This window comes from Nothobranchius furzeri, chromosome 15 (genome assembly GCF_043380555.1).
Source record: "Nothobranchius furzeri strain GRZ-AD chromosome 15, NfurGRZ-RIMD1, whole genome shotgun sequence".
In the NCBI taxonomy this organism is placed as follows: Eukaryota; Metazoa; Chordata; class Actinopteri; order Cyprinodontiformes; family Nothobranchiidae; genus Nothobranchius; species Nothobranchius furzeri.
Window position 1 is genome coordinate 27,917,799 of NC_091755.1, and position 124,906 is coordinate 28,042,704.

General features: G+C 41.4%; 9 protein-coding genes and 1 long non-coding RNA gene across 14 annotated transcripts; 6 read left to right on the forward strand and 4 right to left on the reverse strand.

The window, feature by feature from the left end:
- Positions 1-5,246: 5,246 nt before the first annotated feature.
- Positions 5,247-5,847, reverse strand: LOC129164754 (uncharacterized). Its single transcript, XR_008564253.2, has 2 exons — positions 5,640-5,847; positions 5,247-5,563 (listed from the first exon to the last, which is right to left on the reverse strand). It is a non-coding gene; the product is annotated as an uncharacterized lncRNA (long non-coding RNA).
- Positions 5,848-5,864: 17 nt separating this feature from the next.
- adora1b (adenosine A1 receptor b) lies at positions 5,865-10,796 on the forward strand. Its single transcript, XM_054745867.2, has 2 exons — positions 5,865-6,835; positions 8,637-10,796. Exons 1-2 carry the CDS (start codon positions 6,510-6,512, stop codon positions 9,433-9,435), a joined length of 1,125 nt encoding a protein of 374 aa, XP_054601842.2. The 5' UTR covers positions 5,865-6,509; the 3' UTR covers positions 9,436-10,796.
- A 19,018-nt stretch (positions 10,797-29,814) lies between these two features.
- Positions 29,815-33,809, forward strand: mmp9 (matrix metallopeptidase 9). The gene is made up of 13 exons (XM_015967751.3): positions 29,815-30,098; positions 30,339-30,577; positions 30,660-30,808; positions 30,884-31,012; positions 31,105-31,278; positions 31,378-31,551; positions 31,657-31,830; positions 31,913-32,068; positions 32,155-32,344; positions 32,433-32,572; positions 32,654-32,804; positions 32,932-33,035; positions 33,122-33,809. Exons 1-13 carry the CDS (start codon positions 29,961-29,963, stop codon positions 33,244-33,246), a joined length of 2,043 nt encoding a protein of 680 aa, XP_015823237.3. The 5' UTR covers positions 29,815-29,960; the 3' UTR covers positions 33,247-33,809.
- A 4,524-nt stretch (positions 33,810-38,333) lies between these two features.
- znf335 (zinc finger protein 335) lies at positions 38,334-47,685 on the forward strand. 3 transcript variants are annotated; one of them, XM_015967749.3, is made up of 28 exons: positions 38,334-38,466; positions 39,946-40,143; positions 40,228-40,504; positions 40,613-40,690; positions 40,791-41,867; positions 41,942-42,124; positions 42,208-42,375; positions 42,457-42,712; positions 42,784-42,961; positions 43,056-43,168; positions 43,256-43,274; positions 43,361-43,477; positions 43,564-43,640; positions 43,746-43,906; positions 43,975-44,195; positions 44,284-44,383; positions 44,461-44,549; positions 44,639-44,883; positions 44,969-45,083; positions 45,168-45,362; positions 45,472-45,614; positions 45,704-45,843; positions 45,925-46,022; positions 46,113-46,187; positions 46,463-46,546; positions 46,638-46,679; positions 46,786-46,888; positions 47,065-47,685. In XM_015967749.3, the coding sequence occupies exons 2-28, from the start codon at positions 39,952-39,954 to the stop codon at positions 47,184-47,186; spliced, it is 4,668 nt and encodes a 1,555-aa protein (XP_015823235.3). In that variant the 5' UTR covers positions 38,334-38,466; positions 39,946-39,951; the 3' UTR covers positions 47,187-47,685. The 3 variants fall into 3 exon arrangements, with proteins under 3 accessions (XP_015823235.3, XP_015823236.3, XP_070401242.1); XM_015967750.3 differs by having other exon boundaries at positions 46,113-46,178; XM_070545141.1 differs by lacking the exon at positions 38,334-38,466 and adding an exon at positions 39,442-39,563.
- Positions 47,686-48,669: 984 nt separating this feature from the next.
- Positions 48,670-50,174, forward strand: LOC107390810 (uncharacterized). The gene is made up of 6 exons (XM_015967748.3): positions 48,670-48,828; positions 48,910-49,212; positions 49,315-49,411; positions 49,519-49,637; positions 49,724-49,794; positions 49,899-50,174. Exons 1-6 carry the CDS (start codon positions 48,792-48,794, stop codon positions 50,043-50,045), a joined length of 774 nt encoding a protein of 257 aa, XP_015823234.3. The 5' UTR covers positions 48,670-48,791; the 3' UTR covers positions 50,046-50,174.
- A 10,536-nt stretch (positions 50,175-60,710) lies between these two features.
- On the reverse strand, positions 60,711-62,550 carry prok1 (prokineticin 1). The gene is made up of 3 exons (XM_015967460.3): positions 62,350-62,550; positions 61,499-61,624; positions 60,711-61,149 (listed from the first exon to the last, which is right to left on the reverse strand). The coding sequence occupies exons 1-3, from the start codon at positions 62,422-62,424 to the stop codon at positions 61,030-61,032; spliced, it is 321 nt and encodes a 106-aa protein (XP_015822946.1). The 5' UTR covers positions 62,425-62,550; the 3' UTR covers positions 60,711-61,029.
- Positions 62,551-65,799: 3,249 nt separating this feature from the next.
- lamtor5 (late endosomal/lysosomal adaptor, MAPK and MTOR activator 5) lies at positions 65,800-69,292 on the forward strand. The gene is made up of 4 exons (XM_015967746.3): positions 65,800-65,941; positions 66,022-66,083; positions 67,624-67,741; positions 68,988-69,292. Exons 1-4 carry the CDS (start codon positions 65,907-65,909, stop codon positions 69,046-69,048), a joined length of 276 nt encoding a protein of 91 aa, XP_015823232.1. The 5' UTR covers positions 65,800-65,906; the 3' UTR covers positions 69,049-69,292.
- A 348-nt stretch (positions 69,293-69,640) lies between these two features.
- On the forward strand, positions 69,641-101,436 carry slc16a4 (solute carrier family 16 member 4). Of its 3 annotated transcripts, XM_015967742.3 has the most exons (11): positions 69,641-69,871; positions 70,105-70,161; positions 71,442-71,568; positions 87,888-88,020; positions 88,314-88,446; positions 88,639-88,782; positions 88,918-89,079; positions 89,158-89,799; positions 94,413-94,624; positions 99,252-99,345; positions 101,005-101,436. In XM_015967742.3, exons 3-11 carry the CDS (start codon positions 71,477-71,479, stop codon positions 101,211-101,213), a joined length of 1,821 nt encoding a protein of 606 aa, XP_015823228.3. In that variant the 5' UTR covers positions 69,641-69,871; positions 70,105-70,161; positions 71,442-71,476; the 3' UTR covers positions 101,214-101,436. The 3 variants fall into 3 exon arrangements, with proteins under 3 accessions (XP_015823228.3, XP_015823230.3, XP_070400741.1); XM_015967744.3 differs by lacking the exons at positions 69,641-69,871; positions 70,105-70,161 and adding an exon at positions 71,076-71,182; XM_070544640.1 differs by lacking the exons at positions 69,641-69,871; positions 70,105-70,161; positions 71,442-71,568 and adding an exon at positions 74,251-74,302.
- Positions 101,437-108,861: 7,425 nt separating this feature from the next.
- rbm15 (RNA binding motif protein 15) lies at positions 108,862-111,761 on the reverse strand. The gene has a single exon (XM_015967741.3). The coding sequence runs from the start codon at positions 111,613-111,615 to the stop codon at positions 109,066-109,068; it is 2,550 nt and encodes an 849-aa protein (XP_015823227.3). The 5' UTR covers positions 111,616-111,761; the 3' UTR covers positions 108,862-109,065.
- A 4,390-nt stretch (positions 111,762-116,151) lies between these two features.
- alx3 (ALX homeobox 3) lies at positions 116,152-121,672 on the reverse strand. The gene is made up of 4 exons (XM_015967740.3): positions 121,280-121,672; positions 117,125-117,399; positions 116,885-117,010; positions 116,152-116,802 (listed from the first exon to the last, which is right to left on the reverse strand). Exons 1-4 carry the CDS (start codon positions 121,623-121,625, stop codon positions 116,455-116,457), a joined length of 1,095 nt encoding a protein of 364 aa, XP_015823226.3. The 5' UTR covers positions 121,626-121,672; the 3' UTR covers positions 116,152-116,454.
- Positions 121,673-124,906: the final 3,234 nt, after the last annotated feature.

The following is a 124,906-nucleotide window of genomic DNA, read 5'->3' on the forward strand; positions in this document are numbered from 1 at the left end:
GTGTGGTTTAATAACGGTAAATGCATTTTGTTTTCCTTTTAAATCAGACAGGATCTGCTGTTTTGTTGCCATCAGATTCAGTTTTTATTACTCCAGTGGATTATGTCCTGAATTGTGTTTATCATGACTTCCTATAATAAAATTAGGTTTACTTTTACTATATATGTATTTATTCTGTAGAGGAAGTCATCATCATCATAACAACAACTCATATGGAAATGATGCCTTTCTGTGGAGCAAACAGATTCTTTCAATGACTTTCCAGAGAATTTCTTGGAAATCACACGGCTCATCTTTTGCCAACTGTTCCCTTCATGTATTTAATAAAAGTTTCAGTTTTCTCACCTTTGCTCCACAAGCACGTCCCATTATGTTTGAACGTCCTGGAGACAGTTCTGGCTAATGGGATCAAATCTACAGTCCTATATTGTTCATGCAGTCTGGCTCAATGGGCTGCTGCACTTCATCACAAAGGCTTTTTAATGACTGAGTAATATTTGAGCTTAGTTCAGCAGACAGGGGGCAATGAAGGAAGACTCTATCTTTTCTCATTAGAATGTGATCATGGTTCATTGCTCGGTTCTTCATCCAAGCAGCTGAAGCCTGGACAGTCATTTGCTGAAAGGTTGAGGTGCTCAGTGATCTCTTTATGGCGCTACGATGCCTGACTCCATCGGTTTCTGTCCTCTAATGTCTTTAAATGTATGTTTTTGTCGTTTGGACAGCCCACTCATACCACCATTTCCACAAACAGTTATGGAAATTGGACATTTTCGTTCATAGATTTTAAAATTGTATTAAACAATTATTTAGGCAAGATCCCCAAAATTCCATTCTTGTAGTTTCACCAGTGGCTTCTTTTTGAGATTTCATCCCTGACTCCAGCCAGTTTCTGCTCCAAGATTGAGATTAAAATATAATTTTTTTTAATTGTATATAAATGTTTAATTCATAAATCTTCTGAATTGGGGCTTCTGAGAAGGGTCACGGGGAGCTGGTACCTATTTCCATCAGCCTAACACAAAGCCACATATAGGAGCAAACTCACACTTAGAGATCATTCTGAAACAAACATGCAGGTTTCTGTGAGAGGGGAACCAGAGTACCTGGAAAAAAAGCAATGCATGCATGAGGAACTCCATGGAGAAAGGCAGCAGCTGGGTACTGATCCTGCACCCTTCTTTCTGCAAGGCAACAGCGCTGCCAACTGTGCCATAAATCTATGGAATAAATCACCTCTCAGCGACTCAGAGACATTGTTTAAGATATTTTTACTTAAAGGCGTAGAACACTAAAAACATTTTTTATTGATTATATCTGATTATAATCAGTCACTCCGAGTTTTTCATGCAGGCTGAACATGAAAATAGTCTCCTACACCTATCTCCTGCATTAGCTTTTGATATAAAATAGACATTGAAACTCCTAGGATTTGAAAATCCTGACAGATCTGATCTACGTCAAACAGTGGCTTGGTCTCACCATGCTGGCTCACAACGGGGAAGGCTGTTGTTGTTTTAGCATCCAGGAAACCGCAGAAAATGTCTCAGCTAGCAGAAGCTAACATTTAGCATTAGCAACTCCACCACATGGCAGAAGCTCCTCCAGGCTTATGTTGTTTGTGGAGGTAAAACATCCATGTCACAGCACAGAGTCAGTGGTAGAGTCGTGTTGCTGTCATCCAATCCGAGGCAGGATGTCTTATTATGAGGAACAGACAGATGTCTGCTGCCACTCTCTATAGCAACAGACTTGTCCCTGCTGATCCAGGTGCTTCTGGGCTCTTTTTTAGTGATGTGTCGGTCGCGAACGAATCGGCTCTTTGAAGTGAACAACGGGAGCCGGCTCGTCATTGGGAGCCGGCCCCTCCCAATGTATTTTTTAATTGTATATAAATGTTTAATTCATAAATCCTCTGAATTGGGGCTTCTGAGAAGGGTCACATGTGTAACTGTGTGTCCAGACTGTCCACACACAGAGCAGTAGGGGCGGGGAAGAGGGAGGATCAGACTCAGACACACAGCAGAGCACATGCGGGTGGAGGGAGACGAGAGGGAATGAGGAGGAGGAAAAAGGCGAACGAGAGAGAGGAGAGTGCGACGAAGACGGTGAGAAAATGAGCGCCAGCAGTCGGAAAGTGGAGATTTCTTAAAGTGTTCAGTTATTAAATCCACAGAAATTATAAATATTTGATATATTGCATATCATTTAGCATATAGTTTTGCATAATTTTGGTTACAAATGTACTCTACCAACAGAAAATCCGAGGAGCCACTTGGGAGCCGAAAGAGCCGGCTCGTTTTGGTGAGCTGAGCCAAAAGAACCGGCTCTCTAAAAAGAGCCGGAATTCCCATCACTGCTATTTTTGCCCCAAGTTCGGCTTGCAAGGCATTCATTCCTGTCGACTGTAAATGTTTTAATAAACAAGTTTTCTACACTTTAAAGTTTATTGATCCAGATTACATGTTTAATTAAAATACATTTTGATGTGGATTTATTGTTTTGACTGATATATTTATCTCTTATATTTGTATTTCTCTTTGTTATGACTGCAAAGAACTTTAAGTTCAGCCACACAATAAACTGACATTGAGATGATAATGAATATAATTTAGTCTGGTTTAAAAACTTGATAAAAGCTGCATTTCCTCAGACCGTTTGTTAGCAAGCAGCTCTGCCTCAGGCCTTCTAAATATTTGGAGAAGAAGAAAACAGACTAAAATCTTTCACCTTGTTTAAAATGTTGTCCTTCACGGTCCCTCTGATAAATAGCAGCTAGCACAAGGTTAGGGTCGACGGGATCAGGTAAACTTTTTTAGTAAGTGGATTTTTATTCTGAAAGAGACAAATAATAACAGAAGACCTTCAGAAAGGTTTATTTTGGTTTTCTGTTGCACTGTCCACCTTCAGGGGTTCTCAGAATAAACATTTTAAATAAGTTTTTGGGGAGGATATGCAGAATTTGCAGACTTTAATTAAAAAGTAAACATCTGAGCTGTTTAGCATGTGGTAAATCCATCCAGCTGTGAAACTGTAAAAATCCAAGTATTTAACAGTTTAATTTCCTGAACAACTAGTTTTAGCAGATGAACGCCCTTTTTTAGTGCCATCTGCCATCTCTGCATGGATTTCTTGTTAAAATTGGCGTGTCTTTTTCTGGTGACAATAAGTTTTCTGCTTCTAACATTAAAACTCAAACCAGGAAGTTCCTGTTTGAGAGAAATACAGAAAAACTAGAAATACAGAAAAACTGGAGACTCTGCTCTGGTAGCCTCAGGTGACCCCTCCAGTCACCATTTATTTATGTTCCAGATGAAATGAGGAACTCCTGGAGTTTATTTAACACATCCCTCATTTTCTACATTTACCTTCTTAAGAGCAGAGCCAAGTGTATCTTGGATTTCCTTCTTATGGGAAAGTACTTTTTGAGTTTGCGTTGGAAATTAAACATTTGTAGAAATAAAAATAAGCCAGAAGCAACATTCTTGTATTCTGCAAGGAAAAAGAAAAACATAAAGATGAACATGATGGTTTCTGCAAAGATCCTAAACGCTGCTCTATATTTAGAAACCAAAGTTTTAGCATCGTCCACCTTTAGGGTTCTAAAGTTTTTCTTCTAATCAGTTCTTAGAAATTTTAATATATATATATATATATATATATATATATATATATATATATATATTAAAATTATATATATATATATATATATATATATATATATATATATATATATTAATAATAAAATTTGTACACACTTGGCACTACAGAAATGTTTACCCAACGTGTTCACATCTGTGTTTCCATATTAGTTTAAATTTGATTACAGACAATATCCAGATTTTGAACATGGTAGAAAACACCACGTGCACGCTGCACTTCACTGATCGTCCAACCCCGGATAGCAACAACCTGACAACTGTTTACTGAAGCGTTTCCTTGTTTCCAGGTTCTCTGGGTGTTGCAGTAAAAGGGATTCTGCAGAAATGCATCAATAAAACTTACAAAAATGTTGACAAGTCTAGATCCAGAGACGTTTCCAGCTCACATGTGCTGACAAAACCAATGAGGTCTGGAGGCTAGCGCGTGTTTCCAGCTCTGGCTCCGCGTCTCACCCCAACATTTGGTTAGACTAATTTATAATTTAAAAGAAAACGAGCTTTAAAATGTGTAACCTAACAGATAATTGTCAGCTATATACGTAGATGTGTTAGTTCACCTCGTTTGCTCAGTGATGATTGATTTTCCCTCCGTGACCTGGCTTCTGCTCACTAGAATCTCCCAGATGGGGATAGATGCCAATTGCTGCAAAAGGACCATATGGCTGCCGCCTTCCTCCGTCTTTATTGGCTGACCTCTGTTGCTAACTCATGCTGACACCTTTCTGCTGTTTTCAGTGAGCTTCCTGCTTACTGTTGACTCTCCTGTCAGCCTGTCTCTTCAGATTATCACAGTAGTAGCTTTGTTTTCACGCTTACTAATAAAATCTCCTGCCATCTATGCACTAGATTACCCAATTTTCACTTTACATGAGGAGGATCACTATGTGCACCCTTTGTGGTGCCTGCTTGTACAAAACCATGGTTTCTGTCAGCATTGAAGCTGAACTCAGTGTCTTTCACCTGGGGGAGAGGATGCAGCTGTTAGCAGTTCATCACATCTGTGCTCATTGTGTCTAAAACAGCTGGATAGGCTGCTGTGTCTCAGGCCAGGCTAGATTAGAATCAGATGTAGGAATAATCTGTTTATCATAAAGAAGGTTCAGCCAGTACCTGCAGCATGACCAAGGGGTCCAAGAGCTGTCAGTCAGGAGCCAATCAGCTGTCAGTCAAACTCACACCTGGATACAGTTGTAGGTCAAAACCAGAAAACATTATGAATAATTAAACAAAAGAAATCCTTGTCTCTCTTTTGCATGCCTTCATTCCTGCTGGTTTTGTGATTTACACATTGGTGTGTACCCACATTACTGCATTGTTTTTATTAAAATGTGTAAATGTTTCTGTATTTTGGAACATATTGAATATTTCTGTATTATTGTTTATTCTATTTTCTTCTACTTTTTCCTATGCAATTGCTGCTGTGAAATAATTTCCCCACTGAAGACGAAAGGATATTATATTTGCTAATGATGGCAACAACAAAAAAATAAAACAAATAAAAACATGAATGAAATCTTGATGGAACAAAAATGCACAACTAAAACTTTTTCTTTTGAATAAGAAAAGAAACAAACCACAAAAATGGCCTCCTTAGCTCCTTTATTGTTTAGTTTTATGAATCCTTTGTTAAGAATTTTGGGATTAAATTATTCAAACATACAATTCAGACAGATTTATGGACCAGAGAGTTAAAATCTTGATAGGTGAACCCTGCACTATATTTTATTATTCTTATATCACTGTCATGCTGGGTACTACTAGGTGTTTGACAGAACCAACATGACACCCCGGGGGTGAGACTGCGGGTGACCGACGGATCGAAGCAGGTGGGGGACTGAGAGCGGGCGGCCAGGGTAGTGCAGCGAGACGTGACTTGAAGACCCAGGGTTAGAGATGAGAACCTGAGTAGAGCGGAACAAAACGGGTTAAATATCAACAAACAGATTACTCGTCAAATTAATACTGATGCTGATCTACCCAAACTGAGTAATCAACCGGTGTGGAGTGGTGTCTCGCTGCTCCTTAAGTACCCTGGTACCTTGATGCCCAACAGCTGGGGAATCTCAGCCGCACCCACCTGCAGACTCGCTCAGGAATAAACACAGGAGATTTACCCAAACCGACAATCACCTTCAAAGATAATTCTCTCCGTTGGACTTTTATCCTCCTGCATGAGCCGCCTCACCCTCTGACCAAAGTCCGCAAGCGCTCACGTGTGTGCTTGGATAACACCCCCACTCTTCCATGGGATGGTCCCGCAGGCGAAATTTGCGTATTTCTTTGGAAAATGACGCAATCGCAGTCATCATCGGAAACCAGTTAGTCGAGTAGATTTTATTCTCCTGGGAAAAAGGCAGCTCGTCTCGATGAAACCAAAAGTTGATATGTGAGTGTGCGATAAAACCACACTGAACGGGGGCGTGGGAGACGCACGGAAAGCGCGCGGCCGCCTGCACAGGAGCCGCTACCGTGCGCGCTTTACTAGCAACAAGCATGCAGCGTTAAAACTGCTTCATCACACAGAGAGCACGCTGGCAGACTGCCTCTTGGAGCCTCTTGAAGAAAAGATGCTGCGCTCCGGAGAAGCAGGTGAGGCGGAGAGGATGAGAGCATCGGAGCCGGAGCGACGCACGGACGCTGGACGTAAACACCTGCTCCAAACCAAAACTCCTCGGTCTTAGCTGCTCGTTTTTGATAAATCTGGATTTATTTCCCAACTCAAATATCTGGGGCACAGGACAATGGGGGCGCAATGAAAGCGATGAACGTTTGGAAAATACATTTGGAGCAAACCCACTAAGGACAACTCTGAAAGCCTTTTTTATTCTAGGGGTTGGAGCTGGGAGGATGACAGGGGCGCATTTCTACATAGGGATGGAGGTGCTGATTGCCGTCACCTCCGTGGTGGGGAACGTGATGGTGGTCTGGGCAGTGAAAATTAATAAAGCCCTGCGAGACACCACGTTTTGTTTCATCGTTTCCCTGGCTCTGGCGGATATTGCAGTGGGAGCGCTCGTCATCCCCTTGGCCATCACAATCAGCGTCGGACTTCAGACTCACTTTTACAGCTGCCTGCTGGTGGCGTGCACGGTGCTGGTGCTGACGCAAAGTTCAATCCTGGCCCTGCTGGCCATCGCCATCGACCGATATCTCAGGGTCAAGATCCCGACCAGGTAATGTGTTTCCCAGAAATGGGATGAAACAGGAATAACCATTGGGACAAATAGGAACTGGTTTTGATTTTAGATGTGTTTCAGGATATTCTGGCTGTCTGGCTGCCTTTTTAAATTTAATGAACATGAAAGTGGTTTTCTTGCTGGAACAAAAGTCAGAACAATCAGAGGTGGTGACAGGGAGATGATGAGATCAGCCACAATCATGGAGGGATTTATGAGGCAGCACACAACAGCTTTGTGTCCAAGTTTCAATATTCCAGCTCATTTGGTTTCTGTTAGATTTACAGACATCCAAACTAGCCAGTTGGGATTGCAGGATTTGGGAGAAAATCTAAAAGTAAACAAAGCTGAATCAGCATTTCCCCCAAGTTTCTTAAGGGCAGCTTAACACACATGTCCTAAAAATCCAACATATGGCACCAGTGACAGCAGGTCCAGTTTGGCTTCAGGCTACTTTTTCCAAAGTCAGGTTGTTGCAATGCAAACATTTTCTCTCCGACTACAACATCACACACTGTAAATAGCAAGCATGGTGATCTTCTCTCCATGCTTTCTAACATGAGCTGGATCTGATAACTGTTTTCATCCATGCCTTTAGGCGAGTGTCAGGCCGTCTCTGTTTCATCTCTGGGTCTGAAGACAAGAGAGCTGAAGCTGTGGAGCTTTAACCTCTTTAACCTTTACTTATTAGATGAAGTAAATGACAAAACCTGTTTCTGAGCAAGGAAAAACATCTAATCTTGACAAATATTGCTGCATGTTCCTTCTAAAATGATGAGTGAAATTGTAAATCAAACATGAAAGGAGGCGAAGATGCAAAGTTTGATGCTTTGTGCTTCATGAGATGCTATATTTGTGTTCAAGTTCTTCTGGATGACATGTTAAAACCTCAGAACCAGAACTCTTGAAAGAACAAAAATCACCTAAATTCCCCAAAATTCTATTTTGTTTACTACAAAATAACAAGCGACTAAGAGGCACATCAACTAACGTGCACATACAGATACAAATAGGAGCAAAACTGCTGCAAAAACATTTAGGGGCAGCCTGATCTTAAAACATCTACACATGAACAAGATGTGATCTGAGGGTCAGGAGTGGCTCTGCACCCAAGATCAACAAATGAAAACAAAACTATTTAAAAGAAGCTTTTGAAAAGCAGGAATTTTCTGAATGAATGAGTGAAACATCCTCGTGAATTAATGCTGTCAATCCAGAAAGATAAATAAAGTAGCAAAGAAAACATTAACGCTCCATTTAGGGGCCATATTATGCAAAAATCACCTTTTGTGCTGCTACGCATGTCTCTACTGCCTCTACAAATGCCCCAAACATGAAAAAAACATGAAAAACATCCATTCATTTTCTCTCATTATGTTATGTTTCCACAACAAGCTGATTCAAAAAGTCCCTATTTGTGACATCACAAATGGGGAAAATGGAAAAGAACCACTTCTCATGTGAAAGAGTGGGCAGCTAATGGAGGAGCAACTGTTCAATGCTAAGCCCCTCCCAGATATTGGAGCTTTTCAGCTTATTGCAGCCTGAGACGGGGAGGGGTGGGCATGGCCAGCTCCAGCTTGTTTTAGTAAAGTGACAGAGCCCTGAAACGGCTCATTCTGGAAGGCACTGAAACTGTCAAGAATAAAACTGCTGAGACTGCTTCTTGAGCGGGATTTGTTGCAAAGAACTTCATGAACACGTTTAGTATTGACCATAAAACTATTATATCTTGAGACAAACGGTCATGACGTGTCCCATTTGAGTAAAAATGCTGACATGTTGATTGTTCCTGCAGGTACAAGCGAGTGGTGACTCCTCGGCGAGCTGGGGCGGCAGTGGTGATGTGCTGGATGGTGGCTTTCATCGTGGGACTCACGCCCATGCTAGGCTGGAACAACCTGAAACGCCTTCAGGAGAACGGCTCCATCAGCTCCAACCTCAGCGTCACCTGCCAGTTTGAGACGGTCATCACCATGGACTACATGGTCTACTTTAACTTCTTTGGCTGGGTGCTCCCCCCTCTGCTGCTCATGCTGGCCATTTATGCCGAGATCTTCTACATGATCCACAAGCAGCTTAACAACAAGAAAATCACCTCCAGCTACTCAGACCCCAACAAGTACTATGATAAAGAGTTAAATCTTGCCAAATCGCTGGTTCTGGTGCTTTTCCTCTTTGCCATCAGCTGGCTCCCTCTTCATATCATCAACTGCATCACACTCTTCTGCCCGCAGTGCAAGAAACCCATTGTTCTCCTCTACATCGCCATCCTGCTCTCGCATGGCAACTCTGCCGTCAACCCCATTGTCTACGCTTTCCGCATTAAGAAGTTTCACACGGCCTTTCAGAAGATCTGGCAGCAGTATTTCTGCTGTAAGCACACGCTGACGCTGGACTTCCAGCAAAGCGAGAGGAAAGAGGCACCCAATCTGGAGACGCAGCAGGCCGCCCCGTTGCAGCCCACTCAGCTGGATGACTTTAAATCCTATCCACCACTTCAGCCAGAACAGCCTTCGCCAGAGGGCAACCAGAAGATCAAAACACATCAAAAACCTCACAACCATCATCCAGCGGTGGAGCAGAACGCTGTCTGAGTTAAAGGATTGAATCGGGTTGAAGGTGTAATGATGGGTGCACGAGCAGCAACTGTCTGCTCACGTGAATGTAGTCGTGATTTGCTGCACGGGGCTGCAGAGCCTTTGTGATTCAGGCAACATGGATCAATGGAAGATAATCCCTCTTCCCTCGGAAGGAGAGCATAAAAGATGCAGAGAGGTTTCAGCTGGAGGTCCATTGGACGGTGTGTTTATCTTAGTAACACACTGACCTTTAATTATTCATTCATCAAGGTGAAACAGTTGGTGTGAACTTAAGAAAATGTGCAATATTTAATTTATTTTGTGTTTTTATTTCCTCCCAGTATCAAATTCTCATATGTTGCAGCTTGCTTGAGCATTTAAACCACCAACGGAGCAGGGTACTCATACTTCTGTAATGTTGTGTATGTTTTATCTGACACTGGCTAAAAAAGTATAATAATATGAATGTAACCATGTAAATATGAGACTGCAGCACTGCTGTGAACGCTCATTTAATCTTCAGGGCCTTAATTGCACAACATTGTGCAGAAGAAGCAGCCCTGAGAGACAATAAGGGAGTCAAGGGCGTGCAGCAAATGTTTTGTAGCCTCATACGTCTCTGCACTGAAGCTCAGGCCCTTTTGTGATCCTGCACCAGATTTTTCCATTGCAGAAAAGAGGGGTAGGGTTACGGAGAAGCACACGGAGGCAACGGGGGGATTTTGAAATATTAAAGGCTACATGCAGGACACACAAGATGCACTTAAAGCTCATCTTTGTCCAGCTTCCACTCTAGTTAGTGTGGAGAGTTTCATTTCCTCAAAACGTTATTTAATTTTGATTTTCCACCACAGACTGTTATTTAACCATTTACTTACTGAACTCCCCTGATGACTGGGAAATAACCTGAGGAGTGTGAGTATTTACAGAAGGCTCATTATGTTGCCAGAGTGTGGTGTCTGTGTGTGGATCATTAAACCAAGTTCAATGCCCCTCGCTCAGACAGATTGTATGAGAATGTAAGGATTTTTATTTATTTGTTTTGTAAAGACTCTGAACTCTTGCCAAGTCACTTTGCTGGCAATCTCTGTCTTCAGGTGGAAACATTTATTTTACAACCGGCAGGTGAGGATGCTTGACAAACTGCAAACTAAGATTTATTTTTGAAGCAAATGTTAGAATCCAAAACACAATCCAAGTGTGTAAAGCTCATTCAGAACAGAAAACATGGTTTGGAAAAAGATATCTAAGCTGCTTCTCTTCATTGAGAGAGGAAATCATAATAATGTTTTTTCGCATTGGTGGAAGAATGTTTGACCCTGCAGTGCATTAGGCCCTCAGATGGTTTGCATCATTATTAAACACTTTACAGAAACGTTTACCGACAAGAGCTTTCTGCTTGAGGTGAAAGGCAGACTTTTGGTACAGAAATCTTGTTGCAACATTAAACAAAAGCACAATTTTCACAATAATTAAGCAAATCCTGTTTATTAAAATGCCTGAAACCCCAATTTCTTTACCCGCTTATCCATGCTGGGTCACAGATGCCTATCTCCAGCAGTCTCCAGACAAACCGGTGAGGTGCACCCTGGACAGGCTGCCAGTCCATCGCAGGGCAACACAGGATAAAAAACCACACACACACACACACACACACACACACACACACACACACACACACACACACACACACACCTAGGGACAATTTAGGGAGACCAATCAACCTGACGGAACCACGTATGCACAGGGATAACATACAAGTTCCATGCAGAAAGACCCCAGACTGGGATTTAAACCAAAGACCTTCTTGCTGCAAGGCAACAGTGCTAGGCACCGTTTCACTGTGCAGCCCCCCTGCTGTTATTACAATGTTTTTTATGTGAGAACCCTAATCAACAACTTAGAGCATTAGAATAAATGACAACGATCAGAAAATGCACTTACAAATTGCCTCTCATTGATCCTTGCAGCGGTCTTGGTTTCGTTTTAATCTATAATATCTACTGATGACAGAAAATTTGCATCTGACAATTTAGTGCAGCTTTATTCTCTCTGAAAAGAAACAGTTTATGATCCAGTTTCTACCTAATCAGTCCTCCTGGTGAGTCATTGCTTCTCGACTTGCAATTATTCTACAGTTTTTAAGCCCAAGATAATGCAACTCTGTAAAGGTGCAACTCTGCAGGGCTGTCAGAGTTCTCATAATAATAATAATATAAGAAGAAGAAGAAGAATGCAGCTCGAGGTTGTTAGATAACACAAGGGGTTGTCACCATTTCTTCTCTTTCTTTGATACTTTGAGATGCATGAAGCTCTTAAAAAGATCCCACAGCCTGAGCAGAGGCTGCTCGCTCGGAGCTGCCAGTCTATGTCTCCTCCCACCAACAGTCACTCACACACACACACACACACACACACAGTTATAACTTCAGTTATAAATCCACGCAAACAACAAACACGTTCTCTGCTTCCTTTCATGTGACATCATGTTGACCAAAAAGCATTTACAAATCAATAACTAGGTTCAATAACACCTTTTCACAGAACGGAGCGCCACTATTTCAGTCTCTGATGCTATTCTCATGCTGAGGCTACAAAGGGAGATAGAATATCAAGTGGAAGGTTGGAGATAAGAGGAAGAACCACGAGGAGAATACTGCAGCTGTGTGTTTCCAGATGAACAGCTGAGGTGACCTTTCCATAAACTGATCAGCTGTCTGTGAGGCTTTATATGGAGCCTAAGGGTGTTTTTTTTAATGTGACTGTAACTCTGGTTTTGGGAAAGCTTGTCATCTGATGATTTTCCTCAACGAATTACAGCCACCCCTAGTTTAAAATGCAGATTATTTGATGTTGAGAAATGACGTTTAGTCATTTTTCAGTTTTTCTAAGAACGATTAGCGATGGCCACCAACATAAATCAAGTTTTTCAGATATAGACGTGACTCCAATACAGAATTTCTGAGCTTTTCATTGAAATTTGTGCGGTGGATCGTGAGATATTTCTCTAAAAGGAAGATAAACAAACAGGCAAAAGCATTTGTGCATTTGGAAATTTACTACAACAAACGGTAAAATGTGAAAAACTTCTTTGGACCTTTAAAGAACTATAAAAATAAAAATAATCCTTTGATCTCCATGTTTTAAATTATCATCAGATACTAAAACTAGCTGGAATTATGAGTAAACTACCTCAGAGTTCAAGAAACCTCAAATCCATCCATCCATTTTTTGAACCCGCTTGTCCACGTAGGGTCGCGGGGGCTGGTGCCTATCTCCAGCGGTCAATGGGCAATCAGGCGGGGTACACCCTGGACAGAGAGCCAGTCCATCGCAGGGCAAAACAGAGACACACAGGACAACCAATCACACACACAAACACACACACCTAAGGACAATTTAGACTGACCAATCAACCTAACAGTCATGTTTTTGGAATGTGGGAGGAAGCCGGAGTACCCGGAGAGAACCCACGCATGCACAGGGAGAACATGCAAACCGGGAAGCGAACCCAGGACCTTCTCGCTGCAAGGCAACAGCTCTAACCACTGCGCCACTGCACAGCCCAGAAACTTCATATGTTATCAATTCTCAAAACCACGTGTTGGACAAGCAATGGCGCCCCCAAAGGGTGGCCAGTGTGGCCATAGCCACCCTTATAAAGTTGTTGGTCTCCCCAGCAAAAACCAGCGTTAATAAATGATATTAATGTTCACTCAAACCAAAATTTGATCTTATTTATTCAAGACATAATTGGAAAACAAAATTAAAATAATACAATTATAATAAATAATAATAATAATTTAAAAAATACTTGTTTCTACTGCTCACCCTTTTAAAAATGTTTTTATCTCCATAGTGTTGGTGAACACAGCAACACAGGTGAATTAAACTAAATAAATACATTTTTAAATTAAATTTGAGGTAACATTTTAAATGATGTATGAAATGTATTTTTCTGAAATGTTTGTGTTTGTAAAATTTAAGTAAAATGTTTTGGATACAAACTGTTTTTTTTTAATGAAAACTAATAAAGGAGCGATGCAATACATCGCCACAAGCTAAACTTTCCCGGAGTTACCACAAGGACCAATTTGGTGTGCCACCCCAAAACATTTTTTGGCCCGTCTGGCCACCCCTATCAAAATTTTCTGGAAGCACCCCTGTGGACAAGTGGATATTTATTAGGAAGCGTCTGTAGAAAATATGATTGTTTGTAATTGTGCAGGATCAGTAGAGGAGAGCTGCAACAATAAGTGTGTGTGTGTGTGTGTGTGTGTGTGTGTGTGTGTGTGTGTGTGTGTGTGTGTGTGTGTGTGTGTGTGTGTGTGTGTGTGTGTGTGTGTGTGTGTGTGTGTGTGTGTGTGTGTGTGTGTGTGTGTGTGTGTGTGTGTGTGTGTGTGTGTGTTGGTGAACTGCATGTGAATCAATATTTCCTCCGGTTTGTTTGTTTCAATCATGTTTCATGTCAATTATGGTCAACGCCATCCTGCAGACCCTCTGCAGCACCACTGGGGTCCAGCCTGAGAGGGAAAGGGCTCTTTGTGATATTTACGTCTCTACAGGCAGCTTTCCTATCATTAAAAATTAAATATGCTGTATACCTGCACTCTTACCAAACAGGCCTAATGAATAAGAAAAAGTGTTGTGCGGCCCTCTGCACAACAGAAATCATGGCTGCTTGTTGCCCCCCCCCCCCCCCCCCCCAACATCTGTCTGCAGCTGGGACCTGGGAGCTTTTCACAGTGTGGTGGTGCTATACTATAAAGATCAGAACAGGATCTGCCAACATACACAGTTAATTGTCAGCTTTGTTCTACATGTACGGCTTCAAAGAGAGAAAATCGGTCATATAAACATAAAAACAAAGCTACCACTGCCGCATCAGCATCTGGATCATCTGTGTCATGACAATCGGAGCGGGGACGTCAGTTCCAGGCTGGTATTCTAGCTAATGAGGAGCTGCAACCGAAGTGGGCAGAAGCTTAAAAGAACATGAGGGATCTATGTGTGAGGCAGATGGAGCATTTGCATTCTGTATCAAGTCATCGCTGTCAGTTACCTGGTAATGATAGACAACGTGTTTCAGCTAAGCAGTGGGATACACAGATCATCAGCTGCTCACTGAGGAGAAATCCTTCAATTTAACCAGAAATGGAGATTAGAAAATAAACAGAATTGTGTCCTTTTGCAATCAATTATTCAGCCAACAGGCTCACAAAATAAGGCCCGCATTAATGTTTCAGCATCTTTAAAAATAAACTCAGAATTTATCATGAAAACAAAGCTTTAAATCTTTAAAGTAAATTGGAGGGTTGAATTCTGGGATTCTGCAATGACGAACAGCCAACAGAAAAATAATGAAGCTCACATAATAATTAGATTAAAATCTGAAGATCAGATTGAGCTGGTTACTTGTTTGGGTCGTGTAATTATCTGTCGTGAATAGAAGAGCTTTTCTGTTCAAGCTCACTGCTGCTTTTTGACTCTTATTCCCTGAACCAGAGCTCTGTTTCTACACTGGCCTCATTTAGGTGTCCTTATGGTAGAGCGCCACCTGCTGGTCGGATCGTATTAATATGATTTGCCTGTTCCCGCTGGCCCTGGCTCATTTCCTGTTCAGTTTCCAGAACCTTTTATTTTTTTAGATTTTGGTAGCTCCAAAGATAAGATAAGCTGAAAATAAGAAGTTAATGAGCACCATGATGCAAAACAACAGCACTCAATTAAAACTCTACAAGTTACTCCTGGAGCACCAGAACCAACATCTGGCTCTGGATGGGCTCACCCTAATTTTAACCAAGAAAAACACAAATTTGATTGATCTTTTTTTTTTTTAGTTAATAATACAAGGAGGTTGGGCTGCTCACATTAGATGTATTTTATTATTATTGGTACAGTTGTGCACTGGTTTTCCATCATTTCATAACTAAAATTTGAAAAATAAATGCTTGAGAATTTAATGAAACATGTTGCTGGTGATGGAGCGCAAGATCGACAGGTGGATTGGTGCTGCTTCTACAGCGATGTGGGCGTTGTACCAATCTGTCTTTGTGAAGAAAGAGCTGAGCCAGAGGGCAAAGCTCTCGATTTACCGGTCATTCTATGTTCCTACCCTCACCTATGGTCACGAGCTTTGGGTAGTGACCAAAAGAATGAGATCGTGGATACAAGCGGCCAAAATGAGTTTTCTCTGCAGGGTGTCTGCGTTCTCCCTTAGAGATAGGGTAAGAAGCTCAGTCATCCGGGATGGGCTCGGAGTAGACCCGTTGCTCCTCTACATCGAGAGGAGCCAGTTGATGTGGCTTGGGCATCTGAGGATGGACTCTTCCTTGGTGAGGTTTTCCAGGCACGTTCACGTAGGAGAAGATCTAAAGTAAGACTCAGGACACACTGGAGGGACTATGTCTCTCAGCTGGTCAGGGAACGCCTTAGGATTCAGCCCAAGTGGGTGGGGAGAGGGAATTCTGGGCCTCCCTGCTTAGGCTACTGACCCCGACATCCGAACCCGGATAAGCAGAGGAAAGTAGATGAATGTTGTTGCTGTTTCCTTTTGCCCAACACTTAAACGTAAAAGTTTAAATAATTTAGCAAACCAAAATCAATTGTAGTGCATTCATATAAAGGTGGTAATGAAGTGTTATAAATTTTTTTATTTTAATTTTATGGATCCAGTTAATTTTAAAAGTTTCCATTTTAAAAGTGACAGACTGCTGAAGTGAGAACATGGTGCAGATCTGGGGCCTCATTTATCAAGCTTGCTTACGCACAAAACGGGGTCGGAAAACTGCGTAAGCAACTTTCCATGCAAACTTTGGGATTCATGAAAGAAAACTTGGCGGAAAAATGTGCGCAACTTTAAGTTGATTAAGGACCTGGCTGACGCACATTTTGGACATGGAGAGCACCTGCAGTGCTGCTGCTGAGAAGGATAAAATTATGAAATCCTGCAGCATTATCACTTGTACTGCTTCGTTTTCACACAGAACAAGACCCCACATGCACACACATGCGCGCACACTCACACACACACAAACACACGCGCACGCACGCACACACACACACACACACACACACACACACACAGCCTGAAGCGCAGAGTACAGAATGCAGAATATCAGCAGGGGGACAGATTGAGACAGAACGTCATGCGTCTGTGACAGTGTGTGTGTCCTGTCACTGTGACCCGATTGATCATGCGCCCTGGCTACTTGTACAGTGGAGATCTCCATTTGGCTGACTGGATAGCATGCATGACTTTCACCCGGGAGTCAGGGGATTGAATACCAGTTGGACTATTATTTTTATATCCGCCACAGATCTCTCTGAAGAATTCACAACATTGACGGCCTCAGCAACGTTGTGCTACTCCGTGGATTTTCTCTTATTTGTTTTGCAAAAGCACTTCCTTTCATTTCTCCACCTCACCCACAGGTACCTCAATTTCTGCTTCTGAGAAATTGCGCTTCCTTGATCTGCCTTGATCTACGGTCGTCATCGTCATTGGCGGAGCGCTGCAACAGCCGGCTTATGTGTATGCATGAGATCCACAAGGTACTTTGCATTGACTCTTTATGGCAGAAAGTTGGCGTGATGAGGGCGGGATGTGACAAAAATGCAGCTGAGAAACATTCTCGTTAGTCTCCGATTTATGAAGCGGAGATTGCGTGCAGCTGTGCGTACTCCTTGTTTGATAGATCACAAACCTAAGTACATTTTTGTTGCTGAGCTTAAATACGGTTTTAGTAAGGATTCTACTCAATGTTTGATCAATGAGACCCCTGATGTTTTTAGCCTTTGGTGCTTTGCAAGAGAATTCACAAAGTACAAAATATCCTTTTGTTGATTTTTATCCTGAGCAGCTGTTGTGAGCAGGTGTTTGATTCTGCTGACTATCTCACAAAGATCCTGCAGGAATGAATCAGCAAACGTTCCCCTCAGGCCATACAAACTCCGTCATTGCAGGTAAAATGTTATTTATGTCATCTGCAACACAACAATTAATTATCTTTGTTATTTTATCGCATCAGTTCTCCATTTGAGAAGTTGTGTCAGAGGTTTGGCCGTCCACGCCAGTGACACCAAAGAATCATTAGCAGATGTGTGTAAACACACCAGTAAACCAGAGTTCATGTTGTTTTGCATCATTACAGGAAAATGTCGAGCGTGTGCATAGCAAGCGACTGTTTGTCCTGGCTGCGTTTATCGTAGGTCGCGTGAGTTCAAACCGCAGAGCAGCCCCACATCTGTAACAACAGCAAACACACATCAGCAGGAGGAACGACTGCATGCCTCAACAAGTCTGAGCCAGAAGTGTGCAGAAGCCGCTGAAGGGATGATCCTGACTCACGTCCAACCTGCTATCAGCTGCCTGCTCTCTGTCAACCAGGGGAAAATCCCTCCTCTCTTCCCGGTGTCTGAATCAGTGTTTTTAAAACTTGCTGAGGAGGGATTCCTCACAGCTGCTTTTCTTTCTTTTCCTGGGGGAGGTAAAGGAGGGGAGTGGGTTACAAGCCATTTTAAAAAACAACTCCTAGAACATGTTGTAAAGGCGTTTACAAGCAATAATAATATTTTGTGCAATCAGAGTTCCCATCGTGGGCTTGGTGTTGCTCTTTGTGGCTTTGGAAGGCGTCCACCCCTAAAAGCCACAGCTTAACACTGGCAGCAAATTATTTTTAATGATGGCGGAAAAAGAAGTCCATAACTCCCGTCTGTCTCAGCTGGTATCAGACACAGGCTACCCTCAGATATGGATCTCAGTCAAATCTGTCTCTCCCTTGTTAGGGGTGTGAAATATTTCCATGAGCTCACACCAATTGCCAATAGTGTTGCACTGATTTATTTCTCCCCCCGGCCAGAAGTGGCCTCGGTATCGAGGCGTGGATCAAAAACCACGACAACCTCACTCCACTTCCTACTGGGGACTTTAGATTCTTCTCTGGCTCCCTTCAGGCTTTAAACTCATGTTTATCCTTGTGAACACACTCCCCCGTAGCATGTCAATCAGGTAACTCATCTACACAATCAAGATGACAAGTTGGTCATTTCAGGAACTAAATTACCCAACAGTGCTCTACGAACCTTGTAATTAGGACCACATCCACATGAAGCCGTTACGGAACAGATGTGCACGTGCGGATATTTAGTTTGAAAACTCACATCCCTTTTCCAACTCAGCAGCTGCTGTTGCAGCTGCCATCCCAGCAATGACACACTGATGACGGGCGATAAAAGTTTGCAACACACGTGTGTTTAAACTGGTTCAGTCTGCTTTGGATGGCAGCATTTTTTCTCCTTTCAAAGACGTAAGAGCAGGTGATGACACACTATCACACCTTCATTGTGAAGAAACTCTTCACTGCATCTAAAGGCTTGAAATGCAAAACTTAAAAAGATTTTATTTGAGGAGAAAATTGCATCGATATTTTGAGTCTTCCATTAATAATCCTCAAAGCTTTAATAAGTATTAACTGAAATGTAAAAAGAACCAAATTAAAACAAAAACATGTTAAAACTGATGTCAGTGGCTCATTAGGGTCACCATGGAAACAGTCAGCCAGATGTTTAAAAAATCAAAACAACCATTGTGCAAAACTGATCCGCTGTATTTAAAATATTCCTAAGAAGTAAAGGTCATAAGGGTCTAGGTGTCACACATATTGATTATTAAGTGTTTACACTTTTATTCAGTCGAAGGTAGGACAAAAAGACCGTTCATTTAATGCTTTGAAGCTCTGGACTCTGAAGAGAAGACCATCAGAGACTCACTGGCTGCAAGAAAACAGCAATTACTATATTTTTGTGTGGAAACAGCGCAATGAGTTTTAAGTTAAGGGTTAATAAGAATTCAGTTGCAAACACTTTTAACTCAAAAGTTAATGTGACAACATAAACATGCTGTAGAATCTACAAAATCATTGCTGTTGTGTAAAATCAACACAACAGGTCAAAACACCAGTTAAGTCATGTAAATCCTCTCTGAGAACAGTTTAAGATCTGAACAATATTTTTGTCTGACTGAGTTTAAAACAACCCAAAAGGGATCATTTTGTTTTCATGTGCACCCTTTTTTTTTTAAAATCTACATCATTTGATGTAGCGCTGCAGAGATCCTGTCTCATATTTAGTTTAATCTGGCACGGACCATTCCAAAGCTGTGGGGGGAGAAGCAAACAAAAGATTATGACTGAAATAAAAGTTTAGATCGAGGTTAACGTCACTTTCTATTCATGTTACAAAGTTTTCAGCTTTTTACCTGGAAAACAAAAATCTTGACCTCAGAAATCGCTGATTGCACAATCCTAAAGACGTTTGTTCTTTCAGTTGGGACTAAATATGTCAATCATTGATCTGTAAATGATGACAATGTTGTATTCACACACACACACACACACATGTGCACACATACACACGTGCGCACACACGCGCACACACACACACACACACACACACACACACACACACACACACATTACCATTTATTGTAACAGTTTGAACACGCACTGGCCTTGTGGGCTCAGTGAGCCATAAATAATACCAGAAGTGACTAATGGTCTCAATTTGATCAAGTTGATGGTAAAGCAGAAGGAAAATTCCCCTTCTGTAGCTCCAGGGACAGATGAGTCAAAAACAGGGACCATGGTGCTCCTATAGAGTCCACATCAGACAACTGTGCACATCTGTATGTTTAAAAGCTTTAAAGTTACATTTATTTTGTACTTTTACAAGATTACACAGGCTTGGAGGTTAGAGCATCCTTTATTTTTATCAGTTTGTTTTGTTGATTGAGCTGTGAGGATCTTGGCTTCACCCACAAGCATGCATAGTATTCTGGTAAATGCAAAAGGCTATTCTGAGACTGCATTAGACATGTTGTTTGTTAAGAGCTGTTTTAGCTTCATTGTTATTGTTGTGATGATGTAGGGTTAAAAAAAGATGATTACAAATGACCCAGAAAGGTTTTTTTTTTCTTTAGGCCTTAATAGAATAAACAGTTTAGTGGGGCATGTAAACAAAACCGTTCCCAGAATAACTGCAGGGCCTCGCAGAGTCAGCAGGGTAAAGCGGGTAAAGTACCTGGATTGTGGTGACGGGGTAACATTTCCTCCACATCAAATGCAGTGACGGTCAAGTGTGTTGACAGACTTGGAGTCTTACCGCAAAGTCAACAAACGCAGCCATCGTAAAACACAACGTAGCTGAAAAAGGAAGCCAGCCAAAGACCACATCAACAGCAGCAGACACGGAGTGATTTTTGCATTTATGACATCCTGTTAGAAGCATACAGCAAGACGTTAAAACTGGTTTTAATGGGCAGAATTTAAACAGGGCATGTCACTCAAGGCCAAACTTATTATATAATGCTGAACTCTAAACATTCAATCTAGGCTGCCTTAAAGGAAAACTGGAGCTTTATCCCAGCAGCGTTTTTCTGGAGCGCAAGCATAAACCCAAGCTTTCTTCATAAGCAGCCACTTAACTAAAACGTAAACACAGAACCAGGCTGCATGAAGAACAATCAAAGCATTAGAAGATTCCTGTGAAATCCACTATTTTGTTTTGAGGCTCCACACATAAACCCAGCTTTCACTCTGACCCGAAAACGTCAACATTCCAACTTTCCTCAAATAACTATAGTGTTTTTTTCTGCAACTGTCACAAAAGATGCTATTTTGATATTCTGTGTATTTCTTCAATAAACACAGTTAACCTAATTTAACGTCCAACCCACTCACAAGAACGGTGAGGGTCTTGCTGCTGGGCTCTGAGGCTATCCAGTCCACAGATGACGCAGTTTAACTTCTACATAGTGATTGAGGGAATTTTGGGGAAGAATGCCATGCAAAGAAAGAAAAAGTGTATTTTTAAGGGTCTGTGCCAGAGTTGAATTTGGGAGCAAAGTGGCAAACCCAAATGAAATGTGGCATTCATAAAACGTCCACGGAGCCGTGTTCATTAAACCTTTGACGCCATGACAAATCAGTGACAGATGTTTTCAAAGGAGAGCTGGGGATCATCTGTAGAGTCACACATAAACAGAAATGACCATAAGATTTGATCTAAATGACTAAAAAAGGCAGAAGAAAGAAAAAAAAAGCTGCGTCAGATTTTCTTATTTTTGGATGGAGCAGCTAAAACATAATGACAGTGAACAAAAATGTGAGTGTGGCTGATATCTCTCTAAGTGCAAACCGCGTTTCAGACTCGAAAACTTGTTTTTACATTTAGCAACAAGTAAAAATGGTTATAAAACAAGGCAATAAGTGCTGCTGGATTAGATGAAAGTAAACTCTACATGTATTTTTCTCACATTAACGTTATTATGAATGAGAGCAGAAAGTTTGTAGGCAGGAGCACACGTACAGATGTTTGTATTAATAAAATATGTAGCAGTTACCTGATGATTTAATGAGACTTTTATATATAAGGGGAACTCAGGAGAAACATACAGGAAGTTGACAACATTTCTGAGTCATGGCTATGATTGGACAAACAAGGATGTGGGTTAAAATGTGAGACATCATCCACACCTTGCACAATTTACTGCAGTTACGTAACTTCACACCTCCTCTTCACTTCCAAAGAAGGCTAAAATATGAATAGAGACCAAAATTAGATTTGTCTATATTGTATTTAGCTGCATTATTTGGTAAATTATTATTATTACTGTGTTGGTTGATGAAGCTCTGCAATATTGTGTGGACATCAGGGGAAGTTCCGCTGAATGGCAGTCTGGGATGTTGGTCCCCCTGTTTAAAAAGTGTCATGACTCGAGGAAGATGTTTAGCCCAGGACATGCAGAATCAACACGACTTCTCTGGGTAAGTTAAAGAAAAGTTCTTTTATTTTAAAACCAGGAACAAAAGGTGCACTGGGAAGACCAGTGAAGGGTGTGCCGGACGGCGTTCGTCCATATGGTAATCCAAGATGTGCGGGGAAGGTGGGAAGCCAAGGTGAGTACTGGTGGAGGCTCAGCGGGCTGAGGTGGGTGAGGCAGCAGAGGTAATCAGGGCAGGCGTAGTGGAGAAGGATGGGACGTGGTTCTGGTGATCCGGGGTTCGAGCGGCGAGGGTAGTGAGTAGAGTGGAGTTTTCCTGAACGGAGTACACAAACAAGGTTCAGAGGAGAATCCAAAATCATAATCCAGAAACAGTCCGTAGTTCAAAGCCAAAAAATCCACAATCTAATTCAAGCGAGCAAAACGAGCAAACGAATACAAGAGGCTGGGGATCCCTAAACTGGTGCAATCATCCGGTGTAGTGTGGTGTTTCCATCCTCCCTTTCTACCAGACATCCTGATTAAAGATTCGGCGCACCTGCTGCCCCCTCCGCTCCTCACCTGTGGGAAATTGCCTCAAAGATGGTTAGAGAGACAGGAGCCACCAGCCGCGGGCTCAGAACAGCCGCCACCCTGAACGGACCAAGGTACCTAGGGGCGAATTTCTTAGACGTCGCCTTGAGGGGTATGTCCTTTGATGATAGCCAGACCATCTGCCCCGGGGAGTAGGTCGGCGCTGGGCGACGATGCCGATCCGCCAGCCGCTGGTTCTTCTCTGTGGTACGTAGGAGAACGGATTTCATGGCCACCCACGTATGGTGGGCCCGGTGAAGAAACTGAGGCGTGGTAGTGGTGGGACCTGTTTGGAGCAGGAACAAGGAAGGCTGATACCCAAGAGAAGTTTCAAACGGAGACTGACCTGTGGCAGAGGAGATGTGGCTATTGTGGGTGTACTCCACCCAGGTGAGATGGTCACTCCAGGCAGAGGGGTTTGTGGCACACATACAGCATAGCATGGCGCCAAGCTCCTGATTCATGCGCTCGCACTGGCCATTGGTTTGGGGGTGGAATCCCGAGGTTAAGGCGACCCGGGCCCCCAGGGCGGTGGCAAACTCCTTCCAAACCTTGGACACGAACTGGGGGCCACGATCCGAGAGGATCTCTATTGGAATACCATGGAGCCAGAACACATGCTTGACCAGGAGCTGGGCGGTCACGACGGATGAAGGAAGGGCCTTTGAAGGAACAAGGTGACAGGCCTTGGAGAACCTGTCTACAATAGTCAATACAGTGGTAAAACCATGGGAGGGAGGTAGTCCACAAACAAAGTCTATAGCAATGTGTGACCAAGGGCGAGACAGAACAGGCAGGGATCACAGTAATCCAGCTGGTGGTTGGTTGGTACCTTTCTGTTGGGCACACACGTGACATGCCGACACCTACTCCTTGATGTCCTTGTAGATGGAGGGCCACCAGAAAGAGCGCTTGATTAACGCCAAGGTTCGTCCCACCCCAAGGTGTATGGAGAATTTCCCAGAGTGAGCCCAGTGGATAACCTTTCCTTGCAGACTCTGAGGAACAAACAGTTTATTGGGTGGACCATTACCTGGGCCGGGGTCGACCTTGAGAGCCTCCAGAACCTGGTCCCTAATTGCCCAAGTGACTCCTGCCACAATGCAGGAAGGAGGTAGAATGGTACCAGGCGTGGATTTGTCCTCTGAGGCATACTGACGGGAGAGAGCGTCGGGCTTAGTGTTCTTTGATCCTGGGCGATAAGACAATACAAAGTTAAACCGCGAGAAGAACAGAGACCAACGGTATTGCCGAGGGTTAAGTCTCTTAGCCTCCTTGAGGTAAATCAGATTCTTGTGGTCTGTCCAAATAATTAACGGATGTTCAGCCCCCTCCAACCAGTGCCTCCACTCCTCAAGAACCAGTTTAATGGCCAGTAACTCCCAGTCCCCCACATCATACCTGATCTCGGTGGTGTTAATCGCCGTGAGAAAAAGGCACAAGGATGGAGCTTGTGGTCTGCATGGGAAACATAAGAGAGGACCGCTCCCACCCCAATGCCCGAGGCGTCCACCTCCAAGATGAACTGCTGCTTGGGGTCAGGCCTGCAGAGTACCGGGGCCTCAGAGAACCTTTTCTTGAGTGCCTGGAAGGCTGCCTCAGCTTCTGGAGACCAAAAGAAGGGTTTAGTAGTTGAAGTGAGAGTCGCTAGTGGAGCTGCGGTTTGGCTATAGTTGCGGATGAACCGTCTATAAAAGTTGGCGAAGCCCAGAAATCGCTGCAGCTGTTTTCTGGTAGTAGGAGTGGGCCACTCTGTCACAGCTTACACCTTGTCTGGGTCTGCCTTCAGTCATCCGCTTTCTAACACAAAACCCAAAAATTTCACAACCGACACATGAAATTCACATTTTTCTGCTTTAACAAACAGTCTGGTCTCCAAAAGCCGTTGGAGCACGGCTTGGACATGTTTTTGGTGCTGGGTGATAGACCTGGAAAAGATTAAAATGTCATCCAAATAGACAGTCACAAAGTTATTCAAATTGTCACCCAGGACAGAGTTCACCAGTCTCTGGAACACCGCGGGGGCATTGGTGAGACCAAAAGGCATCACGAGGTATTCGAAGTGCCCCAGGGGTGTTTTGAAAGCCGTCTTCTACTCGTCCCCTTGGCGAATCCTGACCAAGTGATAAGCGTTTAAAAGATCCAGCCGGGTGAAGATGGGGGTGTCTTGGACGGGCTTGAAAGTGGAAGAAAGTAGGGGTAGGGGGTATTTGTCCTTGACAGTTATCTGGTTGAGACCCCGATAGTCAATGCAAGGGCGGAGAGACCCATCTTTTTTGGCGACGAAGAATATCCCAGCCCCCAGGGGTGAGGTAGATGGTCTGATGGTGCCGTTCGCCAAAGCCTCTATAATGTAGGTCTGCATTATGTCTCGTTCAGGCTTTGAGAGGCTGTAAAGATGGCTGGATGGCAACGGAGCTCCCGGTAGCAGGTCGATGCCACAATCGAAAGGGCGATGAGGAAGAAGCGTGGCAGCTCGGTCCCTGCTGAACACCTGTTGAAGGTCGTGATAAACAGGGGGTACCTGGGAGAGATCGGGAGGCTCAATTGGCGTCAAGCCAGAGTCCTTAGACACGGTAGGTGCCGAGTTGAGGCATGTGAGGTGACACTCTGGACTCCAGGTCTCGAATCTGCTGGCTCGCCAGTCCAAAAGCGGGTTGTGTAATTTGAGCCAAGAATGTCCAAGCACCACTGGATTCTGTGGGGATGGGAACACAAATAGTGAGAGGGTCTCTGTGTGGTTACCTGAGACCCGGAGCTGGAGTGGCAGGGTCCTGTGAGTGATGGTGGACAGTACACTACCATCCAGCGAGGTAACTGACACTGGCTCGGGAAGACGCTCAGTCGAAATTCCCCATTCACAGACCAGTTGGGGATCCACCATCGACTGCCCGCACCCCAAGTCCACTAGGGCAGTAGTCTGGTGGCGTTGACTGTTCCAAGTCACAGCACATGTGATGAGAAACCAGGAGGTTTTATTTCCTGTGTTACTACCCACCAGGACTCCCGGTCCTACTGGTGGTCTCGACCCTTTTAGCAACTCCGGGCATGTCTGAACAAAATGTCCAGGTAGTCCACAGTACAGACAGAGGCCTTTACTGATGTGATGTCGCCATTCTTCCGGGGTTAGGTGGGCTCTTCTCAACTGCATAAGCTCCTCCGACACCTCAGAGGGAGGAGGTCTAGGGGTAGAATGGCGATGTATAGGAGGCGGCGAAAACTCCACCGCTGACGTCCTCTGAAGCTCCCGATATATTTTGTCGATGGAAATGGAGAGAGAGATTAATCTATCCAGGGTGGGTGGCTCGGGGCACAGAGCCAGCTGATTTTTAACTCTGTCACTCAGGGCTTCAATTAAAGCTGCTTTTAATGTGTCGTCATTCCATGACGTCATGGCCGCCAAAGTCCTGAACTCCAATGACAAATCTGCCACCGTTCTCCTTCCCTGGGATAGGTGCAAGAGCCTCTTCCGGATGTCGGTGGTGGTTTCGGAACTGCAGAAAGTCAGTTTAAAATCCTCCAGAAAGTCAGTATAAAGGCCTGACAAAAATTCTGCGTTCCGGCTTTTAGCCTCTGCCCTTCTAAGAGCCTTTCCCCTCAAAAGTCAAATGATAAAGGAGATCTTCGAAGAGTCCGTAATAAAAGTATTTGGAGAGTGCTCGAACGCTAGGCGGCACTGAGGTAAAAATCCAAAATAGTCCTCGAACTCACCCAATAACGTAGGACATGGCAGGGGTGGAGCTGGACGGAAGTGGGTGACTTCCGTAGGACTGAGCGTTTCCGGTCCAGGAGAACTCACTGTTCCCGGGACTCGCTGCGTTGGTTCCGGGCTTGAAGCGGAAGTAACGGCTGGAGCTGGAGCTGAAGTTGGAGCTGGAGTTGGAAATAACTCGTGAAGCTGTTGGACCATAGCCTCCAAATGCTGGTAGCGCTGGTTAGCGATGGTAAGCTGCTCCATGAGCACGGGAAGAGTCTGCTCCTGCTGGGACATCCTGTTAGCCAGATCGGCGCGTGCTGATTCCGCTGGGTTAAGGTTATGGCCGGATGGAGCAATTAAGTTTTCGTCCTGGTCGTGGAACACTGGACCAGCTCTATACCCTTAGGGAGATCCTGGAGGGTGCGTGGGAGTTCACCCAACAAATCTACATGGGTTTTGTGGATTTGTAGAAGATGTTTGACTGAGTACCTCTGAGGCCCTGTGTAGGGTACTCTGTGAGTTTGGGGTACCAGGCCCTCCGATACAGGCTGTTAGGTCCCTGTATGACCAGTGTCAGAGCATAGTCCACGTAGCTGGCAGTAAGATGGGCTCATTTCCGGTAAGAGTTGTGTTGGCAGTTGTATCAGAATGTATCACAAGCCTAACCCTACATATATCAGAATCAGGTATCCATCTTAATTCCTTTATTCCTTTTTCTTTTTTCCTACCTACGTTCTCCTCTCCTATACTGCCCCAAAAGCCTAATTTATACTTCTCCGTCCACGTTGGGATGGACGCACACAACTCCATTATCCGTCCTTGCGAGCCTGCTGGAGAGCCCTCGCCATGATGGACGGAGTCGAGCTCTCTTTTCTAAGCATCCGTCTGTCAAGATGGGGAACACAAGCTTGTGATTAGTCAGTCGTCTACAGTGCCGCCATTGCGCCCTCAAAAACATAAAGAGAGCAAAGGATATCTAGCGGCAGACGTGGAGCAGCTTAAAGAATGCCTCGTGGAAAAACAAAAAATATTAACATTGTAACAGAATGAAATGACTGTTTTCCCCCCTCCTCTGACACAGGACTAGTCTGCATGAGATATGGTCTCAAGGTCTCATGCATTTGCTTCTAACCTGCTTATTTTCAGCTCAACAGAAGAATGAAGAATGGACTCTTTTCTTTTAATTAATCAAAGAACTCCATTTTAATAAGCTAATCAAGCAAAGTGTTAGTCAATAAATAAGATGTGACCAATCTGTGAAATCAAAATATTAATTACTTTATTATAATCCTATAGAATATAAAAGTACTATGACTTTAAATGTTCCATCAGGACTGATTTAACGTAGCGTTAAAAGACATGACACATTACTTTCACCGATCCAGTCAGAATCTGACAGATCTGACGGAGGCGTGAGTTTGATGGTGTTTGGTAACTCTGTCAAATTTTCATTCGGCCATAAATCATAACATCCAACGTATAAAACTATGCCACGTCATCTCTAACGCCAGTTCAAAGCGTTCCAGAGAAAGTGTCAGAGTGGCCAATCCGAAATTCTCCTCTTCAACCAAAAGAACCAACGACAAGCTGGAAAATTTGTTGCTGTTCAAACTGCTGCAACGGTTCCTTTCAGAATAAAAGCTGAACCATCAAGACCCAGGTTCGGGTCTCACCTGATGCCAATAAAATTGTTGTGACCCGGGAGTATCTCACAGACTGGTCTGGTCGGCAACCGCTGCTTTTCCTACCAGCTCGGTTCCACAAAAGGTCAAGCTGGACCTCGACATTCCCCACAACCTGACCATGGAAAAACAAATTAAAAAAATGGATGGATGGATAGAATGGATGGATGGATGGATATTTTTACTGCATCAGATGTTTTTTTCTCTCTACATGGAATTTGCTGATTCATTAATTCAAGAGATTTTTTACCTGCATGTAGAAAATACAAAAGGGAACTACACAAACGTGTTTAAACAAAACAAAACAAAACAAAAAAACACCAGCAATGTTGAGTTAAAAGAAAAAGTCCCTCAAAAACAACATTGATTATTCATGTGGGATCAGAGCAAGTTGTGGCCTGAAATCTGGGAAACTTTGAGCCACCATGAGTCCTGCACATCCTGTATGCTGCACACAAGATCACAGATTAACACACAAGCTGTTCTTTTATCTTATGTGTGTATTTTTCATCTGTGGTCTGTGTGGCAAAAACGTGAGCGAGAGACAAAGATGTCACACATTCTTTGAATGCAGAAGATCAAAAACATTAGATGCAATGCATGTTACAACACAGGACTTCTGGAGCTGTGTTTCAACATCAGTCTATTATAGGTGTTGCATCAGCGCCTATAGTGACGAGGGAGCAGGTATTTCCCAAAATGTGTCCAAAAGCACTTTAATGGGATTTGTCATCACAATTGTAATTAATCAAAAAAAATGTCAATAAACCAAACGCTTTCTTTGTTACCTAATAAAACAACAAAGATCACCTTTTAATCATTTTATTTAAATTTATCTAAGTTTGACTTAGATTTATGTCTGATTTGGAACCTAAACTCAAAGAGGAAGTAAAAAGAAGAACCAGTTTTTTTATATTTGTTTTTTGAGGATAAAAAATAGAACAAGCGTCTGGCTTAGTCCCATGAGTGTGTGCTCTATGATGAAAAAAATAAATAAATAAAAAATTCTCAAAAAGGAAAGATGACAACAAACCGCAATGCTGTTAATCCTTTTACATCATGACTTTGTGAAATTTTAAGTAAAAAATGTTGGCAACACTTTAATAAAAGGGTCCCTTTATTAATGTTAGTGCATTATTAAGCATTAATAAACTAAGTATAAACGACGGTGGCACTGAATAGTTAACATAATCTGGAACGTTAATAAAGGAGCCCTTTGTTTTTAATGGTTAATAAAGCACTAAGTAACATTAATACAGAAACCGTTACTGTAAAGTGTTACTAAGATTTCCAATTAGGTAGATTTAGTCACATCATGTTTATTTTTCTTTTAAAATACAAATTCTAGATATAAAAGCTTCAGGGTTAATTTTAATTGGCTGTAATCTTAGAGTGTCATCAGTAGAATCACAATTTATCATAAATTAGTCTTGTTCGACACCAAACATACTTTTCTAACTAAAACTATCTTCTAAAATAAAAAAAATCAATGAGTAAACCACAGACTAGCATTTAGGTGAAGTTCTACGTGAATGTTTTGGAAAGTCCCAATGTTTATTCAACCCATGGAGGCTGACAAGATGTAAGGAGGAGGATTGAGGTGGCAGGAGGCGGGAACGAGGTTAGGTGACTAACACTCTCCTCCACATAAATACAAGGTCTACAACCCCAACCAGAGCCAGAACACGAGAAGACAACTACAAGGATCAACACTGAAAACAAAATCCTCAGACAATCTTCTGTTTTTCTTAAACTCTTAGTGTTTATTTTTTGTTCGGTTTTGCCGTGGTCGACAGTAGGTCTCACCATGAGATGCTTTGCTTTAGTCGTGTGTTTGATTTTGGGAGTAAGCGTGCAGAACGGATGGAGTCTGCCCGTCAAGTCGGTCTTTGTCACCTTCCCAGGAGACATCATCAGAAACATGACTGATATGGAGCTTGCCGAGGTAAGCAGCAGATGGTTCATCTTGTCTTGGGTCCCAGAGCAGAGTCCAATAAATCTGTGCAGGAAAGAAATTACTCTAACAAAGATTCATGTCACAGTGTTAATGAAAATATTCATTCTGTGAACCAAAGCCACGACGGGGTTTACAAATATCATTCAACACAAAAATAGAAGGTGATATTTGAGCAGATGTCTTCGTGTAGGATTCTTTATATTCTAAACATTTTTTCATTTTCTCCAGAATTATCTCAAGAGGTTTGGCTACATGGACACCCTGCAGCGGAGCGGCTTCCAGTCCATAGTGTCCACAGAAAAAGCCCTGAAGAGACTGCAGAGGCAGTTGGGTCTGGAGGAGACCGGAAAGCTGAACAAAGAAACGCTGGAGGCCATGAATCAACCTCGCTGTGGTGTTCCAGATGTGGCCAACTATCAGACCTTTGACGGGGACCTTAAGTGGGACCATAGTGATGTTACTTACAGGTATGTGTCACAGCTTTTGGTAATGATGCACATTTAACTGGAATCATTGGTCAGTTCCATGCAACAACTCTGTTCTCCTCAGGATCCTGAACTATTCTCCAGACATGGACAGCTCTTTGATTGATGATGCCTTTGCTCGAGCCTTCAAGGTGTGGAGCGACGTGACCCCTCTCTCCTTTACCCGTCTCTTTGAAGGCACAGCTGACATAATGATCTCTTTTGGAAAAACCGGTACGTTCTTGCCCTTTTTTGCTTTTTTTAGACAGTTTAATCGGACTTTGACGAGTAATTTAATGTTTCATTTAGACCATGGAGATCCATACCCATTTGATGGTAAGGACGGCCTTCTAGCTCACGCCTATCCTCCCGGTGAGGGTGTGCAGGGAGATGCCCACTTTGATGATGATGAGTTCTGGACCTTGGGGAAAGGCCCAGGTAATCAGACATGTACAACCATGTGCTGCCAACTCCCTCTAGTGTTCACTCAAGAGGTTTCCTTTAAAACTCAATTTTCTCTGTCCCCTAAGCTGTGAAGACTCGCTACGGGAATGCCAACGGTGCCATGTGTCACTTCCCCTTCACTTTTGAAGGCAAGTCTTACACCTCCTGCACCACCGAAGGGCGTACAGACAACCTGCCATGGTGTGCAACCACAGCTAGCTACGATGCAGACAAGGAATATGGCTTCTGCCCAAGTGAACGTAAGCCTGAGAATGAATATTTTAAATCCAAACCACAGAAGTTTACTAGCTTGTGGAACAAAACTCACCCATCCCTGCCTTTGACCATCCTCCCAACAGTTCTTTACACATTTGGAGGAAATGCAGATGGAGCTCCGTGTGTCTTCCCCTTCATCTTTCTGGACAAGGAGTACAGCAGCTGTACCACAGAGGGCCGCAACGATGGCAACCGCTGGTGTGCCACCACAAACAATTATGACAAGGACAAGAAATATGGATTCTGCCCCAGTCGTGGTGAGCCATAAAAACTCAAACACACAATGCACATAAACTCTAGGGAGCCCGGCCACAATGGCTTGTTACTTTGTTTAATTGTTGGTGTTATGTCTCTGATTGCAGACACGGCTGTAATTGGAGGAAATTCTGAGGGAGAGCCCTGCCACTTTCCCTTTGTGTTTTTGGGAAAAGAGTATAACTCATGTACTAGCGAGGGGAGAGGAGATGGCAAGCTGTGGTGCAGCACCACTGAGGACTACGATGAAGACAAGAAATGGGGCTTCTGTCCCGACCAGGGTGAGAACCACAAAAAAGAGCAGGAGAGTAGCTCGGATACATTTTTTACCAGCACCATGCATTAATGGGGTTTTACCTGCAGGTTATAGTCTGTTCCTGGTGGCAGCCCATGAGTTCGGACATGCACTTGGCTTGGATCACTCCTCCGTCAGAGATGCTCTCATGTACCCCATGTACTCCTACAAAGAGAACTTTCCTCTCCATCAGGATGACATTGAAGGCATTCAGTATCTCTATGGTGAGGTCATCACACAACGCGTACTTCATTTAAAGCACCAAATGAAATATCAGTAATGTTTCTAAGCCTTTGTTGTTTTAATTCAGGAAGTAAACCAGGCCCCAAACCAACAGTACCTGAGCCCAACACCCCCACCACCACCTCTTACCCAGAAACCACTGATGACCCTTTCTCTACCACCCCATCTACAAAGCTTCCAGACAACGATGCCTGTAAGGTGCTCAAATTTGACACCATTACTGTGATTGAAGGAGATCTTCATTTCTTTAAAAATGGGTGAGTGAAGGTTTGTTTCTACTTCAATCATTTTTTTTAGGTTAAAGAAATAAAATGTTGAAGGGCTAATTTACATGCTAATCAACAGACACTACTGGAAGGTACCCAGCAGGGGTGATGCTAGACACAAGGGACCCCTGTCTATTTCTGAGAGTTGGCCCGCTCTACCAGCTGTCATCGATTCTGCCTTTGAGGACGTTCTGACCAAGAAAATTTACTTCTTCTCCGGTAATTAAGGCTCATATCAGTATTTATCGGGCCAGTAACTTAACCAAACTTCTAATGGTTGTCACAAACTCATGTCTTCAGGAACCAGATTCTGGGTCTACACAGGAAAGAGCGTCCTGGGTCCACGCAGCATTGAGAAACTGGGTCTGCCCAACAGCGTTCAGAAGGTTGAAGGAGCGCTGCAGAAAGGGACGAGCAAAGTTCTGCTTTTCAGCGGAGAGGACTTCTGGAGGTGAGTAAAATTATTACAGTTAAACACACAAATTAGGCAATAATAAATCTAAATGTAATCACATGAATTAAAATAGCAATATATATATTTGTATTTCCTGGTTGACATGATTTTCTGACCCACACAGGTTGGATGTCAAGACTCAGAAGATTGATAGAGGCTACCCCAAACCCACTGAAGTTGTCTTTGGTGGCGTCCCTAATGACGCTCACGACGTATTCCAGTACAAAGGTAAATAGTCATAAATAGGCTCAATAAACTTGATCAGAGAATCAATGAAAAACATGTAATAAATCGTATTTTATTATATCTCTCAGGTCACACTTACTTCTGCAGAGATCGCTTCTACTGGCGAATGAACTCCCGCCGGCAGGTGGACCGTGTTGGATACGTGAATTATGACCTGCTGAAATGTGCTGAAGCCTCGGGCTTCCACTATTAAGAAATTGGCACAGACGAGCTGGAAGTTGTCTGTGACTAAACGTCACTTTTTCTCTCCGTGTTGGGAGAAAGTGATGCAACGTTTGCCTGTGCGCCTGTTTTAAGATGTGTCTGCTTTTTGGAATGTGAATAATTGGCCTTTATTGAAGTTGGCCGATTAGGACACATGCAGTAGTATTGGCCTTAATGTAAGTCAAAGGGCCAGAACAAGAAAGTAAATGTGCCCTCTTTGGCACTGACAGCAGAGGTGGCAGAAATTGAAGACCCCTAAATATTACTTAAGCACGTGCAATTTGGCTTACACTCCAGATTTGCTGATTAAATTCTATGTCTGGCAGGTTCAGATTCATAACAGTATTGGAACATCTGTATTTATAACAATATGTAATGTTAATATTATTTTTTGTGTCTTGGGCTTATTTTTTTGTGTGATTTATGGATTAAAATCCAAATACTTGCACTGGAAGACATCTGATGTCTCCTTCTCTAATTATTTATGAAGCTTAAACTTTTGTATTAAAGTTGGAACTTTCAATGCAATAAACATTCTGTGAGAACAATCTACTTTTGGCAGCAGCGTCATTCATTCACCAAACAAGTACCTGTACATGTCGTCCTCTGAGCAGTGGCACCCCCAGAAAAAAATTACTAATCAGCCAATCACATGCGGACAACGCAATGCATTTAGTCATGTTAACATGGTTAAGATGATCTGCTGCAGTTCAAACCAAGCTTCAAAATGGGGAAGAAAGGTGATTTAAGTGACTTTGAACGTGGCATGGTTGCTGGTGCTAGATGGGCTGGTCTGAGTATTTCAGAAACTGCTGATCTTCTGGGGTTTTCAGGTTCAAGCATCTCTAGGGTTTACAGAGAGTGGTCCGAAAAAAAGAAAACATCCAATGAGCGGCAGTTCTGTGACCGAAAATGCCTTGTTGGTTCCAGAAGTCAGAGGAGAATGGCCAGATGAGATGATAAAAAAGCAACATTAACTCAAATAACCACTCGTTACAACCAAGGGATGCAGAAGAGCATCTCTGAACACACAACACGTTGAACCTAGAGGCAGATGGGCTACAGCAGCAGTAGACCACACCAGGTGCTACTCCTGTCAGCAAAGAACAGGAAACTGATGCTACAATTTGCACAGGACTACCAAAAGTGGACAATGGAAGAATGGAAAAATGTTGCTTGGTCTGATAAGTCTCAATTTCTGTTGCAACATTTGGATGGTAGGGTCAGTTTGGCATCAACAACAAGAAAGTATGGATCCTTCCTGCCTTCTGTCAACGGCTCAGGCTGGTGGTGGTGGTGTAATGGTGTGGGGATCATTTTATTGGTACATTTTGGACTCCTTAGTACAAATTGTTCATTGTTGCAACGTCACAGCCTACCTGAGTATTGCTGCTGACCATGTCCATCATTTTATGACAGTGTTTCCCAACCCTGATCCTCAGGACACACTAACCTGCATATTTTCCATGTCTCTGCTTCAGCACACCTGATTTACATTGCCTCCTCAGGAGGACATCAAGTGCTGCAGATGCCTGTTAATCACTCATTCATTTAGTTTTTCTCAGTTGCTTTGGTGCATTTCTCACAACAGAATTAATCTTTGCACAACAGTTAGTGCAACCTCCACAACATGTAATCGTTTTGGCACAACCTAGTGGCAAATGCCTTTGGACATGAAGCAGTTGAGTAAGTACAAATATCTAAAGAAAGGTCACTTTTGACTTGCTATTCATTACTATCTCCTTGCTTTTATCATGAATGTCACAATTATTTACACTTGTACCAGCTGACTAGTCATTGTCCTTACAACTAATAGTCTTCATTTCATTGCTTGTGTCATTGCACTCAAAATTGTTGAACATCTTGTCAAACAATTACACCCATTTTGAAAACCCTATTTTAAGGAGTTTCCATGGAAATCTCCATAAATTACTTTTCTCAGGTGAACCTTATCTCACACTAAGCAGAGTCCTGCAGAGGGTGGATTCGACACTCCAGAAGATACTTTCCCCGATGCATCAATAGAGCTGACATTCGCTGTGATGCTGATGAAAATATGTGGGCAGACAGACGGGAGCGTCTAGATATCAATGATTGATATGCAGCAGTGTGTTCCGTTTTATTTTTGTTTCATAACTACTGCAGTAAGGTTTACTGTCTGAGTTTATGTTTGCTGTAAAATGTTTGTTGTACTGTATTTCCCCAGTTGCACAATGCTGTGAACAGTTTCAATTAAATATTATCAAGAGTGCATATGAAGTGTCTTGATTTTCCTTTACAATTTATGGTTTTCAACATGCCATGCATGCTGTCCAGACTTGACATGTCATTGGGAAGCACCTACAAAGAAATCTGTCACAATGAGAACATGTTCAAACCATTTGATTTTGTGACCAAAGGTGCTGGTGTAAAGACTTGTAATTGTGACAGCCCTGACACACTGATTGATATAAGTACTTGCTTTTGATGAATATATTATCTGTTTTGATTAAGGGACTTGCTTTTGAAGCATTGACTACTTATTTTGAGCAACTGACTTTTCTTTTTGATGAAGTGACTCACCTTTGCAAGTTATCCACCATGATGTGCAGTTTGCACTAATTGTTTTTGAGAAGAGCCTTAGTAGTGGTCTAATATGGACTGGGACTGTTAATTACAAGCAGGGCCAGACCGCTGCGACCGGGAGCCCTGGCCTTCCAGATCAGCTCATTCTCCACGGTCGGAGATCAGCGGGACATTAGCTACATGCTAACGTGGTACATCGCTCTACCGCGTTTTTCTTGCAAAAATGCCAGGAAAAACTCTGTTAGCTTTGGGTTAGCATGTAGCTAATGTTCTGCAGATCACCAACTGTGGAGTAGTGTCTGCCCAAGCTGGGCAAGCAGCCCACTTGGCTAAGCGGCCCACCGGGACAGTGCCAGAATGCCAGATAGGCCAATCCACCCCTGATAAATTCTGTTGTGAGAAATGCACCAAAGCAACTGAGAAAAACTGTAAGTCAGGTGTGTGGCAGCAGGGAAACACTGTTGTTGAAAAGGTCAACATGGAAAACATGCAAGACAGTGTGCCTCGAGGACCAGGGTTGGGAAACACTGCATAATGAGCACAGCCATCTTCTGATGGCTACTCCCAGCAGAGTCTGTCTGTCTGTCTGTCTGCCTGCCTGCCTTTTCACCCGTGTTTGGATCCTTGCCTCCGCTTCACTCACCAGCACGTGTGACAGTATGTCTTGATTAAAGAAGATGAATGCATGGTTTGTGTGAACATGAATGTGATGTATTAAAGTGGGGGAGGGGGGCAATGGCGTGGCCACAAATTTTACCAGGGGGATCTTGGCCACCTTTAGAGGGTGCCACTGCTTCTGAGGGAAGATTTCAAACTAAATTAAAATAAATTGCTTACATATCAACATTTTGTTGGACATTCAAATCATTACAATTAATGATGTAGCATCGTGAGATCTTTTTTTTTTACTCTGAAGAATGCAAAATGAATGCTGCTCTAACTGATGTACCTCTTTGAAAAGTCATCACAAAAAGGCATGATTGAAATGGCACTACCATACATCAGTACCAGATGGTTCATTTTGTCTTGTTAGACTGAAACTCCCAAGTCCAGTCAAGCCGTGCTGGGAATTAATTACTCAAATCTAGTTCTGTTCTGCTGTGTTAATGAAAATGTTCATTTTCTACATGTAAGCCACAAGAAGCCTTCATACAGAAATGACAAATTTCATTAAACACAAGGACAGAATGTAATCTCTTTTTTTTCAAACGCAGATGGCTTTGTGCAGACACATTTATTAACATCTAGCCTGTCATTTTGTCAAATTCTCCAGAGTTATTTAAATTTGGCTACTTCAATACATGAGAAGTACAACTTCTAGTTTAGGCAAATGAACATCACTGTTTAACTGCCCCTTGCCCAAAAAATAAAAAGTATAAAGGAAAAACGGGTGCATCTAGAATAACCTACAGATGTTTTGTGATGATGTTTGCAAACTCGGAAACTATAAAATGCATTTAACATAAGTAGCAGCAGTAGCTCAGAAGGTAGAGTGGGTTGCCTCATGATTGGAGGGTCATGGGTTCGGTTCCAGCTCTCACCAGGGGAACTCTGCTGATGAGTCCTTGGGCAAGACACTTCACCCAACTTACCTGTGTTGGTGGTGGTCAGTGGGGCCAATGGCACCAAATGGCAGCCTTGCCTCTGTCAGACCGCCCCAGGGCGGCTGTGGCTACGTACCATCACCAGTAGTGTGTGAATGTGAGAGTGCATGAAAGTGTCTTTGAGTGTCCTAAGAAGTGCTGTATAAGCTTGATGTATTATTATTTTAATCATATTAAAACATAATAGCTCAAATGACAAAAATGAATAATTTTGAAATAAGTCTACTATGTTTTGTCGGATTCAAATTTTTTTCTAAAATTGGTCATGAGGAAATCTATTCAGTTAATTTGTTATTGAAACAGGATAAAAAGCCTTATTTCCCATATGTACAACTAATTGCAAATTATATTAAACTATAATTTATTTATCTTTCTTTTGCAGGAAATAATTCCATGGATATTAAAAATGTTCTTTAAGGGAGTCCTTATTTTGCAAAATTAAATCAAAGCCTTTAAATTGAGTGCAAAGCTGTATTTTACCCATAATTTATAAAAAAAAAGTATTACTGATGTTGTCTGATATATTGCTTGATCTCTAGAAATTATTAGAATAAACTAATGTCAAATTGCAGCTGATTATTGTCAAATCCAACAATTAGAAAATAAGAACGTATTTTAATGTGAATAAATTTAGCTGGTTTGTTGATTTAGGAGAATTATCATAAAGCGTGCTTTTCATTCATGTCGATTATGGAAATTACTCCGCAATTTCAGGTGTAACGCGTCCTACTCGAAAACAATAGTCCACAAAAATAAATATTATAAAATAATTACATTCGTGTAATTATAAATTAAATATGTAGAAATAAAAGAGTAAACGGACAACTGTAATCTAGTGTTGACGAAGAGCGCTGTTTTGAACCATCGACTTATATACGTTTTGAACAAAAACAATAAATAAGATCCGGTTTAACCGACAGGAAGCGAGGAGATACTCATGGCGCCCGACTAGAAAGAAAAAACGAGAATTATCGGTTCCTATTTTGTGTCTTTTTTGGCCCCTCTACACTAAAGGATACTGTTTTCTTCATACATACACGGTAAGAAAAAACAGCTGCGTGTTTAATGTCAGGGGTAGAAAATGTTTTCATTTTCTTCAGGGAGAGAATTCGGGCTGTCTGCCGTCGTCGAGGAGGCCCACAAGGTCCCCAGGCCAGTAGAGCTTAAAGAATGCCTGAGTGGAAAAGAGGCTTCGCTGGTACAGAATGACTAAGCGAAGCAGGCAGGATAAAGGGCAGCTAGGCCCGTTTCAAACGCCTGGATATTTATCTGTGCGATAAATAAAAACTTTTAAGGACACTTTTGTCTCCGTTAGGTTGACAGAAACATCGGTTGTATAGCCACAAGCCCTTCATTTATACAGCAGATGATATTTAGCTTTAGCCTCACGAAGCAAAAGGGCTACTTAGTGTGCCATAGCTAGCTCGTTTGCGTTTTTATATTGCAGTGTTTGCTAACTTCTGGTCCAAACACAGCGCATTACTTATCAAACTGACTAAATTAAGTCAAACACCAAATATTTATGAAATGAAACGGCAAACAAGTCAATGAATCAAATATTTAAACACCGGATACTGGCTAGCTAGCACTATGTGTCAACATACGTAGCACCGATGAGTTAACAAACTTGTGCAGTAAACAAATACAAATAATATTTTTACTGTATTTCGTCCAAATTTTGATTGTAATTATTTAATCTGGAATGTATTGTTTTTAATTTCAGCAGTAAGGCTTGCATGTATTAAAGTATTGAAAATAATCTCACAAAACATTTTTTTGTTCTTAATTAAAACACCCATTATTTGCTGATTAAAATGTTAAAAACATCCACAGATTGTGTATTCTGTTTCAGAATTAGCTTCATTTACATACACATAGGGAATGCTTTGATCAGTACTGTGAAATTAAAGAAAATAAGTAAATCATTGCATTAAATACATGTTACATTAATCAGTATATGTACAGTCTATGGTATAAACTAGTACCAAGGTTAAGAAGTCATGTAGATAAAATATTGTTTATAAACGACGCAATTTCGCTTTGGTTTCTATATTTGTATGTGAATCTAAGCTTAGATTTAGTTTATTAGAGACATTTAGAAAAAAGAAAGAAACAACACTACAAATATGATATTCCAGTAAGTAAAAACACAAAAATAAATGTATTGTCCACCCAATAAAAAGTGTCTCAGTATTTTTATTTTTATTTATTTTTTTTGCTAATCAAAAATAAATTTCAGTGATATTTAGTGTCTGATGAGATGTTTCGTCTTTTTTAAAGTATGGCAGTTCATTTGTTTAAATAGTTTTGATTAAACTAGGAAACGTGTTTGTCAGACATTTAGTTTATTATAATCTCCATGAACCTCCTCAAGGAAACATTAGGTTAATATATTTCAAAAAGTATTTTTGGCCTTTATTACTTTTACCTCTCAAAATTATTAATGACATTCCTAACACAATTGTGTGTCACCAAGTCATAAAAATGTAAAGATTGTTTTTGTGTTTTGATTTATTTAGTTCGTTATGGATTCAGAGGAGAATGAAGTGGAGAGTAGCAGCGATGCAGGCCCATCGGGGATGGAAGAGCCGTCTGAAAGCGGCATGGGCATGGAAACATCAGAGGCCATGTCTGCAGACAGCAGCGATGCTGCTGCCTCTCACCCACAGGCCCCGGAGTCAGACTGTCATGTGGGACAGAGCTCAGAGGGACTTGTGGTAAGATTATGAACATTCTGCTGTGGGAGAACACCTCCATGGAACCAAACTTTGGAGAACTGTGTTATTTCCTCTCCTGTGCAGGTGTTCATCCCAGAAACCAGCTCCAGTACTGATGCCAGAGTTTCCTCTGTCCATCTTCCTGACTCCTCCTCCGTGGCTCAGTCCACTAGCGTGTCCAGTGTCTCCACAGTCACTCAGTCGGTGCTGGTGTCAGAGTCAGCTCAGGTTCTGGTCCACTCCAGTGCTGTATCTGAAGGAGCTATGATGGTTTCTGACTCCACCGCTTCTACCTCATCGGATCTGGGATCTGCCATTGACAAGATCATAGAATCCACCATTGGTCCAGATATCATGAATGGTATTTCTAATGAGATTCTGTTGTTTGTCCTGTTCTGATGTACTGCAAAGCCCCAGAAATGGATTTGATTATCAGAGTCATGATGTCTTCTGCTTTATTTTTATGAAGGTTGCATAGCTGTGACCAGTGCAGAGGACGGAGGAGCAGAAACAACCCAGTATCTGATTTTACATGGACCAGATGATGGTAGGTGGGCTGCTGCTTGCATTAATCCACTGACATTTTTTTTAAATGATCAACTCCACATAAATATTATTCACAAAGATGTTCCATTTGTCGGCTTTAGGAGCTCCGATGGTGGCTCAGATGTCCTCTTCTGCCTTGTCCAACCGTGTAGCTGTAGAAGCTCTCGCTGAAGGTCCGACGTCCACCTGTCTAGACCAGGGAGACCTGCAGGGTGGCCTTGAGCCAGACCAGCCTGACGATCAGCCGGGACATTCTGGTTACCCCGAAGACAGCAGCAGTCAACCTGACCAGCCCCAGCACTCCCACCCCTCCCAGTACATGGACTGCAGCACAGATGGCCCAGATCAGACAGAGTCCTCACCATCATTTTTGGAGTGTTCAGGTGAGGAACCAGACCAGACGCGCCCCCACCTGGGTTTTCCTGACTACAGCGGAAACAACAGCGACCCGGACCTGCCTGGATACGTGGAGTGTCGTGGAGCCGACTCGGATCCCACCAGCCGGAGTCACTGCGTGGTGGAGTGCAGCACCGGGTATCTTGAGTGCGTTGCGGATGAGCGAGAGCAGCCGCATCACTCACGCGGCTACATCGACAGCAGTGCAGACCACCGCACTCAGACGAGTCGTCAGTACGAAGCCCAGTATGGAGGAGAATGCGTAGCAGCTGCAGACTCGGAGCAGCCAGGCTGCTCTCTGTACCAAGCGAGAGACGACGACGATGAAGACGATGAACAGAACCAGCAGCCGCAGCACTCCTGCTACACAGAAAACAGCAACGGCCCGGAGGGCTCGTTTTATCCTGATGACAGCTCCTCATCAGACCGGCCGCGCGCTGACACGATGGGTTCTCGGAGACTTCCCAATGCTCTGGAATGCAATGAAAGTCAACCAGGGCTCTACATCAGTAGCAGTGGCACATACACCTCTAATTCAGACCCCGAACCACCACAGCAGAGCTCTCCCAGTCACGAGGAGCCCCAAGGCTCCCAGGATGGAGTTGGTCTGTCCGTGGATAAGGAGGCCTCCTCTGGAGACCACCAGCCGAACCTGGCTGAGCTGGAGGAGATGATGGAGGTAGTGATTATTCAGCAGTACAAGTGCAAGATGTGTCCATACAAGAGCGCCTCCAAAGTTACACTGATCAACCACATGAGAGATAAGCACTTCAAACCTGCTGGTAAGGTCCTCATTCCAACATTTGTATGTTTCTGAGCATCCTCAGTGGTGGCAGCATGGCTTTTGTTGTTAAAGGGGAAACTCCAAAGAAACGCAAACGTGGACGACCTCCTAAAAGCGAGACTTTAGCTCGTCAAAGAGCAGAGAGGGAGGAAGCAGAGAGGAGGAGGGCGGAGGAGGAAAAGGCTTCTGAGAATAAACCAGGAGAGGAAGAGGAGGATGATGTTGTGGATGCAGGTGCTATTGATGATCCTGAAGGTCGGTGAAAACACATTCTAATCCTCCATTCAGTCATAAACGTTTGGTTCTAACCCTGGCTTTGACCTTCTGTCTGACTTCAGAGGACAGTGACTACAACCCAGTAGATGAGGAATGCAATGGAAGACCTCCTGCAATTCTGAAGAGAGCCACCACTCCCATCTCCACCTCCTCCTCACAAGGGCGTCCTCGGAGAAAGGTTGGTCGGCCACGGAAGTATTTCCTTCCAGGTGAAAGCTACAGGAGTGTAGGTGTGTTTTCAGGTTTGAAACCTACATTTGGGACTTGGAATTCCAGGAATTGTGACGCTCATCTTAAAAATGTTGTTACAGAAGCAGAAAGCATTTCTAAGAGGCCCAGATGTGTGGATGCAGATCCATCCGAAGAGGCCAGCTCTTCTGGTTTAGGTAACGGACCTGGGACCAGTCCTGATGGAGACGCCGCTGAGGCAGCAATCAGCCAATCAGACTCTGAGAACAAAGACCCTTCATCCAACTCCCAGCCAGAGGAGGAGTTCTTAAAGAGGAAGCGGGGCAGGCCGTCCAAACGCTTCCTACGCAAGAAATACAAAAAGTATATAAATCGCAAGTAAGTCCTAAACGATTAATCTCATTATTGTTACAGACAAGATTTTATATCTTGTTTTCATCGTCTTCCAGCCGGTATTATAAATCCCTCAAACCGCTCCTGAGACCTCACAACTGCTGGATCTGCGGCTCACGCTTCCTCACGCAAGAGGATTTACGCTTTCATGTCGACTCGCACGAGGGCAACGACCCAGAGCTCTTCAAGTGCCTGCAGTGTAATTATCGCTCCAAGCGCTGGTCTTCACTCAAGGTTAGAAACAAAACAATAATAAATAATCCCATTTACACGTCTCCATAAACACCTGAACATCACCGGGACTACTTTGTTTCTCCAACTTTGACAGGAGCACATGTTTAACCATGAGGGCACCAAGCCTTTTAAATGTGAGGAGTGTGATTACTCCAGCGTTTACAAGAAAGATGTCCTCCGGCATTCAGCAGTCCACAACAAAGACAAGTAAGAAACTTCTGTAATGCATATATGTGTGACAATAGTTTTTATTTTGAAAAATGGCTGACATTTATACACATTTTTGTTTTGCAGAAAAAGAAAAACAGAGTTGGTAAGATGTATTTGTATTTTTATTCGAGGTTTTTTGTTGCTCTCTGTGGCCGAGCAGCGTCGTGACTCTTGCTCTCCTTCCTGCAGGCGCCTAAGGTGTCCGAGTTCCCCTGCCCTGTGTGTGGAAAGGTCTACCCCATGCAGAAGAGACTGACGCAGCACATGAAAACACACAGCTCAGAGAAGCCGCACATGTGCGATAAGGTCAGGAACAGCTTTATATGGTAATAACATTCCTGATCTGTTTGGTCTCCCTGAACCTCTCAGATGAAGCCTTTCTGTCTTTGCAGTGCGGCAAATCCTTCAAGAAGCGCTACACGTTCAAGATGCACTTACTGACCCACATCCAGATTCTTGGAGACAACAAGTCAGCACTGAAAGCTTTGTTTGGCATCTACTCTGAAAAAAAGATTTAGGCAAAAACGGAAGCAGGAAAAGTCATTTTTAATATTTTTGTCGCCCTTTTTTTCAGATTCAAGTGTGAGTTTTGTGACTTTACTTGTGAAAACAAGAAGCTGCTGCTCAACCATCAGCTGTCTCACACCAACGACAGGCCCTTCAAGTGTGACTACTGCAAATACTCCACATCCAAAGAGGAGTTCCTGGTCTCACATCTGGCCATCAAACACACAGGTCAGAGTGCGCTTGTACAAAGGAGAGCGTGTCTCTGTTTTCCCCACCTGACCGTGTTCTCTCTGCAGGGGAGAAACCCTTCAGCTGCAATACGTGCCACTTCATGACGAAGCACAAGAAGAACCTGCGTCTTCATGTGCAATGTCGCCACCCAGAGGCTTTTGAAGACTGGTCGGTGGCTCACCCCGCAGAACCGGTGAGGAGACGACGGAAGCCCTTCTTCACCCTGCAACAGATCCAGGAGCTCAAACAGCAGCATGACGACGCACAGACTCTGCAGAACACCATTGTGAGTCTGTTTAAGGTCCTTTAAGGTGTTACGTGGTGCATCTTTTAGCTCTGACACATTACTCTTTTCATAAACCCACTTCCATCAGGTTGCGGTGGATCCTGCGACACTACAAGCGATGCAGGGCATGGAAAGTGCTTCGGTGTCCCAGGATGCACTGGGAAACGCGACCATCATCTATGAGCAAGGTTGGACGGGATTCCACAAGACAGTTCTTTTTTTAAATCCAGATTATTTGTAGGCTTTTTTCTCTCTCTCTTTTCAGCTGAGTCGGTTGATCTGTCAGCTCAAAACGCGCTGGACCTACTGCTGAATATGAGCAATGCTCGTGAGCTTGTTGGAAACTCCGTCCAGGTTCACCAAACGCTCCATTACCCACATCAGATGCATTTATCTAGTAAACGTCCTCATGTTTGGAAGGTTAAATGGATCCTTCTCTCTAGGTGGCAGTGCTACAGTCAGAGGGGAAACCCGGGGAGAAAAGCACGCTCAGGGCGGTCACTCTGGACCCGAGCCAGGCTCAGAAGATTATGACCGTCCACGTGAATGAAAATGGTGAAACGGTGCTGCAGGAGGCCTATGAGGCAGCCACCAGTGAAACAGGAGAGATCACTCACATTGCCATTGGAGCCTATGAAGATGGAGGGGATTTCAGTGTGGTGGAGCAGCCTGCTAGTCCAGGATACAGGTAACTACACATCCCAGGTCATCTGATCACAATAATGTTTCTTTATGGCTAACAAATTAATTTGCTGAGATGGTTGTCTTTACAGCAATGGCGATAGCAGTCCTCCTCAGGCTTTAGACGTTTCAGGGTCAGAGAGCCTGAAAAGTGATAAGTACTACCTAACGTCGGCTCTGGCTGATGGTGTTTTACAGCAAGTGGAGGTGACTATTTGTCCTGTTTTTTTATAGACATGTACAGATGTGTTTCGCTCTCATCTGACTGTATTTCTGCTTTTTTCCTGCCAGCTGAGCAGCGACGCTCCAGCCTCTCCCCCCTCTGTGAGCTCTCCCGGCCTCACCAAGAAGTTCTGCTGTAGAATCTGCATGGAGTCCTTCAGTGGCCGCTCTGACATGGAGAACCACAAGAGGGCGCACTTAGATGCTAACACTTTCAAATGCCCCGACTGTGATTACACCTCCACCTCCTGGCCTGGGGTCAAGGTGTGTTGCTCTGTTGCTCAGCCGTGTTCACTTTCTCAGACATTGAGCTGCGTGATTTTTTTAATTTTTTTATTAAAAAGACAAAACCTGTTTTTGTTTTTGTTTTCAGGCTCACATGGAGATGCATTCCTACCTACGACCTCACAAGTGTCCAAGCTGCAGCTTTGCCTCAAAGAACAAGAAGGACCTGCGCAGACACATGATGACCCACACCAATGAGAAACCATTCGGCTGCAAGATTTGTGGACAAAGGTTTGACCACGCATATTTTTATTCGATTTAAATTTAAAAGATGTTTTGAATAACGATCAGTGTCGGTGTTGTTGCTCCCACTCCTTCAGGTTCAACCGTAACGGCCACCTGAAGTTTCACATGGACCGTCTCCACAACAACGATAATGCTAATCGCAAAGGTCGCAGCTCCTCATCTCAGCAAACCATCATCCTCAATAGTGACGAGGAGGCTTTAGCCACCCTGCAGTGTAAGAAACACAACACCGAAACAAACAAACTGCTGCAGCTGGAAGGAAAACAAAGGATCATGTGTGATTTTTATGTGACAGCCTTGCAGTCCCATCCGACGGTGATCACGCCGGAGCGGCTGCAGGCCCTAGGGCAGGATCACATCATCGTAGCTCAGGAGCCGGCGCAATCAGACCAGGTAACGGCGCTCGCACCATAAGCAGTACACTTATCTTTTATAATCTAGGATTGGTTATTTAATTTCTCCTTTAAACTGTGCATCAACCAGGAGGATGGTTCATACATCCAGCAGATAACAATAGATGGGCAGCACCTGGTGACAGCAGACAACCAGGTGACTGAGGTTAGTTTTACCTGCATAAAGTTGAGATTTCAATTGTTAAAAGAGATTTATGATTTTTAAAACAACAAATATAAAGTTTATATTTGCTTGATCACATTTTGACGTTAAAATTCTGGTTTTATATCCTGTTTTCTTGTGAAAAAACTTTGTGAATTTTATTTAAGCGATTTATTTACATGTTTTTCAGTCTGCCTCTTATTGTGCGTGTGTGTGTGTGTGTGTGTGTGTGTGTGTGTGTGTTTAACTCATTCTATTTGGGACATCTCACGTTTCAGGTCCAGTACATCATCTCACAGGATGGAGTGGAGCACATCATCCCTCAGGAGTATGTAGTTGTTGCCGACGGTAACCACATACAGGTGTGTTTTTTTATTTATTATTTAAATGAATCACCTTTACTGATAGGAATGTGTCCTGTTGGATGATGAGGATGTTTGTTTTGTCTGACAGATGCCAGACGGACACATTATTCAGTACGAGCACGAGCAGCAGGTGAGATTTTATAAACATGTTTGTAAATCCAGCTTGTCAGATCATCTCCTGAGAGAGGTTTGTGTTTAACCCTAAAAGTTAATGTTCCACTCTGTTGTGAGTGCAGATTGCCGTCAGCCATGACGGTCAGATCCAGTACCTGCCAGTTGGCTCAGAGCAGATCGTGACCCCAGAAGACCCGGAGGCCACTTCACACTCTGCTGTCACAGGTTACACCACTTTATCTTTTTACATTTAAAACTATTTTAAGAAATAGTTTGTTACCATCGGTCACAGAAAAAAAAGATCCAGTTTCTTTATTTAAACTGAAGAAAAAGAAAGTGAATAAAACAGCAATGAGTGCATCACCCAGTCAGCAAACTAAACTGGGAAATTGTTCCTGCAGCTGCAGCAGACTCCGACGTGGGAGAAACCCAAACATTTTACACAGAGGCTACACCAGAGCAGCTGGAGCAGCTGCAGCAGCAGGGCATCCACTACGACGTTATCACGTTCACCAACGACTAGACACCTAAACGTCATCCAAGCGCATCAAAGGAGAACCATCATGGAACAGTGACATCATCGTATTTATGCACTCATACTTTAAGGCCTTATCCTCTCTGCTCTTCGAGGAAGCTGCAAAACACACACACTCCCATTGCTTCTAACTTATTTACTGGGCTGTGCATCTCAGAGTTTATCTGAAGAAGTTGTGCTTGATGCGTACATTTTGGGTCTGTGTTTATGTGCCTGAACTTCTTAAACTTGCAAGGCAATGTTATGAAAGAAAAGGTGAAATCAGTCGTGATGGTTGGAGGGATTTTAGTTTGGAGAGGAATGAAAAGGAAGTGCTCCTTTTTTAGGTGTAATAAATTAAGTTTATTGTTAGAATGATGCAATATTGAATATTCATGTAAATACAATTGGCTGTTTTTTGTTGTAATATATAAAAACCTTATTGAGTTGTATGAGACGTATCAAAAGTTGAAAGCTAACACCAAATAAATGGTTTTGTCTTTATTAATTCATTGGTTTCTTTTAGGAAATAGATGAAGCAGCTTGTCTGGAGCTGTGTGAAGTCATATTATAATTTTCTCACAGAAAAACAAAAACAGGAGTGAAAAGCATCTTCAAATACGTTCCATTAAAAATAGACTAATTATTGTAAATATTAAGATCAGATAGGAAAAGCTAAAAATCAAAGCATCACTGATAATTTCTCATTTTTGTCATTGCAAAACCAAAATGACTATATATTTAATTAAAGAATAATTAAAGAGCAAGTCACCCCCTACCAGAGTCTAACTCCACTCCCACTTCATGTTTGAAAAATGCAACAAATGCTGTTGCCTGGCAGACCGAGAGGGCGGAGCCACTAACAAATACACACATACAGGCTCACAACAGCATTGTGACATCATAATGTACCAGTTTACATCATAGCATACCTCTTAACCAATAGCGGTGGCAGATTTAAATTCAAATACAGTGCAGAGTTTTTACCTGACAATGGCACAACACTGACAGTTTTAGGCAGAATATTTAAATTTTAACTAAGATGCACTGAAGTGCCAAATTATTGACCACACGTGTCTGCAGCACGATTAGACACTCGTTTATTTAGTTTATCAGCAAAAAAAGTAGATTTGGGGGTGACTTGCTCTTTAAGGGTCATGAAGAACAAGTGGTGCTGGTTGACTGAGATCTTCCTTCAATCGAGTGATTTTGTGATGAATATTTCTGCCTGTCGGAGCCAAAGAGCAGTCATCTCTAATGTTAACATCAGCACACCAACACAGCTGTCGGTGTAACATAAAGGCTCGTTTTGGAATTTCTTCTGCAGAAACTGAAAGCCAGATCACATTCTGCACATGCAACATGTCATGAAAAACATTTCATCTTATATCTTCAGCTTGTACAATTAGAGAAATGGACAAAAGGAAGTAAAATCTTCAATTTTTTATTTAATAATAAAGATGGCAAAATAGGGCTTAGAGGGGCAGAGGTCACATGACAATAAGTGTTTTTGTGTTCACTAGCTGATAAAAAAAATACTTCCTTTTTATCCTCTGGGGTGGCTCCTCTGCAGTCCAAACTGTCCAGAAGTCCTGCCGCTCAGTATAGACAAAGATGACGTTTCTCTTCATTTCTATCTGTCTTTTATCAGGTATGACCAAAAAAACTGTAATTTTCAACTTTTCAAATCTGGAAAACAAAACATTTAAAACTAATTTAGTTTTATTTGCAGTTGTTGCTCTCCTAAAGGGAACCAAGGAGCTTGAGCACATTTTGCTGAGGTTCTCGTTTCCTCCGTTTTACAACCGCTACAACAAGTTCTGCTGCAAGCTGTACCCAAGAGGATGTTACCAGCTGCTGGACACCTCTGGATTTACCTGCGATCTGCTGAGAGGAAGAGTTACAATAACAGAGGAGATTGGCTGGATTGAGTTTGAAATATCAAATGTGCAGACATCAGATGCAGGATACTACAGATGCGGCATTCTGGAAGCTCCAAACTACGTTTACAGGGATTATTATGTCCAGGTCTTTGGTAAGTATTCCTAAGCAACAGTTGCTTTTTCTAACAAATAATTGTTAGAATCTGTAGTGATGTTTTAAGCTTTAATAAAGTCAGAAGTCTTGCATTTTGCAGAAGCTTCAGATCACTACAGCCACACTCAGCCTTCAGTGATAGAAACCATCAAAGGTCCCGACAGCTCCACAGCAATACCAGATTCCACAGTTCTGAGGCAGGACCACAGTGACTTTATCAGGACCTTTACTGGTCTGCTTTTCATCTGCAGGAAAGAAGGTTGAAAAAAAGTGATGATGATTCTGTGTCCTGTCTGTCTTCCAGAGCTCCCTGGAGTTTTGGTCTGCCACTCATTGCTGTGGTGTCCATCACAGGGACGATTTTTATTATTTTACTGATCGGTGCGGTTTACTACAGATTCAAAGTCAAACACAGAAAATCAGGTAAGCGATCTGACTATCTGGGATTTTTCTTACAGTAAGAAAGTCTTTATTTTCTAGGAAACCACTTGTTTGTGCTCTTGTTTTAGGCACAGTAGGAGGAACTCAGTGTGAGCATATTTATGTCGATGAGTGTGAGTCACTAAAACAAGAGGTCCCGGTAGGTGCAGAACAGGGAAGCAGTTCCTGACTCACTGTCAGCTTGACTGGAAATGTTTTTGTTCATTATGTCCTTTATGTCTTTTTAAATGTGGTCTCTTTTAGGAAAAGACTAGCATTGTCTACACAACAGTGGACTTCAGGCGTCACCGGAGACCCGAGGAGGTTTATGAAAACTTGGAGACGATGCTGGACGTACAAGCAGAGCATGATGGGATGGTGGAGTACTCCACACTGGCAATTCAAGAGTGATTTCAAATTGTTATAAAAACCATAACAACAGATGTGTGTGTGTGTGTGTGTGTGTGTGTGTGTGTGTGTGTGTGTTTGTGCAGATTCTTTTAACCCTCTATTGCCCTAACTATGTTGAGCTGCCTCTAAGTGTCCATTTGAAGTCTTTCTGTAAAACATAAATATTGAAAGCCTTTGTAGATATCTTCCTGAAGAGTTTCTGTTTGGAGATCAAAGTGTTTTGCTCCCATCTTCATTCAGCCCCATTAAATTCCAAATATGTTCACTGAACTTTTGCATCTCATAAATTCCCATGATTATTCACAACAGTGAATACCAACAGCAAGTTGAAAGAGTTCCAGTTAACCTAGGGGTCACTTTCCTAATATTTTAAACATGTGGTCTGAAAATGAAAGCTTTGTGAAAGATTTCAAAACTCTAGACTGGAATTGATTTAAAAGAGCAGCTGTGCAGGACTGATGGTGGTGTAAATGTTAAGAAAAGAACAAAAGTAGGGGAGCTGGAGTACTCAGGGGAGTTAAGTTTTTAATCGGTGCAAAATAAATAAAAACTAAACACTAATGTTTTGGTGCCAAATGCATCTTCTCTAGAATTACCAACTCTGACAAAGATGCATTTGGTGTTGAAAAGGTAGTGCATAGTTTTAAATTTTTTTTTGCACTAATTAGAAAACTTAACTCACCCGAGTGCTCCAGCTCCCCTACTCTCGTCATTTGATTGTCCTCCAGCTGTTGCGAACACCGGTGCAGTCAATGACACACAGAGCGAGGCGTTTGAAACACAACAGTTGTAATAACTGCTGTTTGCCTTTGCTACTCTTACATTATTGGTTAGCTTATCAGTCCTGAATGACATAAGCTCTTTAGGAAGCTATCCACAGTAAATAACTTGATTACTCTTTTGCCCATGGTGTCCCACAAGGTTCTGTGCTGGGGCCTCTTAATGTTTGAGGCACTATCTTTCTTCTTCTATTTATAAGTCTTATTAATAAATTCATGTTGGCATAAAAATTTATTTTAAATTAAAATAATGAACGTTGTTATGTTTAACACTATTTCTATGTGTCTTTATTTTGCACTGACTTGGCAGCAGACCTGTCAGATCATGTCATCGTGTTATCTCAAGTTGTATCAATGTTTTACCTTATCAGCTTCTTCCAGATCACATCAGCGTCTACCAGCCGGGTGTTATTCTCAGAGCCGATCGATATTGTCCTTTGGGACTGTGTTCAAGACAAAAAGAGACGGCTGGGTTTCTTCTGATATCTTTGGCTGAATGTCAATTCTTTCTGGAGAGCAAATAAAGGAACACACTTCAGCGACTCTACTTTCTGTGATGATTTAGCTCAACTCATTAACGATGTGAGCTGATATGAAGACATTCACGATCTTACGGAAAAGCATTTGATGGTAATATTGGTTCAACTATATTTTGCATTTTTCCTTGTAAACAAAATAATTTCTCAGCACCAAATGGGTTGATGGAGTTTCTAAAGAATATAAATGTGAGCAGAGGTGATGCATTTTCTCAATATTTCAAGTTTTGCAGGTGGCTGCAAGGATTTTATTTAATACAAAGAAGAGTTGATGACTTTTCGCTTTCAAAAACAAAGTGACATCAGACTTGTTCAGGATGTTCACAACAGCCTGAAGAAGAGCAAAGCAGATGACCATGATGGAGCAGAAGATGTGTTTATTAGTCTTTTACAGATTTCCAGCTTATTCAAAAAAGCCAAGACCTGCATAATTATTTTTATTAGAGTTCTGACGTCAAAACTTTCAAGATCTGTTGACTCTTCAGTCAAGAAAAACTTGGAAAATCTTTGGCAAATGGTGTGATTTAATGGTGTGACTCATGTTTCTGCACTGGTTGGATGAAGCTCCAGCCCAGTCAGTCATGTTGTCACTGGTTAAGCCAAAAGGCAGGGAGGTATCAGTGTAAATAACAGCCTGGCACCAGTCTGAGCAGACCATCAAACGCTGTCAAATCAAAAGATTTTGTGCAATCGATAATTGCTGCTAGTAATATTCATTGACATTAAGTGGTCATCTGTTCATTTTACAGGTTTATTTGTATCTGGTCATGTTTTCTTCCATCTAAGTGGGAGAGAACAAGCAGACCACCAAAATAAACAATAAAATTCCACATAAATATTAAGACACAACTGAGTGGTGAAAAATGGAAAATGACACCCAGAATTATTCCAACCAGCAAATTTCCACCTCAGTAGGAACAAAAATCAGCTGAGATTCAGTTTTCTGCCTGGTCATTTTGGCAGGCAGCATGGTGTTGACGGTAATGGACTGGAAAAATGTTTTCGTGGTCCCATCGGAGCCACAAAGGGGTCCTCTGGTTTGGGCAGAAAAGTGCCGCTCCACCTGGACTCACGCCGTCAGTCACAGCTCAGTGGATCGTGGGGACACGCTGGTTTAAAGTCTAAACAGACGTTTAGTTCCAGGTTTCTGTGACCTCAACAGTTTTACTGGCTAAGCGTCCAGCTGGGCTGCTGCTGCCTTGCTGAGTGGACAAGAGCTTAAGGCAGAGGACTGCTAAAGGCTGAGTTTGTTATCATTCTCTGCAGATGAATTAAGTTAACTGGGAGTTTTATGACATTGTGAGATGATCAAACTTCACTTCTTGCATTAAAATTGCAAATATTGATGTCAAGCAGCAGAAGCTCAGGAGATAGAGCGGGTTGCCTCATAATCATGGTCATGGGTTAGATTCCAGCTCCTGCCAGGGGTATTCTGCTGTTGTGTCCTTGGGCAAGACACTTCACTCAACTTACCTGTGTAGATGGTGGTCAGAGGGGCTGATGGCGCCAAATGGCAGCCTCGCCTCTGTCAGACCTCCCCAGGGCGGCTGTGGCTACAAAGTAGCTTACCATCACTGGCAGTGTGTGAATGTGAGAGTGCATGAAAGCGTCTTTGAGTGTCCTAAATAAGCACTATAAGTTCAATGTATTATTATTATTATTATGCTTTAGTGAAGGTTTGATCCAAATGCAGGTGAGCCAGGAGACACCCAGGTAAGTAAACACACACTCTTATTTTACTCACAATCTGGACCACACCAGAGCACAGGTACAGGTACAAAGTTAAACATGAGGCAGGAACAGGCACAGATTAACAAAAGGAGTAAACTGATTAAGTGAGGGCAGATGTGGGAAACAGGTGTGATGATGCTAATTTCAACAATGGGCAGGTGTGACAAAAGGAGGAGCTAAAAAAAGGATACCAGAACCAAATAACTAAATGAACTAAAATAGGCTAAAAATAACAATAATGATCTAAACTGAACAAAAATAACAGGATATCACAAGGAACAAGGGACAGCAAGAGAAAGAACTAGAGAACCGAATAAAAGTAATGCTGAGAACCTGGGAGGAAACCATGAAGGGTGATGGATGCCAAATAACAATAGATTAGGTTATATTTGCATTTATGGATAAAAACTGTCCTGATTAGTCAGGATGTTTACACAAGCTTGTTTTCTTATTTTCTAATTCAGACTTATCTGTAGTTTCAATGTCATCACAAAAACACAATTATGAATGCTAAATGTGTGTATAAAAAAAGTTCTTTAGGAACTCCATGCATCTTTGGCCTGTTTTTAGAACTATTTTAATAATTTACTCTGAGTTCAAAACTGGCTCTTACTGTTGGAAATGGTTTTAAAAAAAAAACTCATCTGGACAAATAAGCATAACTGTACAGTCTTTTTGATGAAAACTAATCTAAAATTAGTTAGATTCTAAATAAAAAATAAAAATGAACACCACAAGTCAAGTATCTGGTCTAGTATAAATGAAAGGTGTGGTTCACCATTTTGATGATTATTTCTGATTATTAGTCACTGTGAGTTTTGCATGCAGGTTGATCATGAAAATAGTCTCCAACACCTACGGAAAGCAATTTTCACTCTGTCATTTTGTAGGCAATTGCTAAACTCATTTAAACTTTTTTTTCCCTCATTAATGTACACACAGCACCCAAATTGACAGAAAAACACAGAATTTTAGAAATTTCTGCAGATTTAATAAAAAAAGAAAAACTGAAATATGACATGGTTCTAAGTATTCAGACCATGTGCTCAGTACTTAGAAGCTCCCCTTAAGCTAATACAGCCATGAGTCTTACACCTGGATTTGGAGATCTGCCATTCCTCCTTGCAGATCCTGTTCAGCTCTGTCAGGTTGGATGGTGAACGTTGGTCAGACATTTTTAGATCTCTCCAGAGATACTCAAATGGGTTTAAGTCAGGGCTCTGGCTGGGCCATTCAAGAACAGTCACAGAGTTGCTGTGAAGCCACTCCTTTGTCATTTTAGCTGTGTGCTTAGGGTCATTGTCATGTTGGAAGCTAAACCTTCAGCCCAGTCTGAGGTCCTGAGCACTCTGGAGAAGGTTCAAGGTATCTCTGTACTTGGCCACATTCATCGTTCCCTCGTCGTCCTGTCTCTGCAGCTGAAAAACACCCCCACAGCATGATGCTGCCACCGCCATGCTTCACTGTGGAGACTGCTTTAGACAAATGATGAGAAGTGCCTGGTTTTCTCCACGCATACTGCTTAGAATTAAGACCAAAAAGTTCTATCTTGGTCTCATCAGACCAGAAAATCTTATTTCTCACCATCTCGGGGTCCTTCAGGTGTCTTTTAGCAAACTCCATGTGAGCTTTCATGTGTTTTGCACTGAGGAGAGAAGTTCGCCGGGCCACTCTACCATAAAACCATAACTGGTGGAGGGCTGCAGTGATGGCTGACTTTCTACAACTTTCTCCCATCTCCTGACTGCATCTCTGGAGCTCAGCCACACTGATCTTTGGGTTCCTCTTCACCTCTCTCATCAAGGCTCTTCTCTCCCGGTAGCTCAGTTTGGCTGGACGGCCTACTCAAGGAAGGATTCTGGTCATCGCAAACGTCTCCCATTTAAGTATTATGAAGGCTACTTTGCTCTTAGGAACTTTAAATGCTGCAGAGATTATTTTGTAACCTTGGCCAGATCTGTGCCTCACCACGGTTCTGTCTCTGAACTCTTCAGGCAGTTCCTTTGACCTCATGATTCTCATTTGCTCTGACTTGCATGGTGAGCTGTAAGGTCTCATATAGACAGGTGTGTGGCTTTCCTAATCAGGTCCAATCAGTATAATAAAACACATCTGGACTCCAATGAAGGTGTAGGACCATCTCAAGGATGATCAGAAAATGGAAAACACCTGAGTTAAATATGAGTGTCACAGCACAGGGTCTGAACACCCTATTGACCATTTGATATTTCTGTATTTCTTTTTAAATAAATCTGCACACATTTCTAAAATTCTGTGTTTTCCAGTTAATATGGGATGCTGTGTGTGCATTGAGTACAAAAAAATTAATTTAACTGATTTTAAAAAATGGCTGAAATATAACAGAGTGAAAAACTGACAGGGGTGTGAATACTTTCCGTACCCACTGTATCTCCTGCATTAGCTTCTGATAGAAAATAGATGGTGAAACGGATTTGAAAAGCCTGACAGATGTACGTCAAATGGCCCCAAAACTAACCCTTTGAAGCAGTAAGATAAGAATATTCCTCTTACTACAAGAAAATGGTGGAAAACCATCAAGAATTTAGAGTTAAGAAACTCCAGCTGTGAACCACACCAGTGCTTTGGGTTCATTAATAAATCACCAAGTCTTCTGTGTTTTCTCCTAGGTTTGAGAATTTTCCTTGGCTGCAGAGGAGCAGAAGCCTTTCAGGAAAGACCTGATGAAGATGATAAGCAGCTCTGCTCTCTCTGATTAAATATGAAGAGCATGTAACCATCGCTGTGTTTCTATTAGTGATCAGCCAACACGTAGCTTATTACAAAAGAGGTTGTCATAAATCCCCTGGGTCAGGCTCTACAGCCATCCCGGACCGCAAACATTAGATAATAACACACACTCATAATAATCCAGATTTATTCTGAAGTAGCAAAGTGACCAAATACCTGAAGCTAAGTAGACTAGCACCAACCTTATGTGGATTTGCTGCTTTTTATGATTAAATCAGATGTCTTTAGAATAGAATGATCCCACAGTGGAGAAATTCACTTGTTACAGCAGCACCAACACTTAAGGGGATAATAATAATAATAATAATAATAATAATAATAATAATAATAATAATAATAATAATAATTGTGGAAGTTCCCCCAGCCATTTCTCAGGGTTAGTATTATCTTAAATATTTTTCTAAACTTGCTTGTTTATTATTTCATTTTAGGAAGTCTGAGGAAGTCTGCAGCTGCAGACGAAACGTAGCGACAAAACAGGAAACGAAACAGTTTCTGTGTTTTAAAAAGAACGACAGCATGGAATTATTTCGTTTTGTAGCAATATTTTAGGATGTTACTAATGGGTACACACATTTAGTAATTTATCTTAAACATAGCTTATTTGATCATTAACTATTTTCATTTGTATTTTGCTGAGATTGGAAGAACTGGCTGAGAGAGAGAGAGAGAGAGAGAGAGGAGAGAGAGAGAGAGAGAGAGAGAGAGAGAGAGAGAGAGAGAGAGAGAGAGAGAGAGAGAGAGAGAGAGAGAGAGAGAGAGGACACTTTCAGTGTAGCTCCAAGCAGGAAGTGGGACATTCCATCTGGCTGCTGGAAACGGGGGGCTTGCTCATGAAGAAACCAGAAGTTCTGAAGCTCTAATTCGGTTTACCAGATTTTGTCAGGATGTATTAGTTTAACTTTTTTTGTTGTTATACCTTGTTGACTTAGTTTCCTAGGTTTATTTACTGTTTGTCTTAGTGTTCCCCCTGTCTCTCCCCTCCTCATTGTCTGTAGACTAGCCTTTGTGTTTAAAGAGCAAGTCAACCCCTACCAGAGTCTAACTCCTCTCCCACTTCATGTTTGAAAAATGCAACACATGCTGTTGCCTGGCAGACCGAGAGGGCGGAGCCGCTAACAAATACACACACACTCAGGCTCACGACAGCATTGTGAAATCATAATGTACCAGTTTACATCATAGCATACCTCTTAGCCAATATTGGTGGCAGATTTAAATTAAAATACAGTGCAGAGTTTTTACCTGACAATGGCACAACACTGACAGTTTTAGGCAGAATATTTAAATTTTAACTAAGATGCACTGAAGTGCCAAATTATTGACGACACGTGTCTGCAGCACGATTAGACACTCGTTTATTTAGTTTATCAGCAAAAATTTTATTTGGGGGTGACTTGCTCTTTAAATTCCCTTGTGTGCTCATTGTTGGTGTCTCAGCCTCGGTACCAGTCTTGCTTGTTATAGTGAAGGTTATTTTAGTGGCTATTTTTCTTTGGGGCCCCTTTTGTCTCGATCTTTGCTAATTATTTATGGAAATTAATGGAGAATATGTTTTTATTCCTTCGTCCTGGAGTTTTACTGCTCGGTTCCTGACAATAATAATAATAATAATAATAATAATAATAATAATAATAATTATTATTATTATTATTATTATTATTATTATGCATTGGTTTTGTATGATGCTTTTAACCACTACACAAAGACGCTTTGCAATCAGAGAGAAAGAGACAGTAAAATAAATTATCAGGCTTTAAATGCTTGATTAAACAGCTAAGTTTTCAGAAGTTTTTTTGACTTTATGAAGTGAGTCAGCAGTACGAATATGTTGGGGGAGAGAGTTCCATAAGGTGGGAGTAGCCACAGAGAAAACTCTGTCCCCAATGTTGCGACGTTTTGAAGTTATTGTGTGAGAGAGGAGACTGGAATCAGAAGATCTAAGACAACGAGAATGGAGGTGGAGATGCAGAAGATCAGATAGATAACAAAGGGCAAGATTATTGAGGGCCTTGTAGGTGATGAGTAAGATCTTGAACTGAATGCGCTGCTGAATGGGAAGCCAATGAAGGTTTTTTAAGACCGGGGTTATGTGATCTCTCTTGTTGGTGTGAGTGAGGAGCCGTGCAGCAGAGTTTTGAACATACCGAAGTTTTTTTTATGTGTGTGGATGGAAGACCATAGAGTAGGCTATTGCAGTAATCTATTTTAGAGGAGATGAAGGCATGGATGAGGGTTTCTGTTGCAATAGAGGACAGAATAGGGCGTAGACGGGCAATATTTTGAAGGTGAAAGAAGGCTGTTTTAGTGACATGATGGATGTGTGGTAGGAAAGAGAGTAAAGGGTCAAAACTGACTCCCAGGTTTCTGATACTGAGTGTGAAATCTTTGAAAGAGGAGAGAAGGGATTTGGGTCCAGTTATGATTAACTCAGATTTACTGTAGTTGAGCTTGAGAAAGTTTGTAGGCATGCAGATTTTTAGGGCATTGAGGCAGTTTGTTATAGTGGAAACAGTAGTGGAATTGATGTTTTTTGTAACTAGGTAGAGTTGGCTGTCATCTGCATAGCGGTGAAATTGGAGTCCGCGGTGGCGTATGATATGCCCAAGGGGTAGCATGAAGATGATGAAGAGAAGGGTACCAAGAACCGATCCCTGAGGGACACCATGGGTTACTGGGGTGATATCAGATCTGCAATTGTTTAAGGAGAAAAATTTAGATCTGTTGGAGAGGTAAGATGTGAACCAGGAGAGGGCTGAACCAGTAACACCAACATGAGATTGCAAACGATGTAGATGACTGGAATGATCAATGGTATCAAAAGCAGCACTAAGATCAAGGGGGAGGAGTATGGACAGTGATCCAGAGTCTGATGCCACCAGGAGGTCATTCGACACTTTGATTAGAGCTGTTTCAGTACTGTGGTGAGAGCAGAATCCAGATTGAAAAGTCTCAAAAAGCTGATTTGAATGAAGATGTTCAGTTAGCTGAGAGGCCACTGAACGTTCCAGGATTTTGGCTATTAGAGGGAGGTTTGGAGATAGGGCTAAATTTTTCAGGATTTTCATGGTCCAGTCCGGGTTTTTTAGGTATTGGTTTGATGGCAGCCAGTTTGAGGGCCGAAGGGACGGTGCCAGAGGTAATTGATGAGTTTATTATATCCAGGATTAGTGGAGTGAGATATGGAAGACATGGTTTTTCCAGTGGGGATGGGATTGGGTCCAAGGGGCAGGTGGAAAGATTAATTTTGGAAAATTGATTGCATTGTAACGTACCAAAAGGGTCAATTATTTTCACCTATAAATTGACCACCAAAATAACCTTTCATGTACAGAAATAAATTCACTTTCTGTTTGGCCTTCCAAACCCAGAAGGTTGTGTTCAGTGCGTGTTTACATACAGAAGACAAAACATCCAGACAAACATTCTCTCCCAAGGTTCCTACACTCTCTGCATGAAAGCCAGACATCAACATTCTTCACTCTGAACAAGTGAGGACTCCATGATTTTACAGCTTATGTGCTTATATAAACTCATACAAAGATACATGTATATAGGCAGTATTCTAGAATTGTAATCTTCCACCAAAAACATGAATAAAAAGGAAAAAACTTGGGTTCCAACACTATACTGCAAGAGACACGGATATAGTATGTAAATCTGGTATTGAATGAGTGAACGAGTGAAGGTGTTATTGTGTAACAGGATAATGCCAGTACAGTTTAAATTGAGGAGTTAGACACTCTTACTGCAGAGGGGATGAATGACCTACGGTAGCGTTCTGTTTTACGTCTGGGATGTCAGTCTGCCTCTGAAGGAGCTGTCCATGGTCTCCACAGTGGAATGCATTGGGTGGGAGGGTTTTTTAAGATGGAGGTCATCTTCCCCAGCATCCTCCTTTCACACATCTCCTCAACTGAATTCAGTCGGCAGCTCAGAACCGAGCTAGCTTCACGAACTAGCTTGTTCAGTCTTCCTGTCTCGGTCAGAGCTGCATGCACCCCAACAGACCACAGCGGAGTGGATAACTTTAGTTGTATCTGTCATGCTGCCTCCTTCACAACCCTCGACATCCTCCGGGGGAGGACCACACACTCACTCAGGCCAACCGAACTCCACTACCCAGCATTCCCAGCGCCAGTCTTCCGGCCCACGTCACCTGCCACATCTACATAAGGAAGTACAGCTGAACGCCAAACCACTCAGTCATCGTTCTAACCGAACTGTGCTCCGAGTTCCGACCAGATCCAACCCGATCACTCAACCCGTTCTGACCAGATCAGCCCGTGCTACTCACTCTGCCGACTCAAAGTAAGTCAGCTTGTTACCTTTTGGAGCCGCCGTGCTCTCCAGTCATTATACGGTTTGACTCCTAGAACTAACCGCGTGTCAACCTGCCCGGCGTCAGTCACTCCGCGCTTGGGTTTACAAACACGCTACATCCCGAACTCTCGCTCCGGTTCAGCTCAGCTCGAGTCAGGCCTTACAGGGTGACGTGGGCCGGAAGACTGGCGCTGGGAATGCTGGGTAGTGGAGTTCGGTTGGCCTGAGGGAGTGTGTGGTCCTCCCCCGGAGGATGTCGAGGGTTGTGATGGAGGCAGCATGACAGTATCAAATGTTCTACCTAGTTTTATATTAAAACTATGATGTTTTATTCATTAAAACAGCAGAGCTTTATGAGTGAAACACTCAATATTTGTAATAAAGGTCTTGTTGTAAGTGACCTGGGTGTTTTCTATAACTATCTCCTCTAATGTGCTGCAAGTCCCTGATTATAACCTTTTTAAGATTTCCAGACCTTTAACACAGTTGAAACTTGAATAAACAACAAAAATTAAACCTCAGTAATAAGAGAAATTAATAACATTATTTTTATTGATAATAATATATTTTAACATATCTTCTGATAAATAATATAAAGTGAGCAAAAACAGAAACAGTAAATGTTTAAATGATTCACAAACATCTTGATGCCAAAGTCAAGACGTCTCACTTCTCTGGAGGTTCCTCATATCGTTTCTCTTGTCATATTTTAGACTTGTGCATCAGTATAATTTCTATTTTCCTGCATAGAGTAAATAAATGATGAATATAGTCGAGCAGGATTGTGATCCACATTTTGTTCAAGTCTTCAGTCGTAGCTGCTGCTTCCTGCTCTCTGTCCAGCTGTTAAAAGTCTATGTTTTTGAAGTCTTCAGTACATCGATACTTGTTGTCAGCAAACCTGGTGCACACCAAGTGAGGAAGGCAAGGGCATGTGTGATGTAGTCGTTTCCCCGCATATGGCACCTGAAAAAGAGGTGAAAACAACAAAAAAGAGGCTGAAAGAGGGTTGATCGGATCTCATGAACACCATCAAGTGGAGCGGTGGGTCTTAAAAGCTGCTCTTAAGTGAGTTGCAGTGGTGGATGCGACCTGTCCAGATGATCAATGAGGTTTAAGACTCAAATCTGCTCATTGGCTGTGGAGAAGATCAATAGCCTCTGCAGTTATCAGCAGCTTTTCTAAAGCTTCGGCCAACCTGCCAGCGCCTGATACGATCAGATATTTTTAAAAGGGAAGTGACAAAGATGAAGATGGCGTGTGTGTTTGTGAGTAAGAGAGGCTGGAAGATTACTGCAGTGACATTTCCACCTACCTTGTGGCTGAAAGGGTGGCATTCGTCCCCTTCTACCCCTCTCGGGATGCACATCCTCAGACCCCTCAGCCACAGACTGACAGCACAGCAAAGACCAAACCCACACTGCACATCTCTCTCACAGGCCTGCAGGACACACGGCACACAAATGGTGAAAATACAACCAAAAGGGAAAAATTAGAGAATAAATATGTAGTTTTATTTCAATTATTTGTATTTATTATATTTAAATTCCATGAATCTTTTAGTAAGAATGGAAATCTTCCATAATTTTCTAATAAATCTGTAAGTATGAAACATTTTATAAATAACTTGCCATCCTCTTAACCTGTTTACAAATCAGAATCAGAATCAGAAAAAGGTTTATTGCCATTGTCAGTGAACAAACAATTCACGAGCTAGGAACTTGCTTTAATGTGCTACATATAACATGAACACACAATAAGAATAAAAATACAATGAAACTTTCAGCTATAAAAATGGCAGGTAATGGTAACATGGCCGATAACTGAACATCAATCTGAAGGCGGAGATCATTTCCTTTGGATTTTTCCAAGTGGAGGAGGATGTGGTCTGCTATCAATCATGGGTAATTAAATTCTACATGGTCATCCATAAACAAAGCTGTTCCGTTTGACATTAATGCAAAAACACTAGCATACACTCGCATATAAGTATATGTAGGAAGTTATTGACCTATGATTAATGTTTAGCAGCCCTCATAAAGTTTTATTCTTTATTTCTCATCAGCATAACATTTTAAAATTGAATGTCAAGAAAATAACACGAAAAGTTTAGAATTAAAAATGTAAGATTTCTGATCTAAAATGAGCTTCAGTCCTCTCACTCACCCCTGTGATGACGGCTCCTCTGGACCAGCTCAGAGACACCAGGAGGAAGGACAGCAGCACCACGCTAAAGTCCATGACAGCAGCAGAACCTCTGGAGACTTCCAGATGTTAACAGACTCCACAGCTGACTGCTATACTCTTCAGGCACTACTCAAACTTCTCAGAGGAAGAACAGTGCCTCAGTCTCTCCCTCTTTTTATCCACCTGCGACTGCCACCCCGTATTTTCCCCCTCCCTCCTAATGTTGGACATGTCCCCACGCCCCTCTCTGCTTGTCTCCTAAGCTTTGTCATCCTACTTATCCAGATGATGGATACATACGCTCTTCATGCAGATCTGTGACGGTTGCATGATGTATAAATTTACACCTCCTTCAAACTGAGATGGTCACAGTTTCCATAAGTTAAAGGATTCTAAAAAAAACATATTTACTGCTGCAAATAACTGATTGTGAGTAAATGAGCCACAAAGTTCAGAAATATGTGGGAATGTGACTAATTGGAAGGGAGCTATTCTGATGAAGGAATCAGTGCACATGCGTGATGTTCCTTCATTTTTTATTTGCATTATCCCGTTTACCGTCATGCTGAATTAACTTTTTATTGTCCACACCATGAATAAAACACATTTTAAATTCCTTTTCAACAACATATTTCACAATTTTTATTTAATAATAAAATATAAGGTAGTATTGTTTAACTTTTTTTCAACTTTCCCATGTTTTCAGAATTTTTATTGTTTATTTGATCATTCAAAAAATCCAACTAACATAATGTAAAGGATGGGTAACAACAGTGCTTTATGAATAATAGTATTTTTATTTTATTGCATCAAATTTGAGTGTAATCTACCATGTCCTTTTTGAAAAAACAAACATAAATTTTTAAATTTTTCTTGAATAATGTCCACATATTTTAAATAAGTGTTACTAAATAGAATTTAAAATATAAAAAAAATGTCTTGATTTGTTTTGATTTCCATGGATGGAGTTACAACAGGTTGATGATGTATTGATGCTGAGTCAGAGCTCATTTGCTGATCCACCATAAAGTCAACCATCTTTCCTCATATGTGTGTGTCACACCCATAAACATATACAAGTGTGTGTGTGTGTGTGTGACCAGAAAAGAAACTGTGACGTAACAAATCTAGGAAATGGTTCTGCGTACTTGCACCATTGCCTACGTGCATACTGGGACAGTGATGAGAGGCTGGTTGTCAACGGAAGCAGGCTTCTGGTGATTTAAGATGCACAAGGAGAAATATGAGAAAGAGAAGAGGGGAAGCAAAGAAAGAAGAATTAGAGGAAAGGAGGGAGAGAGTAGCCCATAGGTTAGTCAGCAGGACATTGCACTGTTGCTGCTCCAGTGATGGATTCCCCAATGCTGCAGCCACATAATTATACTCACCCATTTCTGCTCAGTCAGCAGGAGCACTGAAGCCCCACCATCTTGGAATAGGCAGGCGAAGTTATACAGGATGGAGAGCTCAAATGTATCAAACTAACTTTAGAAGAAATATCTTTAAAATACTCCATCATCAAAGTGCTGCAAATGCTAATTTTAACAAATACACAAGGTGATTTTGAGCGAAGGAATGCATTGAATTGTACAGACATGCCAAAAATATTGTTTTCATGAAGAACCTAATAGGAATCAGCTCTGATGGTTTGGATTCCGGAAATGATTCCACTTGTCAGTGACAACATTAATCAAAACCACATTTTCAAGTAACCATGTTATGACTGCAGACAATGAGGCTAGATGGGCTTCAGTTCTATCTATTTAATGAAAATTATATCAATTATCTCAATGACTCATCTTACATAGGACAGTGGAACTTGGATTATAATGGTGTTTTTAACATCCATGATATAATGATAATGATAATTATTATTATTATTATTATTAATTATTAATAATAATTATTATATAATATAATAATTATCAAATCAAATCAAATCACTTTTATTGTCACGTCACATGTGCAGGTACACTGGTACAGTACATGCGAGTGAAATTCTTGTGTGCGAGCTTCACAGCAACAGAGTTGTGCAAAAATACAGTAACGTAAAAACATGTAAAATATAAAAATGGCTAATCCAAATATACAAATGAATAAAGTAAACAATAAGATAAGAGATATAAAATATATAGAGGCTGGTATGTGCAAAACAGTGGCATTAATGTACAGTATGGAATGTGTAATGTTGGAGTTTCAGTAGTGAGGGTGAGGTGTCTGTGAAGTGTTCAGCAGTCTGATGGCCTGATGGAAAAAGCTGTCTCTCAGTCTGCTGGTTCTGGACCGGATGCTGCAGAACCTCCTTCCTGATGGAAGTAGTCTGAACAGTTTATGGCTGGGGTGACTTGAGTCCTTGATGATCCTCCCCGTTTTCCTCAGGCACCGCTTCTTATAGATGTCCTGGAGGGAGGGAAGCTCACCTCCAATAATCCTTTCTGCACACCGCACTACTCTCTGGAGAGCTTTGCGGTTGTAAGCGGTGCTGTTGCCATACCAGGTGGAGATGCATCCAGTGAGGATGCTCTCAATGGCACAGCAATAGAAGGTCCTGAGGATACGGTGGCTCATGCCAAATCTTTTCAGTCTTCTGAGAAAGAAGAGGCGCTGCTGTGCCTTCTTCACTGTATTTTCCGTGTGCACTGACCACGTAAGATCCTCTGCCAGGTGAACTCCAAGGAAACGGAAACTGCTCACCCTCTCCACAGCGTCGCCGTTGATGGTGATGGGGGGGTGTATTCCTCTGCTTCCTCTGCTCCTCCGGAAGTCCACTATCATCTCCTTTGTCTTTGTGACGTTGAGGGTGAGACTGTTGTCCTGACACCAGTGGGTCAGGGCGCTGATCTCCTCCCTGTAGGCCGTCTCATCGTGATTGGTGATGAGACCTATCACTGTGGTGTCGTTCGCATACTTCACAATGATGTTGGAGTTTCTCGTGGCCGTGCAGTCGTAGGTGTAGAGTGAGTACAGGAGAGGGCTCAGCACACACCCCTGCGGTGCACCAGTGTTCAGTGTGACGGGGGATGAGGTGGTGCCGCCCATAACATTATTATTATTATTATTATTATTGGAAAATTTAATAAAACTTGAAGGAAAATGCTAATTCTTTCTATCTATCTATCTATCTATCTATCTATCTATCTATCTATCTATCTATCTATCAATCTATCAATCTATCTATCTATCTATCTATCTATCATCTATCTATCTATCTATCTATCTATCTATCTATCTATCTATCTATCTATCTATCTATCTATCTATCTATCTATCTATCTATCTATCTATCTATCTATCTATCTATCTATCTATCAATCATCTATCTATCTATCTATGCCTATTTTGTTTATGTAATGTAAATGGAAAGATTTTGCGTTCTCTCTCTCTCTCTCTCTCTCTCTCTCTCTCTCTTTCTCTTTCGCGTCACACTTTTTGGTCCTCGTTGTGACTCGTAGCGCACGTGACGGTCAGCTGACTCTAACCGGAAACGTCGATGAAACTGTAAACAATTAAACCTTCTCTCTTTTCGTTTGTTAACGATGGAGTCGACTCTTGAACAGCATCTCGATGACACGTACGTTAAAAATCTCACTCTAACTGCTGACGTACTTCACTTTTTGTTTCATTAAAGCCTTTCTCCTTGTTTTTTTGTAGCATGAAGAATCCAGCAGTTGTCGGTGTGCTCTGCACAGATCACCAAGGACACAACCTGGGCTGTAAGATTAATTTAAAAAAGATTTACAGCAAAATGTATGAAACATATTCGGTTTAGTTAGCTTTTACAAGGCTACGTCAGTGTCGTGTTCTTTTTTTTTTGAATAATGAAATAACTTAGTTGCAGCAAAAGCTATTAATGTAACACACAAATAATATTATTTCCTTCAGTTTAGCTATTTTCATCTGTAAAGGTTGAAATACATACTACAGTATAGTTGAAGTTACTGTGAATCATACATTTCAACCATTAAAATCTCAACTTATTTCACATGCCAGAAAATCTTCACAGTGTTTGCACTGTTAGCATAATGAGATTAGCATTTCTGATGGAATGAGCTCTTCTGGCTGTTTAACAGGTCAACAGGAAGCTGCTGTAATTAAATTTAATCACAAAGGCTAATGAGGTATAATTAAAATTAAAATGTAATGTTTTTATAATTCTCTAAACACAACCAATCCAAAATGATGCTTATAATTGTTTATTGTTGATTATTACTCATAAACTAATAAATACTAAATGCTTAATAACCACGCAGTTAGTTAGTGAGGTCATTTATGAACATTATTCACATACAACAATTACTGTCATTGGGAAAGTGAATACTCCGTGGAATTGATTCTGTGTTACTTGTTTGGCTTCCATGGTTTAGTTTGAACTTTGATCTCTTCTACAATTCATCAAACTTCAGGGAGATGAACATGCTCTAAATTTTACTTAGGCTGTGAATTCAGAACATATCCAGTCCATTTTCATCAGCTGTGCAATGAAACACAAAGCAGAACAACTGATGATAATATAAAGTAATTATTTTACTTCCCAGAGGACTCCTGCAGCAGCTGACAGGTATCATGTGGTCTGAAGAATCACAGCTTGACGGTTGCTGGAGCATAGAACTTGCTGGAGGGGCTGTCTGCCCTCTAGCTGTCTTGATGGAGATGGAGAGTCACTGAGATCAGAGAAATCTGAGCTTCGCTCCTGGACCTGTTAGCAACCCAGACTTTGATAATTGGAAGAAAAATGATGGATATATCAGTATATATATTTTTTCTGTTCGGTTTAATTAATATTTATAACAGAGGCATCCAGCAAAGTCTAAGCTCTTTGTTAGCGTCCTCATACTTTTATTATCTTTTTAGGTCTTGTTGAAAGTTATTTTGAAAAGGTTATGATGTAACTGTTGGAAGTGGGTAAACATGAGTATTGTTTTGTGTAGTCAGTAGCAATGTTTCCCTGGTACATGGACAAACCTAAATGAAATAGTCAAAAGATGCAGAAGACAGAAACCAAACAATGAGTTCAACATGATTCAGATCCTCGAGAGACCCCAGAATTCAGAAATCCTCAGTCTGGACTAAATAACAGCAGTGGGACAGAAATGTTTGTAATATGTTAACAATCCTTCATAAGGAGGTCATTGTTGTATACAGGTTTGGAATTAACACAAATCACAGAAAATGACTGTTTGAAAGATGCACTGATTTCCTTTTTTTAAGACATTTAAATAATTCATTGCGTGTTTCTTTTCTTTTTTCTTTTAGGTCGTGGCTCCTTGTCTGATGAACATGGTGGTGTTGTGTCTGTTTTGTCCAAACAAGCTATGGCGCTCACCAGAGACCCAACAGTCACCCCGACCGTGTGCCTGGAGTCTGAGTCAGGGTGAGAGCACTGACCGGGTTTTAGCTTGACTTGTAATTCTTTTTAAAAATCTATCTCGGGGTATTTAAGATGTACCTTTGGGGGTTCTGATTAATGTGTACGGAGATCAATTACTCTAAAAAAAGCTTTTTGAGAGAGATCAGAACCAGAGACTCAGGGTTCTGAATCTGATCCAGTGGTTCACTGTCTCCCAGCAGCTATTAGCATCCGGGTCCGAGCCTTCATCGCGGTTGCTAAAACCAGTACGCTTATCTGGTTCCTCCAGTTTCTATTTACTTACCAAAGGCAATGCCATTTGTGACTTTGAACTGAACATGCTCGGTTCTTGGCATTAGATTCCAGAATGTTGTTCATTTCTTTCCCAAAAGGCAGCTGAGATATTTTCTTGAGACTCCAAGCCCTTTTTAATTTCCCCTAATAACCTCGTAGACATTTAAATAACCCCATCATCATTAAAAACGGGTCCAAAGTTGAACTACAGAATAAAAAATTAAAAAGCCAATGTCCTCTTTAGTGGACGGAGGCTCCATGGAGGATGGAGAGGGAGGAAGTCAACCAACTGTGGGATTTTATTTATGTCGTTGTGCTGCCATCTTCTGGTAAATGAACATCTCGTCTTTCAGAACATTTTACCAACCCAATGACAGCTCCTGAATATTTATTTATTTAAAATTACTGCTGCGAACTTTCAATCTCAGATATAATTTGTTATCTCAAAAGTCTAAATAACATAAATACAAATACAAACGGTTTTGAGTCCGATTCAAGGCTTATTTTAGCTTTTACATCAGTTATATTCAAACAGTATTTTTAGGTTGTGATTGATCATCTCCACAGCCAGAACTCAGTGTTCCATGAACCACTGGGCCATCGGGACCCCAACTTTTGGAACCACTGCTTTAATTATGTTTGAAACCATAAAACCAGAATTTGTGAATAATTTTGTTTTTGATTTTTTACACTTAGTATAAATGATTTAGAGATCAGATTTTTTAAAATTATGATAAACCTTTATGCTTTATTAAAGATGGTTAAGGTATGAAAATCTGTTTCTTTTTATTAGCACTGATAACTCTATTGGTGCCTTTTAGTAGAGTTACAGTAAGATTATTAAATGAATGTCGTGGTGAATGTCTGAGAGGTGGGACCGAAGCAAACGATGATCACCAAAACACCACTTTTCAACCTGATCATCCGTGTGATTTCTGATTATCAGGTGAATATTGGTGTTTTTATTGTTTAACAGAAACATTCTGGTGAGGAGTCATGGCACCATCACGGTAGCGGTTCACAAGATTGCATCGTGAAGACAACAGGAGCCTCAGGAGTTTTGGGATGAAGACATGAAACATACACAATCCAAACAAATCAGAGAAAAGTGGGAATTACACTGATTTCCTGTTTGCTGTAGATGTAATATTGAGGAGTATTGTTGACTGGGTGTGATGAACAGAACTGATCATGTTGTGTGAAATGCAGTGAAGGTTGTTTGTCTGATCTTAAATGCCACAAACACTCAATAACCTTGATTAAACGTTAACTTGACTTTCAGCTGTGTTTTGGAGTGTTATTTTGTGGTTAACCAGTTCATTATCTTTGGCAACACTTGTGCATTCATTACTGAGATGTTAGAACACAGGGCTAAACGACTTTTCTGTTCTGCTGATTGGAAAATCAGATGTGCATGAAAAAGACTCCAACCATGTGCGTCTGAGGCGCACGGGCGCACCGGATGACCCGAGTAAAGTCTGTAGTGACTGCAGAGGTGGTTTCTCTCCCCACCCCATCAACCCTCAAATGGGGGCTCAATGCGCCGTCCCGGTCACGTGGCTCTCCGCGGTGAGGGCACCGCTCTCTTCTGCTCGTCGGCACAGCGAACGATGCTGAGGCTGAGCTGAGGGATGACATCCGCCCGCTCCTGCGCGTAGAGGCAAAGTTATGGCCCGATCATCCTCGGAAAACAAAAAAGGAAGAAGAAGGGTCCCGCAGCCATTCATCTCAAAGTCCCGCACCGGTAACGCGCATGCCTGTCAGGGGCGCACAGCCACGGAGCGTGAAATCCCCGCATTACGCGTCAAATCAAAGCAACTGAGCTGATTTCGACGGAGGCAGAACAAAAATTAATCTCAGGTATGTGCTGCAGCTTTTACGCTTTTATGTAAATTCACTTCAGACTTCCAACTGTCTGCAAATGAAAACAACTTAAACCAGAACTTGGTGTCCCTAAACCGGATCCTGAAAAGTTATTCTGGTGTCAGAAAACTGGACCAGAGCCGGTTTGGGTCGCTTTTCACATCATTTTATTTGCCTTCAAAGAGGTTGTCGCATAATTTTCTCCCATTATTTTTCTTGATTCCTCCCAGTTGTGCTGAAATGAGCGCAATGCATCAGAGGAGATAACTGTCCCAGTGCGACGCACGGTAAGACCCCCTCCTCCCTTTCCCCTACACAATAATGCGGTTTTGTGTTCGCTCCTTAAGTCCCCCAGAGTTTACAGTTAAACACCCTTTATTCACTGCAGTAAACTTTCCAAGGTTGTTTTCTCAAAGCGGTGCAAAGTTAAAGTTTTGATGGATTTTCTTTCTGACCTTTGTTTAGTCCGGAAAGTCCCATTCAGATAAACTGTCTCTTCATTCTTCGGGCTCCTTTGTGCTGGGATTGAGTTAGAGGCAGTGATTTTTAAACTGGAAATTAAAAAATAAATACAAATGTAAAAAGACTCATTAGTTCAGCTGCAAACTTGGTTTTTTGAAGGAGAAAGTTATGCAACAAACGTAATCTGCTCAAGGTGCTGGTTGGAACATGTCCATGTTTCTTTTTCTGCACCATGTCAGTAAATGAGTAGATTGTCTTTACTTACACGTTTTGGATTATAACATGCACTCATTGACCTCTGATCAACAGGGGAGTGTGATCAATTAACTATTTTACTTTGTAAGTAAACTTTTCATCAGTTCATTAATGAATATTTTATATTTAAAATCAGGAGATAATGAAAAGCAGTCCTGCATATAGAAGCTGTTAAATTCAGACTAACTCAAAATAGATGTGTGCCCGTGGCTAAGTCACTATTTTAGAGATGTGCTGTTTGACCATTTTTCAGCAGGTTGCTCCAAGAAGCCACTGAGCTGTTTTAGCACCCCCCCATTTAGAGAACACAACTTTGTTCATTCTGTTCAGACTTATGAAATCATCCAGATGACTCTCACTTTTAAAGTTTGCAAAGATAAAATGTCTCATTCTGACCTGCTGAACCTGATGAGTTAGGTATTTAGGGTGGGAAGGGAGGAGTTGGGAAATGTGTGTTTACACCATAACTACTTTGGGCAGGTGTGCGAAGGCTTCTTTTTGCAGGAGTAGTCGGGTTTTAGTAATAGAAGGACACCTAGACTGGTTAAGACTTCCCTGTTATAACAAAAGCGTGTCCTGGAACCATTGAAGGTGAGATGCTTTTTTATTTGCAGCAAGGTGAGCAATAAACTGATTTTCTCTGGAAATTGTCTGTAAACAATTTAATAATAAGAAAACCTAATTGTTCTTCCTAAAAATAGTTCATTTTTTACTTTGTAGATGAAGAATCAGATATTCTATCTTAAAAAAACACCCTGATAGCTAAATGTGTTAACATAGGGGCTTTAATGTTTTGTATGCTTTTTATTTTCCTTTTTCCACCCTTATTGTTGTCTTCTTCTTCTTCAAGGTTTGAAGCTGACCTGGATGCAGCCATAGTTCCACATGCTCTTTTGCAATAATGACACTCAGAAAATAGGAGTAGTCCCGTCTCCACCTCCTGTGCCTTCAGGCACACGACCAAGACAGCAAAACAGGTACATTTCAAAACATCCAGAACGTCTTCAAAATAAAAGCAGCATGGCCTTAAATAGCTCTGTTTTTACTTTGTTTAACAGCAGGAAATGCTGGTATTTAATCAATTTTTATAAAAAGTGAAACAAATATTATACAAATAATTTGTATTAATTGTTATTTAGTCATTAAAGGGACAAACCAGATTTTTATTTTTATTTCGGGTCATTTTTTTTTTAACCGTAACACAGCAGAGTATGGTCCTGTTCCAAATGCCATTCTTGTCCTTCCATAACCGGTAGATCAGACCTTCTGATGTACTTTCCACAGACATACTTGTCAAGTACACAGGAATGTACTAGCATACTTAGGTATTGAGAAAAGGCTCTTATTTGCGTTTCACATCCTGCAAATCAAAAATGAAGTGCAACCTTCACAGATGCTCCAGCATTCCTTTAGATCATTTTGAACATTTAAACAAAACCTGCATAACTCCATCGTGTCTGCACATGAGATGATCTTGGTTTAAAAGTCATACATGAACAGCGTTGGGCGTTTGCATTTATTTTAGGAATGTTAAGAATTTCTTTTTGCAGCAGATTTTCTCAGAAAAGCTGAAAATCGAGGACTTTTTTCAGTTTTTTTCATTTCCAGCCAATGACTGTGTGTTCTAAACACACATTTTTTACTCAGTAAAATGCTCATTGAGTTTACATTAAAGACAGATTGTATATAAGTTGTCAGAGCTTACAGGAGATTTTTTAAACTTCAAGAACAACATGCTGACCCTGATTTCCAGCGCATGAAACCATTTTTTTCATGTAATTAGTTTTATGCACAGGAGACACATGTAGGACCTTGATGGTCCATTCCACCATGCCCGTAGCTCAACTCCATCTGAACCCAGTAATAAACTTTACATAACTTTATTTATTATATAAACTTCTAATTATTTATACACTTAAAAATTTTTTGGCCTCCATCATTTATTATTGGTGGCTCAATAGTAACCCCGCACTTATAGTGCCTTACAGAGTCAGAGGACTCCAAAGCACTTTACAGTGTATCATTCATCCATTCACACACACCTTCACACGTCCAATAATGGACAAATGCACGTTTTGTTGTTCTCCATCTAAGATAAAACATTTTGACATCTTATTTAGGATTGTATTCTGCGGATGATTTTAAAGAATGCTACGTTTTGGGGTTAGGGTTAGTGAATCCTCACACAGCAGCACCAAACACAGTAACATATCACGCTGCCAGAGGTCGCTGCCCTCTGGTATTCACTATAGTGGGAAGCTATATCACAACACAGGGCGTTTTAATAGATGTTATAAGATTTTAACAAGAAAAACTCTAAAATATTTGTGTAATTTCCTTCTTTAAAGACTCAGCTGACCAAATAAGTGAATGATCCACTAGTGCACATTTTTGCATAGCAGAGATATGCAAACCTTTGCTTTCCGTATCTGATGTGAGTTACTTTAGCTGCACAAACTGCAGCTAAAGGTAAACTATTGATCAGGGCTGAACATCAGCTCAGAACTTTAGCCTCTTTTGTTCAGAACAGCTTCAACTCTGGGATGCTTGCATATCTGATCTGGTCTTTTTAAAAACTCATTTATGTTTATGGTTTAGGCTTTTATTTAGCCATTGATTACATTAACTTTGCTCTATAGCAGTATGGGAACAGACTCACACGTGTAGTTTTCTGCAGCTGGGTTGTATGTTTCTGCCTGCCAGCTGTTTCATGCTTCAGAAAAAGCTTTTGATGTTCTCGCTGTGCTGAAAGTGTCCCTGAAGCTTTAAGTTCTGTGTATTTAACTCCATTTGTAGCTCACTGTGATGTAAAAGGCGCTGTTACAGTTTTTTTGTGTAATCAGTTCAGCTCTCAGAACGTGTGTGTGCAAGACAGGATAACCTTTAAGTTGATGTTGAAACTTTGACTTTCAGCTTTGTGGCTCTATGACTCCTGTTGGGCCAGAGCCAAAACGCTTGATTAGTGTGATGTCTGCAGTCTGTAGATGATGATAAACTAAATCCATTATTCTAGCTTGTCAACCGTTTTAGTCAGGAGTCCCCAAGTCATTGTTTAAATGGATAAAATAGACTAGGCAATCAAAATAATAACAACTTTTCTCTGTTTTGATCAGTTTTGATGCAGTAATGTTTCCAGAATAAACAAATGAAATGTCTTTCCTCATGCTGAACACAAAGGGGTATAATACAGGATCCTAAACAATCACTGTAGGTTTTTAATTATTGGTTAGAGAAAATGGGTTTTACTTCTCCTCCCTTCTATTCAGCTAAGCCAAAAGGCTGGTGTGTCTTTTTTTTTGTATCCTTTCACTCAGAGACTGCCCTAAAGTAAAATATGTCACTCTTAACTGAATAGTTGTTATCAAAAACCTAACACATCAGTGGTTTCTGGGAAGGAAAACAGAGTTTAATAAGAAATATGAAAAGATTTGTGTCATTTATCAGAATGCTAAGAGATAATAAATACGTTTTCAAGCATAGAGATGTAAACAGACATTAATATTTTATATTTATTATTTAATTTATTATTATTTATGAGAACACACTTTACATACTTACTTGTTATTCATCTTTACCTCAGCGTAGCTGTAGCTACATCACAGAGTGTTTCCATAGCAACCACTAGTTACCATAACAATATAACCCAAAGGTTTCAAACTAAGCTTAGGTTACCCCAAATATAGATTTTGTTTGAGCATAATTACTGTGTAGGTAAGTTTATCATCACACTTTAATATACCGAAACAAAATGTTGCATTTATTTGTTTGTTTGTTTGTATGCAGGTTGCATTTTTGATTTGCAATGAACAGAGGAAGTAAACTACACTATAGTCTCAGATCATCACTTTACGACTTCTTTTATATGTTTGCTGAGCGTTCATCATGTTTGGTCACGAACTCAGAAACCAGGTCTCCAGAGAGTAAAGATAAAAATGGCTGTTTATGGCAGAAAATATTTAGAGCACTTTAAATACTATTGTAGGTCAAGGAGAGCTTGAGTCATTGGCAAACTGTGTTGAAACTGGATCAGTTAAACATAAAGATAAAGAGATGTAGTACATGTTATTGCCACTTACCATCCCTGCTGCTCTCAGCACATTCACAAACATGCACTGTGTGTGTGTGTGTGTGTGTGTGTGTGTGTGTGTGTGTGTGTGTGTGTGTGTGTGTGTGTGTGTGTGAGAGAGAGAGAGGGGGGGGGGGGGTAACTTATTTCACACTGACCCAATTCATTCCACTTTTAATCCGCTTTCTGTCAGTTTGGTCCAGACTTCTTTCGAGTGTCTAAATCAGACGATGTTAGTTTACTCCGACTTTAGTTCTCTTCACTTCCATTCTTTGAGACTCAGTTAGTTTTTCAACAAGTTTAGAGGGATTTTTTTGACATTTGAAATCCTTTCTGTGTAGAAATATTAAATTACTAGTAGTTTAATTGTGCAGGGAGCTTCCTGGATGGAGATATAGCCTAAAGGATTGATAAGCTAATGGCTAGTTTGAGCACAACCAAGGCTTAACCCCTTAACGCCTAAATTTGTTTTGAGTTATAAAATTGTTTTTCACTTGTGGATTTTCTTTCAGGTACATACGTTATTTTGGTTGCATTTGGAGCGAATGCAGGTTTGATGCTAATTAGCGTCAACCGGCATTAAGAAGTTAAACAGCTTCTGTCGTAAAAATGTTTAAAATGTTTTTTTATGTATTTATTTTATTCAGAAGGCTCATGTTGGACTTACAAATATTTAAAGTTACACAAATGTGTTGCAAAGTGAATATTTTCTTTCTTTGAAGACCATGGTTCTTTAGGTGGTTATCGTTGCTGTCTCCTAGCCAAATGTAAATCATCTCCTCCAATTGTCATTTATTGTGCTTCTTCCCAAATTCACATTTCCTCTTATTTAAAAAAAATTTAACTGCTCACTGACTTTGTCACATTTGTGAGCAAAACCACAATAGCTCTGTTTTTAAAATAGTGGTTCCACCCAAAAGTCTGAACCTATAATTGCTCTGCTCTGTATTTATGTATGATTAGTTTTGTAACCCCTTCAGGGTTGAGTAGAAGGAATGTTATGAATCATTCACAATGAGAAAGAAGTTCTGCACTAGAAGAGTAAAGTTAATGTAGACATAAACTACGTTGACACCATTTCCCCCTTTTTAGTTGTCAAGCCTTTTACCTGTTCCTAATGTTTCATCCTCAAAGCACCACTTTGTTTCCAGGAACCTTATGGTTAATGTTTGATGAAATGCCAACTTGCTTAAAGGTATGGCGGAGGATGTTTCTGAATTTCAGGAAATAACCGCCCTCTCCATGTTTTGAAAAAATGCTCATGAGAGAGAACACCCATGCAGTTATCCTCGTGCATGCTCTGTTTACAAGTACCTGCCGGCCTTGCAGAACTCCTTCTTGCAGAAATCTGTAATGAATTTCTCCAAATAGCGTCTCGAACTTTAGCTTGCCTGTCGAGCAGAAAACCGGCATCAGAAGTGTCTGTGGGGAGCCCAGCTATCGCTAACCCTAAAAAAACTCTGGTCTTATTTCTCACTTCGGAGGCTTTTTTCTTCTTATCATAGAATTCAACGGCACTTTTTTTCTTCCGACTCAAAGCTATTTTCAAAAGAACCTGATGAAAACAGAGAGGAATGAAGACTTGTCGCTCTACACATAAACAGAATCCGCATGCGCAAGAAGTGAAAACTAACCCATGAACGAGCGCGTACAACAGCAGCCTTGAATGAAAGCTTCTGTAGAATGATTGACAGTTATGTGGACCAATGGTTCAGATGATCCACCCGGAAGAACAAGATCCTCCTCTATACCTTTAGTTCTGCTCACAAAACAGAATAATAGAGGCTGTTTCACACACACACACACACACACACACACACACACACACACACACACACACACATATATATATATATATATATATATATATATATATATATATATATATATATATATATATATATATATATATATATATATATATATATATATATATATATATATATATTGTCTTCAGCTTTGGTCAGGTTGAGAAACTTGGCCACATGTAAAAGTTCCCACAAGCAGAGCTGAATAAAATTGGCCAGTAACACATTTACTGCTAAGTCAGCGCATCTTCATCTGCACACAAAGGGGTTCTCTTTGAACTGATTTCAGAGGTTGACTCCACAGTATGCCAGACATCTTTATAGGAGACGCATGGGATTAAAGTCCAACAGAATGTAAACAAACTATAGAAGTGTGATCAATTGCTGGAGAGGAGACATTTGCCTTATTTTAACACCCAACCGGATATTTCACAAGGCTCAAAGTCACGTACAGTTGTGGACAAAAAACCAAAACAGGGGGTGGATCAATCCCATACTTCACTGCATTTTGTTTTCAGCCGAGATTTAGTTTAATTTTACTGACAGAGGCGAAAACTAATAGTTTTAAAATTTGAGTTTGTTTAAGCCTGGGCTTGTTGGAGGAACTGAATCAAAGGCAGATCCACGGCCAATCAGCTTTCCGACTTTACAACTGAGACGATATAAAGAATAAAAATATTCTGTCAACCGATTTACGCAATTAAGTCAGTGGCATAAAAAAAAGCATGATGCAGAAAAATCTTACAGCTACAAATGTAATCTCTCTCTCTCTCTCTCTTCCTCTCTCTTCCTGCTTTCAAATGCTCTGTCAGTTTTTCCAGATACCAAGAACCAAAAGTTCATCTTTTATTTCATATATTGTTCGTGTGGTGTTCCTTCAGTTGGGGATGATGCTGTTTTTTTGTCATTGCGTCATAAACCTTAGTTAAACATGCAAAGCCTAACCTCATTGTAAATCTTCTGGGGAAACATGTTCCGAGAAGAGGCCGAAGCAATTCAAGGTCGTACTTGTGTGTTGGGAGTCAGACTAAGTTCAGGTTAAATACAAATTGGTCTTAAATCACTATAAAACACATGTAAAGAAAGAAAGAAAACAATCTTTTATATAGCGGCTGTCAAAATAAAAATCATGAAGCGCTTCACAAAACAAAACAAATTTAATATAAAAAAGATGTCAAAAAAGGATCAAAAATATGTTTGAAATGAAAAAATAAAATAAAAATTGTGATTAAAAAATGTAAGGAAAAGGAGAGAGAAAATGAAATGGAATGAGGGAAATCTGTGGATTAAAGTTAAAGTCCCTTTTGTCTTCACACACTGGTGAAATTCATCTCCACATTTGACGGGTCAAATGATGATCTGGGTTGTTGCACAAAATCACAGACCCACTGCTTATAAACACGGTCCTCATTGTTTGGAGATTATGTAAAGTTAATATCTTACCTGCTGTCAAGTCCTGCACTGTTTTGTGCTTCCCCACTTGAGAGGGATAAACATCCACCACAGAGTTTAGAAACTGGATTTCACTCAGAGACCGAAACAATGCTTCACTTTTTGCTTTTATGTTTATTTCAGCATGTCAGCATGTCAGCTCAGGTCAGCTCAGGTGAAAAACCTTCAATCAAGCAGACATATAACCTTAAATTAGATTTACAGGGTTTACATAATTACCTTTAGCATTACTTTTTAAACAGTAGTTTTAAACATCAAATAGTTCCCTTAGAAAAATATAAGCTACTTATCATTATCTTTTATAATTCATCTTCCATTGAAACTAATCACAGAACCCAAAAATGAACAAACAACTGCAACAAACAACTTGCTGAAACATTTTCAGATAAGTAATTCTTTTACTAACTGGCAAATAACAACAAATAAAGATTATACCAGCCAAATCAACAGAGACTCAATTGTTTGGGCCACGCCTAGGTAAGCAAACAAACAAACAATCAGGTCAGGTTTCCCGCCCAACCGCCTAACCAGCAGCAAAGTCCGTACACAACCAGCAATATATTATATATTTATCTTACCGGCTGCCTCTCTGATTTTGGTGGATGTATTTAGTTCTGAAGTCACTGAACGGCTGACTCAGAACACCATGCTCTCTGGTGAAATTACAGCTCAGAGGTGTACCACCTTTATTGTCCCCATGGAACCCCTTCTGCTGAACATGGTTCCTAGTCTGAAAAAAGTCCAAGCTTGACTTAACACCTCCCACTCGATCCTTCCGTAGTATCCATGGGAGGATCGTCAGTTTGTTGATTCTTCTTTTCAATTTAATGTTCCGTTTGCTCTTCAACTGGTAACAGGACGATGAGCCTTCGGACATCTCTGTGTAGGACGACGGGTTGGAAATCCTTTCCTCTCCCTTGAGTTTGTCCTCGTTTCACATGCTTTATGATGGGGGTGCAATAGCTAGGAGAGACCTGCACTTGGGCGTCCCTTACAATGCCTTTACTGTCTGGATTTACTCCAACGACTCTTCCAAGCTTGAAGTGACCTTTTAATGCATTCTGGTCACTTAGCCAGACAATATCCCCAACTGCAACATTCCTATGGAAAGTGTGCCACTTGCTTCTCACAAAGAGGTTAGGACCAGCAAGCTGACTCCAATTCCTCCAAAACTGTGTCACGATGTCTTGCATTTTCCTAAGTCGACTGTAGGGATAGGTGGGAAAGTTGAAGGTTTTACAATCCCCACTCTCCGATGCTCGGCCGAGGAGTAGAGAGTTGGGTGTTATGTACTCAATGCAATCCTCTCGGCTTTGTGTCCTTGCACCAATTGGACGCTCATTTGTCAGATTTGCTGCAATTTGTAGGGTTGTTTGGAACTCACTGTAACTGAGAGGAGTCTTTGCCAATACCTTGAAGAGCTCTTTTAACAACTCGTACAGCAGCTTCTGCAGCTCCATTTCGATGTGGCGAATCAGCAGGAAGAATTTTCCACACCCACTCAGTCTCCTTTTTGGCTGCATATTCCTCCAGACCCGTTTTATTTATACTGTCCAGGAACTGGTAAAGTTCTTTCAGAACGGGTCTTGCCCCGATGAAGTTAGTTCCAGGATCGGACCAGATTTTCTTCGGGTGCCCTCTAATCGCAGTGAATCTCTGATAAGTCATGAGGAAACTTTCAGATGACAGACTGTTTGCAATGTCAACATGAATGGCACGACTAGCCATGCAACAGAATACAACACCCCAGACCTTCATTGAGACTCTTCTCTTAATGTCATCTCTTACTTGGTAAGGGCCAAAGAGGTCGATGGAGGTGAACTCAAAAGGCGCTGCTGGCCCACTTCTTTCTGTTGGCAGATCTCCCATTACTTGTTGACAGGCTCTCGCTTTTGCCTTCCTGCAGGTTATGCAACCATCGACAATCTTTTGGGCAAGTCTTCTTCCTCTCACAACCCATGCTTTTTTCCTCATCCTTAACAGGGTCCCAGCCACTCCATCATGGGCCTTGTTGTGAGCTTCACGGGCTAGCAAGGTAGAAACCCAAGCATCATAAGGCAGGATGGGAACTCCAAGTTGATCATTGTTAAAGGACTGGACCCTTCCACCACAAATGAGCAATCCAGAGGTCTGGTCTCTGTAAACAACCAACCTGTCCATAGTGGTACTTGGGATTGCCATGCCTTGTTGTGCAGCAAGGAAAATATCTCTTAAAGCATCCTGTCGTTCGGCCACAGAAATAATTCCTTTCAAAGGAACCGCCTCCCACTTTGACTGATCCACACCTGGTTTTGATCTTAAGAACCTTTTTGCAGCCCTCCAGACACATGCAATGGTCTTGACCAATCGGACCAGATTGCTGAACTGTCTAAGGTTTATGAGGTTTTGGACTGAAAACCGATGAGGAGACCTTCTCAGGTCTGACTGGATTTTGCTTTGATCCTGTGTTGACCCCACTTGCTTTCCACTTCTCGTTAGAACAGCAACAAATGCTTTCTTTTGTAGTTTAGTGATGCTGTCTCTAGCAGTAGATGCAAGTTCTTTGGCAGATTTGATTGGCCATTCATGTATTGGCAATCTCAAAAATGCAGGGCCTTCCTGCCATTCAGACCCTTCATCCAGGTCATGGGGCTTGGCTCCTCTTGTGATCAAGTCTGCGATATTTAGGGAGCCAGGAATCCACCACCAGTCTTGAATTTTTGTGCTGCCTTGAATTTCTCCAATTCTGTTAGCGAAGAAAGTTTGGAAACCATAACTTTCTCGCTGTATTGCCCCAAGGACTGTCTGACTATCAACAAAATGGTACCATCTTTCAGCCTTGATCCTGCTATGAAGCTCAAAGAATGTTTTCAGCCGTGACGCAAATACTGCTCCACATACCTCTGCTTTGATGACATCACCCTTCTGATCCAAAGGTGTTAACTTGGCCTTTGATTCCACCAACCTAATGATTGGGCCTTCTTCTGAACTCCACCTCAGGTACATCACTGCTCCGTAGGTCTGTTCACTCCCGTCAGAGAATGTGATAGCAACAGGATCATTGCAGACTGACATTGGGGTTAAAGCCCTGGGAAATTTGATTCTACCCAGTTGGGCATACTCTTCAAAGATCTTTATTGCGTCTTCCCTGAGTTCTTCAGTAAGTGGTACGTCCCATGTCTCTTTCACAAGGTGGTTTGAACCATCTTTGACTTGCTGGAATGCTCTTCTCACCAACATAGCTCCTTTTTGCTTTGCGGGAGTCACAAGGCCAACAGGGTCATACAGCCCCGATAGTTGACTAAGGAGAACCCTTCGTGTTAAAGGGTTTGGTGTTTGGGTTCTGATCTGTTCTTGCAGGAGGTCTTGTCCAAGTCGTATCTTTCGCTTTCTTTTAGAAAAATTTATTGCAGTCATGACATATAGTTTATCTTCTTCTACCGCGTAACCTAGTCCAAGTGCTTTGTTTTCATCATCACTCATCTGGTTTGGGAGAATAAGAGCATTTGTCTCTGATTTTTCTTTGTTCTCTTTATGGTCTGTCCTGCCATTTTGCCCCGAAAAGATCCAAGGTTTAAGTTCAAAGCCTCCTGCCTTTAAGATAAGTTTCACGTTTGTTGTGATAACTTTAAGTTGGTCAAGGCTTTTGTGTGATGTGAGGATATCATCAACATAGCTGTCGTGCTGAATAACTTCCTGCTCCTCTTTCAAATGAGCAAAAGCTGGGAGTTTTGCAGTTTCACGCATTGCTACTTGGGCAATGCACCCTGCTGGCTTGTCCCCCATGTTTACTCTTGTGACTGCATATTCTCCAAGAGTTTCCTCTTCTGATTCTCGCCACAGAAATCTGTGAAGATGTATTTCTCTGTCTTCCAACCAGACAGAATTATACATCTTCCTTACATCACCAAGGGCAGCATATTTCCCGTCCCTGAATCGGAGGAGAACAGCACGGATTTGGTTAAGGACATCTGGGCCTTTCATGAGAAGTTCATTTAAGCTTACACCTTCAAATCTCTGACTACTGTTCCACACCACTCTCACTGGTGTTGTCACAGAGTGTGGGTTTAAAGATATGAGGTGGCTTACATACCAGACTGGCCCATTCCAGTTTGAGAGTGCATCTGTTGATAACCGTACTGCTGCTCCCCGGTCAATCATCTCATGAAGTTGGGCAGCATATGCAACTTTCCATTCAGGTTCTTTGTCAAGCTGTTTTTCGGTCCTAAAGAATGTAGCTTGGACTCCTTTTTTGTTATTTGGTAAAGAGGTCGGATCCTCAATCCAAGGATATTTGGCGTGCCAGTGAGGTTCCTCGTTATGGCTGTCCTTCATGATGTAAGTGAGACCTCCCCTTATGACTTCTAGTTCTCTTTCCTCAGCCAAAGTCATTTCTTTGCCGCCTGGTTGGCAGTTCCCACAGCGGCATCCCCCACATTTTGGCTCGCAAGCAGCTCCAATACTGTCCCATCTCCACCAGTCCAAGAAATACTTGCTTGTAGCTGATGTGTTGGTTTTATGAAGGGCTGTATCTTGACTGCTTGATGCATGTTTTGTCATGGATGTATTTAATTCTTCATATCGAAGAGCAGCAGTCCTCATTGACCTAGCGAAATGGGTCTTTGACATGTGGGCGGAGAAAACACACTCCTCAAACAATTCAGGGTGTGCTCCACCAACCACCTTTCCCAGAGGGCCGTCCCACAGCACAAGGTCCCCGACAGCTTTTACCCTCTGTGGTGCAAGTTGACCTTCTCTGTGGCTGATGAGCAGATTTATTTCCTTCGGTCTCACAAACTCTTCTAGTGGCACATCTGGGAAGAACTTCTTCAGTCGCTCTGGGGATACATGCTCGAGAATATCTGCTATGCTCTTAAGTCCATAACATATCATTTGATGAGATTTGAAACTGCCTTTGGGGGTTTTCACCCTGATCTTTAGGAGGTATCGTTTTGTCTCCACTTGAGTCTTCATGCCTCCAACTCCGTGAACCACGAGTGTGATTTCCTCACCTCTGAGATTTAGCTTCTGTGCGGCCTTGTGGGTTATGTAATTTGTATCTGATGCTAGATCAATGAGTGCACCGATTTTTTGCCCAGCATTAGCTGTAACTTCAAGGAGCATCATGATCACTGGCAATTCTTGCAACCCACTCCTCGTTAAGAGGTTCGATTGGTCTTTCAAAGTACTGAGAGCTCTAGATGCAGTATTTGAAAATACATTTCTGCATTGTTTCGCAAGATCAGGTGAAAGTTTTTTCAGGAACTCTTCTTGCTCACATGTGTAGTTCTTCATGCTTTCATCTTTCACTGTATGCTCTCCTCTCCCCCTTTGACCCACATCATTTTTCTTTACCTCAGTTTTAGGGCACAGATAGTAATGATGATCAGGGGTTCTTCCATCCTTGCAACTCTGGTTTCTGCATAAGTAGTCTGGCTTGCAGTATTGGCTGTTATCATGGACTTCCAGACATCTTCTGCATGCTCCTAATTTACTTATTGCAGCTTGTCTTTCTGACAGCTTTAATGTACGGAATTGCTTGCAGAAGTAAAGTTTTCTTTTATGGCCTCCGTCGCCGCAAACCACACAACCTGGCTTGTAACTGTTGGTTGACCTTGCCCGGGTGTATTTCAGATCGGGTCTGATGTCCTTTCTGGCCGGCTCTTCATCTTGCAGTTGCTCCAACTGCTCATATATGCTTTCTTGGCCCTTGAGAAAGGCCAAAAGACTGTCAAACCGTTTATCTGGAACCACACTGTTGTCTGCTGCATAGACTAGCCACTCTTTTTTAAGCACTTCTGGAAGTTTGCTCTCTATGGACTTAGTTACAAGAGGATTTCTTATAGCACCTGTATTTCCAAGGTCATTCAAGTCTTGGAGTGCTTTCTCTACAGTTTGAATTAATTCCACAATTTTCCTTGGTTGATGACTTTTAACAGCTGGCAATCTTTGTAATTCTTCGACTATTTCAATAGCAATGGACGTTTCATTCCCAAACCGGTTTGCTAACATACGAAAGATGTCTTCTGCAGTGTTGTACATGGTGAGACGAAGTTCTCTTATAATTTTGTCCTCAATGCTGCTCAGTAATTGGACCTTTTTCACCTCTTTGGACCCAGTTGGTTCTCCTTGTTGCTGCAGAGCTTCCCAATCCTTTTTCCATCTATGGAAATCACGTTTGTTTCCAGAAAATTTTGGAAGGGATGTTGGTTTTAATTTTATAGCTGGGACAAGATAATTAGGTATCGCATCTGCCAGACTTTGTCTCCCAGTATGACCTTCTGTTCTCGTTTGGATGAAATCTGCTTTTCTTGAAACCAGTCTAGGGATGTGGAGTTCAAGCTTTTGAAGGTGACTCTGCAGGTCCCTCTGCTCTTCAGGAGGAATCCATCTTTTCCACCTTCTATAAACCTCCATTGCTGTCATCATCAAATCTTTCAGGTGACTGAGGATGAACTCATATGCCTCCTGCTTTGTATCGGGTTGTACGTCAGCTGCGAACTCACACTCTGCCTCTGCTGCTTTTACAGCTGTGGATACTTCAATGATTCCAAAGTTTTCCCAAAGAGTGCTCTGGATCAGACTTTTAACTTCATTCAGCTTCTTCTGACATTCATTCGCAGTCTTTTCCAAATCATCTTGCTGCTGTTGAGTTAATGACTCCTCCTTAACTGTGGCCAACTCCAGCTCTAGAAGGAGAGCAGCTTCTAGATCCTCATTAGCTGCCATGACATTCTCAGCCTCTGATGTGAGTTTGTCAAAAGTATCTTTAAGCATCTCCTCAGTCATATCTTTGTATGACCTCAATACGCTGTTGACCCGGCGAGTGAAAGATCTTTTGGCTGTTGTTCTATCTGCCTTCAGTTGCTCAAGTGACTTCTCTAAGTCAGACATTCTGCACAGTCAGGTTCTTTCCTTTCACTCCCAGACGGTTTTTCACTGTCAAGTCCTGCACTGTTTTGTGCTTCCCCACTTGAGAGGGATAAACATCCACCACAGAGTTTAGAAACTGGATTTCACTCAGAGACCGAAACAATGCTTCACTTTTTGCTTTTATGTTTATTTCAGCATGTCAGCATGTCAGCTCAGGTCAGCTCAGGTGAAAAACCTTCAATCAAGCAGACATATAACCTTAAATTAGATTTACAGGGTTTACATAATTACCTTTAGCATTACTTTTTAAACAGTAGTTTTAAACATCAAATAGTTCCCTTAGAAAAATATAAGCTACTTATCATTATCTTTTATAATTCATCTTCCATTGAAACTAATCACAGAACCCAAAAATGAACAAACAACTGCAACAAACAACTTGCTGAAACATTTTCAGATAAGTAATTCTTTTACTAACTGGCAAATAACAACAAATAAAGATTATACCAGCCAAATCAACAGAGACTCAATTGTTTGGGCCACGCCTAGGTAAGCAAACAAACAAACAATCAGGTCAGGTTTCCCGCCCAACCGCCTAACCAGCAGCAAAGTCCGTACACAACCAGCAATATATTATATATTTATCTTACCGGCTGCCTCTCTGATTTTGGTGGATGTATTTAGTTCTGAAGTCACTGAACGGCTGACTCAGAACACCATGCTCTCTGGTGAAATTACAGCTCAGAGGTGTACCACCTTTATTGTCCCCATGGAACCCCTTCTGCTGAACATGGTTCCTAGTCTGAAAAAAGTCCAAGCTTGACTTAACACCTGCTATAGGTAGCTCTTTGAACATTCTCAGTTTGGAAAAAACAAAAAGCCTGACCAGACTGACAAGCTAACAGCTAGTCATAACCATTCCAAAGTGGACTGCTATCATCTTACGTTTCAGTTTGTTTGTGAGTTTTATGATTATTTAGGGTGCTGCCAGCTTAGCTTAATACAGTTATCCACTTTCTATGCGTATTTACAAACCCTTGTGGTGAGAGCTAGCTGCCGTGCTAAGAGTTTAGCCTGCGAATCGGCAAGCAGGAATGTGTTAAAATGGCAGCAATCCACTTTGGAACTGATCCAGGTGAGACTGTTGTTCAAAGAGCTTTCTTACAACAAGCAACATATTAATAATTTATAAAAAATTTCCACTAAACCACTTTATACATTTTGAGCTGTTCCTTTAAGTCTCAGTTTGAGTTTTAAATCTACAAAAATCCATGTTCATCTGAACATAGATAAGGATTATGATGATGAGGGCCAGAAAGGAAGAGTTTAAATCTAAATCTCTGTCTAAAACCAAAACAATGATCTTAATCTCTATTATAATCTGTGTTGTTTTTGTTTTGTGTCAATAACACACACTTCATCAGTGCAGTTATGAGACAAGGTTATTTTGACCTGCACAATAATCTGGTGTTTGTTGAGATACGGTGAGATACACCAGCAGGGATTAAGCAGTGGAGAAAAGCTCTTTGAAATGAATCTTTATCCAGTAAAGTCTACCAGGAAGGGTGACACACCATCCTGGCCAGCCGTGCCAATGCTTCCTTATGGGAAGCAAAGGGCCTGACATTGCTCCCATTCAAATAGCCCCACCCCCTGAGATTTCTAACCAATCAGTGCTGAGCAGCGTACGTCACACACCGCGATGCTCAGTTTCTCATAAACAATGAAGATGGCATCTAAAGCAGTTTGCTGCAGCCCTTTCCTCTGTTCTAAGTGACTTGGACATGTCTTTAAAACCTCAACAAGCAGAAGCATCAAAAGCCTTTCTTCTAAAGTAAGATGTTTGCGCCGTCACCAGACGCCATCTTTGACTACAGCTAAAAATAACTACAGCGTTGCACAATACGGTTGTCATTTCCGCCTTTTTTCTGATTGGTTATTTTTGAGTTGCTTAGTGCTGCCCTAATCCCTAGTCCTGCTGGTGATGGTCGGAGGGACTGTGTTCGACAGCCTTGCTTCCATCTGTATGCCCCAGGGCAGCTGTGGCTACATTGTAGCTCATCATCACCAGAGTGTGAATGAGTAGATTACTGATGGTGTTGTGAAGGGCCTTTGGGGGGTTGTAAAACCCTAAGAAGGCCCAGTTTCAAGTCTGGAAGCTAAGTAAAGTCTGAAGCACTTTGATTTGTTTTTGTCCTCTTACTTGACATATGCAATGTTGTTCCTTCCCAGTCACACACCAGTGAGAATATTGGGAACAACTATAAACCAACCACTGATATTTCTCTAAACCGAAATAGTCATAAAATAGTCTCCTGCATTTCCGGCTTCATTACACCCACAAGCTGTTGGGTTATGTCACCAACATGAAGGGAACCAAACAAACCTGTTAAAATGACAAACCAATACAAAACTTCACATTAGCATGAAGCTTTGTACTAGTGCATGAGATAGAACGACCCATGAACAGTGATCTCCACTGGGCCGCTTTGATCACTGTATACCAAAGATTATCAGAATCCTCAGCTCAGCAGCTTTAAACATTTACATCTGTGATTTAAGATAATCAGAGTTGTATTCAACAAAAATGAGTTCAGCTGAAAACAGCATTTATTTAAACCTTACTTGATTTTACCAACATTTAACAGCAGCAGCAGCAACTTTACTGCATAAATGGTGTTTTTCAGACTGATTTTTTCTAGGGAATAGTTTCTTTGATCCAGATCTGGTTGAAGAGTTTTTTTCCCCTCTATACTTGTTCTCAGTTAAATTGAACAAAGAAACTATTATCAGCCCAGCGTGCAGATAGCATGCTGCTGGTGCTTACGGCAGACTTACAGCTATAATGTACATAATTAAATATTTGCTCTTCATGCTGTACTCCAGGGCAGATCCAGGTTTGGTTGCTCTGTGACTGACCTGTTTCATAGTTTAACTGGGTTGCGTTTGCTATTTTTTCATTCCTGTTTAGAAAATGTGAAAAATAAAGTGTGTAATTAAAGCTGTACGTTTGACATTTACACTGAGTACACATGCACTGTAAATCTTGTGATGAATCTTGTGCATTCCCTAAAATAATCCCAGTTTTGCATGAATGTGTTTACTTTTTTGATTCCAGTGAAACAGAGGACATCATGAATCTGTTCAGGAAAGATCCCATGACTACACGGAAGGAGAAAGAAAAAGACATTGAGTATGAGGATCCTCCAGACGGAGGTTGGGGCTGGATGGTGGTGTTGCACTGTTTCTTGGTAAGTACCTCTGCTGTGGTTCATTTTCAGCCTGTATCTAACTGAGCTAAGGCAGAAGTTTTCAACATTTTTCTCACTTTCTGAATGACCGAAATCAAAGGGTCCCTGCTGCGTTCTAGATGCCGGTAATGACTTTGTCTCTATTTTGAGAAAAAATTCTCCCTCGATTGTTAAAATTCCAATGACATAATAGTCAGTTCTGCTAAATTAAAGAAATTGAATGCAGAAATCCCTTTTTTGTTGAGTTTTACATTTGAACAAATGGCATTAACTATTATTTTGTGTTTATGCAGGTGAACGTCCTTGTGATGGGCACACTGAAAAGCTTCGGAATCTTCTTTGTGGCATTCCAAGACGAGTTTGGAGGCTCAGCGGAGAGCATCAGCTGGATAGGCTCCATCATGTCTAGTCTACGTCTGTCTGGAGGTTTGAATTTAAAAAAAGACTTTTTTTTTTTTTTTTACTTTTTTTTGTCTTAGCAAGCTTCTGTAAAAATACTTCAAAACTGATTTCTGATCATCCGATCACATAACGTTTAATATTCAACAAGTTTCAGGAGTGTGAAGAATGATACGTGACCAAACACGGATCTTACTTCTGCTCTTGTTTCCTCTGTAGCTCCCATCGCCTCTGTGGTGTGTGCCAAACTGGGAGCAAGGGTTGCCTCCATCAGTGGGGCAGTGCTGGTCAGCGGGGGCTTTATCATCAGTATTTTTGCCAACAGTGTGGTTTTCCTCTACATAAGCATGGGTGTAATAGTTGGTGAGTTAAAATGTGTTATTTGTATTCATAATGCTGTAGAACTAACTGGTTCCCAATGATTTTTATTACCAGACTCTTTGTGAGTAAAAAAAAGTCTAAATCCTGTTAATCTTTGGGGTTTTTTTCTCCTCTCAGGAATGGGATTTGCACTACTATACCAATCATTCTCAGTGATAACAGCACTTTACTTCAGAAAAAGATTGGCGACAGCCTATGCAATAGGGCGTTCTGGTATGGGTTTGACCTTTGCCCTAGCTCCATTTACTCAGCTACTTCTAGACCAATATGCTTGGCAAGGTAAGAAAGACACACATTCAAATGAGCTGATGTGTGATGGTAGGGTTCTATGTTCTGGGTATTTGTTGTCATCTATAGGGGCAATGCTGATTCTCGGAGGTCTCATGTTGAATCTAGTGGCTTCTGGAATGCTTCTGCGGCCCATCAACGTGAAGCCAGCTGTTTCGAACACCACCTCTTCACCCATCCAAAAGAGTCCTGCTGTTTCCCTGAAGAGTTCTGCAGAGAAGGAATACCCCAAGAGTTGCTTGAATGGTTCCTCTCTTTTATCTAATGGCATCTCCAAATCAGACTCCATTCCATCCTCCCCTCTGCCTCACAGGGACACTGAGAACTTGAGAGGACGATGCATTCAGGGCCAGTCATTGAACCCCGAACTGGCCAGACTGGTGTTCAATGGTGTTAATGGCCACGAGCCTCACCATGACTCAAGTCAGTGTAAGCCCATGGCTCCAGACAGCCCAGCTGAGGTCAATGGGAGCATGAATGGGTCGACCAATGTTGGATTTTCTTCACATGCCAGCCTGCCCAGTGAGGAGACTACCAGAAAAACCAAAGTGCTGGATTTTTCCTTGTTAAAGAACCCGTTCTTTTGCATCTACACTTGGTCCCTGGTCTTCAGTCAGCTTGCTTACTTCATCCCATATTTCCACCTGTCTGCAAGGGCCAGAAATCTGGGCATTGATGCAATGGATGCTTCTTTTATAATCTCTGTGGCAGGTAAGTCTTGTGATATTTTAGCAGAAAACTTTAAAACGTTTTTTATTGAGAGCATTTTCCAGTGCTACACATATGTGAGGAGGAAACACTCTACGTCTGGATTTTTAATTTAGAATCAGGAGTTTTCAGTCAGTGGGGTAACTATTAGGTGGGATCGGGTGCTCTGTTTGTGTAATTTGTGGTAATTTACCGTTGCATAAATGAATCAACATTGCACAGTGATGCCATTAGTTGGTATTGTTGCAATATAAAGGTCCTGGGTTCAGTTCCATTGGGAGTTTGCATGTATATATGTGATGTTTATTTGACATGGACACAGCAATTACATTGGACGAACCAGATGCATTGTTTAGTGTGTTAGCACACATGCTAATTTGCAACACTTGTCCATAGAACCTTTCTAAAAAGAAGAATACTTTAAAATAAAATACAAAGAGATCAACAATAAATCAAACAGAAAACAGATTAAAATCGCAAACAATTTTCAATAAAAAAGAATTAAAAGAATAAAACAAGGCAATTTGAGCAGCAATGTAAGAGTTTAAAACTATTCATGTAGACATTGTTGTTTAGACTTTAACCATTTTTTGAGTTCTTTGTTAAAAACTTTACTGTCCGTTTCCAGTTTTAGGTCAGTAGGTAGAGAGTTCCAAAGTTTGGTCCCCTTTACAGAAAGGGCAGACTGACCAAAAGAAGTCTTGCACCGCGGGACGAGACAATCACCACAGGTGGAGGCTCGAGTGATCGTTCTATGAGAGCTCTGACGTCTGATGGCCACAGTAGAGAACAGTTTAGACAAGTTATCATTTAGACAATTGAAACAGAATCTTAGAGTGCTAAAATTAATAAAATTTTTGAAAGTGAGATTATGTTTCCTTAAAATGCGACAGTGATGCCATTTCAATGGTTTCTGGTCCATCATTTTTATTGCTTACTTGTATAGTAAGACTATAGGTTTTAGAGTCGTGGATGAAGCCTGTGACCATGATTAATGCAATATGATAAGTGGGGAAAGATCAGTGCATGCATGTACAGTTTAGCAGTTTGGTGCAACAGGTTCCTTCTGATAAAACAGAAGCAGTGTAAATTTGTATTAACCTTATTACAGACGTGCTTAACCTGACCGTCAAATGATGTGCACGCATGGATATTCTATTGGCATTCCAGTTTCCTCCCACAAACACATATGTTACGTAATTTAATGTCTCAAAATGTACCCCAGAAGTGAGTGGTAATCATTAGTTAGCTCCATGTGGTCCTGTGATGGACTGGTAACCTGTCCAAGCTGTCTCCAGCTTCTAGCCAAATGACTGCTAGAGAACACCACTTATTAAAAAGCAGGATCGACTGGGTGGAGGGGATGGATGGGTGGATGGTACCATTACAAATAGAGTTAGAAATGCACATAAGGCATCAATCATATCTGAGAATTTGATTATAAAACTTCGCAAACCTTCAAAATTAAATCAATTCAAAGCCATTGATTGCTCAAGATCGGGCAGAGAAGTCAGTGCAAATAGAGGAAGGTTGTAGCAGAGTCCTGACCTTAAAGGAGCTGCATCAGGCAGCCATGAGAGAAAAACCCACTAAGTCAGGGATGTTTAGTAAAGAGAGAAAGCTAATGTGCAGGACTGACTCACAGCTATTGGTAAAGGATGAGCCATATTTCGCAATTATTTTACTGTAATATCAAGATCACAGATTACATAAGATTTATGAAATTTTTACCAAACAATTTTCTTCTGTGAAAAGCACCCAAAAGAAAAAATTAATTAAAAATATTTTTAAACAAAGCAGTCTTCATTCGTAGCAGCAGCAAAGTGCTAACAGGTGCTAGCAATGCTAAAATATCATCACAGCTAAAACATAAATCTGATTTAAATCACCAACTCCCAGCAAAGTCATGTGAGCAGAACAAAGCTACAGTTAATCATGTAAACACATCGTTTTATTATACTTTGTTTCATGACCACACCAGTAAAAGGCAGGAAGTGATCAGGCTTAGAATGTGCCACATCTAAAAGGGTCCAGACAGAAACGGTTCTTAAATATGCTGGTCCCAGTTTTTCAGTCAGAATTCTACAATCTTAATATTTTAGCACCAACAGTCTAATCCTTCGCATATATTATCTTATTTTTCATCCATACTGGTAATATCTGGGTGAAGTTGTTATTTTACAAAGGAATACTGTCATTTTGATCAACAGCTTTGTTGAAACCTATGTATTTGTTTCCTTTTTAAATGGTTCAGAGATAATTTATGGTTAGAATCTGCTTAAAATTAAGTAAAATTAGTAAAACATGCATTGGTTTTAGAAAAATAAATAGAAATTTGTTTTGTAGTTGTGTTAATTCAGTTTAACACATTTTATCTTTCATAGTTTTCAAAAGCCTTCTCACAGTCTGCCTCTTTCCAGATGGGTCCTGGTTTAGTGGACAGTCTTGGGTAACCGTACGGTTTTTACAGTGTCTGTGAAGAGGCAGGGCCAGTATTTTCATTTTTGTTTTTTACAGACAGGATCTCCTACATGATGCAAAGAAGTGCTCCAACAACTTTTGGGCATTAATTATTTGTGAGCGGCTCAGACTCTGCAGTCTTATGTAATGAACGTTCTTACATAAAAGCTGAACTTTGGCCCACTGGCCTGGACGGCCGGGTTTAGCTGTGTGCCATCGATGAGGCCCCTCCATTTGACCAGAAAACAGCATTAACATTTTGACCACCGACCACACAGACATGTGGTTCTGTAAGTGCTGTGTCAGGCTTTGTGAATTATTGAGATGCAGCTGTGTCCATTAGCGTTCAAATATTAATGATCACTATTAAAAACACGTTAAATATTGAGACTTTTTTAGGTGATTATTGTTAATCTTTTCAGAAATCGTGACAAATCTTTCCTCCACAAGGACACTGACAGTTTGGCGGTTTGCACAAGAAACTCAAAACTTATTGATTGAACCAAAGACAATTCCGTTGTATAGAATTACACAAGCACGACTAAAATCATCCGGTAAAGTAGACTTTCTGCATATTGTAATAGAAACCAGAGAATGTAGATGTTTGTTATTTTGCCCAATGCTTTGTAGGTTTACTCTGATGGGTTTTGAGCCAGAACGCAGCAAGACCCACAGATTCTTTTCAATTAGATATTCTTTCTCGTCCTTTGGTCATGTGCGCTGTTGTAGAGACGCAAAAGGGACCGAGCCTGAGACACGGGGTGCCACCCACACCACAAAGCACCACCATCCCGATGTCCCGCTGTCCTCCCCTTTGAGATCCAACGTTGTCATTGGCTTGGCTGAGAGAAAGGGAAACCACTGTCATCTGGGTCAGAGTGTTCATCAACTCTCAGTCACCGACACTGGAGCTAACCGGAGTCGCTAAGCAACAACAAGCTGAGAGAAGTCGTTGGCGCGGGGACAAGTCTGGGGTCCCAGTGTTGTTTGAGAGCAGTTCTGAAGTGGATGATCCTTTGCGGAGGAGCGCCAATGCTTACAAAAAGGAGGCACATAAAGCCAGCAGTGGTTTCAGAGAAGCTGGGAAAACCAAATTTTTTTATAACTCTCTGTTTTAATGTCCCAGTTTAAAGCAACTTGAGTGGCATGGGCCCTCTCCCTGCAGCCCTCCAGGGCTCATCAATGCCCAGAAGGCTGGCTTGTTAGGGTTAGCAGTCTAGCACCAGCCTTAACAACTTCTTTACTTGATGACACTGTGGAAAGGTAATGAACAGGACCGATGTCCCTGATGCACTTGGCTGGAGGTGCTGCTACTTGGAGAGGCCAAATCTAAACAGCATTGTGCTGAGTTTGAACAGGAACAGCTGCAGGGCTAAACCAACCTGCTGAGGCTAAAACACACAAACAAACTCACATCTTGTCAGTATTCAAGCAGGGGACTCTCCGGGACATTTCTTGGATCACAAAAGGAGGGCACATAAACATTACACAGCTGCCTCATGTCATCCCTTTAACCTTACTTAGGTCCTGTTAGGTAAGAGGTGCTGAGGTGTTGGTTGACGTGTGGTCCTCCAGGCTTCGTCAAAGGCTTTAAACACGCCAAAGACACAGACTCGGCTGGAGTTGTGCTGCAGAGGCTGTAGAAAGGATGGGTTACTCTGATACGCCTAAAACCAGCTTGCTTCATTGATCAATAGCTCAGTGCTACCTGCTTATAGCAACAGTCAATACACCACTGCAGTTTCTGCATTGGCTATCATATTAAAGGTGACCTCAGCAGAGGAAAGTTCATTTCTACTCAGTCATCACTCCCAAGCAGCAGCAGCAATCAGACAGAGGATGTAGCGTGCATAACTACCAGATCAGGTCTAAGTCTGGGTAATTCAGAGGAGTCATTCTTAACCCTCATATTCACCAGCGACTCTCAAATATCCACAGATTCACAATAACATTTGGTCAAATGTTTTTATTTATTTGACCTTTATTTCATATTAAAAGGCTCTGTTAACTGCATCACCACTGCTGCTATCAATGGAAGGTTTAAGACATAACTATTTCCTCATATATATATGAATTTTTAAATATTTAGTGTCAAATTTAGCTTTAATTGATTTCCGTTTCTCATGTTCTCCTCTCCACCTTTGCCTGTGTTGCAGGTATCACAGAGACTGTCGCCCAGTTGGCCTCAGGCTGGGTGACAGACAGGAACCTGTTCCATAAATATCATTACCACAAAGCCTACCTGATCCTCTGTGGTTTGGTCAACCTCCTATCCCCTCTAGCAACCTCCTACATACTGCTGATGGTGTACGCTGTTTTCTTTGCCATCTTCTGTGGCGGCTACATGGCTCTGCTGCTTCCTGTTCTAGTAAGGAGCATTTCAAAATTGGCATTTTCTTTTAGACTAATAGCCATCACACATTAGTTTAGCGGGGTTGAAAAGTTTTAAATGTTTTATTTTTGTTCCAAATTAACTAAACTAACAAGCAGCAGCCTTATTATGTTTAAATCTGTTTCTGTTTCATTCAGCTGTTGCACATTATTTATTTATTTATTTATTGTTTGTTTGTTTGTTTTTGCCCTAAGCAGCAACCAAAAGTGAAACAGTTAGCTGCAAATTTCTTCTGCAAGTAATCACAAAAATTGGATATAAGCAACTTTAATGTGAAAATGACAATAGGTGTTCAAATGAAATGCTTTAATGTTTTTGAAAAAGAACGTTGTTTAAGGATCTGAACTTGCTCCACTGTAGCTGCTTTACCCCATCTAATGGTCAGAAATCGGTTAGATATTACTTATCCTTGCACCATTAAAAGGATCAAAACACAGACCAGACTTTTTACTGTTTAACTTTGAGTACATTAGTAAAATCAAACCTCAAAGACTAGATGAGCCTAAAAGGCCACTCAGCATTTTACATTTAAACTTCCTCCTGATTTTATTAGACGTTTACAGGTTCCATACCATGTTATTCTACACATTTAGGAGCAAAAGTAGACACAGTATGATAAAATATTACCAGTGGCACTATTGAAATATAATGAATCTTAAATAAAAGTTATTTTCATCAGCCTTAGTTCATAACAGGAAATGAAATGTTTTTTTTTTTTTTTGTTCAGTGAAGCTCTAGCCTGGCCAGCCATGCCTGGTAACACTCCCATTCAAATAACCCCACCCCTTAAGAATTCTAACCGAGCCAATCAGCGCTGAGCAGAGTTAAGCTGGGCGGACACTGTGCGACTTTTTCACTCGCAGCGTTCAGCTTCAGCTCAAACTGTACGACTTCCTCGCAGAGCAGATCTCACGAGTCATGCGCTCACACTGCACGACCCAGTTCTCGGATGCGACCCGACTGCTCACACTGTACGTCTGGTAGCAACACGTCGGCCCTAAAAATATGCTAAAAATAGCAGTTTTTACACAACACGTCAGACTGTTTTGTCTTGTTTTGCCTGTTGTCCTTCGGGAGTGCTGCAGGAGGACACACAGGGATTTATGGGGCTTGGATGAGGAAAACGAAATAAAGAAAGTAAATCTGTGTTTTATGATCAGTTTAATTTGACATGAACACGACAAACACGCTTTCTTGACAATCTTTGTGAGTAAAAAAAACGTGTAGAAATAAAAACGAACAACGTGTGTGTTATTAGGGAAATAGCGGGCGCGGTGTTGATGAAGGATTGCGCATGCGCCGTGAGCGGTTCTGATACTTTTTGGGTCGCAGCTGCTCGCAGCGCCGCTTCAACAGTGTGATACCCTCACGAGGGACGAGCAAAATATTAAACACGCCAGAAGAACCGTGCGAGCTCACGATTGCTGGTCAGTAGCTGGTCACGTGGTGTTAATCGCCTCTCGTAACCCCTTGTAGACTACACGACGCTCGGCGCAAAACTCGCCCCAATCTCGTGGATTCTCGCACGAGTGGAAAATTTGCACAAAAAAGTGAAAAAGTCGCTCATTGTACGCCCGGCTTAAGTCACACACCGCGACTCTCAGTTTCTCATAAACGATGAAGATGGCGTCTGAAGTGGAGTTGGCTGCGGCCCTTGCCTCTTTTCTTGGACATGTCCTTCAAACCACAACAAGAAGAAGCGCTGAAAGCCTTTCTTCTAAAGAAAGATGTTTGTGACATCGCCAGTCGCCATCTTTGACTACAGCTACAAAAAACTACAGCAGTGCACGATACAGCTGTTTTTTTTCTGATTGGTTATTTTTGAGCTGGCTAGCCCCACCCCTCATGGTGCTCGCTGCCTGAGTATCCAGACTCGTCCTCTGTGTGGGATAGACAGGGTGAGTCTGGCAGACCAGGCTAGTGAAGCTCCGCCCACACCTGCTCTGATAAAACACACCTATAACATTTAGCATTTAGGCTAACCATTAATTGCATTGTTCTTGGTAGTGTAGTGGGTAATTTTGCTGTCTGATGTTCTGTTTTGTCATGAGCTGATGTGGCTTTGACTCCCGGTGGTGTCGGCAGTCGTTTATTTAACCAGCTGAAGCAGATTTCATCTTTTTTATATTTTAGTTTTAGTGATTATTTTTTGCTTAATATTTTGTCTCTAAAGAACTTTGAACTTGGCCATTTCCAAGTAGCATTTTAGTTGATTTACTCATCTCCCCTCACAAGGACTCACACGGGCTCAGTAAACAAAGAAAGAAAAAAAAGATTAGTTCTTACTTTTTAAACAGTTTACCAATAAAGGATTGAAAACATAGTACTGGCAAGAGCAGCTAAAAAAAGAAGAAAAAATTAGTTATTTCTGCAACCAGGATGCGAGCCTACGCCAAACAACATGCCAGTTTGACACCCTAACCTCTGCAGAAGTATTGTACATGACACCAGTCGACTAAACCACATATCCTGTGCTGGCCAGAGGAGGCAGGTTTCAGATCAGACCAGCTTGCAGGAGAGGAGCAGGGCCTGATGACGAGACTAGTTTCCATTGACACTTTACAAGATTTTAAACTCTAAATTTGCAGCTGAAACAGGAAAATACATGAATGCAGCCTAAAACTTTTTTTATGAGGAATATCACATGGTAAAAACCTCCAAACAGTAGATTTCCATGATATGGCCCCTTTAAAATCAAAAGCTATTGAGTGAAGGCAAACACGTTTTTTTCTTAAAGTTCATCAGATCCCTTTGAAATGATCCTAATACTACTGCCACTGCTCCCATCTTGCCACACTGCCGCTCTCGTCTTAAGTTACCTTACAGTATCAGGCTCAGCTGAATCCGCAGCAGGTGTGAGAAGTGAGCAAGCTTTGTTAAATCAGAAAAAGAAAACTTGGGTTTGTTTTCCAGCTGCCGTTTTGGGTGGGGGTCCATGTTGAGTCACTGGATATTCAGTCTCTTTAGTCATTTTACCTGCTGACATTTAGTTGCTGCGGTTTGATTTTACCCAACAATGACGAGGACTCAACGGCCATCCCTCTGGGCTAGAACGAGGACGTGTGACAATCCGAATGATGAAATCTGATTTTATTGTTGTTTCTAAAAGGAAATCATTGAGAAACATGACATACTCGCATGTTTTCTGCTCGATAGTTTTAAAAGTTATTAAAGAAGTTAATCCCAACAGTAGAATTACATAACCTGTAGTCACTCTCAAGCTCTCTTTCGTGTTTCCGATTACGTTGAAGAAGGAGAATTCAGAAGCCAGCTACTGTGATCAAATAAAACATTACCATTGGCACTATTGAGATAGCTTAAATACAATTTTATTTTTGTCAGCCTAATTTATACCCGGAAATAAAACGTTACGTTTCAGTGAAACTCTGCCCATGTCCGCTTCGACAAAACGGGCCAGTCCAGAGGCCAGAGGTTAAGACATCTGCCTGATGACTCAGGTTTGCCATGTGCTCATGTGGATTTGAATCCCGATGGTGTCAACAGTCATTTATTTAGCCAGTTGAAGCAAATGTCATGTTTGTTGTTTTATTTTAGTTTAGTGGATTATTTTCTGCAAAGATCTTTGAATTTGGTTATTTCCAAGCAGCGTTTTAGCTGTTTACTCAGCTCACCTCACATGGACTCACACTGGCTAAATAAACAAAAAAAAGTAATAAAAATAAATAAATAAATAAATAAAAAGATTAGTGCTTTTTAAACAGTTTACCAATAAAGGGTTGAAAACTTACTGGCAAGTGCAGCTAAAGAAAAAAAAATAAAAAGTTACTGCTGCTACCGGGGTGTGAACCTGCACAAGACAACACGCCAATTCAGACTCTAATCTCTAGACTTCCAGGTCGGTTCCTTTACGTTAGTCACCTACGCTGCATACCCTGTGCTGGCCAGGGTAGACAAGTTTCAGAACCCAGACCAGATTCAGGGGATGAAGTGGGCCTGGTGTCAGAAGAAGAAAGATGATATTACCTACAACTTTTCCATTCGGGCTCATCGATAATTTCAAAATAAAAGTCAAAACTTGCAGCTGAAGCAGGAAAATGCATGGATACAGCCAAACACGGGTCTGAGGGTATTTTTCATGCTGAAACAACAATGTGACATGCTCCAAGAAGTAGATTTTCTATTATATGGCCCCTTTATTGTTTATAATTATCAATCTATGCATAAATGAGATTTTGAGTGTTTTCTGTGGATTTAGACGAGGAGAGCCTTGTGAGAGAACAACCTTCAATCTGACTAAAAAGAAGATAATTCCTCCTGTCTGTCTTTGACTCATTAAATACATGTAATGTTCATTTGATGGCTTTTGATTCAACTTTATATTAAACTGTGTTTTTACGTACGTTATTAAAGACAAATGAATTTTAATTCTCTTTTTATTTTAACACAATGATCTTTCAAAGATTCTTTTCTCTCTCAGATGTTTCCAGTTTTCTCTTTTGAACATGTTGTTCTTTTTGTTTGCAATATTCAGTCAGTGGTACGGTACATGCTAATCACTGTGTGGAGGTTTAGGATTTTACTACACTTAAAACACTTCCAGATGAATGTGTGTTATTATTTTTCTTTTTTTCGTGCCTTGCAGGTGGATCTGGTTGGTTCTGAGAAGCTGAACAACTCCATGGGCTTCTCCATGTTCTTTGTGGGGTTAGGGTGCCTCACTGGGCCTCCTTTGGCAGGTGAGCGGACCAGTTCTTGGAAAACCTTCAAGAGTTATGAATGTGCCGACCCAAATGTACACAAACCCATCCATGAATGTGCATGTGCTGGACGGGGGCCATGATGTTTCCTGTCTGGATTTGTTATGCAACAGCGAGGAAGAGCTGGTGTTTGTTAGACATATACATGAATTCCTAAGAATAAAGCCTCTGTGCAGAAACGTAAAGCGCAGACACAGAAAACATACCAAAGACAGACATTCGGTGCATGGGTTACTGGGTCAGACCCTCAGAATAACACTACTGCATGCACGCCGGAGGGCTCGCAGTACCTAACTGGTGGCTGTTTCTAATCTGGGATCAGTTTTCTGTTACCAAATTTCTCAGAGGATATATATGTAAACATTTATGTCTCCTCCAGGCTCTCTAAAAAAAGGTAACAGTAATACAAGTCTTGCAGCGACACCTGATCTGGCAAAACCGTCTTTACAGTAATATGAGCATGATGACCACAGCCGTGAGTTGAGTTTTTACATATCCAGGTACTTTTAGGAGAGTCATACTTCCTGGTAACATTTGGCTCCACTTAAAGGCAGCAAGGCCTCAAACATTTAGCCTGTGTTCAGTCGTTCCCTCGGGGAAGCTTATGGGAGGGAGTGATGATGTAGGGCCTCTTTAGGGTGGTACAGAAATATCCAGCAGCTCTGTTTACCTGTTCTGCTACAGAAAACACTGCATGATTTGACAGTTCTCAACTTGTTTCATTCTTCCTGCCTGTGTAGTAAACAGTTAGCTGTCAGTCAGAAGAAGTGTCATCAGTCTGTTGCTTACTTCATCTGTCCCCGTTGTGTTTAATCTGTGAAGTGATGGCATTTATCAGTCAAAGCAGCTAGATTATGAAATAATCCTGAGTGCTTGGATGCACCAGAGGTGCTACATCCTGCTGCCGCACACACACACACACACACGCACACACACACACACACACACACACACACACATATATATATATATATAAAATAAATGGAAGCGTACAAACCAAAGAGCTGTCCACCAGAGTAAAACTTTTTTAACAAAATCTTTAAAATAATATTAATTTATTTGGTCATTTTAAGAAGTTCATATTTAATTTACATAACTATTAAAAAATTGAGAACCTAAATGCCTGCAACTATAAATGGCACGTATAATATAAGAAATGGAACAACATGAAAAAGTTTAGAAAATAAAGTATAAGTGTAAAAAAAGATGATATTTTTAAAAATGTCCTGCAAACATTTTATTCTCAGTGCATGAGTTTAAATCACAGAGTAACTGTTTTTAGTTTATTTTACAAAAAGTTGCTCTATTGTATATTTTATTCTTGCAATCGATGCTAATGAGCATCAGAAATGCTGATAACTCTCAAGATCCCAAATCTGACATCATAAACACATTTTCACCGTGGAAAAAGGAAAAGCTTTTCTCCGAGGCCAAAGACTATTTTTAGAAACCGTTATTGGTTCCAGAACTTGTGCAACCAAATATTAATAACTGGAGCCAAGAAGGTATTGAGCGTGAACTTTCTGTTTGTTTAATTTAAATCAACATAGAAATGGCTTGTTGCAAATTTGAACACTTTGAAGTTTTCAGCTTATAATTGAATAGACTTGAGTTTCACACCTGGTTTCTGTTTCGTAGGGTTCCTTTACGACTACACGCAGACGTATGACTGTTCTTTCTACTTGGCGGGGCTCTGCTATCTACTTTCCTCCCTCTCCTTGTTCATGGAGCCGTTTGCTCAGCGTTGGCAGGCCAGGAACATACTATCCCAGAACACCAGAGCAGAAAGCAGCTGCAGGATTAATGGCTGCTTCACCCCGGACCCCCTGCAGAACGGCGCTGTGTAACCAAGACCTTCCATCTTGAACCAGCATGCTCACGGCCGCAGGTCTGCAAGTGTCTGGGCTCAGAAATGCAGCCTCAAGTCGGGGACTTGGACCATAAACTAGCAACACAGTAACGCGTGAACATGAAATGGTCAAATAAACGTTTCAATACGAAAAATCCTTGAAGCCAAAATTCCTGTGCTCTGCAGAACACTGACTTTCTGAACACAGGTACAACTGATAACTGCAGATGTAATTTATTGAAGGAAAAGTGGAATATTTTTCCCGAATGCAACAATAAAACTGCACTGACTTTGCAGCAACATCTCACTGCACAATAAGCAGCTGGGAGCCGAGCTTCCACTGGTTCAACGGCATTAATAGAAGCACATATCCACAAGGACGTACTCTGCACCTGATGTCTTGAAACGCCTTTTTGTAAACCTGTTCTCACTGTTATGCACTTTGGGCCAAGTTATGACGATGTGGCATGACTCCTCCTTTGACCGTTCCCTGGCAGGTAATCAGATTACTGAGCAAACATGTCACTGACACCTGCTCCCTTGTCACAGTGTGTAATTTTATATATGAAGCCAAAAAACTCTTAACTTCCATTCATGAACTGATTATATGGGCATGAGCTGGCATTGACCTTGAGCTCATTTCATCTTTACACAGATAAAAACGAACTGGTCGGGTTTTATAACACTTCTGGTTCAGACTTTTAGATTCTCTTCTGATGGTTTATCCTTTATTTTTGCTATTTTCTCCCAACTTAGGCTAAATTAACACTTTTTATTCACCGTTTTCCTCTTTTCTGGAATCATGTTTGAGGTTTTATCCCCTGTGACTTTTATAAATGCAGCCGTTTAAAGTTAAGATCTGAGCTGAGCCGTCTTTGACACCGGCCAAGGCCTGACCTGACGTTTTTGCGTACAGTAACTCTCACCAGCCCTCTACATGTCAACATTCCTGCTTTCAGCTCTTATTTTTAAACCGACACTGAAACTGCCTCAACATGTAGGGGTCAGCAGGAGCACCTGACACTTTAACTGATTTTTACTCCTTAAATAGCATTTGAACCACTTTAAATGGCAAAAAACAAACATCTCTCACTACTTATACACCGACATATTTACTTTGTAACTGCATATAAACCTTATTGCACATTATGGATGTAAGTCAGGTTCTTGAACCTTCAGGTTTCGACCCTCAGCTGCTGGCATTTCTCACACTTAGATGATCCAAAGTAACTCATTATTTCAAGTTCATCCAACATGTGGCCTCTTTGCCTGAAATCCTCCACACATGCGTGAGTCTCTAAATGTGAGGAAACAGTGGAGTAAATGCAAATTTCCCCTGTCACATTGAGCGGTTCTATGTGAGTGCACACTCATTTGGTTTATTTTCCAGCCCATGAGGGGGGAGGTGCTGTTTCAGTTGTGCTTTCTAAGAAGTCTGGCCAGAGCAGCGGGGCTTCCTGTGAGATTTTGTGTCATTTTGTGACCTTGTTGTGTGTAAATCTGACCAGTTGTGCCGAACACGTGCCGCCAGCCATCAGGACTGCAGCCCAGACTACACAGAGCTGGGACGCACCTAGCGGAAGTGCGTATCAACATGTTACTGCGTTTATATTAGGGAGTTTGTTGGTTCTTGAATCTTTTTTTTTATATCTGAGGGTTTTGTTTGTTGTTTTGTTCTTTTTCAAAAAGTTCTTCAGTTTTCACAGCTGCCTTACTAGGTGATGTGTCTTTTACTAACTCTCCTGTCTTTTCAACCAAAGATCACTTTAGACCCCCCCCCCCCCCCCCAGCAGACAGCTGCTGTTTTATTATGCTGCCCTCTTGTGGCTGAAAAAGGCTCCTACTGTAAGAATGCAGCTTCAATTAGTACCAAATTATTCCCCCTCAGCTGCTTTGCACAATACTGAGCGAGGCTCTTTGTATTGTTTCTCTAAAGAGTCATGCACAACAGCTTTTTTGGCTCACGAGTTGCGTTCACTACCAGTGTGCTTTTGTGATTTGGGGCCACTGAAGCTTTTGCATCAGAAAAAGTCTTTTTATAAAAAAACAAACTTGATGCTTTAAAGTTGACATGGTTATGGATCATTTAGCTTGTTTTCATGAACTTTATGTTTGAGCATCATTTTGGTACAAACTCAAACGCCACTGATAAAGAACGTTTTAATTGAGTGCCTTTTTGTGGCATTTGATTGTTTTTGTTTGTTTTAGCGTATTCATGGGGGAAGTACCAATTGGTCTTTAGATGATAAGATCTATTCTGCTCCAAAACTTTATTAATACGCCTTTCAAAAGTGCACAGGTCAGATGTAATAAAATGATTTGTGACTCAGGTTGTTTTTGTGTGTTTCTGACAACTCAGAAAGAAAAGCACACCTTTTGCAGTAAATCAAACTAACTTTATTGACAACTTAAAAAACAAACAGTTCCTTACATGCAATGTTGACTTTAGTAATACAAAATTACTTGTTACATGATTTCTCTTAAATCCATTTTAAGACATGGAGCAAAGATAGTAAGAATAAAGAAGTTACTTACTGGCACTCCAGGAGGCGCTGAAGTGGAAACAGATGAGGTTCAGATGATCTCTGAGGAAAGAAAAATAAAAACGTTTCACTAAAGCAGGTTCAAATAAAAACACACTATCCACAGCTTTCTTCTGTTTCAGACGGATGTTAGCACTGATGTTACGGTTTGTGTCGTGATTTAGAAAAGGCCACATGAAATTTGCACCAGATTTCAATAAATATGCGCAAAAAATAAACATCCAAACTAAATGTTTTCTTTATCATAAAAGGCTATAAACAAAATTTGACTTTCACTAATAAACTCAATATAAATATTCAGATTTATGAGTTTTTTTATTGGGTTTCAGTCAGGGTCCTGCTGAATATTTTCATTTGTACCTCCCACTGTCCTAAAGGTTGTGACCCTGTGAGGAAAGTTGACCGTTGAGCAGGATTGATGGTTTATCACTCAGGTCCATGTGGCAGAGGTGAGGAGTGAGCACCACTTCACCCCTGTCACGCTGACCTCAAGGGATAAACCATCAATCCTGCTCAACGGTCAACTTTCCTCGCAGGGTCACCCATAACGACAGTGGGAGGGTTAAATTAAAAAGCTCAGAAATCTCAGACTTAAAAAACTTCCTTATTTAAAGACTTAATATCTGTCATCTCACACTTTCACCAAAATCCAATTCAAGCAGTGTTGAAGAGTTTTCAAGATTTATTATATGTGATTAAATCATTTTAATTTAGTGTCAGGTTCATTCTCATATTCAGTAGCTTTTTCAATGATTTCAGCAACTATGAGAACCCTGTAATCTGGATTATTTTAGATAACAATTACCTAAAGTGTACCACATTTGACCTCCTTTACTGTTGTGTCAGCTCTCATTGATGTTGGGATGAACAGATGTTACAGTGACCTCACCTCTTTAGTAACACATTAGATTACAGTTTGAGTTTAAATGACAAGTCTGGTAAATGACCTGCTATGTAAATAAAATAGCATTGTTGTAGCTGTGCGACATCGTGTTACAAAGGAAAAAGCTAAAAGTCAGCAGCTTAATCTTAAACACACAACAGGTGCGGTGGTGTCCAGTCTTATTCCTACACACTTTAGTTGTTGCTTCTACTCCATCACACCTGATTTAGTAGCTAAATTACCCATTTAACTTCTGCCTAGCTTGTTTAATCACCAACGGATTCAAATCTCCAGCATGAAGGATGGCGGCCGTTAAAGACACCACCTGCTTTAATGTTTCTGCAAGTAAAAACAGATTATATTGTTTTAACTCAACCATGTGCAGAACTTCTAGCGAGTGTGTTTGTGTGCTAGAAACGTTGTAATTGAAAATAAAAGTAGAAACAGATCTAGTTTTCTAAATAGTGGAGATGTTTTAACAGTTCAGGTTAATAAAAGTGAATCATGGTGAAATAAACAGATTTGACAAAACACCCCAAATATATCAGGTTATTAGTTTTTTAGCCGTAAAGAAACCTTTTAGGGCTTTTATAACAAGATGTCTTTTTATTCTAATAACATTTTACTTTGGGGTTAGAAGTTGATTCCTTGAATTCAGTAAATTTGAGCTGATGTGCAAAAGTTTACGTTTATGTTTAAATTCTGGTGGATATGGAATAAAACCACACTTTATTATCTCAAAGGTGTCAAATCAAAGTGATGGTCACTGTTTAGCTCATGCTGCTCCGGACAAATGGAAAACAGCTGGAAATTTTAGAGTCAATCTGTTGCACTCAGCAAAGTATTTCCATGTAAAACGGCTAAAACTCTCTTTTTAGTTTATCAGTTAAAATATAATATACCCAAGATCTGTTTTATAGTTAAACAAACTAGCTAACCTGAATGATATTATTTAAATGTACTCAATTTTTAGGCAAAGCAACGCTGTATGCGGTGAGAGAGAGAGATGCTAATGTGGTGGTTTTGGATGATGTGGTGCTGTGACTGATACTCACCACGACCGCCTAAGCCACCGACACAGTCATGGCTGGCAGTTTAGTGCATCTTACTCACCACCGTCCTGTCCCTGTACAGCAGTCACACCAAGTCCTGGACTAGAGGACAGGGCAGAAGACGATCCAAGACACTTCTCTCAACAAATCCCTGAATCTGTTTTCACAACTAAAACTTTCTTTTCTATCAAGAGGCCTTAAACTCGGAGCAGGGAGCTGATAAACAGGTCTTCAGTGATGGTGTCCACCGAGTGGATCCCTTCCAGTCATGGTGAAAACAAGTCAACAGTGCAGGTCTCAGACGGGGACAGGACACAGCTTCAGAGCAGCAAACGCTCTGCTTTCTCTCATCTCCTCGGAGAGGACTCAATCAGAGGAGAGGACAAACACAGGCACATCCTTTCTCCTGACACGAAGGCAGATCAGATCATAACTGGGCAAAGTATGAAAGGTAAACCAGCCCAAATCAGTGGTTCAGCTGAGCCTCTTCAGAGAGACTGTATGAACTAGACTTTTCAGAGATGTCACCCGCAATCTCCTCAGTGGAGTGTATGTGTGTGTGGCCGCCGGTGAGCTTCCCTCGCCTCCTTCCTATTCAGAACTGGGATCAAAGCAAGGGAAACCTTCAACGATCAAAGAAGGAAACAGGATATTGCCATGCTGCTTGCTCCGCCCCCTTTTCCTCCTCAGCATGCACCACTGTGCGCCACCGCTTTCCTGCTGCAAACTGGATTTTGCCCACAAACGTGAGCAGCTCCTCGATCCTGATTGTGCGTTTGCGTGCCAGAAGGAGCAGTTGAAGTAATTTCTGAAGAGCAAACTCAAAACGAAACCCAGGTCTCTCTTCTCTGGAGCTAAACAACTTGCAAATCGTCTCCCCTCTTGCGAGCAGAAACAAAATTTCAAGTGACAGCTCCACGTGAAACACAATAAGGCATCGCAGCTTGCTTCTTCAACTCACTTCCACCGAAGAAACAGTTTTCCCTTCAAATGAACAATTTATTGATAAACGGTCACACTAAGTGCCCAAATGCACTTGCAGTTACGTGAACAGCTTCGCATGGGCACAACGCGTTTTCCTTCCCCATGACATCAAAGCGTACATTTTTCCACTTAAACAGAAGTCATCACAGGTGCAGATGGGATACACAACTTAAAAGCTGCCTCACAAACACTAAGGTGCCTTTTTCCACAGAAGGTTTGCAGCTCTGCATTCGTCTCCTCAGAAGTCCAAAGTCTCAGTGGACGAGATGTTCACACGAACAAGCACATCGGTTTTCAGTACACATGAAATGAAAACTCAGGAAAATAGAACAGAGCATGAAAAATGTACAGCGACTAAAACCAGGCCAGGAAAGAGTGGCGGGCATAAGAGAATTACTGTTAAATTTACGCTTTAGCTCCATGTTTACTGTTAAAACAACTCTACACTGCAAAAAATGTTTTTCAACTAAGACTTGTTTTAGATGTTTAAATCTGTAAAAGCAACGCTAAATTCAGTTAAATATGATCAAACTTTCTTGTTTTGAGAAAAAAAATGTCTTCCAACGGTACGTTAGAATTCTTAAAGCTAGCAACTAAATCTAACAGATTTACCCCATTAGCAGATATTTAACTCACAAATTTTTAAATCATATTTAAGGACATTTTGTGCTATTTTTTGCAGATAGACTTTTTATTTCTTTTTAGACTATAAATAGGATAAAATGTCAAAAACAATGTTTGTTTTTACTTATTTGAAAATCATTTTTTGCAGTGTAAAACCATAAACCCAGCTGTTTTTTGTTTACTTTTTAACACCCGTTTACTGATTTTAAATACCTTTATCACTGGGGGAAAACTAGTTTTAAGAAAATAAAACAAACTTTAGATATCAGCACAAAAACTTAAGCTTTTCACACATTAGTACTTCACTTTTATATAGATAGCAATGTAGAATCATCTCTAACCCACAGGAAGGCCTTAAATCTGATAAGTGTGTTTACTGTATCATGTTAAGAGACTCGTCTCTCTCCTAGAATCTAACATATGCAGCGTTTCACACATAGATGCTGAAATGAGGTGGAACTCCTAACAATGACTGAAACGAATCATAAATTAACACAAATGTAAGTTACTGAAATGAAGGGCACGTTTCTAAAGGTTTCCTTCACTTTGCAAAATTGGACAAAAGCAGACAAAAGTTAGGTTAATCAAAATAACTAAAAACAATTCTTTTCCAGTAAATCCCACTTCGTTTAAACTTGATGACATTTTACTGAGAAAGATAAATATGTGGGGGTAGAACATTTAACATGTGGTTGATTTACTGGAGAAGAGATGTTTGACACACCTGAACGTCAAATTTCACCCTTTTTCCCGCCAGCAACAGACCACTTAGGACTCAAAAACCTTAAAAAAAACAACCTCAGTTTGGAGAAATGGAGATTATTTCTGACCATACTGACAAGGCGCAGGTTGAGGTGAAAGTGGGTAATACAATCTGTAAACTTCTATCTCCAAAATTTAAAAGCGATGCTCATTTTTACTTGAAAGCGCTAAAGGTAGCTGCTGCTCTTTGAACTCCAATTAACCACAGAATCAGATGTAAATAACGACACAACACAGCTGATGAAAGTGTCGAAATGTATAAAATAATGTTTGCAGCAATGCACGTTAGTCATATCCTCGTAGTGACTAGCCATTAGCACATCAGTCCTGCCATAACTAACCCGTTTCTCCAAACTGAGGTTATTTCAAAGAGCTTGTTTACAACAGGTAAGATGCTAATTGTTCATAACCTTTCCATGGAAAACCACTTCAAAAGATCTGAAGTTAAAACTGTCATGCTCACCTGTTATTTTTGGTGACATTAGCTTAGCACAAGACTGCTAACTACAGGCCTGTTTCCATTAAACGTGTAGGACGTTAAAACCATATCAGCACCAGTACAGACTGGTGTGATACAACCACCCAAAAACAAGCATGACCTTTTGAGACAGCTTTGTGAGAAGGATCCAACACTGATAACACGTGGTCTCGTTCGACTGGAAGTGTTTCTGAGGAAAACCCTTTGAAACTGGCAAAGATAATATTTTAAACTTGTAAATTAACCAAATTATTTCTACAAAACAAGATTAAAACTGAACTTCAAAGATATCACCTAAAACTATAACAACTCTACAGCAGGTTAGTGACTGTAAGCTATTTACTTTGCCTGCTAAAAGTTCATTTCAAAAAAATAAATAATCTTTGAGTTTTAAAGCACTATTTGTCCTTCTAGTGGATGACATGGACGCTCAGAAATCAACTACTGAACCCAGAGATGCAGAACACACAGCATGCAATATTTACTGACATACAGCAATTTTTTTTTATTCCACCATGGTCACTTCATGATGCGCCTCGAACCACAATCATGACCAAATAGTCCTCTTTGCTTTTTGCTAGAGCTTTTGCTGAAGAATCCAAGAACTGCTGGGAGAAATCACAGGGAGGAAAAGCATGAAGAACCCCCATGTTGTCTTTATCTCTGCTGCCCCCTACAGGCAGGCTGATGACCCCAGCAGCTTTCTTTTGGTTGAGGTAGGACACCAGGTTGCGGAGTGGACGTTGGGTTGAAGCTGCAGAGTCCGAGGACGCGTCCTCTGTGGTTCCAGGAACAGCCAACAGGATGGCGTAGCCGCTTGGACCTGCAACTTTGATGCGCCGCGACACCTCGTCGAGCTTGGGCTGGTCCAGGCGGAGACGCTGTGTGATCTTCAACTCGCTCAACTGCCTCCCTGAAGTGCTGTCGACGAGCAGGTCATTGGCTACGTTGTGGTCACCCTCCAGCAGGTGCATGTTGGCTGGGAAGTTGCTGTTCTTCAGGAGAAGCATGCCGTGCCAAGCTAGGCTGAGTTTAGTCCCATCCGACTTGGATGGCTGGCCTCCCTTGAAGCTGCTTTCAGAGCGTTCTCTTTTGTTTGACCCTTTGCTGCCATCGCCCGCCTTTCTCTTTCGTTCACCAGTTGCTGAAATAGTGCAGCTTAGGGATGCTTTGTCTGGGAGACTCTGGCTTTTTGGCCTTCTCTCAGTCCCGCCTCTTTCCAGGCTACTGAGACGTTCTCGTGCCGGAGAGGCTCTCTCGCCCCGCACGGGGCGCTCTGAGTCACTGAAACGTCCTCCATCTCTGCTGCTGCCCCCAGGACTGCCATCTGGAGAGGCCCTTCTCCGCCGTACTGTCCTCTCAGTGCTGTCAGGAGAAAGGTCGAGATGACGTCCGTCCTCCAGCACACGCCGTTTGCGTGCAGGTTCTCGTCCCTGCAGCTCTCGTTCCAAAGACCAGGGCTCTCGGGTTCTCCGTTCTCGTTCCAAATGTTCCAGAGGCTCAAAGGGTGATGCCCGAACCCGCTCACGAATAGCTGGGTTGGGCCACTCGGCGCCAGGAAAGAGTTCTCTGTCTCTAAAGTGAAGCGGGGGTGGAGTCCGATCTCTGACGCGGAGAGGTTCTGGAGTGGCCCGGTGGAGAAATGACTCAGCAACAATATCAAATGGTGCTATGGGGAGAGGCTGAAGGAACTGCTGCTGGTATCGATGATCAGTGTCTGCAAAGTCCACCCGGAGTCTTCTCTCTGGTCCGCCCAGAGGGAAACCCCTCATATGTGCCCAAGCTGCTTGTGCAGCATCTAAGCTTTCGTACTGAATGTAGGCCCAAGTGTCGCCTTTTCTGTAGTCTATGGTCCTTATGGTGCCAAAACGATCAAACTCTCTGGCTAAGGCAGCTAAAGGAACCCAGGGGCCCAGACCTCCCACCCACAAGCGTGTAGTGGGCATGGCTTTCCCATAACCTATTTTTATGGGGTTGCGGCCAACTATTTTGCCAGACATGCTAAGTTTGGCACGGTGAGCCATGTCAAGGTTCTCAAATTTCAGAAATCCATAGGTGCTGGTCTGACCTCGTATAGATCTCTTAATGTCCACTTCTGTGATGACCCCAAACCTGTCAAACGCCCTCCTCAGGTCTGCTTCTGTAACTGTGATGTCCAGGTTGCCTAAAAACAACGTCCTGTTGGCTCTTTGGTCATCTTCTGGAGATATAAAATCCTCCTCACGAAAAGCAGCCCGCTCTGCGATGAAAGCTGGACGCGTCCTGGCTTCAAACAGGGAAAACTCCCGGTCCCGTTCCAGCTCTCTGGGCAGAGGGGGCGGCGGGGGAGGAGGGAGCCGCCCCAGAGCCAGCTGCTGCAGCCGGTAGTCCCTGTAGCCCAGCCCGGTGGGCGAGATGGGTCTCTGCAAATGTCTGTGGCTCTGAGCAGCGCTGTACAAGTCCCTCTCCACCGGAGAGCGGCTCCTCCTCCGGTTGATGTAGACCGCTTCGATCTTCAGCGGCCGGTCGTAGAGCACCAGCCGGCCTCGGGCGTGCTTAGCAGCTCTGGCGTCCTCCGACTTTCTGAAATTCACAAACGCGATCCGCTCGTCGTTGCTGCGGCTGATCTTAACGCTCACGTCGCCAAATTTCTTGAATTCGTGAAACAGCCCGTCTTCTATGTCCTCGTCGCTCAGCTGAGTGCCGAGGTCGCTGATCTTCAGCGTTTTGTACTCACTCTCGGCGCTGAGCGGCTGGACCCGCTGCTCCACCCGCGACGTGGTCCTCGGTGAGGCTAAATCCAGAGTCAAACTCAGGCTGTGGTTTTTCCCCACGGAGCCAGCAGCAGCAGACTGACAGCTGTGGTTGTTTCCAGTCCGACCGTGACCATCGAAGTCTCTGTCTCTTTTCTCGCCGAGAAGACTCCGTCTCATTGAGCCACTGTCACTTTTGGCTGAAGTATTCCCGTTGTTACTCCCACTGGAAACCGACAGAGCCCCCATTTTCTTACTGGTCGGGTGGCATCCTCCCCTCTCTCGAATATCGTCCACGGCCCGGGAGCGTTTTTTAATCGGCGACCGCTCTTTACCCTTCATTTCTGCCCGGGCGGAGTCGACCCCTGCGCTACTGGGACGCTTCTCACAGCTACTTCTGTGAAAGAGGGCAGAAATGTACTGAAATAATAAACGGATTAATTCACTGACCCTGCGGCAAAACAACAACAGTCGCCATTTTGTTAAGATTAGCGTGAAGGTCCGCCTCCTTCACTCTGATTGGCTGAAAGGTGGGCGGAAGCTTTAGTCACTCCTGTCAATCACTCCGCTACTGTCACAAAAAGAAAAATGCATGTTTGTGTTTAAATAGGGGATTGTTTGATGTATGCGAATTAGTTCCTAGTAAAAACGCTGCTCATCTTTAATTAGCTCTTCTTTTTTAATTAGCTTTTCTTTTTTTACTCAAATCTAAAGACAAAAATTATTTAAAGACATTTATTGATGTGAGATAAATTCAGGCTACTGCTGCACTAGTATGGTTCAGATTTAGTAATATTAATTTTAACACCAGAACTTTTCTGGAGGTAAAAACATTTTTTCACTGTGAAATTAACCTTGAAACGGTCTCAACAACACCACACGGTGGCAGCATTTGAGCATTTATTTGAGTTCCTGAAACCAGAACAAAAACTGTTGTTTTTATTGTGTTTTAGCTCCTATTACATATTGGTGAAGTTTAGCATCTGAGAGGAAGTATACATTAGAATTAGTGTTATGCGTACCACGTGGTGTTATTTGTTCTTCATAAAATAATATAATCACCCTTTTTACCTTTAAATGATGTTCTCTGCCACTGCAGTTATTATAATAATAATAATAATAATAATAATAATAATAATAATAATAGCCTTCATTGTCATTGTACAGGATACAACGAAATTGGAGTGCCACTCCCTTTGTGCACAATACAATAATACTTATAAATATAAAAGGTCCCCTAAAACAAAACAATAGTAAGTACAATATGTACCGAATAGCACAATATATACAGAATAGCAGCTAAAATATTAAGTATAAAATGGCATTAGAATAGCAGCAATAATAGTTGACGTTGACCTTGACGGGTCGCTAAGCAGTTTTAATTGTTTTATGCTTATTTACTATAGAGATCGCCCTGGGAAAGAAGCTATCCCTGAATCTGTTTGAACTGGTTTTATGTGGCCTGTACCATCGACCTGATGGTAATAGTTGAAAGACGTGATTGCTGGGGTGAGATTGGTCCTTGATGATATTACTCGCTCTGCTGAGGTACCGAGAGTTTGCAATGACCTCCAGGCTGGACAGAGAGCAGCCAGTGATCTTCTGGGCTGTGTTGATGACCCTCTGCAGTACTTTCCTGTCTGCAGCTGAGCACCCTGTGTACCATGCTGTTATGCTGTACGTTATGATGCTCTCTATGGTGGTTCTGTAGAAAGTCACCAGCAGCCTCTCCTTCAGGTTGTTCCTCCTGAGCACTCTCAGAAAGTGGAGATGCTGCTGGGCCTTTTTTTACCACTGCCGTGGTATTTGCGGTCCAGGAGAGATCGTCAGAGATCTGCACGCCCAAAAACCTCATAGAGTGTACCCTCTCCACACAATTCCCATGAATGTACAATGGGGCCGGGTCTGCTCTGCCCTTCCTGAAGTCGAATATAAGTTCTTTAGTTTTCGTGGTGTTCAGTTGTAGGTTATTCACAGAACACCACTCCGCCAGTCTGTTGACCTCATCTCTGTAGTCCGTCTCATCCCCCTTCGAGATGAGTCCGACCACAGAGGTATCATCCGCAAACTTTATAATGGTGTTTGAGAGACGGATATGGGGAGCAGTCGGATGTGTAGAGTGTAAACAGGAGTGGACTCAAAACACATCCTTGTGGAGCCCCGGTGCTGAGTGTGATGGTGCTGGACAGGTGTGGGCCGAGTCTGACAGACTGTGATCTATTTGTCAGAAAGTCCTTAATCCAGAGGCAGATGGGGGTGGAGAGTCCCAGGTGAGACATTTTCTGGACCAAGATCTCAGGGATTATGTGATTGAATGCTGAGCTGAAGTCCAGAAAGAGCATTCTCACATAGCTTCCTCTGTGCTCCAGGTGACTCAGCGCAGTGTGGAGCGTTATGGTGATAGCGTCCTTGGTGGATCTATTTGTCCTGTAGGCAAATTGATGGGGGTCCAAAGTGGGAGACAGACTGGCCCTAAAGTTAGTAAACTTTAGAGGGAAAATGATTAAGAATAATCTCTAGACGAGGCTAAAACTCTTGCTTCTGACTTTGGTGAACACCATGTGCATCTGTAACAGAGGACACGCAGTGCTGCCACATTGTTTAGCTTCCTGGATAATTTAAATACAGGGTCACGAAAGTTGCACATTGAGGCAAAGATAAATCCCGTTGAGATCAAAGCTCTGAGAACTGGTCTGCATGAAATTTAATGAGCATTAAATCATGTGTTCAGTCCAGTAATTGGGCTAAATGGTTTAATAACTTCCAGTTTCTTATTACAGTCTTCATATAACGACCCTGACATTAAAATGATGCATAACTTCCTCCAGCGTCAGGTTGCCTCAACATGTTTGACAAATCAGATCAAAGTTTTAAAACTGTTGTGTGTTTTTATACAGATTTAATCTAAAATCATAATTCCTTAATATGAGTTAATTGTTTCTAATAATAGGTAGTAATTATTTATCCAGTCTGTCATGTAAGTGTGGAAGATTTGAAACAAAAGTTTTTGCCAACGTGTGTGTGTGTGTGTGTGTGTGTGTGTGTGTGTGTGTGTGTGTGTGTGTGTGTGTGTGTGTGTGTGTGTGTGTGTGACCCACCAGCTCCTAAAGATGGCCTCGGTTCCTTCTCCCTCTGGACGGCTCTTCTTATCTTCTTATCTATTGCTCTTAATCTGGGATTTAATCATGGCGGACTTTGTGACTGTAGCGCATGCCGCCGTCTCCCAGGGCCTGGCTGGAATTTGAAGCTGTGGGTGTGGAAAGTGTTTCTGATGGGTTTGTGCATTCGTCAATTGGAAACACATGTTAGGGGCTCAGCTATGGCAGCCAATCCGCCCCGAGCATTGCTGTCATAAAGTGCAGCGAGCAAAAAGAAAAGGACAGTGTTCCTCTAAAAGCCTTATTGTCCAACTGTGCAACTTTTGTTTTATCAAGTCAGTTCATATTTTCGGTCTCAGACTGACATGTTTGCAGATTTAACATAAATATACTGCTATGTGGTCATTTAAACCAGATGAGATGGTACCATGCAGGTCAGTCTTTTAATCATTTGAGGTAAAGATGCAGCAAAGATAAACATAAGATTTTATAGTTTGATTTATGCATCCATCCATCCATCCGTTTTCAGCCGCTTATCCAGAGTCGGTCGCAGGGGCAGCAGCCTAAGCCGAGACGCCCAGACTTCCCTCTCCCCACTGGGTCAGCATTTCCAGGGGAATCCTAAGGCGTTCCGTTGCCAGCCGAGAGACATAGTCCCTCTAGCTTGTCCTGGGTCTTCCCTTGGGTCTCCTCCCAGTTGGACGTGCCCAGAAACCCTCACCAGGGAAGTATCCAGGAGGCATCCTGACCAAATGCCTGAGCCACCTCAACTGTTTCCTCTCAACATGGAGGAGCAGCGGGTCTACTCTGAGCCCCTCCCGGATGACCGAGTTTCTCGCCCTATCTCCAAAGGAGACCCCAGCCACCCTGCATAGATTTTGATTTATGCATGAAAAAGTAAAATTAGAAATATCTTATAAAACTCCCTTTTAGCTTATTTTTGCACTGCCACGTGGGTCTCTATTGCCTCTATAAAGACCCCAAGCGAGAAAATAATCTGTCCTTTCGTTTTCCATCAGTTTTTGGTTTTAGAAATTATGTGCCAACATTTTTTGCCTGAACCTTTCCAAAAGTCTCCATTTGTGATGTCACAAACAGGGAAATTAGAATAGAACCACCCCTCACAAAAGCTAATGCTGGAGGAGAAGAAGCTCTATTCGGAGCCTCTCCCGGATATTGGAGCTTCTCAGCCTATAGCAGCCTGAGGGGAAGGTGTGTGGGCATGGCCAGCTCTAGCCTGAAACCTCTCCTTCTGGAAGGTACTGATACTGTCAAGAATTAATCTGCTGAAATTGCTTGATGTAAGAGTGATTTTGTGCAAAGAACTTCATAAACGTAATTTGTATCAATCTGATTAAGAGAAAAGTCACAGCATGTCCCCTTCAAAGACAGAAAGCAGTATGCAAAATCTCAAGCACTTGAAACTTCTTTAGCAACGTGATTTGTTCTGAAACTGCTAAGTTAATCACTGATTATAATAAATAACTGCTGTAGCGTACAACTAATATTTTTACTTTACTTTTTCGCTTTTCCCAGATTAACCAATTCTTTGATCTTTTATTTTCCTGCACAGCAGATATATTTTTGTTTGCAACCAAAGCCTGCAAAGTATTTTCCCTCCCAACCACATTCCCAGCAACAAAACGTAAAACACAGATTTTTTTTCCCTCTCAAAGACCCATGTTGAGGCTATAATAATTCCAGCTGAGATTGTTCTTTTCTCTCATTTTTTTTAAATGTCCTGTCCCCAAAATAGGTTCCTACTGAGCCTGACAGCTGATGTGCATTGAAGCCTTTATTTCTAGTCAAACAGTAAATCACATAAAACATTGATTATTATGATAATTAGTTTTTTTACATGTTTAAATAGTTTTCCTCTTTGGTCTTAAGCGCTGTGAGATGAAACTAAAAGTTGGAAACAGGAATGTTATGTGCAGTTTTTTGGTGATCCAGGATTTTCTGGTGAAGTTGGTTTACATAAAATGTACAGAGGAAACATTTGAGTCATATTTCTGGGACTGTTATTGGAAACAGAATGCTTTGGCTCAGATGATGCATTAATGAGCAGTGGAGACGGTGGTGGTCATGTGGGCCAGGAGATGATGCTACCCGGCTCTTTGGCTTTCATCCGCAGGGCTACAAAGCCAGTTGGTTTGTAGTCTGCCTCTGGACCCTCAATGGAAGGGGGACCGAGACTCCCCGGAAAGCCGTGGAGCGAGTAGAGGCCGTTGATGCTGGGATGGTGAGGCGGGTGGTGGTGGTGTGGGTGGCCGGGCGATGTGGGCATGCCCATGAAGCCCTGCAGGTTGCTGTGGGGGTGAGAATATGGACTCATGCAGGATGAGGGGATGGAGTCAGCTCCCAGGACACAGCCAGCACCTGAGCCACTAGCTGCACCTGAGGCAGCACCTGGCCACAGGTTGCCCTGCATCTGCATGGATTCAGAGTTTCACAGAACATGAACGTGCAGACGTGACAGATTCAGGATCAGCATCAATAAGCCAGAGATCTACCTGGTATGCATCATGGCGAGGGAGAAGAGAAATGTCATAGGAGGCAGCAAAGTGGTTCCGAACTTCTTGGATCTTCCCATACCGTTCCCGCTTCCTCCACTTGGCTCTGCGGTTCTGGAACCAGACCTTTACGAGAAGACAACAAGTCTCCATTAGCTCATAAACTCAGTTTTGCTTGAGTTTATAAAGAATGGGGCAATAAAACTCAAGAAGTGACATAATTTCCTGTCTGTAGCACACCTGAACCCTAGCCTCAGTGAGCTCCGTCCTCAGAGCCAGCTGCTCCCGGGCGTACACATCTGGGTAATGCGTCTTCTGAAACACCTTCTCCAGCTCCTCCAGCTGGAAGGTGCTGAAGGTGGTGCGGTTGCGTCTTTTCTTGTTCTTCCCAGATAAGTCGATGGAGTCGGCGATGGAGTCTCCTGGGAGGCTGCCGCCCGCCTCCTTCAGCTTCCCGCAGCAGTCTGTCCCAATCCCAGGATAGCCCATGGTTTTGAGAGCTCCTTTCTCTCTCACTGGGGAAAAACACACATTTAAGTATAACAGCTCTGTGCAAACTAATCATCATTTTCTCCTTATTTGGTATTTTGAAGATGCAAATTTTAAAATGTTGTCAATTTTGAATTATAATGAGTTTTGATTTAACTTTAAAATGAAGGACACCTCTTTATTACAAGACTCTATTATTACTTTTATTATTTCAAACCTCATCAAGAATCATTACTGTAAGAAGCCATGAGGTTTTTTTTTTTGTTAAATGCATCATGAATGCTAATCAGTACTTTATAAAGTGTTTCCAGCTTAATTTTTGTATTAATATTTATCTTTTTGTCTTTTAAAAACTATTCTTGTTGGTAGGTGGTATTTTTACATTTGAGTTTTGGTTGCAGCACCCAGACTCAGATTAGGGCCCATTCACTGAAATGTTTCAATTTTAATTCTCAGCAGTACAGTGATATTTTATTACAGATCTCTTACTGTTGTTTATTTGTTTTGATTTGTTTAGTTTAGTTTAGTTTTTGTTTTTGTTTCGTTTTGTTTTATTTTTTGTTTGGTTTGGTTGTTAGTGATCTTTATTGAGCTCTTGTTAATTGATAAATGACATTGATGAATGAGGTAATTACATGTTCATAGGTGCAGAGATGCACATTCAACCACAAACCTGAAGATTATTCATGCTCAGATTTCTATTTTATCTAAAATATAAACAGATTATCTCAGAGTTGGAAACCTAGTCTTTTCCCGTCAAGTTAAACAACCCAACAATCAACCTCAGATTTTCACTGCCATACTATACTAAAGTTCCACTTTTGTGGTTTTACTTTAATTTCCTAATTTTTTCTGTCCTGCAATATATGCTGTGATAATGTTGTGCTGAATCTAACCAGAATCTAACAGGATGTTACGTAAAATGTTTGCTTGTGTTTCAACTTTCCCACTGTCCTAATGGGTGTGACCCCGCGATGAAATTTGACTATTGAGCAGGATTGATGGTTTATTCCTTGTGTCCACGTGGCAGGGGTGAGGAGTGAGCACCACCTCACCCCTGCCACGTGGACCTCAAGGGATAAACCATCAATCCTGCTCAATGGTCAAATTTCCTCGTGGGGCCACACCCATTAGGACAGTGGGAGGGTTAATTAACAAATTCAAACTGCTAGAATAATAAATATGAGACATAACAACAATTAAGCAGAAAACGTAAAGTATTATCACCACAACTTTAAAAGATTAGAAGATGTATCACTTAGATATTTTGATTTACATAATAAATATAATTTTTACCCACTGACCTGTTTTATTAAGAGAAACGTTCTCCTTCCTGTTAACAGACCCTGGGAAGGCCGGCTCCCTCCTGCAGTGTTTGGATGTTGTTGTCTGGATTCATTAGGTTTCACTCTGAACTCCAGAACAAATCTACTTCATCTCTCTCCAAACACTCGCACTCTCATGGGGGAAGCTGAAACACTTTGCAATCCTCTTAATATAATTTTGAGCCCAACAGAAAACATTTCTGGTTGCAACATTCATTTCCTCGTGTCCATTAGAGACCACCTTACACCATATCCTGAAAACGTTCTCAGCCGCAAACAGGGCCTCAGGACAATGAGCAGATTTTAGCTTGTAGAGCGCTCACATCCGCTCTGCCTCCAACACAGAAACTGGAGATCTTTGTCAAATGTAGAAGGGATTGATTCAGCAGGGAGAAGAGTTTGGCCTAAAAATGTGTTGTACTTGATGGGCATGCAGGCCCGCTCTGTGTGAGCATTTAGCTATCGGCACAGTAATTAAATATCAGCAAATGAAGTTTAGAATTTGTTTTATAAATTAGACTCTTACTGTCTCATGAAGTTGCTCTGCATGAGGGCTAGCGTTGGTGCATGCAGACACCTAAATGCAGGAAAATGTGGTGATTTTATTCTTGCAAAGACAAAAATAGAAAAATTAATATTGCAACATATTGCAGAGTTTAACGCTACTGTTTTAAACCTGTTCAACGTCAATATGTCGTTTCTGTTTAGTGAGAAGCAGAAATCTGAGAAGTTTAGCTTTTTTTAAAGACACACTTTGTGTTTATGTGAATAAAAAACATATAGCATCATAAAATATACTACCACCAGGAGTTAAGTGCCTGCACCGTAATAGGCAGGTTGTAGGTTCGAGCGCCACTCAGTCTGTTGCTGTCGTTGTGTCCTTGGGCAAGACACTCAACCCACCATGCCTGCTGGTGGTGGTCGGAGGGACCGGTGGCGCCTGTGTACGGCAGACTTGCCTCTGTCAGTGTGCCCCAGGGCAGCTGTTGGCTACAATGTAGCTCACCAGGGTGTGGATGTTTGTGAGCGGGTGAATGTGTTATAAAGCGCCTTGGGGGGTTCCAGGACTCTAGAAGGTGCCATATCAAATACAGGCCATTTACCATAAAATATATGTATATAAAAAACATAATGTATCATTTTTATATTTAAATCATATATAATAAAATAAGGCATTGATTGAGTTTAGTTTTGTTTAAACTTGAAATTTGTTACATTTTAATGTCTGAAGTGAATAAAAGGAAAAAGTGCAAAGACATTTTTTTCAGTAAAAGGTTATTTTACATGATCTGCTCCACTGTTAAAAAATAATATTCATTAAAAACATTACACAACATTTTTGTTGTTATTTGTAGTATAATAAAAAATCTATTTAAATGCAACATTATGTTGAAATATATTTTAGGTGGTTTGTTATAAATAATGTAAACTAAACCTGAATTTAAGGATAAAACAGGTCAAAGTATAATATTACTACTACTACTACTACTACTACTACTACTACTCCTACTACTACTACTACTAAATAATAATAATAATAATAATAATAATAATAATAATAATAATAATAATAATAATAAAGATGTACAAGCCCAAACAAACACAAACAATTAGAACCAGTTCAGGACACCAAAATCTTTGATGATTTTTTAATAATTTACACAATAACCCCTAATCAGCGTTTATAAAACTGGAGCACTTATGGGTCATAATAGAGAGGATCCATTCCTTCCTAAGCTGAGTTTGTTGGAAATTTTAAGTTTTACATGATTATCAAGTCGAACTATATCATTAAAATTATTTAGCTGTTTTTGGCCTTGATTTGAGTTGTGTTTATTATTATTATTGCTGTTGTTATTATTATTATTATTACTGTTATTATTATTATAGACTCAGAAATTACAAAGACTTTATCAGGATTGATATCCTGTTGTTTTACAGAATCATCTGGACCAAGAAACAGAGAAAGAGCAAATTCAGCCAGGTACAACACACACACAACAACAACAACAACACACACACGCACACACACACACACACACACACACACACACACACACACACACACACACACACACACACACACACACACACGGGTGCAACATTATTCTTATAACAAAAACTTTTCATTTTGAAAGTTTTAAACGTCGGTCTTCTAAAGTTTTTTTTAGCAACATTTGAAGAGAGAGCATAAAAATCCTCCAAAACCTAAAATTAAATCTGTGTTTGACTGATAGGAGTTTGTATGAAATTAATTTTACTGCAGGAATATTTTTCTTTTATTTTGCATCAAAAATAATTAATCAGTAAACATTACTTTGCCCCAATGTTGTCTAAAACACTTTTCAAAACCAAATTATCATAAGTGACTTATCACATTTTCATTTTCTCATTCCTCCAGCTGGATTTGTTAATTTTTTTAAATCGGATCTCAGAATGAAACGTTTGTCGGGATGTTTTCATTTAAACATAAGTAAAACTCTAACATAAACAGGGAATCAAAAGTAGCATCCAACGCTTTATTTTATTATTTTATTTTATTATTTATTTATTTATTTATTTTTATTATGACTAAACTCACCCTCTGAGCTGCTCTCATAAAACACCTCCTTGCCGTTAATCGCCGCCTTTTGCTCCTGGTTTAAAGAGTCCATGAACTTGTTGTGCTTGGGCGGAGAACCGGGCGGGTTCGCCGGCGAAGAGCCGTGCGTAAAGTCGACCACAACATCACCGAACCTGCCCATGGCCGCTGCGTAAAGATCCCCGCGGAGGCGGTGCGGGAGAGGAGGAAGGTGAGACGGCTTCTGCAGCTCGTTGCAGGGGAGAAAGGTACCGGTACCGGATCCGACGTGGTCCATGCTAGGAGAGTTGGTCGGTGTCCTCCCGCTGTTTTGCGCATTAAAGGACAAACAGCTGTCCGTCTCCATCCGAACTAGCCAAGAGGCAGCAGAGACAACAGCGACTGGCCGCTGCGCGCGAGAGCGGCGGAGTGAGAGATTTGTTTTTACTGTTCTTGTCAAGTGGGTGGGATTTACCCGTGAAACGTGTGTGTGTGTGTGTGTGTGTGTGTGTGTGTGTGTGTGTGTGTGTGTGTGTGTGTGTGTGTGTGTGTGTGTGTGTGTGTGTGTGTGTGTGTGTGTGTGTGTTATAATCCACCAAAATTCAATCAACCGCGGTTTTGTTCTAGTTAACCATTTAATTCCCATCTCATCTGTTATTATGGAGCTGATCAGATGATCGATGCAGACAGCGGCTCAGAAGACTAACTGCATCAAACAACTTTACCTCGGTTCCGCCTAATTTATATTTATTATTTATCACTAGCTTTTTCTGCGTCACTTCATTTGCGCGTTTTTATTTGCGTTTTCCTTTGACAGGTTGTGATTTTTAGTTCAATACAAGTTTTTTTGCGTTAGTGCAAAACAAAGAAATGTTTAAATTTAAGAGGCATTAATTCTACGGACTGAGCTTGAAGATGTATTGAAAGTAAAAGAAAATCAATTATTATTTGGTCGCGTTTTTTTTTTATAAACAGACTAAATACCATAAAAAGAAGGGAAATTTATGAGCGCTCAGAAATGATCGCATAACAGTTTCGGGTTATAAACCACATATTAAAACATTTAATCACTGCTTTCAATATTTTAAAAGTTTAATTTCAGTTTTTTTCCTTTACGTTCTATTCTTCTTTATGAGGCTGACTTCTTAACAACGTTAACGATTTATTTTATGCTGAATTTCTTAGTATGAACTATTAATAAATGAAATGATTCTTTTAAATAACTTTAAAAAATAAATAAATCTAAACCCGAATATAGAAGTTAACTTACTAAAAACTTTAAAAGCTAAATTGTTTATTTTTCAAGAAATCAGTGCTGATAAGAATCTTTTACCACAAACTCATTTAGAATAAAAGTTAGAGCTATTCTTTTAGAAACACTGTTTCCTTGTCATTAAACAACAGAGCAAGTCCTTTGTGGTCGTATAAACACTGGATGTCCGTTAGATGTGACAGAAACAGCAAAATAATTATTATAACATTTCCCACTGAGATTCAGTTCTGAATGTTACAAAACTCTTCATTTTAATTGGAACACTGTGGATTTTTCCATCCAAATAAAAGGTTTCTTTGTTTAAAAATAAAAAAACTAAACAAAAATTAAAGAAAGTCTTAAACAAAAGCAGAAGATCCTTTTCTGAAGCACAAGATGTTTTTCTCCTTTAACATTCAAACTGAACATAATTCTACCTCAGCATTAAAACTAAAGGAGCTTTTGAATTTGACCCGTTATCTCAGATCTAGACTAACCTCATCCAAACACTCTGCACTTTACCAGCTTCAGACGCGGTGCCATAGGTTTTGGGGACATCTCACCATCTCTCTGGATACCCGAGGCCTCACGCAGCTCGGATGATAGACAAGTGTGTAAACATGAGGTCCATTTGCCCTGAGAGGCCTCACAAGCTTCATTTGATTCCAGGATCTTTTTTTTTCCAGTTTTTTTTTTGTAGAGTATTAGAAAAGGCTGTGCAAAGACAAATATAGTGTTGAGGTTTCATGTGGATGACAGCATCAAGCATCAGATTCAAACTTTATAAAAAAAGATATTTATAACAAAATTAATTGGTAATGGGGAAATAAAATTTAAACTGAATTAACTTATTTGAATAAAAGAAACGGCTTTTTGAGTCTGAAATCATAAGCGATGCGTCTGAAGGGTACACTCGGTGTGTGTTCTTCTCTGCCTGTCGGTTGAGCTGACAGCTTTTATCACGCTGTCATAACTTTGTTAAATGTACATGACGAGAAATGTCGCTCACATCTCATGGCTAGCAGGTCTAGCCTGAGTTAAGGGACACTCTTGTGGACACGTGAGCAAGAAGAAGCAGAACCTGCCCAAGACATACAAGGGTTAAGTGACACTGCACATTATTTTTCTCAAGTTTTTATTCCTTAATTTTGCTTTTAAACATCCTTTTTTAATCTTCTTTCTTCCTTTCTCATCCTTTCCAGCTCATCGTCACCAGCGTGTGCATGTGTGTGTGTGTGGGGGGGGAATGACTGAATGTGTTGTGAAGCACCTTGGGGGGGGGGTTGCAGAACCCTAGAAAGTGCCATACAAACAAAGACCAATTTTTTAACATTTCTATAATCCATGCCATTTCTCATTGGTGGTTTTATTTTACAGATTGTATTAACCTGTGTCTGTTTTCTTAGTTTTTATCTGTGTTTTTGCCGTCGTTAAGCACTTTCTCAGTTGAAATGCTGTGTTGAAAATGCTCTACAAATAAACTGGTGTGGCGCGGCACGGCATGGCATGGCATGCTTGGGGTCCCCACAACACCAGGGGGCCCTAAGAGCACTAATATAGTGCAAGAAAAAAATATGTTTTAATATCTTTAAATTGTGCAAATTATGACAAGCGAAAAACTATTGATAATATATTATTTTCTAAAGTGTCATTTGGTTTTATTTTGTGGTGATTTCACATTTTACACATCTGTTCTAAATTTTAAAGACCAAATTCACTGAGTTTTACAATAAATTTAGTGGTCTAACAAATTAGACGATCTCTGTGGGATGAAAGCCCTGGTGCTTCAGTTTCAGGAAGGTAGAAGTTAGCCACAGGAAAGGGGAGCTGAAGATTGCAGGTTTTGGAGTCTTATTTCCTGATATTCAGACATCTCGCCTCTGATTGCGTAACAGCAACATGACTTGACTTCATCTGCTTTGTTGATGTTTGAGCTCCACAAGTGACACAAGCCTGAAGGAGTTCTGTAGTGTTGTGGGTGAGTCCATGATTGTTAATTTGACAGTGTGAAGTGCAGTTGACTGGCTTTTCAAATCTGAAAATCTATTTTTGATCAGCGGCTAATGCAGAAAATAAAGGTATAAGACTATTTTCACACTCAACATGCGAATCCCAGAACGATCAAATTATTAAAAACAAGTAGAAGTAAAAAACAGAGAAACGTAACTTGTTTACTGTAAATAAAATATTTGTCTGCTGGTGTTACCTTCAAATAGCTGAATTAACATACCACACGTAAATACACTCTGCATTTCAAAATGCTAATTAGCTAGAGCATTTTTGTTGGTTTGCTGCTCCTATAAGGTTAAAATCAGTAACAGCACAGATATGATGTAGGCTAATCACAGAAGACACTAATGATAGTGGGTATATGTTACACACATACAGCAATGATG

What these genes read in the sequence shown, in the direction of transcription:
- adora1b (XM_054745867.2), top strand. Translation starts at nt 6,510, where the DNA reads ATGACAGGGGCGCATTTCTACATAGGGATGGAGGTGCTGATTGCCGTC. An exon ending in AGGGTCAAGATCCCGACCAG is followed by an intron (nt 6,836 to 8,636) that starts GTAATGTGTTTC and finishes TTGTTCCTGCAG; the next exon opens with GTACAAGCGAGTGGTGACTC.
- mmp9 (XM_015967751.3), top strand. Translation starts at nt 29,961, where the DNA reads ATGAGATGCTTTGCTTTAGTCGTGTGTTTGATTTTGGGAGTAAGCGTG. An exon ending in TGGCTTCTGCCCAAGTGAAC is followed by an intron (nt 31,279 to 31,377) that starts GTAAGCCTGAGA and finishes TCCTCCCAACAG; the next exon opens with TTCTTTACACATTTGGAGGA. An exon ending in AGCGGAGAGGACTTCTGGAG is followed by an intron (nt 32,805 to 32,931) that starts GTGAGTAAAATT and finishes TGACCCACACAG; the next exon opens with GTTGGATGTCAAGACTCAGA.
- znf335 (XM_015967749.3), top strand. Translation starts at nt 39,952, where the DNA reads ATGGATTCAGAGGAGAATGAAGTGGAGAGTAGCAGCGATGCAGGCCCA. An exon ending in CAGACAACCAGGTGACTGAG is followed by an intron (nt 46,188 to 46,462) that starts GTTAGTTTTACC and finishes CTCACGTTTCAG; the next exon opens with GTCCAGTACATCATCTCACA. An exon ending in CCGACGGTAACCACATACAG is followed by an intron (nt 46,547 to 46,637) that starts GTGTGTTTTTTT and finishes TTTGTCTGACAG; the next exon opens with ATGCCAGACGGACACATTAT.
- LOC107390810 (XM_015967748.3), top strand. Translation starts at nt 48,792, where the DNA reads ATGACGTTTCTCTTCATTTCTATCTGTCTTTTATCAG. An exon ending in CCAGATTCCACAGTTCTGAG is followed by an intron (nt 49,412 to 49,518) that starts GCAGGACCACAG and finishes TCTGTCTTCCAG; the next exon opens with AGCTCCCTGGAGTTTTGGTC. An exon ending in AGTCAAACACAGAAAATCAG is followed by an intron (nt 49,638 to 49,723) that starts GTAAGCGATCTG and finishes CTCTTGTTTTAG; the next exon opens with GCACAGTAGGAGGAACTCAG.
- prok1 (XM_015967460.3), bottom strand. Translation starts at nt 62,424, where the DNA reads ATGGACTTTAGCGTGGTGCTGCTGTCCTTCCTCCTGGTGTCTCTGAGC. An exon ending in GAGGAGCCGTCATCACAGGG is followed by an intron (nt 61,625 to 62,349) that starts GTGAGTGAGAGG and finishes TGTGTCCTGCAG; the next exon opens with GCCTGTGAGAGAGATGTGCA. An exon ending in GCCACCCTTTCAGCCACAAG is followed by an intron (nt 61,150 to 61,498) that starts GTAGGTGGAAAT and finishes CCTCTTTTTCAG; the next exon opens with GTGCCATATGCGGGGAAACG.
- lamtor5 (XM_015967746.3), top strand. Translation starts at nt 65,907, where the DNA reads ATGGAGTCGACTCTTGAACAGCATCTCGATGACAC. An exon ending in CCAAGGACACAACCTGGGCT is followed by an intron (nt 66,084 to 67,623) that starts GTAAGATTAATT and finishes TTTTTCTTTTAG; the next exon opens with GTCGTGGCTCCTTGTCTGAT. An exon ending in TGCCTGGAGTCTGAGTCAGG is followed by an intron (nt 67,742 to 68,987) that starts GTGAGAGCACTG and finishes ATTGTTTAACAG; the next exon opens with AAACATTCTGGTGAGGAGTC.
- slc16a4 (XM_015967742.3), top strand. Translation starts at nt 71,477, where the DNA reads ATGCTCTTTTGCAATAATGACACTCAGAAAATAGGAGTAGTCCCGTCT. An exon ending in AAGCATGGGTGTAATAGTTG is followed by an intron (nt 88,783 to 88,917) that starts GTGAGTTAAAAT and finishes TTCTCCTCTCAG; the next exon opens with GAATGGGATTTGCACTACTA. An exon ending in AGACCAATATGCTTGGCAAG is followed by an intron (nt 89,080 to 89,157) that starts GTAAGAAAGACA and finishes TGTCATCTATAG; the next exon opens with GGGCAATGCTGATTCTCGGA.
- rbm15 (XM_015967741.3), bottom strand. Translation starts at nt 111,615, where the DNA reads ATGAAGGGTAAAGAGCGGTCGCCGATTAAAAAACGCTCCCGGGCCGTG.
- alx3 (XM_015967740.3), bottom strand. Translation starts at nt 121,625, where the DNA reads ATGGAGACGGACAGCTGTTTGTCCTTTAATGCGCAAAACAGCGGGAGG. An exon ending in TTATGAGAGCAGCTCAGAGG is followed by an intron (nt 117,400 to 121,279) that starts GTGAGTTTAGTC and finishes GTTTTTCCCCAG; the next exon opens with TGAGAGAGAAAGGAGCTCTC. An exon ending in CTCGCCATGATGCATACCAG is followed by an intron (nt 116,803 to 116,884) that starts GTAGATCTCTGG and finishes GAATCCATGCAG; the next exon opens with ATGCAGGGCAACCTGTGGCC.